The 141,179-nt window shown below is 46.2% G+C and overlaps 4 protein-coding genes and 4 pseudogenes across 19 annotated transcripts; 3 read left to right on the top strand and 5 right to left on the bottom strand.

The window, feature by feature from the left end:
* The first annotated feature begins 5,443 nt into the window (after positions 1–5,443).
* On the top strand, positions 5,444–8,157 carry LOC128568837 (eukaryotic translation initiation factor 4E type 2-like; annotated as a pseudogene).
* A 16,932-nt stretch (positions 8,158–25,089) lies between these two features.
* Positions 25,090–39,442, bottom strand: B4GALT7 (beta-1,4-galactosyltransferase 7). 6 transcript variants are annotated; one of them, XM_053566179.1, is made up of 7 exons: positions 39,301–39,435; positions 37,496–37,657; positions 35,500–35,862; positions 32,732–32,957; positions 31,686–31,769; positions 31,275–31,379; positions 25,090–30,769 (listed from the first exon to the last, which is right to left on the bottom strand). In XM_053566179.1, exons 1-7 carry the CDS (start codon positions 39,348–39,350, stop codon positions 30,614–30,616), a joined length of 1,146 nt encoding a protein of 381 aa, XP_053422154.1. In that variant the 5' UTR covers positions 39,351–39,435; the 3' UTR covers positions 25,090–30,613. The 6 variants fall into 6 exon arrangements, 5 of the variants coding, with proteins under 5 accessions (XP_053422154.1, XP_053422155.1, XP_053422156.1 ...); XR_008375172.1 differs by having other exon boundaries at positions 30,641–30,769; positions 31,155–31,379; XM_053566180.1 differs by lacking the exon at positions 37,496–37,657 and having other exon boundaries at positions 39,301–39,442.
* A 978-nt stretch (positions 39,443–40,420) lies between these two features.
* Positions 40,421–45,768, bottom strand: LOC128568579 (mitochondrial import receptor subunit TOM22 homolog; annotated as a pseudogene).
* A 290-nt stretch (positions 45,769–46,058) lies between these two features.
* Positions 46,059–49,873, bottom strand: TMED9 (transmembrane p24 trafficking protein 9). The gene is made up of 5 exons (XM_053566178.1): positions 49,626–49,873; positions 49,356–49,456; positions 48,540–48,665; positions 48,045–48,191; positions 46,059–46,886 (listed from the first exon to the last, which is right to left on the bottom strand). The coding sequence occupies exons 1-5, from the start codon at positions 49,807–49,809 to the stop codon at positions 46,737–46,739; spliced, it is 708 nt and encodes a 235-aa protein (XP_053422153.1). The 5' UTR covers positions 49,810–49,873; the 3' UTR covers positions 46,059–46,736.
* Positions 49,874–52,226: 2,353 nt separating this feature from the next.
* On the bottom strand, positions 52,227–53,148 carry LOC128568944 (40S ribosomal protein SA-like; annotated as a pseudogene).
* A 24,137-nt stretch (positions 53,149–77,285) lies between these two features.
* LOC128569368 (uncharacterized) lies at positions 77,286–77,386 on the bottom strand (annotated as a pseudogene).
* Positions 77,387–92,080: 14,694 nt separating this feature from the next.
* Positions 92,081–131,010, top strand: FAM193B (family with sequence similarity 193 member B). 10 transcript variants are annotated; one of them, XM_053566839.1, is made up of 12 exons: positions 92,085–92,440; positions 93,059–93,501; positions 99,486–99,547; positions 110,312–110,554; positions 111,211–111,445; positions 112,521–112,905; positions 116,319–116,520; positions 117,425–117,664; positions 125,788–126,805; positions 126,957–127,032; positions 128,480–128,577; positions 130,646–131,010. In XM_053566839.1, exons 4-11 carry the CDS (start codon positions 110,336–110,338, stop codon positions 128,574–128,576), a joined length of 2,472 nt encoding a protein of 823 aa, XP_053422814.1. In that variant the 5' UTR covers positions 92,085–92,440; positions 93,059–93,501; positions 99,486–99,547; positions 110,312–110,335; the 3' UTR covers position 128,577; positions 130,646–131,010. The 10 variants fall into 10 exon arrangements, with proteins under 10 accessions (XP_053422820.1, XP_053422817.1, XP_053422819.1 ...); XM_053566840.1 differs by having other exon boundaries at positions 93,030–93,501; XM_053566838.1 differs by having other exon boundaries at positions 92,923–93,501.
* A 3,438-nt stretch (positions 131,011–134,448) lies between these two features.
* On the top strand, positions 134,449–140,716 carry DDX41 (DEAD-box helicase 41). Of its 2 annotated transcripts, XM_053566825.1 has the most exons (17): positions 134,454–134,789; positions 134,877–134,987; positions 135,230–135,389; positions 135,477–135,551; positions 135,676–135,736; positions 135,859–135,995; positions 136,420–136,492; positions 136,620–136,773; positions 136,850–136,986; positions 138,442–138,604; positions 138,849–138,980; positions 139,251–139,322; positions 139,458–139,554; positions 139,694–139,843; positions 139,928–139,999; positions 140,112–140,222; positions 140,369–140,716. In XM_053566825.1, exons 1-17 carry the CDS (start codon positions 134,763–134,765, stop codon positions 140,503–140,505), a joined length of 1,869 nt encoding a protein of 622 aa, XP_053422800.1. In that variant the 5' UTR covers positions 134,454–134,762; the 3' UTR covers positions 140,506–140,716. The 2 variants fall into 2 exon arrangements, with proteins under 2 accessions (XP_053422801.1, XP_053422800.1); XM_053566826.1 differs by lacking the exon at positions 139,251–139,322 and having other exon boundaries at positions 134,449–134,789.
* Positions 140,717–141,179: the final 463 nt, after the last annotated feature.

Below are 141,179 nucleotides of genomic sequence, written 5' to 3'. Positions count from 1 at the left end.
GCCCTAGCCACTGAGCTACAGGCGCCGAGCCTGCTGGTGGGGTTTTAAAAGAAAAAAGTGATTTCTGAAGTTTGGAAAGCTTAGGGGCAACCTTCCTAAAACACCTTCCTGGCACCTGAGAAACCACTAGTATAGGAGGCAGACAGATATCTAAACACACAATTACGAAGTCTGAAAGTACCCAGATGCTAGAAGCATGAGGGGTGCAGAGAGCATGTAACCCAGCCTCACACAGTGGGTAGGAAATCAGGAAATGCTTCAGAAGAAAAGGTGACACCTGAACTGAGCCTTGAAGCACCAGTGGCCAGGTTAACAGGGGAGGGAAAGTGTTCAGGGAAGACCAGCCTGTGTGAAGCCAAGGATGCAAAGAAACTGTGAAGTAACAACAGACTCCACTGACCTGGTGTTTACTCTTAACAGTCCACCAGTAAGCGGGTTACAATGCTCTGCCCTTTCCCTTTTAGACCGTGAACTCCCTGAAAGTGGGAACTGTCTCATTCATCCTTGTATCTACTGTCCTAAGAAAATACCTGGCACAGGCAGCGCCCATAACTCAGTCAGTAGAGTGCCAGCCACATGCACCAGGGCTGGTGGGTTTGAACCCAGTCTCGGCCTACTGGAAAAAAAAAAATGTCAGGCATTGTGGCAGGCGCCTGTACTCCTTGGGAGGCTGAGGCAAGAGAATTGCTTGAGCCCAAGAGTTAAGAGTTGCTGTGAGCTGTGATGCCACAGCACTCCACCAAGGGTGACAAAGTGAGGCTCTGTCTCAATAAAAAGAAAGAAAAGAAAGAAAAAAATGCCTGGCACAGAGAAAGGGTCAGAAAATATCTGCTGAATGAATGTGCAAAGGAACCACTGCATAGATTACTTTGTTCTGTCCCCCATGCACATGCCTCTGTACCCAAGCTCACCTAAGTCATAACACAGTTTCTCACATACCTTAGCATTATATGTAAATTGCTGGGCAGCCCTTAATTTATAGTCAGATGTGGGATAAAGCATTTGTCTTCCATTCAATGTGTCTCATTTTTGGTTATGTTGTTTATACACAAAGGAAAGCAACACCGTGTTTACCTGGACAATCCTGTACTGTGAGTAGAAACAGGCCTATAAAATAATAATCATGGTGGCAATGATGAAAATATTTATTCAATGTCTACCATGTGCCAGATAGTTTGTTTATAACCTTCGCAACTAACCTGCAGGATGGAAACTATCTGTCATAAAAGAAGAACCTAAAGTGCAAAGGAAATAAGAAACCTGACCAGGGTCATGCTCTGTAGTAAGTGGCTGTTAAAAACTCTCCATCTGGGCAGTGCCTGTGGCTCAGCGAATAGGGTGCCAGCCCCTTATACCAAGGGTGGTGGGTTTGAATCAAGCCCCAGCCAAACTGCAACAAAAAATAGCTGGGCGTTGTGGCCGGTGCCTGTGGTACAAGGTACTCAGGAGGCTGAGGCAAGAGAACCGCCTAAGCCCAGCAGCTGGAGGTTGTTGTGAGCTTTGATGCTACGGCACTCTACCGAGGGCAACAAAATGAGACTCTGTCTCTAAAAAACAAAAACAAAAAACTCTCCATCTAAGGAGAATTCACACTTCAGAACTCACACCTTAAACACAACAAAGGGTTTTTATTCTAGATTTTGGATTTGTACCTGGCATGATGTATACAAAGAGCAATAGCTGTGAACCCACAGCTACAGCAAGCAGACACCTAAGCATTCTCGTGGAGTCGTAGGATACAATTGGAGCAATATCTTTCTTATCTGCCCAGTGCCCTCCCCTTTCTTTTTTCTTCTCTTTCTTTCTTTTCTCTGAAAATGGGGATGTATGGTTTAGTTTTTTGTTATGGCTTTTTTTTAAGTTTCCCCAAACCTGGCAGAGCTGTTGGAGCTCTACGAGGTCCTTGGAGAGAATCATGCTCCCGCTCCTCTGCAGCGCCTTTCTGCACACACAGGACGTGTCACCCTAGGTAGAGTGCCATGGCATCACAGCTCATAGCAACCTCAAACTTGGGCTTAAGTGATCCTCTTGTCTCAGACTCCTGAGTAGCTGGGACTATAGGTGCCAGACAAAATGCCTGGCTAATTCTTCTATTCTACTGGGTCTCCCTCTTGCTCAGGATGGTCTCAATCTTCTGAGCTCAGGCAATCCACCCACCTATGCCTCTCAGGATTACAGGCATGATCTGCACTCAGCCATTTTTCTGTTTTGTTTGTTTGTTCTTGTTTTTGCAGTTTTGGCCGGGGCTGGGTTTAAACCTGCCACCTCTGGCCTATGGGGCTGGCACCCTACTCCTTTGAACCACAGGTGCCGCCCTTTTTTCTGTTTTTTTAATAACAAGGTCTCATTGTGTTGCCCAGGCTGAAGTGCACTGGAACAATAATAGCTCACCACAGCCTTGAACTCCTGGACTAAGGTGATTTTTTATTTTTATTTTTGTAGAGATGGGGTTTTGCTATGTTGCCCAGTCTAATCTCCATCTCCTGAGCTCAAGCAATTCTCCTCCCCCCACCCCCCCATCAGCCTTCCCAATCCTTGGGAAGGTTATAAACACTGGTCTCACTGGCCCTTTTTTCTTAAAATCAGTTTAACACTGTATTCTTCCTCTTTTGGAAGCTCCTTGGCAGCCCCACAGGCCTGGGTACAGCAATGCCGTGTGTGCACTGCTCGGTCCTGCTGGTCTACGTGGACTGCACCTGCGCCTTGTGCCTACTGCCCACACGACTGCTCCACCAGGGAGACTGGAGACGCCTCCCTGCGGTTTCCCCAAACCTGGCAGAGCTGTTGGAGCTCTACGAGGTCCTTGGAGAGAATCATGCTCCTGCTCCTCTGCAGCGCCTTTCTGCACACACAGGACATTGAGCCCCGTCCAGGCCCTTCTTAAAGGCCATGGCTAGGGCCTCTGCTGTGCTGTGTGCTGACCAATCTCAGCGCCACAAGCTGCTTCCTCTCCAGCTGGTGGTCTCCTACTTTTCCTGATAAAATGGGCCTGCTGCAGAGGAAGGTGGAGTTGAACAGACACAGCTTGGTGATTTTTTCTTATTGTGTTTGAGACACAACATCAAACTGGTCTTAAACCTTTGGGCCCCAATTCTGAACAGCTCCATTGTGCACTTCTCCTGGGTTTGGCACCCTAGGCTTTCATCTGAGTGCAGACAGGCTCCACTCTGACCTCTCTGGATGCTCTTTTCTCATAGGAAACTGTCCTTCAGCTGTTGTCATTGCCCTGGTGGTGTTGGTTCCTGCAGAAATAGCCGGAAACACCTGCAATTGAATGAAACAAGCAACACTAATCATATAAATAGTAGAAAAGACACTTGATGTGGATTTTCTGTTTCCTGTGTTCCTGGACTTTATTGTTTATTTGTGTAATGGGTGTGGTCCTCTAAAGGCTCACACTGTTTTTTTTTTTTTCCACTCCAGAGGAAGATACATGCATATAAGAATTCCTGAATAAGGGCGGGGCCTGTGGCTCAGTGAGTAGGGCGCCGGCCCCATATGCCGAGGGTGGCGGGTTCAAACCCAGCCCCAGCCAAACTGCAACAAAAAAATAGCTGGGCGTTGTGGCGGGCGCCTGTAGTCCCAGCTGCTCGAGAGGCTGAGGCAAGAGAATCGCGTAAGCCCAAGAGTTAGAGGTTGCTGTGAGCCGTGTGACACCACGACACTCTACCTGAGGGCGGTACAGTGAGACTCCGTCTCTACAAAAAAAAAAAAAAAAGAATTCCTGAATAAGAACTTTTCTCTTAAATCTTTGATTTTTGAGTTTGAAATTTCCAGATAGTAATCTAGTTGGAAATGTCGACATTTGAAAAAATAAGTTTTATTCAATTCCTCTGGATGTGTTTGTTGTATTTTTCACCAAAGTTGCTTCAAAACTTTTTTTTTTGGAGACAGAGCCTCACTCCATCACCCTAGGTAGAGTGCCATGGAGTCATAGCTCGCACCGACCTCAAATTCTCTTTTTTGTGGGGGGGGGGGTGCAGTGTGTTGGTTTTATATACAATTTGAAATATTTTCATCCTGTGATTTAATAAAAAATAAATAAATAAATATTTTCATCAAACTGATTAACATAGCCTTCACGGCATTTTCTGAGTTATTGTGTTAAGACATTTATATTCTACACCTAGTAAATTTCACATGTACCCTTGTAAGATGCACTGTAGGTGTAATCCCACCAATCACCCTTCCTCCACCCATCCTCCCCACTGCCCTCCCCTCCCTCTCCCCTTACCCCTTCTTTTGGGGCTATAATTGAGTTATAGCTTTCATATGAAAGCTATAAATTGGTTTCAGAGTAGGGCTGAGTACATTGGATACTTTTTCTTCCATTCTTGAGATACTTTGCTAAGAATATGTTCCAGCTCCATCCATGTAAACATGAAAACTCACACTGGTTTTTAATTATCTTCAAAGGGGGTCTGGACGCTCTGTTCGTCTGTGTGCGGTGTCTTGTCATAAAGGATACTCTGCTCTTGAAAGTAAATTATATGAAATTTTCAAACCATCCCTGGTTTAGCAGGACACTCTGCAAAATGGATGGCCTCCTAGAAAATCCCATTTATATTTTCTTGTCTAACAAGGAGCTCAGGACAGCCCATTGTATTTGACTCATGCCAGCCTCTGAGCTGCCTCAGGAGAAGATGCTGACTCTTCTTATCCAGTGTCCCTCTTTTGCAAAGTGATAGGCTGTTGTGTCAGGTGTGCGCTTGTTAAGTCCCTGTGGATGTGATTAGCATAAATAATGACATTGCTGACATTGCTCTTCATCTTTCATTAGTCTCTTGAAAAGCATTTCTTTTTATTTTATTTTATTTATTTGTTTTTTTTTTTTTTTTGCAGTTTTTGGCCGGGGCCGGGTTTGAACCTGCCACCTCCAGTATATGGGCCCGGCACCCTACTCCTTTGAGCCACAGGCGCCGCCCTATTTTTTATTTTTTATTTTATTTTAGAGATAGACTCTCACTTTATTGCCCTGGATAGAGTGCCATGGCGTTACAGCTCACAGCAATCTCCAACTCCTGGTCTTAGGCGATTCTCCTGCCTTAGTCTCCCGAGTAGCTGGGACTACAGGCGCCCACCACAACGCCCGGCTATTTTTTTTGTTGCAGTTTGGCAGGGGACGGGTTCGAACCCACCACCCTCAGTATATGGGGCTGGTGCTCTACCCACTGAGCCACAGGTGCCACCCTTGAAGAGCATTTCTTTTGTGCTTTTTTGCTGATGACTGACCTCTTCCATAAGTCAAGGGAAACAAGCTGACCAACTGCCTAGGACTTCCATGTAGAACTCAACTCAATGAGTTCTGTGATGCTCTTTTATTCAGACACACTGATGTTACTGTTACTGGAATTTCTTTCTTCATCAGGTCCTTGGTCTTGGGGATTCGAAGAATGAACCCATGAACCACAGATCAGTGGTAAGATATGATTTATTAGACAGAAAGGAATACAAAGGAATAAAAAGCACCAGAGCTTCTGGACAGAAGGACTAAAAAAACACAGAGCTTCTGGCAGAGGGAAAGAACCAAGTGGGAAGTCCCCACGTGTCCTTTGTCTAGGAGTATAAAGGTCTTGAGAATTACATTTGGCCATGACTTCGTAGATGGAAACACTTTTTCGATGTTAATGAGTGTTAATGACAAATGAATGAATGCACTCCTCCCAGCTCAGGGCAAAATATCAGGGGCCTCCCCTTCTTGAAATTGCTCAGGCCTAAGAAAAGTGGGACCCGTGCGGAGCCTGTGGCTCAAAGGTGTAGGGCGCTGGTCCCATATGCTGGAGGTGGCGGGTTCAAACCCAGCCCTGGCCAAAAACCACAAAAAAAAAAAAAAGTAAAGAAAAGAAAACTGGGGATCCCTGTCCAGCCTTGAATGGGGGAACCCTGTATTATTACCATGAATGTCAAATCTCATGGTTGAATACCTTGACAGTTAAGCTGACAGACTATTAAATATAAATGGACTCAGCCCTATATGTTTTATGGAGAAATTCTCATCCATCTGGGTTGGGGCAGGGCTCTTGACTCACTTGAATCAAATGAACATCCATCCATTTTCTTACCCTTCCTTTCTGCATGGAAGAATCCCTTCTATTCCTCAGGGAGAACAGATTGGGTAGACTAGGCTATGAACCAGTGTACCCTCCGAATGGCTTTCACTTTTTGTTTGCTGAGAATAACTGAGGAATAATAGTATTTTATCTTTTAATTCAGGAAGGAGAACTTGGTTCTGATTACTTTGCTGTGTTGTATCTTCATCACCTATAGCTGCAGTTTCTCCCTACAGCTGCGGTACTGGATTGGCACAGACCTGGGTTAATGTTTCAAAGCAGAGGGAACGTGGCCCCTAAACTAACCAGCTCCATGGTCCTGTGCTCTGTAGGAATAATTTGCCTCAACTTACCAGAACTGTTGCTCCTGGATCATTTGCTTGGTTTATGTTTCAGGTTGGCCAAGGCTCTTCTCAAGGTTTTAATCTAGGTCTGTTCTACTTGAACCCCTGGGAATACTCAAGTTCCATAAGAAGAACAGATTTCCAAACAGTGTTTTTTGGACATAATATGATCCTTTCACACCAAGGATTTCACTTTTTAAAATGTGTTTTTTTAAAAGAAACCTTGCTAATGAGAGTGGGCCTGAGGAGGAGGCTGATTGTGAAAACGGTGATCTTGGTGTTCTGTTTTGAGTGGAGGGAAGGAGACAAGGACCTTTTCCACATGCTACGATTGTGTGTTCTTTGCCCTTTTTCAGGATCCTTAGATTCGTCTCCCTCCTTCCACCCCCACAGTTTGTCAACAATGTGCCTTATCAGTTGTGAGCTTACAAGCAAAGCAATTACCCCAATAAATGGATACAATTTTTTCCCGCTTTTGGAAGTACTCTTCTAATGAATTCATTCATTCAGAAAATATGAACCTTCTTCCATGTGCCTGGCACAGTCCCAGAAACCAGAGATAAATAACTTTCTCTCGGGAGCTTAGGGCCTCCAGAGGAAGAGGGACATGTGATAATTAAATACAATTGTGATACGCGTCCCTGAGGAAAAGTGGGAGCTATTTTAAAAGTTTAAGAAAGAGAGACTAGATCTAGTCTGAGAGGTGGAGGGTGCCAGGGAGGCTTCCCTGAAGAAGTGACTGTAGTAAAGCTGAGTCTCAAGGATGATCGGGGTCACTTGTCAAAGAACAAGACTTCAAGCAGAAGGAAGAGACGGGAAGAAGCTTAGTGAGATGAAGCCACCTGGAGTAAGAGGAGGCTGCAGACAGAGGCAGGGGCCAGACCATGCAGTGCCTCACAAGGACCTTAATAAAGGATTTGGGATTTTATCCTAGATGCAGTAGGAATGTATGAAGGGGTGTGAGCAGGGAAATGATAGAATTGGATTTTCACCTGGTGGAGCTGAAGTCATTCCATGAGGCAGTAGCGACAGCAGCGGCGAGAGGATGAACAAGGTCGACACCTTAAAAGATGATGACAGTGGGGACCATGATCAGAATGAAGAAAACAGCGCACAGAAAGATGGTGAGAAGGAAAAAACGGAATGAGACAATCCGAACAGCAGCAAAAGGAAGGCTGTTGTCCCTGGAGCAGCAGAGCACCCGGGCAGAACAACTACACTTTCTGCTACTCCAGGAGAACTCCCGGCCGTCCCACCAGCTCACAGAGCTATGACCAGAATATCAAACAGATTGACACCTTTGCCTTTGTTGAGCAGTTCTGGAGGTTTTATAGCCACATGATATGTCCCAGGGACCCGGGGACCTGACAGGCCACAGTGACTTCCGTCTTGTCAAAGAGGAATTAAACCCACGTGGAAGAATGATGCAAATAAAAATGGTGGCAAGTGGTTGAGAAAGGGCTTGGCCTCCTGTTGCTGGGAGAATCTCATCTTGGCCATGTTGGGGGAACAGTTCATGGTGGGAGAGGAGATCTGCGGGGCTGTGGTCTCTGTCCACTTTCAGGAGGACATTATTTCAATATGGAATAAGACTGCAAGCAACCAAGTGACCACATCCCAAATCTGGATACACGGGCATGTATCCCTCTCTGGATAGCACCATCACTGAAACTGGCATCATCAGAGTCTCTTGTTCTGTTGGCGTGCTACCTGGAAGATCCTTCTGTCCTGGACAAGAGGAATTGGAAGAGCATTTTATGTTTTAATAAAAGGCTGACACACAGCAGCTACAACATCATCTGAGATCACTTAATAAATGGTACTAAACTAAAAAAAAAAAAGAAAAGAATTGGATTTTCAGTCTTTATTAGAAGATCCCTTTACTTGTTATGTAGAGGTGGGGTAAGTGTGGGGAGACTAAACTGAAACCAGTGAGGGGACTCAAAATAGAATTCAGGACATGGCAACTGAGAGGTGGATGGAACTGAAGTTTAAGAGTCAGAGCTTGTTGCACGTGGGAGGCCGGGGAGAGAGTTTTGGCGGGGAGGGTCTGCCTGGGTGATGAGGCAGGAGAGGCACAAGTCACTCTGCCAGATACTGCTGGCTTGGATGCAGAAGATTTTTGAGAGATGATTATGAGTTCAAGTTTGGACATACTGAATTTAGGATGCCTGTTAGGTCCCAAAGTGGAGATTCCAAGCAAGCTGTTGGATGTGTGGGTGTGGAGCTCAGGGGAGAGGGTTGGGCTGTAGAACCACATGAGAGACCTCATCTTATGGATAATATTTGAAGCCATGGGAATGGATACAATTCCTTTTTCCCAAAAACCACCCTTACAATCATTAAACATCCATACATAACAAACATCCCCTGCCATCGCAACAAACTTTTTTTTGAGACAGGGTCTCACTTGGTCTCCAGGATGGAGGCTGGAGTGCTATGGTATCAGCTTAGCTCACAGCAACCTCAAACTCCTGGGCTCAAGCCTCCTGAGTAGCTAAGACCTCAGGCATCTGCCATCATGCCTGGCTACTTTTTCTATTTTTAGTAGAGACAGGGTCTTAGAAAAAAATACTGGTATTGATTCATGTAAATGACAAGAAGTTTTCTGATTTTACAGCCATTTTTTAAAGACTGATGAACTAATGCACAGTCGGTCAGCTTAAGCTGATCTTAGTCTCCTGAGCTCCAGCAGTCCACCCTCCTTGGCCTCCCAAAGTGCTAGGATTACAGTCATGAGCCACCGCACCCCAAAAATATAATATAACATAATATAATATAAATAATTTTGACATACTTTAGGTTCCCAAACATGAACTTTACTACATCTTAACCATTTAGATGAACTGAGTTATGCTCTTGCTTCAGGTTCAGCTTGGGTTCCTCACCAATCTGCTCTCTATAAGGAAATTTCAGGGACAAGGAAGGACAGGCTGCAGTCGCAGAGACTAGCTTCTTCACCATACACTGTGGACTACATGGGCTCCCACTACCTCCCTTTCATAACCACTGCACCCTTGTTTAACGGGTTTGATGCTCATTGTCCTCAGCAGCTGTCCTTGCCGTGAGGTGAGTCAGAGCCACTCCACTCCTCCAGGGCCACGTGCAGTGCTTGGTTCAAGTATTTGCTGAATGACCACTGCCTGCTTCTCTTACTCTCCTTGAGCAAAATGGAGCCCAGCAGCCCTGACCTTGAGAAGGGTCTGGTTTTGGAATCTTCCTTCCTGTGAGGGGCTAAGCAGACACAGTCAGGGCATCAGCCTACAGTGGTGTCATTGGCGGAGCAGTATTCTACTGGAGGGGTTTGAAGCAGGAGGGCAAGTCGTTGAAGGAGATTCAGGAAGTCCGTATACTTATAGGAATCCTACAGAGGACACGAGGGGCATCATGGAAATAGATCAAGAGTCAGAAGCCAATCAGGATCAGAGCTGGAGCAGACAGGTCTTGAGCAGTTTTGAGATACCCGCTGCCCACACCTGAGAGAATCTGCCACTTGCTATCTTTTGTGGCTGGGTGTACTTTACTAAAGCATGTGGGTTGGTTGAAAGGTACAGTGTCACAGGGATGCCTGAGAGTGGTTCTGTATCATTTAAAAAGGGGGAAAGTATTGGGTTTTTATTGGCTTGCCAATTCAGAACTTCCTGCTCTTGTGTTAGTTCCATACAAGGACCTGTCCCAAACAGTACACTTTTTTTTTTTTTTAAGAGACAGAATCTCACTTTATTGTCCTAGGTAGAGTGCCATGGCATCACAGCAACCTCCAACTCCTGGGCTTAGGTGATTCTCTTGCCTCAGCCTCCTGAGTACCTGGGACTATAGGCACCCGTCACAACACCCAGCTATTTGTTGCAGTTTGGCTGGGGCTGGGCTCGAACCTGCCACCCTCGGTATATGGGGCCAGCACCCTACCCACTGATTCACAGGCACCGCCTGGATTAATACAATGGATCAAAGAACAGTACACTTTTCTTTCCTCATTTAAAACTTCTGCTTTCTTCTAAAAAGACTAACTTTGGGTCCTATTGAGGTCTTATTCACTTTTCTGTAGTCTCTTATCTCTGGGTGGTCTCTACTGCATTCAAAGAACCATGTCTCAATTAAACCACAGAAGGGAATACACAGTACTTTAAGGGTGTCCTTGCACACCATTCATCCAGGAGACAGCCGTAAGAAGGCCCCAGAAAGAACAAAAGGCTGCCTCCTTTTGTTCTTCCTGGAGAAGGCTTAGAGTCGCACAGACTTACTCTCTGGAGATATTCAAGTTAGATGGTGGACATGGGCAGATATTCTACAAAACAAACTATTTTTTCCATAATACACAGCTAGAAAACATGTCGGTGTTCCCCAGAGTCTCATGCTTAAGATCAATCAAAGTGCACCTTTGCAAGAAAAATTGCTAGAATTAAAAAGTGCAGCTTTGACTCTCTTCTAGAAATGAAGCAGGGCCTGTTTAATGCTTTCTCAGAAAACTGGGTTAGAAAGCGCAAATGCCTTGACAAAAATGTAAGCAGCTGGGTTATAATAGTGAATGGCAGTGCCTTGCAGAAGGACATTCAAATTCAATTAAAAACAAAACCCACATGGCCGTATAAAATATCTGGGGGACACCATTTTCCTCTAGTATATACTGTCGTTCAATCTCTCTACCCTCTCCATGGTCTAGTTACACTTGGGGTGGGGGTGGGGAGCCTGGATTCTAGGGCTCAGTAAGTAGAATGAATTTTTTTTTTTTTTTTTTTTTTGTAGAGACAGAGTCTCCCTTTATGGCCCTCGGTAGAGTGCCATGGCATCACACAGCTCACAGCAACCTCTAACTCTTGGGCTTAAGCGATTCTCTTGCCTCAGCCTCCAGAGTAGCTGGGACTACAGGCGCCCGCCACAACGCCCGGCTAAGTAGAATGAATTTTTACTGACCTATCCTAGAATGCTTACCATTTGTTCCAGAAAGATAAACTCTCCCTAGAGTTCTTTCTGTTGGGAACATAATCTACACCATCATAATCTTCCCCTTCTGGGAAAGGAGTAGAGACTGTAAAAAGAAAAGCCAAACTGAGGAAGGCTCAGACAGAGAAAATACCACAGGTCCCCATGAGAGAGGGAAGTCTCCCGACTATAATGAGTTAGGGTTTAAGTTTTCTATAAAGACATGTAACAGAACTGGAGAAAAATTTCAGACAGACTGGGTTGGAATCCAGCCTCCTACTATTGGTAGAGACCTCGAGCAAGGATCTTATCCTCTCTGAACCAGTTTTCCCATCTGCAGAGTGGGGGTTTTCCTGGCATCCAGTAAGTGAAATGTGGTAGTTTTATTTTTCACTCATGAGAATATGCAATGTGAGAAAAACACCCTAAAAGTAGAAGTCTGCATTCAGACCGAAAAGCCAGAAATATCTTACGTTCTAATCTCAGAATCTATCTTAGTCATATGAACCAAACTTAGCAATGTCTTCCCTTTGTGCTTAGCGCATCCAAACTGTACAAGTCATTAAGGAGCAGTCTAGGGGTGTGCTGGCTCTGAGCTATTTGGGGCAAGAACAAAAAAAGTGTCAACACATCTTATTCTCAACAGCTGTGATAGTACCTGGACTGATGGAAGTTGTGGATAGACAACAGAAAAAGCATCTCCAAAAACATGCTCTCTCACTCTTCTGTAACAAGACCCCTTAAGCCCAGAGTATGTCAAGAGTAATTCAATTTGAGCACCTAATAATCTGTGCTACGTACTTCATAGCTATATTATGTCATTTAATTTTACAGATGAGAGAACCTAAGCCCAGAGAGGGAAAAGTAACTTCCCAAAGTCATACATCTAATGAACAGTAAGGCCATGGGTCTCTGCCAGTATTTCTCTGTCTTAGCACTACCTACCTGGGATCTGGTTATTTGCTCTGGGGGCTGTGCCCTGTGTGCATTACAGGATGTGTTAACCAGCGTCCCTGTCATATATGCCCGCTAGATGGCAGCAGCATCCTCTCGGTTATGACAAAAGTGTCCCCGGGGAACAAAATCACCTCAGTCTAAGAACCACAGTTCTACAAGGCAAGCTACCATCTTTAGTGGGTTATACAAGTGCTTTCAAAGAGAAGCTGAGGCCGGGTACTGGGGCTTATGCCTGTAATCCTAGCACTTTGGGAAGCTGTGGCAGGAGGATTGCTTGAGGACAGGAATTTGAGACCAGCCTGAGTAAGAGCAAGACACTGTCTCTCAAAAAAAAGAAAGAAAAGAAAAATTAGCTGGGCACAGTGGCATGCGCCTGTAGTCCCACCTACCCAGGAGGCTGCAGCAAGAGAATTGCTGGAGTTCGAGGTGGCGTGAAGTATGATGACACTCATGTACTCCAGTCCGGGTTACAGAGCAAGACCCTGTCTAAAAAAAAGAAAAAGATACTGGTTCAGTACTAAAAATCTCCCTACAAAGAACCCTAGGCTCAGATGACTTGGCTAATGACTGTTACTAAAATTCAAGAAAGAAATAATTCTTATTTATACAAACTCTTCTCAAGTAGCTGGAACCTATAGGCGCCCACCACAATGCCCAGCTGGTTTTTCTATTTTTAGTAGAGACTGGGTCTTGATTTTGCTCAGGGTGGTCTTGAATTCCTCAGCTAAGGCAATCCACTGCCTCAGCCTCCCAGAGTGCTAGGATTACCCCCCGTGAGCCTCCACGCCCAGCTTGAAAAATTTGAACATACTTGATGATTTGGGGGGTTGTTTTTGGTTTGAGTTTTTTTTTTTTTTTTTTTTTTTTATATTATAGTTCAGAGAGAAACCTGGCTACAGGGCTTAGGTTTACTCTCCATATTTCACTTATGCTTTTGCCAGTGGTCTATGAATCCTCCCAGTACCCACTCTGCATCAGTTAAGCAGCCCCTGTTTTATAAATATCTGCAATTGGGGGGTTTCTACCTGCCCTGTGGGAAGCCCCTTTCTAATGCTGTCTTTTACTGCTGTAAGTGGCAGCTGTTGCTGCCCATTTTCTCCTTCCCTTGTCACAACAGAAAAGAGTAACTAGAAATGAATCAGCTAATTCTTGTAGCCCTCCTCAGTCCAAATCATTATTTAGGTCTTAATGGATTTTACCACACTTGATCATTGATCATTTCCTGAGTTTTTATGAGAGTTCTGTTCTAGCCTAACCCACTGATTCCCACTTGGAATTTTTCTTCTTTAACTAATCAACATTATCAGTTGTGGCGGATTCTGAAATACATATGAGAACACATCCTGGAGCGCCAGAAAAGAATTCTTTGGCCTTCCAACTTCGCCCTTGCCAAGTGATATACCAAGTTATTTATCTGTTTGTTTGTTTGTTTGTTTCAAGATAGAGTCTCACTATGCTGCCCAAGCTAGAGTGTCATGGTGTCAGCCTAGCTCACAGCAACCTCAAACTCTTGGGCTCAAGTGATCCTTCTGCCTCTGCCTCATGAGTTGCTGGGACTACAGGTGCCCACCACAATGCCTGGCTAATTTTTCTATTTCTAGTAGATACAGTCTCACTCTGTTGCTCAGGCTGGCCTTGAAGTCCCAAGTTCAGGCGATCCTCCTGCCTCAGCCTCCCGGAGTGCTAGACTTAAAGGCTGAGTCACTGTGCCCGGCCCATGGTTCCCAAGTTTTAAAACATCAAGTTGCCTGGGCCCCACCCCAGACTAATTTAGCTAGTTGGGGATGAGTTCAGGAAATCATTGTTTTTATAGAGTTTTTTGTTAGACCCAGGTGCACAGGCAGGATTGCGAATCATTGGCATACCTGCAGATCCCAGATCATAACTGAATTTATTCTCCTTGGACATAACTCATTTTCTTAATGTATTATGTAATTTGAAACTTAACATCTTGTCAGCAACTTCCCTTTGCCAGCAGAGGGCTGCCCCCTCATCAAAAGACTAGCCACTCATGCAGGGCCTGCATAGGAAGATAGATCCCAGTTCTCCAGGTCACTCATAGAGCCCAGAAAATACCCATTTCTTTCTCTGTTGTTGTAGGTTTGTTTTGATTTTGTTTTCTTGAGCAATCTAGCTAACAGAAATTACTTTTAAAAGTCTGTGAATTCAAGATCTTAGGCCAACTCTCTCACCTGTCATTGTGGAAATGGCCCACGTCTTTCTGCAGGGCAAATCCTCAGCAAGCTCCAGAGGACTTTTAGCCTAGAATTTTTGACATGAGGTAATGTGATTCTAAGAAACATAGGCCTCATTTATTTGGAGCCTTTAATGGTAATAAAAGCTGCTACTTACTGGACACTCCTTATGTGTAAGATGCCATACACTATATCAAATATGCTCTTGTTACATTATTTCATTTCTTAGCAGCTATGCAAGGTAAACAGGTGTTAATAATTCTACTTTAGAGATGTGGAAACCCAAGCTCAGAGAAGTTTAGTGACTTGCCTCAGGTTGCACAGTGAATTAATGGGATTAATTAATGGATTCACACCTGGTCTTGCTGGATCCAAAGTTTCAGTTCCTGGCTGGGAGAGGTGGCTCACACCTGTAATCCTAGCACTCTGGGAGGCCGAGGCAGGAGGATCACTTGAGCTCAGGAAATTAGAGACCAGCCTAAGGAAGAACGAGACCTCATCTCTACTAAAAGCCGAGAAAATTGGCTGGGTATTATAGTGGGCACCTGTAGTTCCAACTACTCAGGAGGCTGAGGCAGGAGGATCGCTTGGAGCCCAGGAGTTTGAGGTTGCTGTGGGCTAGGCTGATGCCACTCTAGCCTGGGAGACAGAGTGAGACTCTCAAAAAACAAAATCAAAAGTTTCAGTTCCTGGGCTGGCTCTATAGCACAGTGGATAGCACGCTGGACTTCCCAAGTTCCAGTTCAATGTAGTACTTCTCAGTGATATATTTTTTAAAAAATGGTGAATGCTTTTTGTAACAACTTGGATGAAACTCCAGATGATTCTTTTAAGTGAAGTTTCATAAGAATGGAAAAACAAATACCACATGTGCTCACTATTAAATTGGAACTAATTGACCAACATCATGTGTGTATTTGGTAGTAAAACTCAATGGAAAACAAGCAGGTGGGAGGGGGGCAGGAAAAGAGGGGTAAATTACATCTAATGGGCACAGTGCCCACTATCCAGGTGAGGGCCACACTTGCAACCCTGACTCAAACTGTACAAAAGCAATTCATGTAACCAAAACATTTGTACCCGCATAGTATTCTGAAATTAAAAAAATAGAATGATTTAAAAGAAAAAAAAAGTTCCAGGAAGTGCCCGTAGTTCAATGGGTAGGGTACCAGCCACATACACCGAAACTAGACGGTTCGAACCTGGCCCAGGCCTGCTAAACAACAATGACAACTACAACAAAAAAATAGCCAGGGTTTGGTGCCTGTGGTTCAAGCGGCTAAGGAGCCAGCCACTTACACCTGAAGTGGCGGGTTTGAATCCAGCCCGGGCCGCCAAACAACAATGATGGCTGCAACCAAAAAATAGCTGGGCATTGTGGCTGGCGCTTGTAGTCCCAGCTACTTGGGAGGGGGAGGCAGGAGAATCGCTTGAGCCCAGGAGTTGGAGGTTGCTGTGAGCTGTGATGCCACAGCACTCTACCCAGAGCCATAGCTTCAGGCTCTGTCTCAAAAAAAAAAAAGCCAGGTGTTGTGGAGGGCACCTGTAGTCCCAGCTACTTGGGAGGCTAAGGCAAGAACTTGAGGTTGCTGTGAGCTGTGATGCCACAGCACTCTACCCAGGGCAACAGCTAGAGACTGTCTCAAAAAAAAAAAAAAAAACATTCCCGTTCCAGAGCCCAGCCCTGGGAATCTCTCCCTCCCAGGTAAGTGTCACCGGCCCTTCAATTCCTGCCTCCTTTACTTCTGCCTTCTTCATGTCTATGAAAAGCACGATGACATCATTCTGTGTGGGTTTGTCTCCTGCGGCAGCAGAAAGTGAGAGGTGGATGTGACAATGTGTTAGGAAGTCTGTGTTTCCCTGTTCTAGGGTGGGACTCTAGGCCACTACACAGAAAGAGCAGCTGTGGTTGGGCAAAAATATGTTCTGACACTACCTTTTGGTTTTTCGACTGTGAGAGTAAAAGGAAAATACTCCTTGGGATCAAGAACACTGTTCTTAAACCTCTTTCTTGTTTTAATTTCCAGGACCTCTCCTCCTGGGCTGTGGCCTCCAGGATTGGACTGAGCTATAAAATCCCTGTTACCAGGAGAGAGGGTGGATCACAGCTGGGAGGGAGGATAAGTCACTTAGGGAGGCAGGTCTGCCCTTAAAGCACTTGGGCTTCATAACCTTTTAAAATTCCAAATTTTGGCCATGCAGAGTGGCTCATGCCTATAATCCTAGCACTCTAGGAAGACAAGGTGGGTGGATTGCCTGAGCTCAGCAGTTCAAGAACAGGCTGAGCAAGATTGAGGCCTCATCTCTACTAAAAATATAAAAAAAAACTAGCCAGGCCTGGTGGTAGGTGGCTGTAGTCCCAGCTACTTGGGAGATTGAAGCAAGAGGATTACTTGAACCCACTAGTTTGAGATGACTGTGAGCTGTGATGCTGTAGTACTCTACCCAGGGAGACAGAGTAAGACTCTGACTCTAAATAAATAACTAAATAAACAAATGAATATATAAATAAAATTCAGAATTTTTATATGTTTTTTTTTTTTTTTTTATTTTGGCCAGGGCTAGGTTTGATCCTGCCACCTCTGGCATACGGGACCGGCGCCCTACTCCTTGAGCCACAGGCGCCGCCCCAGAATTTTTATATGTTTTATTGACCTCCAGCCCCAAAAGAACTGAGCATCCCCGAGTTGCTCTAAGCCTCCTCCTGGCGAAGGGGCTTTCCAGGAAATACCTGCTATGGGGCCTGCAAACAGGTCTCTGCTATAGCAAGGCCCCAGAGGAGTGGGAACTGCCATCTAGGGAGCACCTTCTCTGTGTGACACTGTGGCAACCAGGGAAAGGGAGACCCAGCTGCTACAATGGTTTTTCTTACAAAGGAAACTGATGCAAATCAGTGCACTTGAGACAGAATTAAGGTTGGCAGAAAGCATGGCAGCTGCTGGCAGACGGTAGGCAAGGGGGAGTGGAGCCAGGACTGTGTGTGGGTGGGGGGTGCCAGATCCTCAGGGCAGGACAGAAAGAAGAGTGGCAGCCTTTAGGGCAGAGGAGGCCTGAGCATCAGCAGCAAAGCTAGGGCTAGAACGTGCCACCAGGGCAACCTCAACTCAATTCCATGACACCTCGGTACCTTGTAGGCAGCAGGTACTGGTCTGGGTGCTGGGATGTGACAGTGAACCAGTCCCCAGGTCCTGAGCTTGGTGGGCTGGTATTCTATTAGGATGGGGCAGGGAGAGAAAGATTCTAGTTAATGGTTGTGAGAGCAGTGAAACAGTGTATGTGTACACACACACACTTTTTGGAATGGTCAGTAGGAATGGTCAGTGAGACTCAGTGAAGGAAGGGACACAATAGGTGGTCATGACAGGGGAAGGGGTTGAGGGAAGTCATCTTCTTCCCTTTCTAAGTGGAGGAAATACCCAGTGCTGAGCTACCAGGTAACAACATAGTTACCTCTCCTATTTGAGAAAACAGTACTTCTTTCTAATCCAGTATCACAGCCTGCAGATACCACAACTAAGTCCTATTTGTGAGTGACAGGGCCTGGCTCATAAATGTGTAGCTTGATTTTCACCGAGATTTACTTCCATATGTAGACATAAGTGTTGATCAATTAGTTCCAGTTTCCAGAGCTAGGAGCAAGATGGCGGTCAAGTAACAGCTTCCCTGCAACTGGGCAAGGTGAGTCTGAGGAGATAAGACTCCAGGCATCGGGTGGCAGCTGTGGCTCAGTCGGTAAGGCACCGGCCCCATATACCGAGGGTGGCGGGTTCAAACCCGGCCCCGGCTGAACTGCAACCAAAAAATAGCTGGGTGTTGTGGCGGGCGCCTGTAGTCCCAGCTACTCGGGAGGCTGAGGCAAGAGAATTGCTTAAGCCCAGGAGTTGGAGGTTACTGTGAGCTGTGTGATGCCACAGCACTCAACCCGAGGGGCATAAAGTGACACTCTGTCTCTACAAAAAAAAAAAAAAAAGACTCCAGGCATCTCTGGTTGGTGGGATCTGCCTGTAATCATCCCTTTGAGGATACAGGGAGTCAGCAAGGGACTTCTGGACCCCAAGAGGAGGACAAAAAGAATGGAAAACTGGCAAGTGGTTGTGTGTGTTCGATTGACCTAATCCCGCCAGCAACCGTAAGTACAAGCAGCAGTGAGACTGCAAATCAGAAAGGCCTTACCTGTGAACTGCTTCAGTGTTTTTGAACTTGGCACTCAGTTGAACTACCTTGGGGAGAGCTTGAGCAGGAGTGCGGAGAACTTTGGGCATTGTCTAGGGCCCCAGACTGAGCCCCTGAACTGGACAGAGCTAATAGTATTCAGCTGTGGGCGGCAGGGAGCCATTGTGAGAGAACTGCCCTGGCGATTCAGGGTCGCAGAGGAAGGATTGGGTGGGAGCTAGTAACCTAGTGACTGAGCAGCCTAAAGGCAGGGACTGAGCTGCGTTACAGACTTAACCCTCAGGGGCAGAATGAGACTGGTTTTGGCACACTGGAGCCTCGGGCTGTTGCCCTGGGTAGAGTGCCATGGCGTCACAGCTCATAGCAACCTCAAACTCCTGGGCTTAGCACCACCCGGACCTCCATAAGAGCTGTGCCGCTACCCGCGACCTGCGACTCGCACCCACCAGGCCTCTGCATGTCTTGACCAGGAACTGCGGGAGCCATGCAACCCTGCGTCTTCCCTCCTGTACCCTCCCTGCCTCCACAGTGGCCTGCTCGTCTGGCCAGGGACACTGGTAGTCGCGTGCCATCCGGAGCCCTCTCTGCCTCTGCACAGAGCCCTTCTCCTGGCCAGAAACTTCTGGAGCCTTGGGCTCTCTGTGCCAAAGTCACTGGGTGCCTGGCACTCCCAGAACCCTGCACACCACCTCCCGCTCTGTAGCTAGATCCAGGTGTGTCACACTCCGGAGCTGCTTCCACAACCAGAACTCCCTAGCTGGGGCAGCCCCAGAGGAACTACACAGGGTGACTCCCTACAAAGATCCAGCAACAATAGAGTGATCCCCCTGGGGTCTAATCTTGGAGAGACACCCCCCCCCAACTCTGAGGACAGCCAGAGGCAAAGGTGAAAAACAATCATGAGGTGAAATCAACAGAACAACTCTGGCAATATGAATAATCAGAGCAGATCAACTCCCCCAAGGATCAATGGGGCAGACACAGCACAAGATCCCATGCACAAACAAATAGCTGAGATGCAGAAATCGAATTCAGAATCTGCATAGCAAATAAGATCGAATTACAATTCCAAGCAGTAACCCAAAAGATATCTCAAGAATTCAATGAATTCAAAGACCAAATGACCAAAGATTTTGACACCTTGAGACAAGAAATTGCAGCCCTCAAAGATCTGAGAAACACAGTAGAATCTCTCAGTAACAGAATGGAGCAAGCAGAAGAAAGGATTTCTGATATTGAAGACAAAGCTTTTGAATGCTCCCAAACACTCAAAGAGGAAGAGAAATGGAGGGCAAAAATAGATCACTCTCTCAGAGAGCTCTGGGATAATTCGAAGAAAACCAATATTCGTCTTATAGGGATCCCCGAAAGCAACCAAGTGGCTTCACAAGGCAGAGTCTCTTCTCCATGAGATTATGAAAGAGAACTTTCCAGATATGCCAAGAGATTCTGAAATTCAGATAGCAGACCGTTTCAGAACTCCAGCATGACTCAACCCAAATAAGAAATCCCCCAGACACATCACAATCAATTTCACTAAAGTTAATATGAAGGAGAAAATTCTGAAAGCAGCCAGACGAAAGAAAACCATCACCTACAAGGGGAAGAATATTAGAATAACTGCAGATCTCTCTGCTGAAACCTTTCAAGCTAGAAGAGGATGGTCATCGACTTTTAATCTCCTAAAACAAAAAAACTTTCTACCCAGGATCCTGTACCCAGTTAAACTGAGTTTCATTTATGACGGAGAAATTAAATACTTCGATGACATTCACATGTTGAAGAAATTTGCCATAACTAAACCAGCTCTCCAGGATATTCTTAGACCTAGCCTCCATAAAGACCAGCATAATCCTCCACCACAACAGTAAACCCACCCAGAAAATTTTGATCAAATTCCAACTTCAACAGTCGCAAAAGGATTAAAAATGTCCACTGGACTCTTCAAAAGGCTTATCAATATTCTCAATTAATGTGAATGGTTTAAACTGTCCTCTAAAGAGGCACAGGTTGGCTGACTGGATACAAAAACTCAAGCCAGATATCTGCTGCATACAAGAATCGCGTCTTACATTAAAAGACAAATATAGACTCAAGGTGAAGGGATGGTCATCTATACTCCAGGCAAATGGAAAGCAGAAAAAAGCAGGCATTGCAATCCTATTTGCAGATGCAATAGGCTTTAAACCAACCAAAATAAGGAAGGATAAGGATGGACACTTCATATTTGTTAAAGGCAATACTCAATATGATGAGATCTCAATTATTAATATTTATGCACCCAACCAGAATGCACCTCAATTTATAAGAGAAACTCTAACAGACATGGGCAACTTGATTTCCTCCAGTTCCATAGTAAGTTGGAGATTTTAACACCCCTTAGCAGTGCTGGATAGATCCTCCAAAAAGAAGCTAAGCAAAGAAATTTTAGATTTAAACTTAACCATTCAACATCTGGACTTAACAGACATCTACAGAACATTTCATCCCAACAAAACTGAATACACATTCTTCTCATCAACCCACGGATCATACTCCAAAATCAGCCACATCCTAGGCCACAAGTCTAACCTCAGAAAATTTTAAAAAATAGAAATTATTCCTTACATCTTCTCAGAGCATCATGGAATGAAAATTGAACTCAATAACAATAGGAATATGCATACCCATACAAGAACATGAAAGCTAAATAACCTTATGCTGAAGGATAGATGGCTTATAGACGAGATTAAGAAGGAAATTACCAAATTTTTGGAACAAAACAACAATGAAGACACGAATCATCAGAATCTCTGGGATACTACAAAGGCAGTCCTAAGAGGGAAATTTATAGCACTGCAAGCCTTCCTCAAGAAAATGGAAAAAGAGGAAGTTAATAACTTAATGGGACATCTCAAGCAACTGGAGAAGGAAGAACATTCCAACCCCAAACCCAGCAGAAGAAAAGAAATAACCAAAATCAGAGCAGAATTAAATGAAATTGAAAACAAAAGAATTATACAACAGATCAATAAATCCAAAAGTTGGTTTTTTGAAAAGATCAATAAACTAGATAAACTTTGGCCAGCCTAACCAGGAAAAAAAAGAGTAAAATCTCTAATTTCATCAATCAGAAATGGTAATGATGAAATAACAACAGACCCCTCAGAAATTCAAAAAATCCTTAACGAATACTACAAGAAACTCTACTCTCAGAAATATGAAAATCTGAAAGAAATCGACCAATACCTGGAAGTATGCCAACTACGAAGACTTAGCCAGAAAGAAGTGGAAATGTTGAACAGGCCTATATAAAGTTCTGAAATAGCATCAAATATACAAAATCTCCCTTAAAAAAAAGCCCAGGACCAGATGGCTTTACGTCAGAATTCTACCAAACCTTTAAAGAACAACTAGTACCTATATTATTAAACCTCTTCCAAAATACAGAAAAAGAAGGAATATTACCCAACAAATTCTACGAAGCAAATATCACCTTGATCCCCAAACCAGGGAAATACCCAAAAAGAAAAGAAAATTATAGACCAATATCACTAATGAATATTGATGCTAAAATACTCAATAAGATTCTAACAAACAGAATCCAACAACACATCAAAAAAATTATTACCATGACCAAGTGGGATTTATCCCAGGGTCTCAAGGCTGGTTCAATATATGTAAATCTATAAATGTAATTCAGCACATAAACAAACTAAAAAGTAAGGACCATATGATTCTTTCAATTGATGCAGAAAAAGCTTTTGATAATATCCAGCATCCCTTCATGATCAGAACACTTAAGAAAATTGGTATAGAAGGGACATTTCTTAAACTAATAAAGACCGTCTACAGCAAACCCACAGCCAATATCATATTGAATGAAGTTAAATTGAAATCATTTCCACTTAGATCAGGAACCAGGAAAGGTTGCCCATTGTCTCCATTGCTCTTTAACATTGTAATGGAAGTTTTAGCCATTGCAATTAGGGAAGAAAAGGCGATCAAGGGTATCCACATAGGGTCAGAAGAGATCAAACTTTCACTCTTCGCAGATGATATGATTGTACATCTGGAAAACACTAGGGATTCTACTACAAAACTTTTAGAAGTGATCAAGGAATACAGCAATGTCTCAGGCTACAAAATCAACACCCATAAATCTGTGTTTATATATACCAACAATAACCAAGCTGAAAAAACAGTCAAGGACTCTATCCCTTTCACAGTAGTGCCAAAGAAGATGAAATATTTGGGAGTATACCTAACAAAGGACGTGAAAGATCTCTACAAAGAGAACTATGAAACTTTAAGAAAAGAAATCTGAAGATGTTAACAAATGGAAAAACATACCATGCTCATGGCTGGGAAGAATCAACATTGTTAAAATGTCCATACTACCCAAAGCAATATATAATTTTAATGCAATTCCTATTAAAGCTCCATTGTCATCTTTTGAAAAAAGATCTTGAAAAAATAATACTTCATTCTATATGGAATCAGAAAAAACCTTGACTAGCCAAAACATTACTCAGCAATAAAAACACAGCAGGAGGAATCACGCTACCAGATCTGAGACTGTACTATAAATCAATAGTGATCAAAACAGCATGGTACTGGCACAAAAACAGAGAAGTAGATGTCTGGAACAGAATAGAGAACCAAGAGATGAATCCAGCTACTTACCGTTATTTGATCTTTGACAAGCCAATTAAAAACATTCAGTGGGGAAAAGATTCCCTATTTAACAAATGGTGCTGGGTGAACTGGCTGGCAACCTGTAGAAGATTGAAACTGGACCCATACCTTTCACCATTAACTAAGATAGACTCTCACTGGATAAAAGATTTAAACTTAAGACATGAAACTATAAAAATACCAGAAGAAAGTGCAGGGAAAACTCTTGAAGGAATCGGCCTGGATGAATATTTTATGAGGAGGACTCCCCAGGCAATTGAAGCAGTATCAGAAATACACTACTGGGACCTGATCAAACTAAAAAGCTTCTGCACAGCCAAGAACATAGTAAGTAAAGCAAGCAAACAGCCCTCAGAACGGGAGAAAATATTTGCAGGTTATACCTCCAATGAAGGTCTAATAATCAGAATCCACAGAGAACTCAAACGTATTAGCAAGAAAAGAACACATGATCCCATCTCAGGGTGGGCAAGGGACTTGAAGAGAAACTTCTCTAAAGAAGACAGACACACAATCTACAAACACATGAAAAAAAGCTCATCATCCTTAACCATCAGAGAAATGCAAATCAAAACTACTTTCAGGTATCACCTAACCCCAGTAAGAATAGCCCACCTAACAAAATCCCAAAACCAGAGATGTTGGTGTGGATGTGGAGAAAAGGGCACACTTCTCTTCTGGGGGCAAGACATGATTACAAGAGGGACTTTACCTAACAAATTCAATCAGTGTAACCTGGCTTATTGTACCCTCAATGAATCCCCAACAATAAAAAAAAGAAAAAAAGAAAAGGGCACACTTCTACACTGCTGGTGGGAATACCCACTAATACGTTCCTTCTGGAAGGATGTTTGGAGAATACTTAGAGACCTAAAAATAGACCTGCCATTTGATCCTATAAATTCCTTTACTAGGTTTATACCCAGAAGACCAAAAATCACAATATAACAAAGATATCTGTACCAGAATGTTCATTGCAGCCCAATTCATAATTGCTAAGTCATGGAAGAAGCCCAAGTGCCCATCTACCCACAAATGGACTAGCAAATTGTGGTACATGTATACCATGGAATATTATGCAGCCTTAAAGAAAGATGGAGACTTTACCTCTTTCATGTTTACATGGATGGAGCTGGAACATATTCTTCTTGGCAAAGTATCTCAGGAATGGAAGAAAAAGTACCCAGTGTACTCAGCCCTACTATGAAGCTAAATTGTAGCTTTCACATGAAGGCTATAACCCAACTATAGCACAAGACTATGGGGAAAGGGCCAAGGAAGGGGAAGGGACAGGGGAGATTAGGGTGGAGGGAGGGTTATGGCTGGGGCCAGACCTACGGTGCATCTTAGAATGGGTACAGGCGAAACTTACTAAATGCAGAATACAAATGTCTACATACAATAACTAAGAAAATGCCATGAAGGCTACGTTGAACAGTTTGATGAGAATATTTCAGATTATACATGAAACTAGCACATTGTAACCCTTGACTGCACTAATGTACACAGCTATGATTTAACAATAAAAAATAAAATAAAATAAAATAAAAAGAGAAGAAAAAAGATCAGGGAGGTTTTCAACTATGAGGGTCCCTTTTAGGTCAAATAAAAAAAATTAATTACAGTTTGGTGTTGAGTACATGACATGTGTTTGTTTCTTCATTCTTCCGATGTTTCACTTTGAAGAATGGTTTCCAGTTCCATCCAGCTTGTCACAAAAGATATAGATGGCCATTTTTTTATACTATGTACTCCACAGTATGCATAATACCACATTTTATTAAACCATTCATGTATGGGTGGGCATTTGGGTTGTTTCCACATCTTTGCAATTGGGAATTGTGCTGCTGTACATTTGCATGCAGGGGTCCTTTAAATAAAATGATCTTTTTTCCTTTTGGTGTATACTCCGCAGTGAGATTGCCAAATCAAATGTTAGGTCTACTTTAAGTTTTCGAGGTATCTCCATATAATTTTCTTTTCCTTTCTTTCTTTTTTTTTTTTTTTTAAGACAGAGTCTCAGAGTGTTGTGGTGTCATCATAGCTCACAGCAACCTCCAACTCTTGGGCTCAAACAATCCTCTTGCCTCAGCCTCCCAAGTAGTGGGATTACAGGCACCCACCACAAAACCCAGCTAGTTTTTCTATTTTCAGTAGCCACGGGGTCTCACTCTTGCTCAGGCTGGTCTCAAACTCCTGAGCTCAAGCAATCCGCCCGCCTCAGCCTCCCAGAGTGCTAAGATTACAGGCGTGAGCCAGTGCACCCAGCCTTTTGCCTACTTTTTAATTAAGGTGTTAGGTTGTTTCTCACTGATTTGCTTGAGTTCTTTGTAGAGTCTGGTTATCAGTCTTTTGTCAGATATTAGCATGCAGATATTTTCTCCCATTCTATCGGTTGTCTATTTGCTATTTTGATTGTGCCCGTAGCTGTGAAGAAGCTTTTTAATTTAAGGAGGTCCCATTTATTTATTTCTGTTGCTGATATGATTGCTTTTGGGGTCTTCTTCATGAATAATTTGCCTAGGCAGATATCTATAAGAGTTTTTCCAACATTTCTTTCTAGGATTCTTGTAATTTGCTGTCTTAGGCTTAAGTCTTTTATTCATTATGAGTTAATTTTTGAGAGTGGTGAGAGGTGTGGATCCAATTTTAGTCTATTACATGTGGCAATCCAGTTTTTCCAGAACCATTTATTGAATATAGATTATCCCCAATGTATGTTTTTATTTGTTTTGTCAAAAATCAGATGGGAATATGAGAGTGATTTTATTTCTGGGTTCTCTGTTCTGGTCCATAGTAGTATGTCTCTGTTTTTGTGCCAGTACCATGCTGTTTTGGTTACTACAGCCTTATAGTATAGCTTGAGGTCTGATAAAGTGATGCCTCCTGCTTTGTTCTTATTACATAAGGCTGGCTTAGCTATTCTGGGTCTTTTCTGGTTCCATATGAAGCATAAAACTGTATCTTTCTAGATCCAACAAAAGGCCTGGTATCCAGACACTTTCCAAATCTGTTTCCTTCTCCTCAACTCAGTTCAAGTTGTGCGAGTTCATCTATTTCAGGGAGAAAGAGATGGGAGTCCCCAGAGTTAAACAGGCTCCAGCAACGGCTGAGGTTGTCCCTTGCTCTCTCACCTCACAAAGAAGTTGCTCTGACCCAGGAAGACCCACAGCTTTTGACCGAGGGCTGCTCCCTGCCTCTTCCAGCAATTGCTAGGTGCCACTCCACTGGGGGACCAATGGGCCTACCAAGGATGCCAAAATTTGTTATCAAAAGACAGGCACTTATATCTGAGGCATCAGGAAAATGGGGGGAAATCAACTTGAGAAGGAAAAAGAAATTTAAAACGTTGCTGGCAGAGAAGGAATGCTTGTTTTTTTGTCTTCTGTGTTTTTCCTTGCCTTTTAGCATGCCTTGCAATGCATGACTTATTGGGTAAATCTGATATAAACAGACCCTTAGTGTAAGGTTTGATGTTAATCTGATTAGGAGTTGGGTTTGGTTTTATTTTATTTATTTATTTATTTATTTATTTTTTAGAGACGAGTCTTCCTTTTGGTCAGGCTGGTCTCCAACTCCTGAGCTCAAGCAATCTACCCACCTTGGCTTTGCAGTGCTAGGATCACAGCAGTGAGCCATAGCGCCCAGTATAGGAGTTGGGTTAGTTTTAACGTTTACTACAAATTTAAGTGCCAGAGGCTTTAAATTCCTCTACAGTCCTTAGTTTTGTCTCCCTGTTGTCTTTGGGTTTTCCTAAGACTCTCTTAAATACAGTCTGCACCTAGAAGTTTTTTCAGCTGTAATCTACCAGTTACACTAGAGCCTTGATGTGGTAAGTTTTAGGGGAACCATTTTCTAATGTTATAATTAAATCTCAGTCTTTCAGCAGGTCTCTGTCCCTGGCTTATGACCTTCACAGGTGTCTTACCTTTATCCTCACCTCCAGGTAAGTTATGAAGGCTAGAGGTGGCCAGAGTTGGGTATTTATTTTAACCCCTAGGTGAGATGGACTTTGATAGTCTCTTTTCCTGGGGAGTAGGCCTATTATGGAGGCCAGGTGTGTGGTGGTTTTCTTGTAAGGATGGGAATGATGACTTACAAGATCTTTATATGTTGATGCCGAAAATGAAAATTGCTTTTCCCTTTGTTTTGTAAAAAAATGTTCTCAAGGCACAAGGGCTGAGATGTCACATCCATTTGGGAAACAGCCTGCAGTGGCACCAACCTGCTGCCTAACGGTGTAGCACTCATCCTGGCCAGGGAGGGCTGGAAGCTGACGGCTCCATAGACTCTGGGGGCTTAGCAGACCTCCGTCCTGCCATACCCACTTAGCTGCCCCATTCTGGCTTTATCATCTCGCATTTGGGCTCTCCTCTCCTAAGATTCCATCCTACAGTCCACTCCAGATCCTGCCCCAAAAGGATCTTTCTAGAACAGATCTAACCCAGCTCAAAAATTTTCCCCTGCTTGAAAACCCTCAAAAAACCCTGCATCACTAGAATAAAGTACCAGTTGCTTAGAGTGGCATTCACAGATCTCAGGATTCCTTCCAACCTTCCCTCAGCTGCCCAGCCCACTGCTCCTGCACAGTACCAGGGTGCCAGGATCACCCTGAACAGTAACTCCCAAGTCCTGAGCACAACATGCTCTCTCTGCCTTTGCATGTGCTGGTCCCTCTGGAAGCCCTTCCCATTCTGACTGGAAAACTCTCCCCCACCAGGAAGGCTTTGTCTCCTTAGGGCAGCTTCTCTCAAACATTACATGCATCCTTCCATCAGTGTTGTGCTCTGGGTCCCACTGATGCCCTGGTCAGTGTTTGTCAGCCCCCAATGACCTCTCCAGTAGCCAGATCCCTGTCTTCTTCAAGAAAGAGGAATCAAGAGACAAATACTTTGCAACTTCCCTGTGGCCCTTTTTCTTCCTGGCCCTCCCCATTGGCCCTCTCTGGCTGGGGAAAGAAGGAAGGCTTGATGGAGGAGTGGCTGTGCAAGAGGGAAGGGATCTGGCTCTGATCAAGCTCTACCTTTTACCTGCTCTGTGGCCTGAAGCAAGCTACTTACCTCTCAGGGAGTTGCCTCCTCATCTATAGAGCAGGTTAGGAAATAGGACCTGGTTCTTGGGAAGGGAGGCCTCAGTGAAATGATGCAATGTAAAGAATTTTCTATGTGGGGAATGCTCAACAAGTGATCGTTATTATTATCACACCCACCACACTGGCCAAGTACTGTGCTAGGTGTGCCTATATTCTGGCTTCCCTTGATTTACACCGTGGCCAGCCGGGTGGGGATGTTAGTTCTATTCCATGGTGGGAGGCAGAGGCACTGAGGAAGCAGTGGGCTGCCCACTTCTCTCTCTCCAGGACAGCAGCAGAGGCCCAGGATGGAGGGTGGGGGCACAGATCTGGGCTGCATCAGGCCTGGACTGGAGAGCATCCAGTGCAGCCTCAGAGATGGGCAGGGCGGGGCCAGGCGGGGCCAGGGGGAGCACAGGGACACAGGATGGAGCATGCACCTGAGGCTAAGCTACCAGCTGAGCTCTGTAAGGTAAAGGGATCTTCACTTTTCTTCTGCTTGTCCCACTCCCCCAGTGCAGCGGGAGAGGAAAGAACCACCCATTTTTTTCAGGTCTTCCTGTGTGCCAGGAGCTTACAGAGCTGGGGACTTTGAAATTACATCCACTCCCACCAACATCAAGAAGCTGGTGTTATTGCCCTGTGTTATGTGTAAGTCCATGATGAGGCAGCTGGGTCACCCAGGAGACTGGGACACAGAAAACATCACTCCCATCCCCAGCACCCTGCGATGTAATCAAGGCCTGTGTACCTCTCATTATAGTGGGTGAGCCTGAAGAATTACCTGCATCATCTCTGCTTAAATCTCTCAGCTTATACACAGATTATACAGTACACAACCCACACAACTGCACATAGCAGCCCTGAGCTCACTTTCAGAGGAGTCTTTTGGACCACAGCTGTCGCTCCTGGCCTCGTGCACTCTAGGACCACAATCCTTTCCTTCCCCAGCACTACAGGTGCTAAACGCAATGCTAAACCAGCCAACCCTAACTGACCCAGAGAGTTTCCTCTGACTTCCACTCCAAATCATTGGCAGCCAAACACCTTGAAGGACTGGTCTGCCTTGCAGGGCCCTCATCCCCACTCCATGGGTCCTGGGCTTTCCTCCGAGTGATTCTTCCAGGAGTACTCCGCACTTCCATGCTCCCTTCAGCTGCTCCTCCTTCACCTCTCCCAGCAACCAGTGATCACCAGGAACCTGCCCTCATGCTTTGGGAACATTCAGGGATTCTCCTGCTTTTCCATCTTCATCCTTGCACCTCAGAACAAAGAACCACCACTACCCCCACTGAGCCGGACGCATCACCTACTCATCCTGTCTACCCGAAGTCCAGGCCTGCAGATCCATTTCTTCAGCAGCTCTCCTTCCTGCCTCTATCTCAGTGAGGCAGAATGTAGTGCCCAGCCCAGGGTGGAGCAGAAGGTCGTCAGCGGGCCCAGAGGGGCACCAAGGAAGCTGGCCAGAAGCCTGGGGAAGTTGAGGGGTACAAGACCTAATGCCTTTGGCTTCCCCTTCCACAACTCCTTGCCAGCTCGTAACTAAGAGAGGTATCACCTTTTGCCCTTGCCCCTTACTCTTTGCCAAGAGTAATAAAGCAGTAGACCATAACACATTTGTTTGGCCTGCCATACTTTTTGAAAGTTTCATTGAGTTGAAAATCGGAAGATTTCACTTAAGAATCCAGCATCCTACTTTCTTTCACAAAATCAGAAGATCTGGCAATACAAGACCCAGATTCCTGCATGGTGACAACCAGCTAGAATTGGGACTGGCTATCTTTCTTCCATGGGACTTGTGCTCTGGTTTCTGGAATTCTAATGCTCCCAATCACATCTGCCATCTACATCAGCTGCAGGGCTCCTAAACTGCATCTCTGAGGCGGTCTAGTGAGAAGGAACAAAAAGGAGGTTGGTTGGTTGTCCTGTCCAAACCTCTCCATTGCCCGCAGATCTCTGTAGGCAGAGTAGGGCAAGTGGGAAGGCAGGGGGAGCGTCCCACCTGGGAATCACTCCCCAGCCTATTGGATCACTGTTCATTGCTAGCAGCGTCCTAAGCAACCCATGGGTCCTCTAGGGCTGGGCTGCTGCAAATGCATAGCTTACTATTTTGCTCTGGCCACTCCACATCCCATAGGAGCTGGGCCCGGGGCTGGAGGCTATGTTCTGAGCCTGAGCAGCAGTGTGGCCTGAAGGCACAGGCTTCCTCACTGTCTAGCCAACTCAGCCAAATGTGCACCAGGGAGTGGCTGCTTTGTCACAGTCCAGCATGATGTTGAGAACAGTGCAGGGGGCCCCGCCCACAGACAGAGTGGTGCGGGAATCCACACGGTACTTCACAGTGCTCAGGCCGCCCTCCCGGTCCACCTTGAATTGTTCCTGGGAATGAAAGGAGAACGCATGTACTCAGGGCTCCATGGGACCCCACTGTCACTGAGCCACACAACTTTGCCATCACAGGCATGTGGTCTCAACCCAAAGCTCAGGGAAGTGAAGTCTCCTACTCAGGGCCCCGGCCTATCAGTAAGCAGGAGGACAGGGAGCTTTCTGCCGGATGACATGCCTCCTGGAGAAGCTGTTGGAAGGACAGGGGTCCCTGCATCACAGTGCGACTGGAATTCTGGCAGGTTCAGCTGTGCTTCCCCCACCCTACCCTGCCAGCCTGCATGGACCCTGGGGCCTGGGCTGACCCACAGTGCCCAAGGTGCCTGTGGCAACCACCAGAGCAGGGCACAGTGCCCAAGCACAATGCCCATTGACTGACCTGGGCCAAGGAGGGGAGGACGGAGCCGCCTGGGCCCAAGGAGAACTTGGTGAAATGCTCGGGCCTGTTCGTTCCCCACATCACCACCTATCCGTCCCCGATGAGGAGACCAGCCAGCACCTGTTTTTGAGCTGCAATGCGCTTCTGGTCCCTCTTCCGCCAGGCTGGGTCATGCAGGTGACGAAATGTCTTGTATCCAGTTGTGATTCCCGAGGGACGGAAAAGCTAAGGAGGCCAAAGGCAGATGGGTTCAGGTTACCCCTCCTGGAGCCCTGGCCCTTACCACTAGTTCTCTTAAGATTCCACTCCCTGTCAGGAAGCCATAGGCAGAGACCTGTGTTCCCACCCTGCATTACAGGACACTGAGGTCCAGAGGGCTGGAACTAGACCACTGCAAGTCAGGGTTGGAGCAGTGATCAGAACCAGGGGTGAAATCTCCACAATCCCAGGATCTTCATGTGAGGAACAGGAAGAGACCCTCAGGGCAGCCATGGTGGCTGAGGTAGTAGCAGGGCCCTGGGGGAGCCTTACCTGGAGCCCAGATCCTTTAATGCGCCGGTAGAACTCATCATCCTCGCGGCCCCAGCCCCAGAAACGGTTGGACATCCCATTGCACTGACACAGAGACAGGCAGTGTCATTGGCCCCATCCCCCCAGGGGTGCCTTTTTGGTCTCCTACCTCTCGGCTGTGCCCAGACCATCTTCCTCCTCCCCAGGCTGTTCTGAATGCACACCTAGTGCCTGCACCTCTCTCAGCCTCTGCAGCACTACAGGACAGGAGGGGATTAGCACACACATTTCTCTCTATGTTCTAATGGGGTCTTGGACTGGTATGAGATGATCACCTCAAAAGTGTCTCACTGGCCAGAGAATACCTCTTTCAGGAACTGTCAATGGGCAAAAGCACTGACTCCCAATTTATTTCTGCCTTCCCGATACTCCTAGGTAGGCTGCCCTAGTCTCTTGCTGTGTGTGAGGGGATAGCTGGGCCTATGGCAGACAGCTCAAAGGCTTCACTTACATAGGGCTGGCTTCTAATACAACTTGAAGAGAGGAGGGGCCTGTGCCACCTGGTTCTTCCCTTCCACTGATCCCCCCAGCCACTGATTAATTCAGTGATGGGCCCAGGACTCAAGCTGGACTGATTAAGATCCAGTAGAGATCAATCTTGGTAGTCCCATCTGGGCTGCTATGGAAGGGGGTTCCATCTTCCACCAAATTGGAGCCCAGATAGATACACCTTGTATCCTGTACATCTGAAAATAAACCTAATACAGGGAAGGCAGAGCTGAGAGGTAGACAGAGAAATAGAGTCCCGGTGACACTGTCTGAGAGGTGAGCAAGTCGGACCTGGGGCCAAACTCTCCCCCTACCATGCTCAGGGCCATTAATCTCCAGTTTTCTGGAGCCAGCCTGCACAGGGCTCTGCTACTGCTCTGGCTTGTCGCTCCTGCTCCTCTCTGGTCTCTGGCTGCTCTTGCTAGGGCAAGGCAAGGATCCCCTTCCTGGACCCCAGAAACAGCTCCATCTGTCAACCACCTCCCAGGCTGAGCAGACATGGCTGGGCCAGGGCTCACCAGCTGGTAGTGCTGCTTAGAGAGCAACAGGATGCCGCCAACGTAGGTCTTGTAGTGGTAGAGTGGATGGAGCTCAGGGGAGGCCACATGAAAGGGCCCAGCCTCAGGGAAGCCATAGTCCAGCTCCTCATTGAGAGGGAGCAGATCCACATCGTGCATGGCAATGTAGTCTGTACTGTTGTTGCTCTCCAGGAAGCCCACGTTGATGAGTGCCGCCCGGTTGAACCTGTGCAAGGCAGCCAAGGCTGAGCAGGGGCGCCGAGCCCTGCATGGGTGCCTCTCCTCCACACCACCCACCCTGAGGCCCCGTGGTGCCTCTGCTACCCTCCAGCCCAGCTCAGACTTCACTGTGTAAGCCTGTCCCCTCCACTCATTGTACAAATGTTTACTGAGCACCTTCTGTGTGCCAGAACCTCCCAAAGCACTGCAGATACAGTAGTGAAGCAACCAGGCACTGCTCTCAGGAGCTGGCATTCTACCAGGTGTAAAAGGAAACAAAAACACAAGTAAACACAGAGTAAGGCAGGTGGTGGTCAGTGCTGTGAAGAAAAGTAAAGCAAGGGGGGAGGAGGACACTGCTGGGGTTGGGGCAGCTATGCCACTAGACAGGGCTATCAGGGAGGTCCAAGGTAATGGGACATCCAGGCAGTAACATGAAGGCCTGATGAAATGAGCACAAGACTCCAAGCAGCAGAAGCAGCACTGCACAATCTGAGGAAGTAGCAGATAACATGCGGCCGGACAGAGCGAGGGGCCAGAGGGGATCAAGTCAGGGTGACTGGTGACTGCTCCAAGCCACTGGGCCACTGGAGGCCTGGGCTGACCCTGGGTGAGCTCTGCAGCACTCTGAGCAGGGGCAGAATGTGCTGGGACTTAAGTATGAACAGAACCATACTAATCAGTGTCAGGGCAGGGTTACAAGCATGGACACTGGTGGGAGGCCAGGATAATGATTTAGGCAAGAGATGATGGTGGCCCAGCATGTGAGGTAGCAGTGGCAAAGGTAAAAAGTTGGCAAATTCTAGAAGCAGTCTGCTGAAGGACTGGACGTGTGTGTGACAAAGAAGAGCAGTTGAAGACAACTACAGGGCTTTTGGGCCTGAGCAACTAGAAGCCTGGGGCTTTCATTCCTGAGATGGGCAACAGGGCAGGACAGCAGGTTTGGGGGATGCAGACCCTCAGCTATGATCCCAGCAAGTTCACAAAGGCTTTGAGGCCACCCATGGAGGGCTCCATAGGAGGCTGGGCTGGACAGCCCGAGTTCAGGAGAGAGGCCCAGGCTAGGAACACAGACCCGGAGTCATCACAATAGAGACAGGACTCAGTGCCACAGGATGAGACGAGCTCCCCCAGGGAGCGACTGTAGCTAGAAAGGGAAAGGTGACAATGGTGGGAGATCAGGGAAATGAGGCAGAACCAACAGAGGAGACAAGAGGGGGTGGCTAATGTGGACAGTGCTGTTCTAGACATCAAGTGGGGTGCTTTAAGAAGGAAGAAGTAAACGCCACAGACAAGTCCACAAGATGAAGGCTGAGACTGGCTTTTTGATAATGAAGTGGGGACTCAGTGACTTCAATGAGAGCTGTTTCAGTGTCATGATGGGGGTAGGCATCTGAGTGGACGAGGTTCAAGAGAAAACAAGGGGAGAGACAGGGAAGGAATTCTGCCACAAAAGAGAATGGGGAAGTGCAGTAATAGCTGTGGGATAGGTGGGCTCAACGGATCTTTTTAGAGGGAAGCCATCTCAGTATGGTATGTGCTGTGGGAGGGAGGGGGAGAGGCCTACAGCCAGAGTAGGAGAGTCAGCCAGAGAGGAGCTGGGACAGCTCAATCCCCACACACAGAAGCTGGGAGATAGGTGGAGATGTGGGGACTGGAAAAAGTTCTCTGCCATTTTCTCCAATCAGAAGCAAAGTCATTGGTTCAGAGGACAGGGAGGGATGAGAAGAGGAGAAGGTTTAAAGACTGCCATGGACAGACTGAGGAATGCAAGGCCTCCAGCAGGACGAGGACCTGCCCAGGGGGGCTCATTACAGGGAGGTGGGCGGTGTGGCTATTCTGGTGCGGTGTGGAGCAGACGGAGTCAGATCTATGCCAGCCACAACGGGGGCCAAACCTGAGGGTATACACAAGGGAGTGATTTCAATGACAGACCAGGACTCCTGGTTGGGTGAGAAGGAAAAAAAGGACAGAAAGGTGATGGCAAAAAGGTGTGAGGACTGGGGGCAGGGGGCAGGCATGGCTGGGAATTAATTGCTGGAGTCATCTACCAACAGAAAGGGTTGAAGGGAAAGGGGAAAAGAAGAGTAGGCTGAAGGGTAAAGTGCTTAGATTGTGGTCACTGAGGGGAGCAGTTTGGAGTAAGGGCGAGGATTTTAGGATAACATTAGGCTGTGGGTGACCTTAAGCCATAGCCTCAACTTTTCCTTTTCCCAACCCCTGGGCAATCCCCAGCGAGGCCTGTCCATGCTTCCATCCCATCACTTCTCTCCACTGGCTTCTACTGTCTCCTCAGATAACTGCCATAACACCTATAACCTATTTCACATCTAGCAACCACAGTGGTTTTATAAAATGGAAATTAGATCAATACCCCCCCCCCCCCGCCGCCCCAAGGTTCCCACCACATTCAGCAGGAGTTTCTACCACCTCCTGCCTTCCTGCCACTGCCCCGGTGGCCCCTCACAGGCCTCTGGGGCAGGAAAGGAAGCAGGCCCTAAGGGGCCTGGGCAGGGGCTAGGTCGGGGGAGGGGCAGGCGTATCCCAACCTGAAATGATCCACCTGGTTGAGCACGTAGATGTGGTGCTGGATCTTCTTCCTGCTCAGGAAGTGGTGCATGTGGGGCACAAACACCAGCAGCTCCTCGAAGCGCTCACGGAAGGGCACCAGCACTGCCAGGCGGTGGGGTCCCCATGACGCGTCTTCTTCCCAGTGCTCAGGCGGTGGCTCTGGGGGGCAAGCCCGGGGTGGCCCTGAGGTTTCCTGCCCTTGTCCCCTGGCTGCCTGGGCCATATCACCAGAGCAGCTGAGCTGCAGCCAGAGTAGGGAGAAGAAGCCCAATAAGAGACAGGCAACGAAGAGGTGGAAGACGGAGCATTTCCGGGGGAGGCCGCCGGGGAGCAACTTGGACCTGGGGCGAGAGCAGGTACCAGGTCAGAAGGGCAGGCTGAACTGCCCTTGACAGACCCCTTCTCTAGCCTCCCCACAGGTAGCGTACACACAACTGGTTTACCCCAAGCACCTGGAAATTAGTGCAGAAGCAACTTTAATGTTTTTGCTCATGCCAACACATCAGAACCCTGCCTACTCTCGGGATCCACTCATACCATCCACACTCTGGCACCCTTCTGATCTTTCCTAGTCACTGAGCTACCCCAGTGCCTCTGTTCTCTTACTTTCTGTGAGTAAATCCTGGTAGACAGCGAGGCGCTCAAGGGAGGGCCTTGCACTTGCACTCCTCAAAACAGTGGCTCCATGTCCTAATCCAATGGCAGGAGCCCCACCTTACAGCTCCAACCTGCTCCCCTGTAGAGCCACTACAGCAGTAACTTTGACTTCATCCTGCTTCCTGCTTCTGAGGCTGAGCAGATAGGGATGGTTCCTGCCATTGGTCCCAGGCAAAAACTGATTCTCTGAGGAATCAGTGTTACTCTGGGACGGTCAGAGCTGCCCCAAAGCAAGGCCTAAACTGACAGTACCAGTTCACTAATGAGTCTCAAGGCAGCCCATGTGATGCAATGAAAGACACAAGAGAGAAAGATGATGGCTGGGTACAGCAATTGAGCTCATTTTGGAGACTGGAAAAACAGCTGAACATCTTAGGCACTGGGATGATAATGGGAGAATGCCCATTTGATTGGCATATACAAAGAAATGGGTGGAATTCACCGGATGCCTCTATGCCTATGGTGAGAGAGAAGCAGAGGAATCCAAGAAGAAAGAAGCCTCCTCTGTTCTCCCCTCGCAGCCGCTCCCTGAAATAATCTGCAAAGTAATCTACTTCACGACCTCTAAGTCAGCATTAGCTACTAGGACTTACAGATTCATTCTCCTAAGTCTCCCTTTGAACTTTCCTCACTCTCTGTTCCTTGCCCTGCTCAGACTGCCTCAGCCTTCTAAATGATCACCCTCAGTTTACAAGGTAAAGGCCAAACTCTAAAACCCCCCATCTCCAGTTGCTCCCAAGCTCCCAAGTCACACTGGGAGACTCAGAGCTTCTCCACTCACTATATTCCTTCCTATTCCAGCCCTCACACAGCCTGCTCCTTCTGCCTGAAATGTCCTTTATTTTTTCTGCCTGGAAGCCCCCTGTTGATCCTTCAGGGTCAAATTCCAATATCACACACCTGGTTTCTTGTACCCTCAATGAATCCCCAATAATAAAATAAATAAATAAAAATAAAAAACTCCAATATCACAGCCAGCATTGTCCCTTGCCTCTACCAGGTCCCCTCCTTTGTGTTTCCATGGCATCTTACTTCCTTGTCCTAAGCATTTATTTCTAAGGCATGCCATACCACATCAGATTCACATCTATGGCCCCAGCACAGGTCAGACAGCAGAGGGTTGGCTAAATGAGTGAAGGGAAGGGTTAAAGCATTCAGGGCATGCTTTAAGTCACACGCTAGGGCCAAACCAACTCCTACCTTTCTCTAGAGACACAACTGCCAACCTGGAAGCCAGAAGCCCTAAAGCCAGGCCCAGTTTCCACACGCAGCTGAGAGGTGGCATAGCAGGACACCCTCATAGTGCTTCTGACTTACCCCCTACTATCCTGGGGTCGTGGTTTCTGCAGGGGAGGAGCAGAGCCCAGTCTTGCAAGTGGCCTAGGAAAGATGCAACCTCTCCAGATTCTCCCTAGCTCTCTGGGCTCTTTCTGGGTATAGGATAGAGACTGGGGAGATGGACAAAGGGCAATGTCCCACCTTTGGGAAAAGAAGCAGTGACTGTTATCCAGGGGTACAGAGTGGATTGGCATTCCACATACTTTCCCATGCTATTTTCCTGGGCCTTCTTACCCTTCCTACCAGGGCCATGTCCCCAGGAGCATTCTCATCCTGTGTTCTCCAGGCACAAATCACTAAGCAACTGAATTAAGCCAAGTCCCAATTCCTCAGGACAGTGAACAGTTACTCCTGGTGCCACCTGGTGGCAAACTCCATATCTGCAATCTAGTTGCTCCCAAGCCAACCTGGCTCTGAGTAGTCCAGAGAAGGCTTTGTCTCTGGCATCAATTATTGATCAATGCTAGTTAGAGGTGGATTCAAACCAGGCAAGCTGGCTCCAGAGCTTGCACATAATTGCTAGCTTGTATCTGTGTCAAAATCACAGAAGTCACATCAGTAAATTTTTCTGGGAACAAAGTCATTGAAAGAGATCAGGAAATAGAAATCTACCTCTATTACCTTTCCTTTCTTCTCTCATATAAACCTTAATAATACAAAGTTTGAAAACTCAGCTGTTGTGGTTCTAGCACCTAAAAACTACTACCTTTTCTGCGCCAGGCACAGTGGCAAGGATTTTACATATAATGTTCTCCATTAATCCTCATACAGCTCTGCAGAGTTGATAGCATGATCACCATTACAAAGATGGAAAGGCTGAGGTCAGAAAGATTAAGTGATCTGTTTCTGGTTACATTATTAAAGAGGATTCCTGCCCAAGCCTGACTCCATAGTCTGTGCTTTCTATTACATTTCTGTCTTCTTATTTCAACACCACTCTGAAAAGTCCCCAGAAGTAAAGAGTTATGCCCATTAATTCCAGAATCTTATGGAACCTGGCAAATTTAACAAGATAAAATGGAAATGAGGCATCATTCACTGGGTGGAGGTCCACTGTCATGTGTTCTGGGTCAGACTTTGGGAGGCACATCTCAAGCCTAGAGTGTTGGTGTTTCTCCCAAATCCAGACAGCCAAATTGCTTCCCCCATTCCGTTTTAACGGGAAATACACTTAGCTAAGGTCTGGGCATAGCCCACACCTTACACATAGAACAAACACAGCTGCACAGGAAATGAACTACTGCATGTATGACAAGTGCCAAGTGCGTGACTGGCAGTGGCCAGCCAGGCAGAGCCTACGGAGTTTCTATCTGGTGGATTCTTCCGGGTGGTATGCGAAGGATGGGGAAGCAAAAGGGGGAGGTCAAGGTCTAAGGTTACATGGATGTGATGGGAGACACAGAAAATAGAGATACGGAATAAAGAGTTTTAGAGACCAGGGACAGACAGAAAGATAGAGATCCAACTGTAAGAGGTCAGGAGAGTCAGACCAGCATGAAGATAGAGAACGGTAAAGAAACACAAGGAAATGCACGAGAAACCGGCAAAGAGAGGAACAGAAAATCACCAAGGGAGGTGACCGGATAAAGAAAGACAGAGATGGAGAGGGAGAGACGCGCGGAGTGATGGAGACTGGTAGAAACAGAGACCCAAACAGACAGCGCCAGTGACCCACAGAGAGAACCACAGACCCTGACCGAGACCCGCAGAAACAGATTCCGCTGGCGGCCCGGAAAGGAGCAGCACCCAGGAGGACAGGGCCTGGACCAGCCGCCTCCGCTCACCTGCCGTCCTCCCAGGGCAACTGCGCCGCTTTCCTCCGCGAGGGGAACATCGTGGGGGGAGGCGGCGGCGCATGGGGCCTGAGCTCCCAGCCGCGCCAGCCCGGCCTCCCCGGCCTACGCGGCGCCTCCGCCTCCCGCCCCGCCCCGGCCCGTCTGCCCCGCCCCTCGGTCCGTCAGGTCCTCGGCTCCGGCCGGGCAGTCTGTTTCCCGAGTCACCGCATCCAAGGTTCTGCTGGCGGAGACGTGTGCATGCTCCTACCGCCTGCCTGCTTCCTGACTGCCTCCGGTACCTACTTGATATCCCGAAAAACTGGAGCCTCACAAGCCGAAGGTCACACAACTCCTCACTGAGCTGGAAATGGATTTAGACTCCAAGCTTCAAAGCCAGCGCTAGGGATAATCTACATCTTCCTCCTTTTCCCTAGGGCAGGCAGGAACGTGCTGGCGTCCCTGCTGTCAGCCCAGACTGGGCATTCTTCCCCACAAACATAAAGGAACAAGGGCTCAGTGTTGGGTCTGGCCTAAAGCCCAAGTAGGAGTTGGGAGCCAAGGTCTGAAGATCGATTCACGGGGTTTGAAACTCGCCTTTGCCAAATCAACTGTATTTGGAAACAAACCACCTCTCTCTGCATCTGTTTCTTTACCTGGGTATATAAAAGGTTCTTTTCTTTATTTCTTTCTTTTTTTTGAGACAAAGTCCCACTCTGTTGCGCAGGCTAGAGTTCCGTGGTGTCAGCCTATCTCACAGCATCCTCAAACTCCAACTCCTGGTTTCAACCGATCTTCCTGTTTCCTTGGGAGGAGGGACTATAGGCGCCCTCCGCAAAGCCGGCAGACAGTGTCTCCCACTTGCTCAAGCGGGTCTGGAACTCTGAGCTCAACTGATCCTCCGGCTAGGCCTTCCAGAGTGTTACGTTTACTGGCATGAGCCACCGCGTCCAGTCAATGGTTCCTATTCTAGATAGTTGCTGTGACAATTAAATGAAAAAATGCAAACACACCTGCCAGTCAAAGCTATATAAATGACAGCTATCATCCAGGAAGAGGGTGCTTTGGTGGAGTTGATGTGAGAACTGAGTTCCCATAACTGCTCTGTCACCATGGGAATTGAGCCGACCCTCTATCTCCAGCTCACCATCTGGGAACAGAGAGCAGCAAGGTTGTTAGGCTTGATCACCTCTGCTCTTCCAAGTAAACTATTTTTATTAGTTACCTAATGAATAGCTGACATCTATTAATATTGTGTGCCGGCCATTTTTCTAAGTTCTTCACTTTTTAAACAAATTTTTTTACAGTTTTGTTTTTTTTTTTTTGCTGGGGCTGGGTTTAGAACCCACCACCTCTGGTATATGAGGCCAGTGCCCTACTCCTTTGAGCCACAGATGCCTTACAGTTCTTCACTTTTTTTTTATCTTATTTGATCCTTATGAACAGGTACTTTCTTTCTTCCTTTCCTTTCCCCTCCTTGCTTTCTTTGAGACAGAGTCTCACTCTGCCACAGCAACCTCAAACTCCTGGGTTCAAGCTTACCCTTTTACCTCAGCCTCCCAAGTAGCTGAGACTACAGGCACCCGCTACAACACCCAACTACTTTTTAGTAGAGACCTGGTCTTGCTCTTACTCAGGCTGGTCTGAAACTCCTGAATTCAGGCGATCCACCCACCTCGGCCTCCCAAAGTGCTAGAATTACAGGCGTGAGCCCCTGTGCCTGGCCACTATCCCCACTTTAAGGGAACTGAGGCACGGAGAGGTAAATAAGATGTTTTGGTTGCACAATCTATGATCTTTTATTGTAATCACTTTTAATATTTAAATACAAAAAGCGAGCACTGTTTGGGGTTTTTCACAGAGGTCTAACAGCCAAAATGTGCAGAGAAATGAGCTCCTTCTCCATCCTCCACAGTCCCCATCCTGTGGCTCAAGGCAGCCAGCCTTCCTCAGGATTCATAGTGGCCGCTGTACACAACAGTTGTAATGTGTTCTACCTGTTTGATATTGTATGCATGTCCCTCCCAGACATCACCATTCTTTTAAAAAGAAAAAAGTCATTAATGGTCAGGAATCCATCCCTCCCACTGGCATTAGTTCCTATCCCCAATGGGATAGTAAGATCTTCTGGTTAGAAAGCAATTTAGTGAAAGGGGTGGAGTGGCCAAAGCTGGAATAAACATCTGCCTAAGGCACTCTGGTATCAGAGTGAGTACAGAAGAAATAAGTCAGGATGTCTTGGAGTGTACAGTTGCAAGTTGATAATTTATCTATGAGACAATGTGGGATGAATTTCCCTACCCCCAGATTTAGATAGATCAATGTGCCAATGTTAAAAAAAAAAATCCAAATAGGGCAGGGCCTGTGGCTCAAAGGAGTAGGGCACCGGCCCCATATACCAGAGGTGGCAGGTTCAAACCCTGCCCCGGCCAAAAACTGCAAAAAAAAGGAAAAAATCCAAATATGTGCATGGTGGCTCACATCTGTAATCCCAGCGCTTTGGGAAGCCAAGATGGGCAGATTGCTTGAGCTCAAGAGTTTGAGACCATCCTGAGCAAGAGCAAGACCCCATCTCTAAAAATAGCTGGGCATTGGGGTAGGTGCTTGTAGTCCCAGCTACTTGGGAGGCTGAGACCAGACAATCGCTTGAACCTAGGAGTTTGAGGTTGCTATGAGCTATGATGCTACGGCACTCAACAGAGGGCAACATAGTGAGACTCTGTCTCAAAAGAAAAATCCAAATAATGAGCACTTCAAATACTATTGAATTCCAAACTTCTCCCACCAATATAGCAGTAACAATCTCGATCTTCCCAGAAAGTGAAGGTAGAGCCCCTGGCATTCCTCCAGATAGTCTAGTGTTAGGCCCTAGACATAACTGCTGCTGCTGCAGTTGTTGCTATTGCTCAAAGACAACTTCCTGGTCTCAAAAACAAGAAGAACCAGGATCATAAAGGAAGTGGTCCCAATCCATAAGGATACCCTGGAAAACCTGTACATGTTTTGAGCCATAAAAAGGGAGAGATCAAAAGTGGCTCTGGCCATGGAAAGAACCCTCTCCAGGAACATCTCTGTCAAGACCCCATGGTCTCTCCGACAGGGTCTCATCTAGCTTGTCGTCATCCTCTTCCAGCTCCTCTTCAGTCTTCTCCATATCACATTTCAGGAGCAATTCGTCCAGGGACAAGGGATCCCCAGTGCTGGAGGGAACAGCAGTGGCAGCTGTGGTTGTAGGAGATACCAGAACAACAGTCTATAATCTGAATCACTGTTCTTCAGAGAGAACTTCACTATGGGTGGAAAATTTATCATTCCCAGCAACCTCTTTACTCCTTAAACCCAGCCATTCCCTTTCTTGTTGACTCTCCCAGTACACTGCACCCTATACCAGAACCTTGGCAAATTAAGCCTAGATTTGCTGACAACAAAGGCAAGGCTGGCCTCCTGCAGAAGCCAGTCAGGAAAAGCCAGTGATGGTAGCAGGGATGTGGGACTGTGTGGCCTGGAAGCCCAAATCCCTCTCAAGAGCACAGCTATGACTCCATCCTAGTTTTTGCCATATCAGGATGAAGCCCCACCAAAGTCACATCTCACTGTCTCAAGAAATAAGATTTCACATAAAAATCCAAATTCTAAAATGACTTCTAGGTATAAATCATATTGATAATAAGTACCCTTAATATAACAAGATGAAAAGGGTACTTCACATCTATGGTCTTTTTTCAAAAATCCATTAACCTTGGTCTAACCATGAGAAAAACAACAGACAAATCTCAGCACAGAGAAATTCTATAAAATACCTGACCTGTACTCCTCAAAACTGTCAGAGCCAAGAGGAGTCTACAGAGACACAGTGACTAAATGTGATGTAGAATTTTGGAACAGAACAAGGACGTTGGATAAAAACTAAGGAAATCTAGATAAAGTATGGACTTATCTAGTTAAAAATAATGTATCAAGACCAGGTGCAGTGGCTCATGCCTATAATCTAAGCACTCAGGGAGGCTGAGGTGGGTAAATTGCTTGAGCTCAAGAGTTAGAGACCAGCCTGAGCAAGAGCAAGACCCCATCTCTACTTAAAAAAAAAAAAAAAGGTGTGTGTGTATATATATATATAAAACTAGCCCCGCATAGTAGCCCACACCTGTAGTACCAGCTACTCAGGAGGCTGAGGCAAGAGGATTGCTCAAGCCCTTGCTGTGAGCTATGATGCCCTAGCACTCTACCCAGGGCAACAGAGTGAGACTCTGTCTTTAAAAAAAAAAAAAAGTATCCCCATCAGTTCACTAATTTTAACATGATGTTCATAACAGTATAAACAAAAATAAAATCCTAAATCTTCACTGACAGAACAGATCCCTTCTTGGCCAATAGAACCTCAGAAAAACTTTAAAACCGAGTTCCTTAAAAAAAGAAAATCCAAAAAATAGCCAGGCATTGTGGCGGGCGCCTGTAGTCCCAGCTGCTTGGGAGGCTGAGGCAGGAGAATCGCGGAAGCCCAAGAGCTGGAGGTTGCTATGAGTCCTGTGACGTCATGGCACTCTACTGAGGGCGGTAAAGTGAGACTCTGTCTCTACAAAAAAAAAAAAAAAAGAAAATCCAAAAATAAGAAGCAAAAGCTATTCCAGATAAGGAGAGAACAGTGAAAGATCTCTGGATACATGAAAAATCAGAGTGAAAGAACACCCCCAAAAGAAAACAATAACTCTATACCAATGGAAAACCAATACAAAATATTGAAATGACTGATAAAAGAATTTCAAATATGCATTCTAAGAAAGCTCAATTAAATACAATAATAGAAACCCAACACAGGCTCAGCATCTGTAGCTCAGTGGCCAGGGTGCCAGCCACATACACCACAGCTGGCAGGTTCGAATCCAGCCCAGGCCTGCAAAACAACAATGACAACTACAACCAAAAAAAAAAAAAAATAGCCAGGTGTTGTGGCGGGCGCCTGTAGTCCCAGCTACTGGGAGGCTGAAGCAAGAGAATCGCTTAAGCCTAAGAGTTTGAGGTTGCTGTAAGCTGTGACGCCATGGCACTCTACCAAGGGCAACATAGTGAGATTCTGTGCCCCCCCGCCCCTCAAAAAAGAAAAGAAACCAAATACAAACCACAAAAACAACGCAAGAAATGAATAAAGAAATTATTTTTTTTTAAATCAAGCAGGTTCTTCTCTCTTCCCACTCGCTTTCACTCTTTACTTCCTTTTTCCTTCTAAGATAAAATAAATTTTATACTTTCACATCCTAAAGAACAAAAAAATCAAACAGAGCTTCTGGAAATGAAAAATTCATTCAAGAAAATACAAAACACAGGAGAAAGCATTAACAATAGGCCAGACTAGGTAGAAGAATCTCAGAGCTAAAACTGAGTTCCTGGCCACAAAGGGAAGGGAGGTTTGACACTTCATTATACCCCTTCCCTTTTGGAATTTAGATACTGCAATTGACCAGCATTAGTGTTAAAACAGAGATTATAAACTGACAAAAAAGACCCTGACAACAAAATACTAAACTATTAACAGGATCTAAGGCCCTGCAAAGCAAAGTTTAAATCACACCTGCAGGCCATCAGTTTGCTAAACAGATCACTGGAGGCTGTACTTCTTTATGTAATTTGAAACATTCCAAGCCTTTAGACAAAGCTTTATGTCTTTCACCAATTACAAATCAAAGAATCTCTGAACACACCTATAAACTTCTGCTTTGAGTTTTCAGGACAAATCAACGTACACCTTCCACTTTTTATCGTATTTACCTATAATTCCTGTCTCCCTAAAATGCATAAAACCAAACTGTAACCTGACCACTTAAGATTTCTTAGGTGTGGCTCCAATGTGTATGACCCCTGTCATACACATTAGCTCAGAATAAAACTCTTCAGTTTTATTTTACAGAGTTTGGGTTTTTTTTTCCATTAACCCAAGTAAGAATAGGGAAAACTATCTTCACAATCTTTCTGTAATTCTAAACCTAAAAAAAAAAAAAAATTGGTTTTTGTTTTTGTTTTTTTTTTTGGTAATGTGAAAAAGGCCTACGTGGCAGAGTATATCCTCCCAGTAGGTCAAACAGCTTTAAAATTTGTCTCCTTGTCTTCACTTTCTCACACACTGCTGGATTAACCTTTTTCGAATTTATCTTTTGGTTCTTCTCAAAACTTTCAGTCAACAGGTGGTTATGTCCAAATCTCCTGTCTGGGACTCTAATCCAACCTTCCTTTCCAACTTCCTCCAAGCCTCCTACCTGATGAAAGAACGTCCACCACCATACCAGTCCTTTGCCTCTGTTTTCCCCAGCTCCCTCTGCCCTGCCATTTCATCAGAATCCTTCCTCTGTAGTGGTCCTTGCTGAAATCCTTTGTTCTTATACCCATCAACATCCTCATCCCCACCAGGCAGGGATCCTGTCCTTCCCACACCTGAAGCACCAATGCTCAATGCATCTTCCTTACCAGATACCTTTTTACAGCATCCATGACAATTCTATCCACTGACTCTGGAAAGGGAAGACATTTTGCAAGGAAGCTGACACAGAGGAAATGGTGTGAATTTGAGCCCAATCCCACAATTTACTTGCTGGACAGCCTTGTTCAAATACACTATCAGCTGCCACAGGCGATAGGCCTGGAGAGGATGAAAAGAATCAAGTTGAGGAGTAGGAATTCATTTTAGAATGTTAAGTGCTTTGCCCATTGGAAAAACTGATATACTCTGAAGCACCTTACAGTGTTACACCCACTGATAGTTAAGTAACTTTACACTGGACAAGAAGTCAATATTTTTTATTGGGAAACCAATGTAACAAACCTAGACTTATTGAAAATGAAATCAGTAACTAAGACTTTGCAGGCCCCAACCCCAACCAGCATCAAAGCCTCCTTGGCCTTACCCCTATTCCTCAAGCCCCAGAATGAATGCCCATGTGTTGAAGCCAGAGTCAAGCACAGAGCCACACTCCCCTCTCCCTCACCCCACCCTCACTGGACCCTGGATCAGCAGGTCAAGGCTAAAAGAGAGAACAGTAAAGTTCCCAGGGTGGCAGGGAATCATAGCCATACCCCAACCTCCTCAAAATCCCAAGTTAGTAAAGGAAGACAGAAGGAAAACTGGCTTGCCCACCCACCCTCCTCCCCTATCCACCAGAGAGCATCCCTGATCAGTAACACTGTGATTCTGAGGTGCCAATGGAACTCCCAGTGGCTTCACCAGCCCTGGAAGATTACTGCAAAGGGCCCACACGCCAGGGGAAAGGGGAAGACATCTGTCCCATCACCTGCTCAGTATCAGCCAGCCAAGGTACTACCCTCAGCTTGTGCCTGGGTGTGCCTGCAGTCCCCCTTCCCTCCAAAACATGTGTGATTGGGAAGTGGTCCTCCTGCCAGAGAAGTCAGTTCCAGGAGGTCCTTTCTCCCCCAGCCTGGGAAGATAGCCTGGCCTAAGATGGCTACACCAGTTTCTTGGCTTCAAAAAAGCTCTTGAGGTGCCGCATCTGCCAGACACCGATGGCCACGAGGATGAGGGTCTGCAGGATGGACCACCACAACACTCGCTGGTTGGTGCTCTCACTGGTCTGTCGGAAGCGCTCCTCTCGCCACTGTGTAGAAGAATGGAAGGTGAGCCTGGGTTGTCTGAGGCCACTAGAACTGCAGGGGTCCTAGCCTACAGGGCTGCTCCAGAGCTGACCAGCATTGGCCAGGTTCCACCTGAGCACCTACAAAGAGTCACTCCACCTAGGAACTGTCTTCACCCTCTTCAGCCAGATGACATCAGGCAACCTACTCATTTCTCCTAAGTCCATTTCTTCATTTGTCAAGTATAGTCCTCACCTAGTCCGGTGACTGGTGGGGCAGGGGTGAGGGAGTAGTTGTGGTGTCACCCCATGGGACAGAGCTGTCTTGGAGCACACAGGAGTGGAATTTCTCTAAGCCCTCTGCCCAAGTCTTCCTTGCAGATCATAGGGACAGGTTGCAAACTGGTGACCAGCAGCTGGATCTGGCCTTTAAGTGTGGTTTGGCTTACACACAGTTTTGCCATTTAAAACCCAAGAAAATTTCTCTGTCTCCTCTTAAAAAACTTAACATCCAGGCTCAGTGCCTGTAGCTCAGCAGCTAGGGCACCAGCCACATACACAGGAGCTGGCAGGTTCGAATCCAGCCCGGGCCTGCCAAACAACAATGACAACTATAACCAAAAATAGCCCGGTGTTGTGGCAGGCACCTATAGTCCCAGCTACTTGGGAGACTGAGGCAAGAGAATTGCTTAAGCCCAGGACTTCGAGGTTGCTGTGAGCTGTGACGCCATGGCACTCTACCCAAGGCAATAGCTTGAGACTCTGTCTCCAAAAAAAAGAAAAGAAAAAATTTAACATCCAAACACTTGTGGCTGGCATTTCTGCAAGGTCCTCAGCTAATGCCAAATAGTAGTTGTTTCTGTTTAGATGGGTCACTGCCTTACTAGTCCTTATTACATTCACAGATGAGTTTGAGATCCCAGGTCCTGGGAGCACTCGGAGCCACTGAAACAGTATCCCACTCTGCCATTCTGTGTGTAACTGTTATTTAGGGCAATGACAGCCTCTGTTAAGCATGAGTGTCCTCAACTACAAGGTAGAGTTAGAAATACCTGCCCCCACCCCCTTTTAGACCTACACAGGTAAGTTCAGGGATCTCACAATGAATCTGACATGCAAGTCCTGGCTGAGCAGTGGGCAGCTTCTAGGAGGAAGCCCACTACTCCCAGCCCAGTCCCTCACCCGCTGGTAGTTCTGCTCTTTCTGGATCTGCTCCACTTGTTCCACCAGCTGCCGCACTCGTAGCTGCAATTCACTCAACTTGTCTTTGGCAGCAATTTCGGCATAGTCATTGGCATGTTCACCCACCTGGATGTCCAGATGAACTCTCTGGGGACAGACAGGGAGACAAGAAGAATGAGGCAGCTCTGCTCCATCTTCCTGTCAGAGACTGATCCCCCATGTTCCTTCAATTGTCCATTTAGCCAACAGACTAAAGCCTTGTCAATGTCTAGCACTATGAGGCTAGGGGCACCCAAGTTAAGAACATTAAGCTAATACTGTAACTGAGCCATACAAAGGGCTCAGCTACTGCAACTTGGGTGTCCACTGGAAACCCAGGTTCTTTGAAGACATAAAATCTGACATACTCATCTCACACTCACATTACCATCAGTCCCAATTCATGGACCAAGGGACAGAAACTGAAAGTTGCAAGTTCCATATGCATCCACTTACCAGCATGCCTCCAGCAAAGAGGGAGAACTTGGTGGAATTGGAGTGAAGACAGATCTGGTGTTCACCAGGGGTATGGGAGGTGAAAGTGAACCTGCCCTCAGAGCCATACTGCCGGGCGAGGATGACCTGGAGGAAGGGAATGTTACTTTACAGTCACTGTTACAGTAGGTATGGAGCTGGAAGAAAATGGTGCTTAAGGCTCCAATACCACAAAAGTTGACTAGCAGAGGCTTAGGTACCTCACAACACTAAAAGATCAAAGCTGCTCAGAAGCAATTCCTAAATGCTTGACTGAGAACTATTTAGGGCTGGGGTGAAGAGTAACATCAGGCTGGCAAGTTACTGTTCTTGGGAAGGGCCTTCCTTTATCATGCCCTTTCAATTTTTTTTCTAATGAAAGGTGAGAGATAAAGAGTTTCGTTTTTCATTTTAATGTCCCAATTTGTCAAAATTAAAAGCTGTTCTTTTTTTTTGTAAAGTACTGTGTTCTGTGAAATCCTAAAGTCTAGATACCACAGCTTAACAGCTGACAAACTTTTTGATTTCCATCACGACAATTAATACACCCGTCGCACCCGTAAGATAGGTAAATTCCCATTTCAGGGCAGAAAATGGCTCAGGGAAAGTAACTGACTTGGCAGGGTCATGCAGAAGTCAGTAAGAAGTTGAGATGAGGCAGCTAGCACTGCAGCAGCCCAAGTTAGGCCTGCAGAGAAAATCCGGGATCTTCACCAACTAGAAACACTACAAACTAGAGGAGGGAAGTATCAGAACCTACTTGGCTGAGGGCTGGACTGGGGTGTGGGGCCAGCTCACCTTGTCCTCTGGGTCCTTCACCTCCACGAACATGCCGAGCCCGGGGGTGGCCGGCTGGTACTCCTCCCGCTGCTTGTCATACAGCTGAGTCCGGTAGTTTCCTGGAGGAAAGGAAGGCGAGCCCAGGTCCGAGATGCGCAAGGTGGCGTTGGGTTTGCAACCACCAGGGCACGGCGAAGCAGTCTCCTCCCGGCTCTAGAGAGCTACTGACCCCGCATCCCCGGCCCCAAACCACGGTCTCGTCCCAAAATCTTCCCTTCCCCCCCGCACCTATGACCATTGTCTCGTCTGGGATTTCCTCAATGAAGCATTTCTTCTCCGTCTCTCCGATGTGAAAGTAGAGCGCGCTTCCGCGGGCCGCAAAGCATAGCAGGAGCAGGAGGATCCGCACCGCTCTGCCCAGCCCCGCGCCGGGAGGGGGCCGGGCGCCCCTCACGCCCTGCTCCGCGGCCATCTTGCCCCTCCTGCCAGCGCAGCCGCAGCTGGCCGAGCCACGTAGCCCTGCAGCTGCCGCGCGGAGCCTGCCGGGACCGCGAGCCCGCCAGGCGGACTACAAGTGCCGCGATGCTCCGCGATGTCCCGCGCCTCCGCGCGGCAGTGCCTCATTGGGGCGCGGCTGCTGCTTGGTGGTAACTGGGGACCCAGGATAGAAAAGTTCTTTCCGTTGACCCTCGTCGTGGCCGGGCAGCTGGCGATGGCCATCAGCTTTTATAAAAGAGGAAACCGAGGCTGTTAGTTTGAGGTCCCAGAGCGAATTACAAGCAGGATCTCTGACTTTCCTTGGCAGAGAGCATCCGCCACTCTTGGTTTGCTTCTATGTTAAAAACAAAAATTAATTAAAAAATAAAATAAAAAATACAAACAATGCACTAATTTGTTCTTGAAAAAATCAACTTTTTAAAAGCCAAACTCTAGGGCCGGGCGCGGTGGCTCACGCCTGCAGGCCTAACACCCTGGGAGGCCGAGGCGGGCGTATTACTTGAACTCAGGAGTTCGAGGCCAGCCTGAACTAAAGCGAGACCCCTGTCTCTAACTCCCAGGACGTTGGGGCGCTTGTAGTCCCAGCTACTCGGGAGGTCGAGGCAAGAGGATCGCTTGAGCCCAGGAGTTCGAGATAGCTGCGAGCCATGGCCTTCAACCTCAGGGCGACTGAGACTCTGTCTCAAAAAAAAAAAAAAAAAACCCAAACATAAAAATAAGTAAAACCCAAACTCTCCTTTTACCACGTCTTTGTTCCTCAAGCCCCATCCACTCCTAAATCTGGTGTGTGTGCTGTCTGGGGTCCCCCGACTGCCACCACACCCGTCTGTGCAGCGCTACGACCGGATCCAGCCGCAGGGGCGGATCTGGATCTGGATCTGGATCTGGATCTGGATCTGGATCTGGATCTGGATCTGGAGGCTGGTGAAAGGTTTTGATGCGAAACGCGCATGAAGCCGCCCAGGTTTGAAGAACTCTGCACTTAGCTTGAGTTGCACAGAGGTCTGGGTCTGCCCTTCGTGTCCTTCCTGGATTTTATCCAAAATTCAGCGTATTTTGGCAATTCTTCTGGGTTAGCAGCTTGTGACTGTTTGCCTCGCAGTTTCACAAAAGATGGAAGTGTTCTATTTTTTGGCACTCTTTGTTGTTTCCTTTGGACCTACGGAGGGAAGTATAGTGGAAATATATTTCCTTTTCACCGAAAAGTTTTTACCTCATTTTTCTTAACAATGATGATATTCTGTAGTACGGATGTCCTTCATAAAAACTATTCCTCTTAAGGAAGATGATTAAGGTTCCTCTACCCCTGTTTGCTGTTATGAATAATGCTGCAGTAAAAGTTTTTGTTCATTTTCCAAAAATCTGTACTTGTAGGACATAGTTTTGTTGATAAGAAATCATAAAATTACCCTTCCATAAACTTCGTAGCAATTTACAGTCCCAGCACTCTAGAAGGCCAAGGTGGATAAATCGCTTGAGCTCAGCAGCTTGAGACCAACCTGAGCAAGAGCAAGATGCTGTCTCTACTAAAAATAGAAAAACTAGGTGGCCATCCTGGCTGGTACCTGTAGTCCCAGCAATTTGGGAGGCTGAGCAAGAGGATCTCTTGAGCCCAAGAGTTTGAGGTTGCTGTGAGCTACAATGACACCATGGCACTCTACCCAGGGTGACAGAGTGAGACTCTGTCTCATAACAAAAACAAAAACATTAAAACTGGCTTGGCCCCGGTGGCTCAATGAGTAGGGCGCCTGCCACATGCACCGAGACTGTGGGGTTGGAGCCCATCCCGGGCCTGCTAAACAACAATGATAACTGCAACCAAAAGTCATTGTAGCAGGCACCTGAAGTCCCAGTTTCTTGGGAGACTGAGGCAAGAGAATCGCCTAAGCCCAAGAGTTTGAGGTTGCTGTGAGCTGAAAGCCACAGGCACTCTACGGAGGGTAACATGGTGAGATGATTTCAAAAAAAAAATTAAAACAAATTTACAGTCCCACCAGAAGTATTCAGAGTGTTTGCTTCTCCATACTTTGGTCAAATGTTCTCAACGCTTAAATTTTGTAAAATCGGCAGATGAGAAATTGTTTCATGATCCTTTTAATTTTTATTTCTTCGGTTACTGAACATTTATTTTTTAAAAAACTGATGTTTATTTTCCTCCAACCTTATTAGTTTTTCTTTTGAAACAGGATCTCACTATGTCACAGCTCACAGAAACATCAATCTCTTGGGCTTAAGCCCCTCAAGTAGCTGGGACTATAGGTGCCCGCCACAATGCCCTGCTATTTTTTTGTTATTGTTGTAGTTCTCATTGCTGTTTAGCAGGCCCAGGCCAGGCTCGAACCCACCAGCCCCGGTGTATGTGGCTGGCGCTGCAACCCCTCCAACCTTATTTCCATCTTGTTTAAGAGCTTGTGGAAGAACAGCTTAAGACCACTCAGTGGTTGTTCCTACCCATTCAGTGGCCTGAGCGGTGGGAGCTGCAGACCAGTCTTCATTGGCAGGCTGGGCACTCCAGTCTTCAGTGGGAAACTGCTGGGTAAGCACAGAGGGCACCTGCAGCCTTCTGACCAGTCTGCAACCTCTGGTTACGTAGCAGTAATCTCAGGAGCTGGAGCAGTCCATTCACCCTGAAATTCTTCCTTGGTCACAACTTTCTCAGCAGCAGCCTGCTCTTCCTTTTCAATCTCTTTAGGATCTCTGTAGAAGTAGAGATCAGGCATGACCTCCCGTGGAGGTTCATGGGAGATGGTGCCATGCATGCGGAGAACTTCCCAGACCAGCATCTGCCACATCAGACCTACTGAGTGAGCTCCCTTGTTGTTGCACGGTATGGCGATCGGTCCACATAACACAGAGGACAATCTGTGTTACACAGAGCAATGGTAGGCAGGTTAACATAAGATGCCTCTGTGAGAGGCTGGTGGTCAGCCCTAGGATCAGTAACCACTGGAAGATGAGGCTCCCAGAAGGCTGCCTGGATCTGGTCGGTGAAGGTTCCGGGAGTGAAGCGGCCAGCAATAGGAGTGACTCCAGTGGCAGCAGCAAACTTCAGCACAGCTCCCTGGCCAGTATTCCTGGAGGATATGACACTGACAGCAGGGTTTTTGATGGCAACAATGGCCTGAGCTGCCAACAGAAGTTTTTCCCTTCTGAAGAGGTTCAGATTTATGATGTAGATACCATTGCTTTTCCTTTTGTAAATGTACTGTTCCATTTGGAAGTCAAACTTGGTGCCACCTAAGTGGGTTCTTGGTGCAAGGAATTTGAGGACATTCTCCTCCTTCATTTGCAGGACATCAAGGGCTCCAGACATTATGAAAATTTTCCTCTAAGTGGGAATCCAGAACAACACCGTCTGGGCTCTTCCTAAGCAGCATGGAAAGCTGAACATTTATTTTTTTCATTTTTTTTTTTTTTTTATTCAGTGAATTGCCAGTTTGTTTTTCTTAGTGCTATTATAGCTATGTACTGTTATGGCAGATGTAACTGCCATTTAGAATTCATACCATTAACATAATAATTACTAATTACAGTAATCACATCTGTAACTAATAACATTTTGTAATATAAATTTTGAGTATTTTTTAAATTCATTTTCGTATTGAGATAGTCACATGCATGCAGTTGTAAGAAATAATACAGAGAGATCCAGTGTATCCCCTCACCCAGTTTCCCCCAGTCGGTAAGATCTGTGGAAATGTAGTACAATATCACACCCAGGATGCTGACACTAATTCAGTCAGGACACAGAACATTGCCATCATTGCAAGATCCTAACGTGGTCCTTTCATAGCTACACCTATTTCTCTACACCCTCACCCCCCCAACCCGGGCAACTACTAACCTTTTTCCATTTCTATAATTTTGTCATCTCAAGAATGTTATGTAAATGGAGTCAGACAATATGTAACTATTAAGGATTGACTGACCCACCTGAACTGGCGGGTTCGAATCTAGCTCAGGCCCACCAAACAATGACGGCTGCAACCAAAAAATAGCTGGGTGTTGTGGCCGGCGCCTGTAGTCCCAGCTACTTGGGAGGCAGAGGCAGGTGAATTGCTTGAGCCCAGATGTTGGAGGTTGCTGTGAGCTGTGATGCCATGGCACTCTACCCAGGGTGACAGCTTGAGGCTCTGTCTCAAAAACAAACAAACAAAAAAAAACCACAAAAGGAAATGAGAAACGTATTTTTATTTATATATTTAAAAAAATAGCGGAAGGGGCTGGGTATGGTGGCTCATACCCGTAATCTTAGCACTTTGGGAGGCTGAGGCGGGGAGGATCATTCTAGTACAGGAGTTTGAGACCCACCTCTACTAAAAGTAGAAAAATTAGCCAGGCATAGTCCCAGCTACTTGGTAGCCTGAGGCAGGAGAATCACTTGGACACAGGAGTTTGAGGTTGCTGTAAGCTAGGTTGACACTACAGCACTTTAGCTTGGGTGACAGAGTCAGACTCTGTCTCAAAGGAAAAAAAAGTAACTATTAAGTAATAACCTTTGCGTAATGTGCCACACACTGTTTAACCACTGAAGGACATCAGTTGTTTTGAGTTTGGGCGCTATTACAAATAAAGGTGCAACAAACATTTGAGTACAGGTTTTTGTATGATTAACAAAATATATTTTCTCAGCTCAGTGCCCATAGCTCAGTGAGTAGGGAACCAGCTACATACGCTGAGGCTGGCGTGTTCGAGCCCAGCCCAGGCCTGTCAAACAACAATGACAACTGCAACAACAAAAAATAGCCGGCCGTTGTGGTGGGTGCCTATAGTCCCAGCTACTTGGGAGGCTAAGGCAAGAGAATTGCTTAAGCCCAAGAGTTTGAGGTTGCTGTGAGCTGTGACGCCATAGCCCTCTACCGAGGTGACATAGTGGACTCTGTCTCAAAAAATATATATATATTTTTTCTCTATGATATATGCTTAGGAGAGCAATTGTTGTGTCATATGTTAGCCCAAATGCTTAGTTTTTTTGTTTTTTTGTTTGTTTTGAGACAGAGTCTCATTATGCTGCTCTCGGTAGAGGGTTGTAGCATCACAGCTCACAGCAACTTCAAACACTTGGGCTTAAGCGATACTCTTGTCTCAGCCTCCCAAGTAGCTGTGACTACAGACGCCCACCACAATGCCTGGCTATTTTTTTGTTGCAATTTTCTTTTTTTTTTTTTTTTTGTAGAGACAGAGTCTCACTATACTGCCCTCGGGAAGAGTGCCGTGGCGTCACACGGCTCACAGCAACCTCTAACTCTTGGGCTTCAGCAATTCTCTTGCCTCAGCCTCCCAAGCAGCTGGGACTACAGGCGCCCGCCACAACGCCCGGCTATTTTGTTGTTGCAGTTTGGCCGGGGCTGGGTTTGAACCTGCCACCCTCGGCATATGGGGCCAGCGCTCTGCTCACTGAGCCACAGGCGCCGCCCTGCAATTTTCATTGTTGTTTAACAGATCCAGGCTGGGCTCGAACCCACCAGCCTCAGTGTATGTGGCTGGCACCCTACCCACTGAGCTACGGGCACCAAGCCCCAAATGCTTAGTTTTTAAAGGAACTGATAAACTGTTTTCTCAAGCGGCTGTGCCATTTTACATTCTCATCAGCAATGTATTTGATCCAGTTTCTCTGCATCATCTCTAGCATTTAGAGTACATTTTACTTTAGCCTTTCTGATAGGTTCATGATGATAGCTCATTGTGGCTTTAAGTTGCATTTCCATCTTGCCTGATGTTAAATATTTTTCCTGCAATTATTTGCCATCTTTATATGCTCTTTACTGAAATATGTCATCATGTCCTTTGTCCATTTTCTACTTGACATTTTTTTAACTTTTGAGTTTTGGAAGTTCTTTATGCATTTTAGATCCTGGTCCTTTGTTGGGTACATAGTTTGAAATATTTTCTCCTATCTGTGGCTTCTTTTATCATTGCCTTAATAATATCTTTTATAGAACAAAATGTTTAAATTTTGTGAGTCCAATTTGTGAGTCACGCTTTTGGTGTTAAGTCTAAGAACTCTTTGCCTAGCTTAGATCCTGATTTTCTCATATGTTTTTTTCTAAAAAGTTTTATAGTTTTACTTTTTTTTTTTTTTTTTTTTTAGTTTTTGGCCAGGGCTGGGTTTGAACCCGCCACCTCTGGCATATGGGGCTGTGCCCTACTTCTTTGAGCCACAGGCGCCGCCCTGTTTTATATTTTATATTTAAGTCTGTAATTCATTTGGAATTAATTTTTGTGAAAGGTATGAGACTTAAGGCTTTTTGTTTTGGGTCTACTGATGGCGAGTTGCAGTAGCATCACCTGTTGAAAGCTATCTTCAAGAATATGAGAAGATGGGTGGCGCCTGTGGCTCAGTGAAGAGGGCATCAGCCCCATATATCAAGAGTGTCAAGAGTGATGGGTTCAAACCCGGCCTTGGCCAAACGGCAACAAAAAAATAGCTGGGCGCTGTGGCGGGCACCTGTAGTCCCAGCTACTCGGGAGGCTGAGGCAAGAGAATCACCTAAGCCCAAAAGCTGGAGGTCGCTGTGAGCTGTGACGCCACAGCACTCTACCGAGGGTGACAGAGTGAGACTCTGTCTCTAAAAAAAAAGAATATAAGAAGACAAGCCACAAAAAGCTAAGAGAAGCATTTGCAAAAGTCACATGGTTAAAAACTGTTATCCAAAATATACAAAGATAGTTAAAACTCAACAACAAGAAAACATATAGCAGGGTGTGGTGGCTCACACCTGTAATTCTAGCTCTCTGGGAGCCAAAGCAAGTGGATTGCTTGAGTTCACAAGTTCAAGACCAGCCAGAGGAAGAGCGAGACCCTATCTCTAAAAAATAGCCAAGCATTGTGGTGGGCTCCTGTAATCCCAGCTATTTGGGAGGCTGAAGAAAGAGAATCACTTGAGCCCAAGAGTTTGAGGTTGCTAAGAGCTATGATGCCATGGCATTCTACTAAGGGCAACAAAGTAAGACTCTGTCTCAAAAAAAAAAAAGAAAAGAAAAGAAAACATACAACCCGGTATAAAAAATGGCCAAAAGGCTCAGCGCCTGTGGCTCAAGCAGCTGAGACGCCAGCCACATACACCTGAGCTGGTGGGTTCGAATTCAGCCTGGGCCCGACAAACAACAATGATGGCTGCAACCAAAAAAATAGCCGGGCACTGTGGCAGGCACCTGTAATCTCAGCTACTTGGGAGGCAAAGGCAGGAGAATCGTTTGAGCCCAGGAGTTGGAGGTTGCTGTGAGCTGTAATGCACAGCACTCTACCCAGGGTGACAGCTTGAGGCTCTGTCTCAAAAAAAAAAAAAAAAAAAAAGGCCGAAAGACCTGAACAGACACTTCATCAAAGAGAATATACAATGACAAAAAAGCCTGTGAAAATATGTTCATCATCATATGTCTAGACAATTGTAGGTTGTTCTTTTGTTTTTGATAGAGTCTCACTCTATTGCCCAGGCTAGAGTGCTGTGGTGTCAATCTAGCTCACAGCAACCTCAAACTCCTGGTTCAAATGATCCTCCTGCCTCAGCCTTCTGAGTAGCTGGGACTACAGGCTCTTGCCAAAAGGCCAAGCTAATTTTTCTGTTTTTTAGTAGAGACAGGGCCTCACTCATACTCAGGCTGATTGAACTCCTGAGCTCAAGTGATCTTTCCCTCTGGGCCTCCCAGAGAGCTAGGATTACAGACATGAGCCCCCATGTCCAAACTCATTAGAGAATTGTAATTGATACAATAATGAAATACAATGTGTCCCAAAAGTTGCCCCTAATGTCACCATACATAGGGGAAATGGAAAATTGTAACTACATATACCTTTGTTCATAAAATTTTACTAAGTGGTGGCCAATATGTGGAGAATAATTTGTAACTATTTTGTAAAATTTGTAATGAATATTTTGTAAACAAAGATACATTTATTTAGCTACAATTACCCATTTTCCCTATGTATGGCGACTTTAGGGGCAACTTTTGGGACACCTTATACTACTTCTATTAAGGTATATACTACACCTTATACTACTTCTATTAGAATGGCCAGACTCCCAAAGACTGACAACACCAAATGCTGGCAAGGATGTGGATGCAGAGCAACAAGAACTCTCATTCACTGCTGATGGGAACGTAAAGCGATACAGCCACTTTGGAAGATAGTTTGGAAGTTTCTTACAAAGCTAAACATACTGTTACCTCCAGTGATTGCACTCTTTAGTATTAGCACTACTTTTTAATGAATTAAAAGTTATGTCCACACAAAAACCTGCACACAGATGCTTATAGCAGCGTTATTCATAATTGCTAAAATGTGGAAGCAACTGAAATGTCCTTTTGCTAAAGTGAAGATAAATAAATAAATAAACTGTGGTACATTCAGACAATGGTATGTTATTCAGCACCGAACAGAAATAAGCTATAAAGTGGAGAAAACTTTAATGCATATTACTATGTGGGAAAAGCCTATCTGAAAAAGCTACACAGTGTATGATTCCAACTGGACGACATTGTGAAAAAGGCAAAACTATAGAGATAGTAAAAAAGATCAGGCCAGTCATGGTGGCTCATACCTGTAATCCTAGCACTCTGGGAGGCAAAGGCTAGCAGATTGCTTAAGCTCAGGAGTTTGAGACCAACCTGAGCAAGAGCCAAGATCCCTATCTCTACTAAAAATAGAAAAACTGGCTCGGCACCTGTAGCTCAGTGAGTAGGGTGCCTGCCACATACACTGAGGGGGGCGAGTTCAAGCCTGGCTCTGGCCTGCTAAACAATGACAACTGCAACCAAAAAATAGCTAGGCATTGTGGCGGGTGCCTGTAGTCCCAGCTACTCAGGAGACTGAGGCAAGAGACTCCCTTAAGCCCAAGAGTTTGAGGTTGCTGTGAGCTGTGATGTCACAGCCTCTACTGAGTGTGACATAGTGAGACTCTGTCTCAAAAAATAGAAAATAGTAAAACTCAGGCAGAAGGATTGCTTGAGCCCAGGAGTTCGAGGTTGCTGTGAACTATGATAAGGTCGTGGCACTCTACCCAGGCGATATAATGAAACTGTCTCAAACAAACAAACAAAAAAGGCCATCTTCCCTCCATTAAACTCCTTTTGAACTTGTAAAAATCAAATGGGGTATATTTATGTGGGTGTATTTCTGGGCTCTCTGTTTTGTCCCATTGATCTATGTACATGTTTATCCTTCTGCCAGGGCCACATGGTCTTGATTACTGTAGTTATGCAATGTCTTGAAATTCAGCAAACTTATTTCTCCCACTTTATTCTTCTTTCTCAAAAATGTTTAGTTAGGCTCGGTGCCTGTAGCTCAGAGGCTAGTGTGCCAGCCACATACACCAGAGCTGGAGGGTTCAAATCCAACCCGGGCCTGCCAAACGACAATGACAACTACAACCAAAAAGGCCCAACTACTTGGGAGGCTGAGGCAAGAGAATCGCTTAAGCCCAAGAGTTGGAGGTTGCTATGAGCTGTGATGCCACAGCACTCTACCCAAAGTGACATAATGAGACAATGTCTCAGGAAAAAAAAAATGTTTAGTTACAGCCAGATAGGATGGTATGCTTGTCCCAGCTACTCAGGAGGCTAAAGCAGGAGGATCACTTGAGTTGCAGTAAGTGCAGTGAGCTATGATCAGGCCTATGAATAGCCTCTCTATATTGTACTCCAGCCCAGGCAACATAGCAAGACCTTGTCTCAAAAAGAGAGAAAGAGAAGAAAAGAAAATGTTTTCGTTATGGTTGTTCTTTTGCCTTTCCATATAAATTTTAGAATAATCTTATTTATATATCTATAAAAATTCTTTCTGTACCTGACAACTTCTAGTTGTTAAAAAAGAAAAAAAGAAAAAAGTTTTTCTGGGATTTTTTTTTTTTGTTTTTTCATTTTTTACTTAGCATAATATCCTCCAGGTTCATCCTTCTGGGATTTCGACAGGAATTGTGTTAAATTTGTATGTTGGTTTGGAAAAAATTATCTTTACTATGTTAAATTTTCTAATCCACGAATAAAGTATGTCTTTGAATTTATTTGAATCCTCTTTGATTTCTTTCATCAGAATCTTAAATTTTTCATTATTTTTTTTTTTTTTTTGTATAGAGACTGAGTCTCACTTTACTGCCTTCGGTAGAGTGCCATGATGTCACAGGACTCACAGCAACCTCTAGCTCTTGGGCTTCCGCGATTCTCCTGCCTCAGCCTCCCAAACAGCTGGGACTACAGACGCCCGCCACAACGCCCGGTTTTTTTTTTGGTTGCAGTTCAGCCAGGGCTGGGTTTGAACCTACTACCCTCGGTATATGGGGCCGGCGCCCTACTCACTGAGTGAGCCACAGGCGCCACCCCATTAATTTTTTTTTTTAATTTTGCTACCTTCAATCACTTCTGGAGAAGAATCTTGAAATTTTTAGCTCATAGATCCTATAAATGTTTTGTTAATGTTTTATGTAAGTAATTCATTTTCTTTGGGGTGATTGTAAGTGGTATTGTTTTTTATTTTGGTTTCTTCACTCACTTATTCTAAGAGGTTTTTCTAGAATCCTTGGGACTTTCTGTATAGACCATCATGTCCTCTACAAATAGGAACTGTTTCATTTTTCTGTGTACAATCCACATGCCTTTATGCCTTCATTTCTTTATCTTTTTCTCTCTCTTTTTTTTTTTTTTAGACAGTCTCACTTTGTCACTCTGGGTAGAGTGCCATGGCATCATAGCTCAGTAATCTCAAACTTAGGGCTCAACTGATCTTCTTGCCTCAACCTCTTGAGTATCTGGGACTACAGGCACCCATCACAATGCCCAGCTAGTTTCTTTTATTTTTATTTAGCAGAGATGGATCTCACTCTTGTTCAGGCTGATCTCAAACTGCTGAGCTCAAGCAATTGGCCCCACCTTGGCTTCCCTGAGTGCTAAGATTATAGATGTGAGCCACAGTGGCCAGCCCCTGGTATTGTATTTTTAATTTCTGTGTTCCTGTGTAGATTGCTAGTATATAGACATACAATTGGTTTTTCTGTTTATATTATATATTGTGACATTATTAAACTCATTTATTAGTTCTATTAATTTTTATAATTTCTTGGGGTTTTCTAAGTAGACAATTATGACATGAGCAAATAGGGACAGTTTTATGTTTTCCTTTCTGATTCGTATATGTATTATTTCCTTTTACTGTGCTATTGCACTGGCAATAACTTCCAGTACTATGTTGGATGGAGGTAGTGAGAGCAGATTTTTTTGACTTTATCTCAATCTTAGGAGGGAAGTACTCAGTCTTTCATCATTAAGAATAATGTGAGCTATGTTTTTTTTTGTTTGTTTGTTTGTTTTTTGTAGAGACAGAGTCTCACTTTATCACCCTCGGTAGAGTGCGGTGGCGTCACACAACTCACAGCAACCTCCAACTCCTGGGCTTAGGCGATTCTCTTGCCTCAGCCTCCCAAGTAGCTGGGACTACAGGCGCCCGCCACAATGCCCGGCTACTTTTTTGTTGCAGTTTGGCCAGGTCCGTGTTTGAACCCACCACCCTCGGTATATGGGGCTGGCGCCCTATCCACTGAGCCACAGGCGCCGCCCTGTAGATACTCTTTTTCAAGTAGAGGAAGTTCTATTTCTTTTTTTTTCCCTTTTGATTGATTTATATGACCATGTGATTTTATTCCTTACCTATTAATGTGGTGGGTTACATTGACTAATCTTTGAATACTAAAATAGCCTTGCATTCCTGGAATAAATACCCCTTAGTGATGGCGTATAATTTTTTTTTATGTATTACTGGATTCTATTCACTAATATTTGTTAAGGATTCTTGCATCTAAATTTATAAAGAATACTGGTCTTCAGTTTTCTTTTTTTGTGGTATCTTTGGTTTGGGTATCAAGGTAACACTAGCTTCATAAAACAAATTGGGAAGTGCTCTCTTCTCTTTTATTTTCTGGAAGATATTGTGTAAAATCGATGTCAATTTTTTTTTGTTTGTTTTTTTGAGACAGAGTCTCAAGCTGTTGCCCTGGCGAGTAGAGTGCTGTGGCGTCACAGCTCACAGCAACTTCAAACTGTTGGGCTTAAGCGATTCTCTTGCCTCAGCCTCCCAAGTAGCTGGGACTACAGGTGCCTACCAAAATGCTCAGCTATTTTTTGGTTATAATTGTCATTGTTGTTTGGCAGGGCAGGGCTAGATTCGGACCTGCCAGTTCCAGTGTATGTGGCTGGCGCCCTCACCGCTGAGCTACAGGCGTCAAGCCAATTGATGTCAATTTTATTTTAAAAAATAAACAAAATTGTCCAGTGAAAAACTCTAGGGAACATTTTAATTCTGAGTTAAGCTTTCTTAATAGTTACAGGGCTATTCAAAGTATCAATTTCCCATTGGTGAGTTGTAATATACTGTGCTTTTTGAGTAATTGATCCATTTTGTCTAAGTTGTCAAATTTATGTATGTGAAGTTGTCTTTTATGACCCTTAAGATATGGGTAGGGTCTTTTACATTCTTTTACATTGATGTCCTCTTTTACATTCTCCTCTGTCTCCAAGACTAACGTGCAGTGGCATCATCTTAGTTCACTGCAACCTCAAACTCCTGCCCTCATGCAATCTTCACCCATGCCTGGGCCTTCCAAAGTGCTAGGATTATAGGCATGAGCCACCATGTCCAGCTTCAACAAAATTATTGGTTGGACTTGGGAGGCTGAGGCAGGAAGCTCTCTGGAGCCCAGGAGTTTGAGGTTGGCGTCAGCTATGATGACATTACTGTACTGTACTCTAGCCTGGGTAACAGATTGAGAACTTGTCTCCAAATCCCCCCACCCGAACCAAAAACCCTCTCCAAAACCAAAATTATTACAGATAAAATTCAATCCTCATTCCTTCCTCCTCCCACCCAGATGCAGCTACTGTAACTCTGATTTATTTTTAGCCCATTAATACGGGTTTAAAAATAAATATAGTATATTCCTATAACTAAATATTACATAGCCATGAAAAAAAATGATGCAGATCTATAGGTGCTAATTTGGCAGATCCTCATAATACATTATTATTACATTAAAAAGATATAAATACACACATATGTATATCATTGGCATAATACAGTTCCATTTATGTAAAAATAAAAAAAAGGACAGATATATGTATGTAAACATACTTGTATATAGAGAGAATAGTTCTGGAATTTATATAAGAAACTGAGACCCATGCTTGCTTATACCGAAGAGGAATGAGGGGCTGGGGATCTTTTGTGGGAGAGAAACTTGTTTTGTAAATATTTTAGTGAAGCATAAAACACATACAGAAAAGTGTACATGTCAAATGTTTCTATCTCAGTGAACTTTTCTTTTTTTATTTTATTGTTGCAGTTTGGCCGGGGTTGGGTTCAAACTCACCACCCTCAGTATATGGGGCCAGCACCCCACTCACTGAGCCACAGGCACCACCTATCTCAGTGAACTTTTACAAAAAATACACCCGAGTAACTAACACCAGGTGTCATAAATTTGTTTAATATGTAATAGCCTTGCTTTGACATCTATTTTTAGGTGTAACACAATTTGTTTGACACTCTGTCACACACCTTTGGCCTGGTGAAAACTTCCCCTTCTCATGTGGTTGTTTACCATATAGCCTGACCCAACAAATCTCACAGTGCTTACCCCAGTAAAACCTAAAACCATAATGGTCAATACCACAATCATGTAAATAAGTTTTCCCTTTTTATGCACATGTTCTTTAAAGTAGTTTGTTCACACACCACTACCTCCACAACTGAGGGAAAGCCCAAGAGATAACACCTACAGCCCTTAATGAAGGCAGTCTTCCCCACCCACTGGTCAAGCACCCTGCTGTCTTTGGACTTCCCATAGGTCCACGTGGACACCCCACTACTCTGTGGGATCTGTGAGTAATAAACTGTTACTCTTATTTCACATGTTTTCTTGTGCTGCCTCCTCTGCGTCTTACCTGGCCAACACACTGAACTGAACACTCCTCCCGGTCAGGGCTTTCCTTGAAATGGTTTTCTGGTAGGAATAAACTGGAAATAGGTCATGTAAGAGCCACAGGGGTACCTGCCAAAGCCATGAGCATGTCTGCCTGTATAAGCAAGCTTCCTGTGAGAAGGACACCTGGCTACAGGCTGGACACTTAGGTATTAGGCCACCCAGCAGGATTAAAACGTCTGTCATGAAAGGTATGTTGTAAACACTTCTCAAAACCATACAGGGCAGGGCTAGAATTACTAATGATTCTCCAGAGAGAGATCTCAAGACCAAATTAGAGGAAAATATGACACCAGATCAAATATATAAATACATATTCTTTTTTTGCTATTCAAGGATTTTAATTTTTTTTTTTTTTTGCCACAAGCATCTATCACATTTTCAATGAAAAGCAGTTAATTTAAAAAGAATCAAGTTATCAAAGGCTCTTGTAAAATGTACGGACCACTAATACAAATGCAGTAGATGATCTAATATGAGGTCGGGGGTAGGGGAAGGAGGGAACGAGTATAAGGGAGTTTATGGTGTATGGCATACCTCTTGGGGGTGGGACACAATTATAAGAAGGAATTGGGTGGCACCTGTGGCTCAGTGAGTAGGGCCCTGGCCCGATATACCTAGGGTGGCAGGTTCAAACCCTGCCCTGGCCAAACTGCAACAAAAAATAGCTGGCGTTGTGGAATGCATTGTAGCTGTAGTCCCAGCTACTTGGGAGGCTGAGGCAGGAGGATCGCATAAGTCCAAGAGCTGGAGGTTGCTGTGAGCTGTGATGCCACAGCACTCTACCCAGGATGACAAAGTGAGACTCTGTCTCTTAAAAAAAAAAAAAAAAGGGGGCGGCGCCTGTGGCTCAGTGAGTAGGGCGCCGGCCCCATATGCCGAGGGTGGCGGGTTCAAACCCAGCCCCGGCCAAACTGCAACCAAAAAATAGCTGGGCGTTGTGGCGGGCGCCTGTGGTCCCAGCTGCTCGGGAGGCTGAGGCAGGAGAATCGCGTAAACGCAAGAGTTAAGAGGTTGCTGTGAGCCGTGTGAGGCCACGGCACTCTACCCGAGGGTGGTACAGTGAGACTCTGTCTCTACAAAAAAAAAAAAAAATGGAATTTACCTAACAAATGGAATCAGTATAACCTAATTCTTTGTACCCTTACTGAATCCCAAACAATAAAAAAGGAAAATAAATTTTTTTTCTTTTTTTTTTTTTGTTGCAGTTTGGCTGGGGCTGGGTATGAACCCGCCACCCTTGGCATATGGGGCCGGTGCCCTACTTACTGAGCCACAGGTGCCACCCGGAAAAAAATTTTTGAAAAAAGTGCAGACCAGTGGCCAGCATGGTGGCTCATGCCTGTAATCCCAGTCCTTTGAGGGAAGGGTAAAAAAAAAAAAAAAAAAAACTTCTAAATCCCAGTCCTTTGGGAGGCTGAAGCAGGATGATTATTTGAGGCTAGGAGTTCAAGACCAGCTTGGGCAACATATCAAGACCCCATATTTTGGCCGGGAGGTCAGGAGGTCAGGATTGCTGGAAGTCAGGAGTTCAGACCGGCCTGAGCAAGAGCAAGACCCAGTCTCTAAAAACTAGCCAGGGGGTGGCATCTGTGGCTCAAAGGTGTAGGGCACTGGCCCTAGATGCTGGAGGTGGTGGGTTCAAACCTGGCCCTGACCAAAAACTGCAAAAAAATCAAAACTAGCCAGGCATTGCAGTGGGCCCCTGTTGTCCCAGCTACTTGGGGGTCTGAGACAAGAGGATGGCTTGAGCCCAGAAGTTGGAGGTTGCTGTGAGCTATAATACAAAGGCACTCTACCCAGGGCAACATAGACTCTGTCTCAAAGAAAAATAAAAATACCCCATATTTACAAAAAAAAATTTAAATTAACAGGGCATGGTAGCACATGCCTATGGTCCTAGCTATTCAAGGGACTGAGGCAGGACAATTGCATGAGCCCAGGAGTTCCAGACTGCAGTGACTTAAGATTGTACAACTATATTCCAGGCTGAGCTCAATGTCCCAACTTGCCCTACTACACCACAGGTTGATGCCTAATAACATTAAATTATGACTTTTTGAGCTCAGATATGAGATTAAAATAGTTATGAATGAGACGAACTGACTTAAACCACTTTTATTAAATACTGAATGTCTTTGGAAATTAGTTTTTGTTGCATACTTAATCATCTTCCTTCCTTCTTTCCACTTCCTCCCCTCCCCTCACCTCCCCTTCCCTTCCCTTCCCTTCCTTCCTTTCTTTCCATCTTTCACTCTCTCTCTTTTTTATTTTTGTCTTTGAGACAGAGTCTCACTCCTTCACCCTTGGTAGAAGGCCATGGTGTCATAGCTCACAGCAACCTCAAATTTTTCCTCTTGCCTCAGCCTCCCAAGTAGCTGGGACTACGGGTACCGGCCACAGTGCTCAGCTATTTTTAGAGATGGAGTCGCATTCTTGTTCAGGCAATCCATCCGCTTCAGCCTCCCAGAGTGCTAGGATTACAGGCCTGAGCCACTGTGCCCAGCCCATGTTTTATTATTAATTAACCTAAAATGACAGGGCAAAACATCTTCTATGTGAGTCCCCAAGACCACTTCAGGTTCAGTGATTCACTGGAAGTGGTTAAAGAACTGAGAAAAGCGGGCGGCGCCTGTGGCTCAGTGAGTAGGGCGCCGGCCCCATATGCCGAGGGTGGCGGGTTCAAACCCAGCCCCGGCCAAACTGCAACAAAAAAATAGCCGGGCGTTGTGGCGGGCGCCTGTAGTCCCAGCTGCTCGGGAGGCTGAGGCAAGAGAATCGCGTAAGCCCAAGAGTTAGAGGTTGCTGTGAGCCGTGTGACGCCACGGCACTCTACCGAGGGCGGTACAGTGAGACTCTGTCTCTACAAAAAAAAAAAAAAAAAAGAACTGAGAAAAGCTGTTATGCTCATGGTTATGTTATGCTCATGGTTATGGGTTTTCTTGTTTTTTTTTTGCAGTTTTTGGCCAGGGCTGGGTTTGAACCCGCCTCCTCCAGCATATGGGGCCAGCGCCCTACTCCTTTGAGCCACAGACGCCGCCCATGGTTATGGTTTATTACAGCAAAAGGATACAGATTAAAATCAAGAAAAAGGCATATAAATCAGAGTACAGGACACCCTGTGTGCAAGCTTCCAGTTGGTCTCTCCCACTGGAGTTGTATAGGCAACACGAAATTCTTTTAGTAATGATTTCTGTCAGGGAAGCTCACTCAAGCCTTCGGTCATAGAGTGCCCACATGGCTGACCCTCCAGAGGTCAAAACTGATACAGTGGGGCCTAAGACCCCTGCCATAAATTAGATTAGGAGCATAAACTATCTGGCATTGCCCAATGCCCCAGGTTTACACATTTATCTAGCAGGATATTCCAAGGCAGGCGTCCTCAAACTGCGGTCCGCGGGCCACATGAAGCGGTGTGAATTGTATTTGTTCCCATTTTGTTTTTTACTTCAAAATAAGATATGTGCAGTGTGCATAGGAATTTGTTCATAGTTTTTTTTTTTAAACTATAGTCCAGCCCTCCAACAGTCTGAGGGACAGTGAATTGGCCCCCTGTTTAAAAAGTGTGAGGATGCCTGTTCCAAGGGCTTGGAGATTGTGTCTCCCAGGAGCTGGTTAGGAGCCAGGTTACTCTGAAATATGCACGGTTTGAAACGCACCAGACTTGCTGAGTTAACCCTTTACTGCACAGAAACTTATACCACAGCAGACTCATTTCTATGACAACTAACATTGTTTGAATCACAAGTAGCGTCAAGCTGCTTTGTACATTTCCCCCGGAGTCAAAAGTTAATGAAGTAAGATTTTTATTCCCATACACATTTTTAGGGGTTATATTGTTTTTAAGTTCAAACCATAGTACCAGCAGCATTTTTTGGATCTTGATGAAAGTGCAAAGGAAATTTCCATATTTCTAAATCTATTTAACTGTGTAATTGAGGAACTTCCACCTAATTTTCAATAGGAAATGATTAATCTATAATGTAATCATATGCTAAAGGCAAATAACTGAAGAAAGCTAACAGAATTCTAATATACAAGGTGTCCCAAAAGTCACCATGCATTGGGGATATGGAGATTGTTGTTAAACATACCTTTATTTACAAAATATTGGTCATAAAATTTTACAGAATATTTACAAAATATTATCTTCATGTTGGCCACTTCTTTGTAAAATTTTGTAATGTAGACGCCTTCCAAGCAACTAATATGCTGGTCGTGGGTTGACAATTTTATTTGGCAGTATTGTGTGAAAAGACATTTCCAGACTGTAATAATATAGTCATTACAGATCATTATTAACTGAAAAACATTTGCAGTCGATTTTGATGGCAGAGAACATTAACCAATTAAGTAAATATGATCTTCTCTCCCAAATAAGATATTCATGTCATTAGGAGGTCTGTATTTTAAAAAAACTCAATTGTCATCGTCTTTTGAATTTTAAAGTTTTAAATTTATAAAAATTTTTTCTTTCTTATTATAAGTACCTAGATGTTATCCTTGATTTTATTTCTTGGTTCACAATATCTAAAATATTTACTACTTGACCCTTTTCAGGAAAAGCTTGATAACTCGCCCCTGATCTGTTAAAAGACTAGGGTCTTAGGCTGGCCAAATTGGCTAATCCTGACACTTTGGGAGACCAAGGCAGGATCACTTGTCTGTACTAAAAACATAAAAATTAGCCAAGTATGCGGTTGGCGCCTGTGGCTTAATGGAGTAGGGCGCCAGCCCCATATGTCGGAGGTGGCAGGTTCAAACCCAGTCCAGGCCAAAAACTGCAAAAAAGTTAGCCAAGTCTGGTGGCATGCACTTGTAGTCTCAGCTACCCAGAAGGCTGACATAAGAAGATTGCTTGAGCCCAAGAGTTTGAGGTTACTGTCACAACACTCTACCAGGGTGACAGAGTGAGACTCTGTCTCAAAAAAAAAAAAAAAAAATCTTTTTAAAAAAGACAAGGATCACAGTTTTATTTTGATTCCACCCACCTGTCCTTCAGGCAGCCGCTCCCTAGGAGGAGAACTCAACCTCAGAAGGCAAGCACCAGCTCCACCTCTCCCACACCCAGGGAACAATCATGGGGCTCCTTTCTTCCTTTCTTGTGGTGATCCACCATTAAACCCACCAGCATCCATGGCAAGACCTGATTGACACGGCCCCCTGAGAAAAGGGAGCTGAACCCTCACCTTGAGCAGCCCTAGTTCACACAACCAATTAATGGCAAAACCAGGCCAGAATTCCAGATCTTGGTTTCCAGGACAGGGACAGGGAGGGACAGGAACCAGGACCCACAATTGAGCAGTTACAATTTGTTCTTCAAAGCCTGAAACAAGGTTGGGGCTGTATGGGACTGGGCACGGCCTATCCTGGAAGCCACAACAGTGGAAGTTCAATTGTCATTCTTTGCTCTTAACCTGAGCTACCCTGAGGGCAAGATCCTGCTTTACCCCAGACTGGGAGGAGGCATGGCTGCCTTACACCTTGCTTCTCCCCAACTCTGCCCCCAGCTTGGCTTGTAAAGTCCTCAGTGTAGGTGGGAGATTCTGATGTGGTCCTTTAGAGACTCAGTTGTGTGAACTCTGGTTCGGAGGTGCTACTTTTTTCCTTTTCTGTATTCTTAATGCTTAGCATCTAGGGCTTCCCTGACTTGGAGGGATTGCACACACACACACACACACCCCAAGATTAGCTAATTCCTAGATACCAAGGGATTCTTTCCAAGTCCCAGCTACTTGGGAGGCTGAGGCAAGAGAATTGCTTAAGCCCAAGAGTTTGAGGTTACTGTGAGCTGTAATGCCACAGCACTCTACTGAGGGTGACATAATGAGACTCTGTCTCAAAAAAAAGAGGGAGGATTCTTTCCAAAGCTCTGTTATTGGGGGAAAAAAACAAATTCTGTAAAATAATTTACAGAGGTTTATTCTGAGCTGAATGTGTGTGACCAGCTCAAGAGAATCCCGAGAAAAGTGTGCCTGAGGTAGCTGGGTGACAGTTTTATACATTCACAGAGAAAGGTACTGTTACCAGCCACTGTTAACCTGAATGGCCATTTCATACAGGGCACTGCTGGTCAGGCCCTCACAAGGCCCGAGGAGCCTACAAGCTGACATCTGGAGATTGTTTATTCACTTCCAAGGCCTGCTGTCATAGATAAGTTGGGGAACTGGAATCCACGGTACCAGTCAAGGACTCAGGACACTCTTTGCTCCCAGTGAAGTGTTGACTAACTTTAAATTTAGGCTACAGTAGAAATGCTTTGAAGATATAACTATTATAAGATAGGAAGATACTGTGTAACTTTGTAATCTATGAGGAGGGATCTGTTTGACATATATTATGATGAGTAATAATCCTACTAATGCTTACTGTGAGAATATAAAAGTAACCAAAGGAAAGAGGAGGGCAGAGAAGTTCTTCGGGGAGATATCCCCGCTGCTCTCCAGAACTGCTGGCTTTTCTGTAAATAAAAGTGAAATTGTTCATCTCTCACCTGCTTCTCCATTAATTGGCTTGGGTGATGGGCAGTTGGACTCCTTGGTCCAGCAAAAGAACTACACATAAACAAAGGGCATGCATTGGTTTGGCCTGAAAATGCAGGACATCTCAAAGGGGCACTGGCATGCATACAAGTTATAGGAGAGTTTAAGGATTTTTTCTTTTTTTTTTTTTATTAAATCATAGCTGTGTACATTGATATGATCATGGGGCATCATTCACTAGCTTCACAGACCGTTTACCAAGTTTCACATATACCCTTGTAAGATGTACCACTGGTGTAATCCCACCGGATTTTTTCATTTGTTTGTTTTTCGAGACAGCATCCACCTCAGTCACCCTGGTGTTGAGTGTAGTGGCTCATAGCAACTTCAAATTCTTGGGCTCTAGTGATCCTCTTGTCTCAGCCTCCTGAGTAGCTGGGACTACAGGCACCCACCACAATGCCGGGATAGTTTTTCTTTCTTTCTTTCTTTCTTTCTTTTTTTTTTTGGTGGAGATGGGGGTGGTGTGGCTCTTGCTCAGGCTGATCTCGAACTCCTGAGCTCAGGTGATACACCTGCCTCAGCCTCCCAGCGTGCTAAGATTACAGGCATGCGCCACCACACCCAGCTGATTCTTTGATTTGTAATTGGTTAAAGAAATGAAGCTTTGTCTAAAGGCTTGAAGTGTTTTAATTTAAGATTAGGATGTCTGTTAAGCAGAGACAGCCATGGGACTGTTGAGTAAATTGATGGCCTGCAGGTGTGGTTTGAGGCTTGTCTTATATAGCCTTAGATCTGTTAATGAGCTAGAAAGGAAATCTCCAAGAAGGGCTGGGACATGACAAGGTGTATCTGACCTCCCTTCTCATGGCCAGCAACTCAGCGTTAGGGTTTTCTGGGGTCCACTTGGCCAAGGAAGAAAGGGTCCATTCAGTCAGCTGGGGGACTTCAGATTTCACGTTAGTTCAAAGCTCATACCTCCAACCACCTTCCTTTCCCCTCCCCGCCACCACCCCCACCCCACAGTTTTTGGCCAGTGCTGGGTTCGAACCCACACCTCCGGTATATGGGGCTGCGTCCTACTCCTTGAGCCACAGGTGCTGCCCTCCAACCACCTCCTTTACTGAATTCTGAACTCTCATACGCCAAGCCAACATTCCCTGCCCTAATCAACCCAGAGCCAGGTATCTGACAACTCAGGGCAGCCCCTACACCCCACAGCCCACTGAAATTATTTCAAACCAGCCTCTTTTGAGTCTGCTTACCTTGTCTTGCCTATTCCTTACTGTGAAAACCACTATGAAGTCTTCTGCCCTCATCTCCCTAGTTCCTGTTTCCGGGCTAAGGAGTCCATCCATCTGTCATCCAAGCCAATTAAAGGAGAAGCTGATGAGAGAGCCACAGTTTCACTTTATTTACAGAAATGCCAGCAATTCCACCCAGCAGCAAGGGTATCTATTCAAATAACTGTTCTGTTCTCCTGTTTCCTTTCGTTATTTTTACTCTCATAGTAAGAGTAAACATTGTAACATTATTAATCATCACAGTATACTTTTTTTTTAAACAGAGTTTCACTTTGTCACACTTGGTAGAGTGCTGTGGCATCATAGCTCAACATTAACCTCAGACTCTTGAGCTCAAGTGAGTCTCTTGCCTCAGCCTTCTTAGTAGCTGGGACTACAGGTGCCCACCACAGCACCCAGCTATTTTTCAGGAGGTCTCACTCTGGCTCAGGTGGTCTCGAACCCACGAGCTCAGGCAATCCACCTGCCCATAGTATACACTAAACAGATTCCCCCTCATAGGTTACAAGGTTATAAAATATTTCCCCTTTCTTAAAGTGGTTATATCATCTAAACATTTCTACTCTAGCCTAAATTTACAGTCAACTAAGTGCACCAAGTACACTGGGTTCTTAACCGTGACCAGGGTCCTTAAAGTGTCCAGTCCTCTAACTTTATCTTTGTAACTCCAGATGGTGGCACATGGGCTCATCTGGCCCTGCCAGGGCCTGTCCAGCAACACTGTAATAGTTATTTAGGATAACAGTGGCCACCATTATTCCTTTTGCCTCCTGGCTGACCCTGGTGCTGCCCTGTGTGACTCTGTGTGGCACGGCATGGTGGGTACCCACCTTTTGGTAAGTGTGAATAATAAACTATCTTTTCAACAGCCGTCATCTCATGACCTTTTGGCCTCAACATACCTGGATAATAATAAAAAAAAACTAAACTTTTTTTTTTAATTTTATCATTTGGGATTCATTGAGGTACAAAGACTTAGGTTATACTGATTGCATTTGTTATGTAAAGTCCCTCTTATAATTGTGTCCCAACCCCAAGAGTTGTGCCATACACCGTGAAAACCTACACTCTAAAGTAGGGGAAGAGGAGGAAAGCAGTGTGGGGTGTGGCAGAGGCAGGTAGGACAAAGGTAGAGAGGAAGGGCAAGGAACAGGGAGTAGGGGTCACCTATAACACTTTCTGCATTTGCCACCACCACCACCACCCCCCCGTGTCCCCTTCCCTCCCCCACCCTGAGTTTGATCTCATTCTAGGCAATGATTCAACTTTGAACCTAAAGAATTCGACCTCCCAGATGCAGGAAAGCCTGGAAAGGGGGAGAGGTTATCAGTTAGGATGGTGATTAACAGAAGGTCTGCGATATCTGCATCCCAGTCTAGTTTTATCTCTCAAAATTTAGGGAAGCAGGGAAAGGATTTTTTTTCCTTGGGTGGGAGGAGCTAAACCCAGAGAAGTATCCTTGTGCTTCGGCCAAGTCTGTGCACTTCTTTATCCTTTTAGCAGAGATTTTTGGAAGATGGTGGAGACCTTTAAGAAGATTGTAGACATTTTCCTGGGGGGAGTGTAATGGTTTCTTGGCTGGAATACAGCAGAGTCTTGGTGGGGGCGGCGAGAATGTGGCTTTTGAACACACACCCCTAGAAGTTTGCCTCTGGGTGCCAGGATCAGCAGCTTCCTGACTCAGGCCCAGCCCAGCCATTCCCCTTATCTGCTCTACCTATGGAATCCCCCACAGAGGACGGAGAGAGCACCACACCTTCAGTTAGGATTTAATCACACACAGACCTGTGGGATGGACTGGAAGGAGAGACAGTGAGGCCTCTGAGGAAATTCACCAGGACAGGATGGAACCTGTTGTGGGGCCAGTGTGAGCAACAGAGCTCAGTGGCTGGGTGAGGCAGGTTCAGTGGTTGGTTCCAGGTCAGGTTGGAAACTGTTTTTGATGTTTTTGGATTCAGCACTGCCTGTCTCTTTCAGTGCCTGGGCGTTGGAGACTGAGAGCACAGGGAAAGAAACTGATAGGAAACCCCTTTGGAGACAGGCTTATAAAGAATAGAAAGAGGCCAGGTGAGGTGGCTTACACCTGTAATCCTAGCACTTTGGGAGGCCGAGGTGGGTGGACTGCCTGAGCAAAAGCGAGACCCCATCTCTACTGAAAACAGAAAATCTAGCCAGGCATTAATGCGCCAGGCGCCTTTTCCCAGGTACTTGGGAGATAAGAGGATTGCTCAAGCCCAAGAGTTTGAGGTTGCTGTTAGCTATGACACTACAGCAATCTTCCCAGGGCCACACAATGAGACACTGTCTCAAAAAAAAAAGAAAAAGAATAGAAAGATGGCTGCAGCCACAACGTTGAAATGGAAGAAGCAGAACCAGCGCCACTTCCAGCAGCCCCCAGTGCCCCAAAGGGAAGAGACTGCAGACGAGGAGGATGGGAGTCCCGTCAGACCACCCAGCCTTCTCTGGGCCCTCCCCTTGTGGCCAATGGAAAGCCTGGTGAGTCCAAGTCAGGAAACTATAGAGTAGGAGACGTTTGGAACAAATATAACCAATAAAGAGCTCATATCTAGAATGTATAAAGAACACTTCCAGGCAAGCTATTAGAAAAATTGACAAAAGACCAGAAAGACACCTTATAAAAATGGAGATCTAAATGAACAAGAAACATGTGAACAAGTATACGACATCCTTCATCATCAAACAAATGCAAGATAAAAACACACCACTTTGAAAATGGAACTATTGTGGGCGGCGCCTGTGGCTCAAGGAGTAGGGCGCCGGTCCCATATGCTGGAGGTGGCAGGTTCAGACCCAGCCCCGGCCAAAAAACAAAAAAAAAGAAAATGGAACTATTGTGCAGATCTGTAAAATGGTATAATCATATGGAAAAGAGTATGGTGGTACCTCAAAAAAGTTAAAAATGGAACTATGATAGTCCCACTTATACCAAATTGGAAGCAGGATCTTGAAGAGATATTTGAGCACCATGTTCCTAGCGGCACTATTGACAATAGCCAAGAGGTGGAAGCAACCCAAATGTCCATTGACAGAAGAATGGATAAACAAAATGTGGTATATACACTAGAATATTCTTCAGCCTTATAAAAGAAGAAAAGGGTGTAGCATACGATAACATGGATGGACCTTGAGGACATTATGCTAAGAGAAATTAAAAGACAAGTATGGTGAGCCGAGGGTAGGGGCTCATACCTGTAATCCCAGAACTTTGGGAAACTGAGGCAGGAAGATCATTTGAGACCAGGAATTCAAGACCAACCTGGGCAATATAGTGACACACCTATCTCTACAAAAAGTAAAAAAAAAAAATGGCCAGGCAGACTGGCACACTGGTAGTTGCATCTACTCAGGAGACTGAGATGAGAGGATTGCTTGAGCCCAGGAGTTTGAGGCTGAAGTGTGAACACACCATCACTGATGGTTCTATTATCCAGGCTAGATCTTTTTTTTTAAAAGGCAAAAAAAAAAAAAAAAAAAGAACAGAAAGTATTTTTCCATAGGCCAAGGAAGAAGATAAGCATAGAGGTCAGTGGTCCCAAGGAAGGGGCAGTGGGTGTGCTGGGGTGGTGTGGAGGTCACCAACATGCCAGCAGATCCGCCCAGCACGAGAGCAGGGAGACTGCACTCAGAAGCTCTGATTTTATGTGCAGAATATTCTATCCCTGCTGCATCCCCACCCATACTGTCCCCAGTTCAAGGTGACTGATGGGAGTAACGGTGGGGGGGTGCATCACAAGAAAATCCAAACTAAGGATATGAAACTTTTGGCTTTTCCTGTAATTACATGTCTTCTTCCTTCTCTCTGTCCTCCTTCCTTCCCTCTCTCATTCTCCTTCTTTCTCCATCTTTTCATTCTTTTCTTCTTCCCTCTCCCCCCCTGAATTTTCTTCCCTATTCTCTTTCTCCTTTCTCTCATTCCTTTGTTTCTCTTCCCCTTCTTGAACCAAACATCCACTGTACATCCTCCTCTTCCTGGTTCTGTGCTGGGCTTTGGGGAGCACAGACATGGACATGGGGCAGAATCCCGCATCTGTGTCCCTCCCACCTCTGAGCCCCCACAGGACTTGCTTGTAAATTGACAATTACAAATTACAATAGAACACAGTTAACACTGTGATAGAAGGATTCACGAGGCCCTGAGGAGCCCCGAGATGGACACTTGTAAGTGAGTACTACCAGACTTGGTTCTTGAAGAATGAATAGGAATTAGGCAGGTGACTAAGAATGCGAATTGACAACATCCTTCAGAAAAGGCAAGGCATTTAGTTGAGGCCAGCCAGGGACCTAGGGGAACCACAGCTGAGGAAAATGACATAATTCCCCAATGTTTCCTTTGAATCTCACAAATGGCACCCAAGGTCAGTGGTTTGACAGCCAGCATGGTGTGAGATCAATGTCATGTAGGAGGACTCCAGAATGGTGCAATTACCCCTCTTACATTCCCATCCCTGTTGTCTTAGCCCATTTGTGCTGCCATAAAGGAATGCCTAAGGCCCAGTAATTTATAAAGAATAGAGGTTTATTTGGCTCATCGTTCGGCAAGCTGCATAAGAAGCATGGCACCAGCATCTGCTTCTGGTGAGGACTTCAGGGAACTTCCAGTCAAGGCAGAAGGCAAAAGGGGGAACAGGCAGGTCATACAGTGAGAGGAGTGAAGCAAAAGACACAGGAGGAGGTGCCAGGCTGTTTTCAACAACCAGTTTTCCTGGGAACTAAGAGTGAGAACCCACTCACTCCCTGGAGAAAGGCACCAATCCATTCATTACGGATCTGCCCCCATGATGCAAACACCTCACACCAGCCCCCAAATACAACACTGGGGATCAAATTCCAACATGAGATTTAGAGGGGACTAGCATGCAACTGTATCTGTATCACTGTCAATGCACAGAAACAAGGAATTCCATCATCAATACAATATGTTTGCTACATCACCCTTCCTAAAGTCTGGGTTATGGGCTTTGAAATATTGCTGTGAAGCATTTGGTGCACAACCTCCTCACAGGCATGTCACTGCAGGCCCTAAGGATTTTCTAATTCGTTCCTTTAGGGGATTTCTGTGGGCATTGCCATAGAAATGTGTAATATACAGTGTGATTGCAGGCCAGTGCTGGTCCCTGTGTTTGCTACAGGTCTGCACTGAGATAAGCATAAAAAGTGGGAACTTTTTATAGACATTTGACCTTGGTATGACATCCAAGCACATGAGCAGTTTCACTTTTTATTTTATTTTACAAAAATATTGGTTCATGAGACATTGGGAATTAAAACAACAACTCCCCCCCACACACACACACACACAAACCAGTCCTTTACTACAGTTACTAGCACTGGACTAGAACAATTTGGTATTGTGGACAGCACTTCATTCTACCTTCCAAACCTGTATCATCGCCTCTCTGCCTTTGCTTCCAGCTCCAGTGAATGTCCCTGATAAACTCCTGGCTCCCAAATCCAATGGGTGCTTTTCAGACCTTATCTTTTATTTACCTATTTATTTATTTTTATTGTTTCGGGGTATTTGAGGGTACAAAGAATCAGGTTACAAGGTTTGCATTTGTTAGGTAAAGTTCCTCTTATAATTATGTTCCTCCCCCAAGAGGTGTGCCATACATCCTAACATTATGCCCATTAAGTAGAAGCACTCCCTCATTTCCCCCGTCCCCACATTGAATTGATAAAAATATGGAACGCTTCACAAATTTCCATGTCTTCCTTGCGCAGGAACCATGCTAATCTCTGTATTGTTCCAATTTTAGTATATGTGATGCCAAAGTCACCACTTCAGCCCTTATCTTAATTGACCTTTCTAAAATGTCTGCCTTGTATTAACACATGCACCTGTCATTTTGTTTAAAAATCATTTCCAATGAAGGAATAAAACAGGTTCCTCTAGGATTATCAATGGTACATACCACTAGAAACGGAGGGCAATTCTTGGTAGCTGGAACATCTTATTAATGGTTTGGGGGCCTTTTTGTTTTTGTGAAAGAATCTCACTCTGTTGCACAGGCTAGAGTGCCGTGGTATCATCATAGCTCACAGCAACCTCAGACTCCTGGGTTTAGGTGACCCTCCTGCCTCAGCCTCCCAAGTATCTGGGACTACAGGTACCCACCACAAGGCCTAGTTAATTTTTGTATTTTTAGTAAAGATGGGTTCTTGCTCCTGCTCAGGATGGTCTTGAACTCCTAAGCTCAAGCAATCCATGCACGTGAGCTTCCCAGAGCTCTGGTGTGAGCCACTGTGACAGGCCCATATTATTAATCTTAAAACACAGGGTTGGACATGGTGGCTCAAACTTGTAATCCTAGCACTCTGGGAAGCTGAGGAGGGAGAATTGCTTGAGGTTGGGAGTTTGAGACCAGCCTGAGAATGAGCAAGACCTGGTCTCTACAAAAAAATAGAAAAAAGTAGGCAGGGGTGGTGGCATGCACCTGCAGGTAGTCCCAGATACTCTGGAGGCTGAGGCAGGAGGATCACTTGAGCCCCAGAGTTTGAGTTTTGAGTTTGCAGTGAGCTATGATGACACCACTGTACTCTAACTGGGGTGACAGAGACTGTGTCTCAAAAAAAAAAAAAAAAAAAACCACATCGACATCATCCATTTACTTTCTAGTGGGTTCACAGAGGGTAGGAGATACTCTTTACTCATTTTTGTGTCCAACTTATACAATAAGGTCTGACTCAGAGATTGTGTGAGTAAATGCATGCCACTTATCAGCTATATCAGCTTGGGCAAGTTTTTTATTTTTTTAATTTTTTTATTTTTATTTTTAATTTCAGTGTGCTTGTTCATTCTTCTTTGTTTGAAGTACTCCTTTTTTGTTGATTTTCTTCTTTCTCCTGTGGTGCTGGCTGTTTTTGATTGTTGGTAGAGACGGGGTCTTATTCTGGCTGACTGCTGCTCATATGGGTTTTGAACCTCTGAGCTCAGGCAATCCACCCGCCTTGGCCTCCCACAGTGCTGGGACTACAGGCGTGAGCCACCACACCCGGCCACCTTGGGCAAGTTTTACTAAGGTTTTTTGATGTGTGTTAAATGTTGCTGAATAAGCTAATGAACATCTATTATCACCAAACACTAGGAGGAAAAGATTTCATCCCACTGTAGGTGGGGCTATTGCTTTGTGTTGACATGTTTGAGTTAACATTGTGAGTTTGTGTGTGCTGCTCTGAGGTTATCTTTCCTTGGTTCCCCATCTTGTCATTTTGGCCTCACTCTCCCACCTACTTCAGTAATGTATTATCTTTCCTTTAAAAAAAAAAATCAATTGAAGAAGCTCATGTTGACCACCCAGCACCCAGTGCTTCCTTTTTCTGAATCTATGTGGTAGCAAGATTCACTCCCAACTGACTGAACGAGGACCCAAAGGTCTCTGGCCTATGACAGGTTGGCTTGGACACCCACTATGATCAAGATGCATGGATATGACAGTGTATGGCCAAACAGCTTTTCACTGTCCCAGCTCTCAGCTTCAGCCTTTCCCAGTGCCTAAACTCCAGCTGTTCAGCTGCAAAAATACCAACTGACCACATGACATCCCTCATGAATGCTGGAAAACAAGAGGCTTCCATCCAGGGAGAGTTAAAGGACAGAAATTCAGCAAGTAACCTGGTGGATTAGAGCTGCACCAAGAGAGAAGGTTGAAGAACACACATCAACCCTGCTAAGGCGAGCTGCAACCCCAAGGATACAAACAAAAGGTACAAAATCCATCACCAAGCAGATGGGAGTCCCCTCCCCCATGAGAATGGCTTGGAGTGCCCCACAAAAAAACAAGCAGAGTTCAAAGGTCCTCCTGCTACAATCCATGGGAGAGACCCTCTAAAAACTGGACCTACCTCCCCTACTAGGGTGCCACGGCGTTCTCCTGCCAGGCATAAAACTGTATAGAACTGTATATATTCTCTACCTGCAATTCTGAGCTCCCAGCGCTCCCCTCCACTCTCACTCTGAGGTCTGGAGGCCTGTCCCCCAGGAGTCCAGATTCTTGGGTGATTTCTCAAGGGGTGTGGACAGGGCCTAGACTGCAGCTGGTCAGTGCTGACTCTGCAGCACAGGAGTGAGGAGAGGATGGTCGGCTGAGAGGGAACCATACTGGAGCGGCAGTGCCCCAAGGTGCGGAGCAGCAGCCGTTTTTGGCAACAATAGGGCTCATTCCTGAATATTCTGAAGCCACACCCCCTGTCTCCCTGGGCAACCAGAGGAGGCTGGGCATCTTCTCAGGTGGCAACCACTGCCGAACAGATCTGGGACAGAAACGCAGGCCCCATGAGTAAAGGGTTTGCCTGAGGCAGTCCTGGCCTGGGTGGAGCACAGGGACTAGAAATGTACATGCAGAGCCCATAAGTTCCCAGGGCGGGGCTGACCCAGAGGACTACTTTACTGAGCCTAATAAGCACCCGGCCCTCAGGGGATCGTCAGCCTATAGATAAAGGAAGGCATGAGGCTAGAACTGACAGCTAACCGAATACAAACCTGCAGGAGCAAAGACAGGGCCAGAGGCACAGGCTCTGGGAACTCAAAACAGCTTATCTTCTGCAGGGGAATTTAGCAGGGACAGAAACAAATTCCCGCAAAGTTGTTCTGTTCTGTTCTATCAGTAACATCAATCAGGGGCGGGGCTGGAACTGAGTGAACACCCCCAGCCTCCATCGAACACCCAAGGTTGTCAGGCCTCACCTCCCCCTACTGGATAGAGGCCGAGCGCAGCAGCCAGGCTGAGCAGAAATAGATTTCCTTATGATTCAGGCAGTTGCAAACCCCTGGATTATCTGTTCACTAGAGGCAACTGAGTCACAGCCCTGTGGGGCTATCAGTGACTGGGTGTGACAGAGGTGCAAAGTGGGGAAGGAGGCATTAACCTTCCCAGACTAATCTATTTGCTGGGTGGGTCCTCCGGACTCCATGGAGCACCGGAGCAAGCCATATCTGAGTAGTCACCAGACCCCTGTGATCCAGTTGCCAGAGACCTTTTAAACTGTCCCACCTGAGACAGGTGCTGACTGAGACAATTGATTTGGACCTTTTGAAATGAGCCAATCTCCCAAGGACTATTCAAGTAGTGCCCTAGGTGTGTGGTTGTAGGAAGGTTTGATTTTCCTTTTCCAATTGTTGCCTGTGGGGGGCAGGGTGATTTAATTGCTGGTATTTCTCCACAGCTGAGACTTCAACCCAGAGTAACTGTTTCACTAGGGTCAGACAGAGACCAGCTAAAAACAAGACAGAACCACTTAGCCCCACCACACCAAACAGGTCCCCAGTTTCTCAGGCCATAGCACTGTACAGGTCCTCGACAAAGCTCCAGAAGAAAAATCAAGCAGTGTAAAACAATCATGGGGCAGAATCAGTGGAAAAACTTTGGTAATATGAATAACCAGAACAGATCTTTCCCCTTAGGAAAGCTATGGCAGATGTAACTGAAGATCCCGTTCATAAACAGCTGGCCGAGATGTCAGAAATCGAATTCAGAATTTGGATTGCAAACAAGATTAATAGAATGGAGGAAAATTTGGAATTAGAAATTCGAGGAGCAATTCAAAAGTCGGAATTAGAAATTCGAGGAGAAATTCCAAAGTCATCTCAAGAATTTAATGAATTTAAAGACAAAACCACCAAAGATTTTGAAGCACTGAAGCAAGAATTTGCAGCCCTCAAAGATCTGAAAAATACAGTAGAATCCCTCAGTAACAGAGTGGAGTAAGCAGAAGAAAGGATTTCTGACATTGAAGACAAAGCCTTGGAACGCTCCCAAACTCTCAAAGAGGAAAGGAAATGGAGAGCAAAAATGGATCATTCTCTCAGAGAGCTCTGGGATAATTCAAAGAAGGCTAATATCCGCCTCATTGGAATCCCTGAAAATGATAAAGTGGCCTTGCAAGGCACAGAGGCCCTGCCATGAAATTAGGAAAGAGAATTTTCCAGATATGCCAAGAGATTCTGAAATTCAGATAGCAGACAGTTTCAGAACCCCAGCATGACTCAATCTGAATAAGACATCCCCCAGGCATATCATAATTAACTTCACTAAAGTTAATATGAAGGAGAAAATTCTGAAAGCAGCCAGACGTAAGAAATCCATTACCTACAAAGGGAAGAATATTAGAATGACTGCAGATCTCTCTGCTGAAACTTTTCAAGCCAGAAGAGAGTGGTCATCGACTTTTAATCTCCTAAAGCAAAATAACTTTCAACCCCGGATCCTGTAGCCAGCTAAACTGAGTTTCATTTATGATGGAGAAATTAAATACTTCAATGACATTCATATGTTGAAGAAATTTGCCATAACCAAACCAGCTCTTCAGGATATTCTCAGACCTATCCTCCATAATGACCAGCCCAATCCTCTACCACAAAAGTAAACTCACTCAGAAACTTTTGATCAAACTCCAACTTCCACAGTGGTGAAAGGATTAAAAATGTCTACTGGACTTTCGAAAAACTTTTGATACCCAAATTTTTACCAGACTTATTATCAATATTCTCCATTAATGTGAACAGCTTAAACTGTCCTCTAAAGAGGCACAGGTTAGCTGACTAGATACAAAAACTCAGAACAGATATTTGCTGCATACAAGAGTCACATCTTACCTTAAAAGATAAATATAGACTCAGGGTGAAAGGCTGGTCGTCCATATTTCAGGCAAATGGTAATCAGAAAAAAGCAGGTGTTGCAATTCTTTTCGCAGACACAATAGGCTTTAAACCAACAAAAGTAAGGAAGGATAAGAATGGTCACTTCATATTTGTTAAGGGTAATACTCAATGTGATGAGATTTCAATTATTAATATTTATGCACCCAACCAGAATGCACCTCAATTTATAAGAGAAACTCTAACAGACATGAGCAACTTGATTTCCTCCAGCTCCGTAATAGTCGGAGATTTCAACACTCCTTTGGCAGTGTTGGATTGATCCTCCAATAAGAAGCTGAGCAAAGAAATTTTAGATTTAAACCTAACCATCCAACATTTGGATGTAGCAGACATCTACAGAACATTTCATCCCAACAAAACTGAATACACATACTTCTCATCAGCCCATGGAACATACTCTAAAATCGATCACATCTTAGGTCACCAGTCTAACCTCAGTAAATTTAAAGGAATAGAAATTATTCCTTGCATCTTCTCAGACCACCATGGAATAAAAGTTGAACTCAGTAACAACAGGAATCTGCATACTCACATAAAACCATGGAAGTTAAATAACCTTATGCTAAATGATAGCTGGGTCAGAGATGAGATTAAGAAGGAAATTGCCAATTTTTTGGAACAAAATGACAATGAAGAGAGGAATTATCAGAACCTCTGGGATACTGCAAAGGCAGTCCTAAGAGGGAAATTTATAGCACTGCAAGCCTTCCTCAAGAGAACGGAAAGAGAGGAAGTGAACAACTTAATGGGACATCTCAAGCAACTGGAAAAGGAAGAACATTCCAACCCCAAACCCAGCAGAAGAAAAGAAATAACCAAAATTAGAGCAGAATTAAATGAAATTGAAAACAAAAGAATTATACAACAGATCAATAAATCAAAAAGTTGGTTTTCTGAAAAGGTCAATAAAATAGCCAAATAAAAGCTTTGGCTAACCTAACCAGGAAAAAAAGAGTAAAATCTGTAATCTCATCAATCCAAAACAACAAAGACGAAATAACAACAGACTCCTCAGAAATTAAAAAAATCCTCAATGAATATTACAAGAAACTTTATTCTCAGAAATATGAAAATCTGAAGGAAATTGACCAATACTTGGAAGCACGTCACCTTCCAAGACTTAGCCAGAATCAAGTGGAAATGTTGAACAGGCCAATATCAAGTTCTGAAATAGCATCAACCACACAAAATCTCCCTAAAAAGAAAAGCCCAGGACCACATGGCTTCATGTCAGAATTCTACCAAACCTTTAAAGAGGAACTAGTACCTATATTACTCAACGTGTTCCAAAATGTAGAAAAAGAAGGAAGACTACCCAACACATTCTATGAAGCAAACATCACCCTGATCCCCAAAACAGGAAAAGACCCAAAAAGAAAAGAAAATTATAGACCAATATCACTAATGAATATAGATGCAAAAATATTCAACAAGATCCTAACAAACAGAATCCAGCAAAACATCAAACAAATTATACATCATGACCAAGTTGGTTTTATCCCAGGGTCTCAAGGCTGGTTCAATATACGTAAATCTATAAGTATAATTCAGCACATAAACAAATTAAAAAACAAAGACCATACGATTCTCTCAATTGATGCAGAAAAAGCTTTTGATAATACCCAGCATCCCTTCATGATCGGAACACTTAAGAAAATTAGTATAGAAGGGACATTTCTTAAACTGATAGAGGCCATCTACAGCAAACCCACAGCCAATATCTTATTGAATGGAGTTAAACTGAAATCATTTCCACTCAGATCAGGAAACAGACAAGGCTGCCCATTTTCTCCACTGCTCTTTAACATTGTAATGGAAGTTTCAGCCATCACAATCAGGGAAGAAAAGGCAATCAAGGGTATCCATATAGGGTCAGAAGAGATCAAACTTTCGCTCTTCGCAGTTGATATGATTGTATACCTGGAAAACATCAGGGATTCTACTACAAAACTCTTAGAAGTGATCAAGGAATACAGCAGCGTCTCAGGTTACAAAATCAACATTCATAAATCGGTAGCCTTTATATATACCACCAATAGTCAAGCTGAAAAAACAGTTAAGGACTCTATTCCATTCACAGTAGTGCCAAAGAAGATGAAATATTTGGGAGTTTATCTAACAAAGGACGTGAAAGATCTCTATAAAGAGAACTATGAAACTCTAAGAAAAGAAATAGCTGAAAATGTTAACAAATGGAAAAACATACCATGCTCATGGCTGGGAAGAATCAACATTGTTAAAATGTCCATACTACCCAAAGCAATATACAATTTTAATGCAATCCCTATTAAAGCTCCACTGTCATACTTTAAAGATCTTGAAAAAATAATACTTCGTTTTATATGGAATCAGAAAAAAAACCTCAAATAGCCCAGACATTACTCAGAAATAAAAACAAAGCAGGAAGAATCACGCTACCAGACCTCAGACTATACTATAAATCGATAGTAATCAAACAGCATGGTACTGGCACAAAAACAGAGAATTAGATGTCTGGAACAGAATAGAGAACCAAGAGATGAATCCAGCTACTTACCGTTATTTGATCTTTGACAAGCCAATTAAAAACATTCAGTGGGGAAAAGATTCCCTATTTAACAAATGGTGCTGGGTGAACTGGCTGGCATCCTGTAGAAGACTGAAACTGGACCCACACCTTTCACTATTAACTAAGATAGACTCTCACTGGATTAAAGATTTAAACTTAAGACACAAAACTATAAAAATACTAGAAGAGAGTGCAGGGAAAATCCTTGAAGAAATTGGTCTGGGCGAGTATTTTATGAGGACAACCCCCCAGGCAATTGAAGCAGCTTCAAAAATACACGACTGGGACCTGATCAAACTAAAAAGCTTCTGCACAGCCAAGAACACAGTAAGTAAAACAAGCAAACAGCACTCAGAATGCGAGAAGTTATTTGCAGGTTATGTCTCTGACAAAGGTTTAATAACCAGAATCCACAGAGAACTCAAACGTATAATCAAAAAAAGAACAAGTGATCCCATCGCAGGTTGAGCAAGGGACTTGAGGAGAAACTTCTCTGAAGAAGACAGTTGCACGGCCTACAGACATATGAAAAAATGCTCATCATCTTTAATCATCAGAGAAATGCAAATCAAAACTACTTTGAGACATTATCTAACTCCAGTAAGATTAGCCCATATCACAAAATCCCAAGACCAGAGATGTTGGCATGGATGTGGAGAAAAGGGAACACTTCTACACTGCTGGTGGGAATGCAAATTAATACATTCCTTTTGGGAGAATGTTTGGAGAACACGTAGAGATCTAAAAATAGATCTGCCATTCAATCCTATAATTTCTCTAGTAGGTATATACCCAGAAGACCAAAAATCACATCATAACAAAGATATTTGTACCAGAATGTTTATTGCAGCCCAATTCATAATTGCTAAGTCATGGAAAAAGCCCAAGTGCCCATCGATCCACGAATGGATTAATAAATTGTGATATATGTACACCATGGAATATTATGCAGCCTTAAATAAAGATGGAGACTTTACCTCTTTCATGTTTACATGGATGGAGCTGGAACATATTCTTCTTAGTAAAGTATCTCAAGAATGGAAGAAAAAGTATCCAATGTACTCAGCCCTACTATGAAACTAATTTATGGCTATCACCTGAAAGCTATAACCCAGTTATAACCTAAGAATAGGAGAAAGGGGGAGAGGAAGTGGAGGGAGGGGGGAGGATAGGTGGAGGGAGGGATTGGAGAGGTGCATCTTACAAGGGTACATGTGAAACTTAGTAAATGTAGAATATAAATGTCTTAACACAATAACTAAGAAAATGCCAGGAAGGCCATGTTAACCAGTGTTATGAAAATGTGTCAAACGGTCTATAAAACCAGTGTATGGTGCCCCATGATTGCATTAATATACACAGCTATGATTTAATAATAAAAATAAATAAATAAATAAAATAAAAAAAAATCAATTGTTGGCTCAGCACCCGTAGCACAGTGGTTACGGCGCCAGCCACATACACCGAGGCTGGCGGGTTTGGACCTGGCCCAGGCCAGCTAAACAACAATGACAACTGCAACCAAAAAATAGCCAGGCTTTGTGTGGGCGCCTGTAATCCCAGCTACTTGTGAGGCTAAGGCACGAGAATCGCTTAAGCCCAAGAGTTTGAGGTTGCTGCGAGCGGTGATGGCACAGCACTCTCTACCAAGGGTGACATAGTGAGGCTCTGTCTCAAAAAAAAAATCAATTGTGGTAAAATAGATATAATATTTACCACTTAAGCATCCCTATTGTAGAGTTCAGTGATATTAAGTATCTATATTGTTATATAATCCACCTCAAAAACTTTTTCCATCTTCCCAAACTGAAACTGGGTACTCATTAAAAAGCATCTCCCCATCTCCCCCCAATCCCTAGCAATCACCATTTTACTTTCTGTCTGAATAAATGTGACTGTTTCACTTAGCATAATATCCTCAAGGTTTATCCCACACAACCCCAGCAAACTCTAAATTAGCTGAGATTAAGTTTCTGCCACTCCAGCAGAATGGGAGTTCAAAATAGAAATAGAGTGTAGAAAACATTAATCCTATTTCTTGCACACATAGGTTTTGAACAGAGACTCATCCTAGCTGGAGTAAATATTTTGGAGGCAGATGAATGATGGAATGGGGGAAAAAAGGAAGTTTCACCTTCCTTTGTGGGGGTTTGTTTCCTAAACAGCCCTGCGAAGGTAGGCTGACTCACACTGTCCACGGTGCTTTCTTCCTTCCCACGATGTTCTTCCCTCAAGGGTCCCTCAACATAGGTTCAATTGTTCTTGTCCAGTTTAGTGACTGGGAGTAATTACCGCTTACTCTAATGAACCAATTTATTCTACCAACAATTTACTATTTATCTCCTAGGAAAAGAATATCTGCTAAAAAAATATGCCATGAAAACTAACATAAAAATTCGAACCCTCAGCCAAACTGCAACAAAAAAATAGCCAGGCATTGTGGTGGGCACCTGTCATCCCAGCTACTTGGGAGGCTGAGGCAAGAGAATCACTTAAGCCCAAGAGTTTGAGTTTCTGTGAGCTGTGATATCACAGTACTCTACCAAGGGCTACAAAGCGAGACTCTGTCTAAAAAAAAAAAAAAAAAGATCCATTGGGGACCTCATGCAAATTAAAATTTCTGTTTTAAAAAAAACTAACATCAAAAAAAAGCTAACATATAATAGTTACTCCAACAGTTAGGTCATAGGACTTCAAAGAAGTCAGGACAAAGTCCAGCAGCTTCACACCCCCCCACCAAGAGGGCCTTATCCAAAGTTCCCCATTCCTATTTCTTTTTTTTGTTTGTTTTGTTTTGAGACAGAGTCTCATTTTGTTGCCCTTAGTAGAGTGCCATAGCGTCACAGCTCACAGCAACCTCAAACTCTTGGGCTTAAGCTATTCTCTTGCCTTAGCCTCCCAAGTAGCTGGGACTATAGGCGCCTGCCACAATGCCTGGCTATTTTTACAGATGAGGTCTCCCTCTGGCTCAGGCTGGTCTTGAACCTGTGAGCTCAGGCAATCCACCTGCCTCACCCTCCCAGAGTGCCCATCCCCATTTCTTCATTTCTCTGTGTCCTGGCTCCCTCACCCTCGAGGAAGTTCCAAATTTCACCCTGAGATTCAAGATCCTTCACACCTGAGCCCACCTTTCACTTTCTTCAACCTTATTTCTTCTCCTCTAAACCCCCTCTCCCTCTCCGTTGAGGTTGGGAGGGTCCACTTTAGGCCTTCTTGCCCAAAGGTGCGAGTCCATTCTCAAGGTTAGGGGGAAAGTAGAGGAAAGTTGATTGCCTCCCTCAAAAAGTGCTAAGAAATACTGTTGTTTGGTGGAAGTCCAACTCCAGGACTCAAGGAAGGGCCTCTGACCTGGTTTGTTTTGGTGGAATAATGACTTCACAGATGCCAACCTAGGATGAGAGTAAGGAAGCCAGCTGCAACACATACCTGTTGTATGGCCCATCGGTGCCAACCACCACCTGTGCGGAGAGATGGTGATCTAGTTTGCACTGCTGTTATAATTTCCCCTTCCTTCCTCTCTGATCTAGCAATTAGTTCTGTGCCTGTTGCCTTGGGCAGGAGGGGAGAGTAAATCACAGTGTAGAATGTAGAAGAACTTGAAAACCTTCTTGGATTTGGGGTTACAAAAGCCCAGGCACTTACAGACCTGAGGGCTTAGGCCAGCAACCTTCAAATGTTTGCTTGCATCCCCCACTAAAATCAGTTGAAAAAATTACACACCCTCTCATGTGAGAACAACTACATAAATTGTAGCATCCAGTGACAATGAAAACGTGGACCACTTGTTCAAACATTTAAGAATTTCAAGAAGGCAACTGCATGGTAGTAAGCTAAGCACAGAGCCCTTCAAAGCATGGGGTCCACTGGGGCTGCGTAGTTCTACGCCTATGAAGCCAAGCCTGCTCTCACACATTAACATGCATAAAAAAAAAATACAATATGTGAAACTTGGTAAACGGTCTGTGAAGCTAGTGAATGATGCCCCATGATTATATCAATGTACACAGCTATGAGTTAATAAAAAAAATTACTACTCTACCACAAAAAAATACATTTAAACAGTTGCAAAAGATGCAATTTCATTATACTGTACATTGTATACTTGCTTTAAATATAATTTTCCTCCAGTTCTCAGAGCTAATTTAAGGCATGAGAAAATGTTTAGCTGCTCATCCACACTTGAATAGATAAGCCATTTGTGGTACTTCCATACAATGGAATACCACTCAGCAATAAAAACCAAGCGATGGATATACAACCTAGATTAGTAATTATGTAGAGGAAAAGAAGCCAGGTTAAACAGAGCATATACTGTATCAAAATGCAAAAGAAAGCAGATCAGTGATTGCCTGGGGAGAAGGGAAAGAGTGGGAGAAAAGGGTTACATATAGTCAGGAAGCCATGTGGCAGAATTCTCCCCAATGGCTTATGAATGAAAATGATATAAAAATATCCAACACCTTAACACTATCTCCTTTCCCATCTTCCAGCTGAATGAAGAGGACTTTGTGAGCGTAGGTAAGGGGAGAGCCACAAGTGGGGAGACGGAATCTCTGAGGGTTTGCCAAATTCCTTCCATTGGCAGTGGCCTGTGACATGAACAATGTCTAATGTGCTCAGCCCTTGCCACGTGTGGTTTGTTACAGCAGCTAACCAACCCTGACTAATACATAGTCCAATGCAATCACCCTGATAGAAAAGAGCTGGCTGGGGCCTCAAAGTTAGGCTCCCCATAAGAGCTCAGGCTGGTTCGCTGAGGTTTGCAAACTGGGCTCAGTACTGAGAGTTGGTAGGTCAGTCTTGTGGAGGGGATAGTCCATACTGCAGGGCCAGTTTTCTCATGAAGCCATTGAGCAATCCTCGAAATGGCTGGAGTAAAAGATAGTCTGGTAGCCGCAGAAGGGGCCCTAATGCCTACTGGGCTTTTAAGAGTTCTTATACTGAATGTTCATCTGGGACACAACCAACTTTCTGTTCTGAAGCCATTCTGGGCAGTCTATCCACATTTGTCTTCTCCAAAACTTTCTGTTGCTAAGCCTGCAGTTTTCTTCCTTCCAAGTCTCTGACCACTGAATTAAACCATAAGGCAATGCCCAGGAATTGGTATGCCTTTATTTCAAGATCTCTGAACTGACTTCCCTTTTCTATACCCTGAGGCCCTCTCTGAGGAAAACTGGAACACCCTAGCAATCTACTTCTGGCTGAAGCTAGCATACCACTAGGCTTTAGATTTTTTCTTCCTCAGTCAACTTATCAATAGCAACTGTCCATAAGACCATTACTACAAGATGGGGCAGAGGGAAGGAGGGGAATGTAAGCAACTTGCTCAGGCAACCTACTTGTGCTTTTAGGACTTGCTTGGACCCAGCCCAGATGTGTCACTTCCTCCTGATGATGGGGTGTAGTAGCCACCTGATTTTATGGCTGGGTAGATCAAATAACATTAAGCTCAGGTCACATGGTCACCTAGTATACCATGATCAGGTATCCAATCTCACCAGACCCCCAAAGCAAGCCAGGAGCTGTTTTTCAAAAGGCGAATAGTCATTGCTGAAGAAAAATATAGCTTTGCTCCAAAATCCAATGCTTGAGCGTTAAGGCCAAAGCTAGAACTACTTACTCTGCAGCCCGGTAAGAAAACCTCTCCTTATATAATCCTCCCCTAAAGTCAGCAGCTTTCAAGTGACCCAGTAACTGGTCAAAATAATGTACCTAAATATATTTCTCACCTCTCAAATCTAAAGAAGCCCAGCAAGTATTGAACCTCTTTCTTAGTAGGGAGTGTGATGTACATAGCAGCTTATCTTTCATTTGTAGGGAATATCTCAACACACTCCAACCCCCTAGACAGTTCACTGAATAGATAGGCCCCTGTATATCTGTGGGATTTATTATCCATCCTCTTATCCACATTATGCCTTACTAAGTCATCTAGGATAGCTGTTACTTCTTGCTCTCAAGATCCATCAGGATAATGTCCTTGGTGCCACAGTAGATTAGCCTGATACTCATTAAAATGGCAATTTGCTCAAAAATCCCTGTAAACTGTGTCCAGAGAATGACATACCCCTGAAGCATGACAGTGAAGGTTTACTGTTGCCTCTGCCAGATGAATGCAACCTACTCCTAATGTTTAGTTTAGAAGAGTAAGAATTGACTAGACTGCTGGTTGCCCGCTATAGGTCAACTGTGTCAATATGCTCCAAAAAGGACCCATATCTAGAAGAGTTCCTGGGGTCCTTGCCAAAATAAGTCTATCATAATGCTCTGTTATCTTTTAAGGCCATCTATCTTCTATTCTGCCAAAACTGATGCGATAGGAATCACCTGTATCTTTCAAATCCCTGTGATGAGCTACAGTACTCCTTTTGATTTATGTTCTTGGTAGTTAAGGAGAGCTCCAGGACCTTCCAATTTGCTCTTCCTCTCTAAATAGCCTTTGCTGCATGGGTAGGAAGCCAATGTCAAGATTCTGTTCCTGTTAATTACATCAATAGCAATTCTCCATATAACCACCATAAGGTTTCAGAGTGGCCATAGCCAAACCAAGCATAAGCCAACTGCACTCAAAACATTTTTTTTTAATTTGTACCACGTGCATGTAGTATACAGTATATTCAAAAAAAGAAGGAAGGAAAATCTCATTTTAAAACAATATGGAATTGTTGAGTTTTTAAAATCCTCTCCTGCACATACTACATTTTGGAAACACCGGCGTAGTACGTGCCCTAGTTATCTCGTCTTTATCAAATTGGTTGTAACTACGTATTCACAATTCCATCTTCTCTACCAGACTCTGGAACAGGTGCCAGGTCTTAGTCCCGCTGTTCCAAGTGCAGAACGCTCGACTCCTAGTGGACCATAAATTGCAGATAAAGACCTAACGATCTCTTCATCACTGTCAGCTCTGGCGGTCCCCAAGCCCACGAATTCTGACTGGATGCCAGGAGCAATCTTTCGTAATCCCTCTGTTGCCTCAGTTTTTCTCCGCTGCAAAATGGGAATGATCTGTCGCTGCTTCGCCGTGCGGTTGACAGTAGTCCGGCGAAGTACCGTAGCACTACAGAAATTAAAGCTCCCAGAGCCGAGGAGCGCGATCACACGCGTTCCTCCCGTAGGTCGCATCCTTCCTGTTGGGGGTGCGAGCGCAGGGGGTGTTCCCACTAGGTTTTCGCCCACTGAACTCCAGGTGGTGTCCTTTTTAAAAATGGCGCAGGCAGCCTCGGTGGCTAGTGCGGCGGCGCGGACCCGCGTGCCCTCTGACCTGCTGGCAGCGGGCGGAGGGGGAGCTGGGCGCCGCCATATTGGCTGTTGTCCTGTGAGGGGAGCGGCGGCGCGGTGGCGGCGCCTGCTGCGGCGGCTGCGGCTGCTGCTGAGGCAGTGCTGCGAGGGAGCGGCGCGAGCTGCAGCATGACTCGTAGGCGGAGCAGGCCGAGCGGCGGCGCGGGCCGGCGTGAGCGGGCTCGGGCTGTGGGACCGCAGAAGCCGCAGTCGCCCGAGCCCCCGCCGCCGCCGCCGCCGTGCTTGGAGGCGGGAGCGGGTGCAGGGGCCCCGGAGGCGCTGCCGGAGCCCGACCTTGACGGCTCCAAGGAGGAAGACGAGCCCAACCTGGCGCCGGGCCCGCAGGTAGGAGCGAGCGAGGCGACTTCGGCTCCTAGGTCGTTTTCTCCTCCACCCTGGACCTGCCCCAGCTGTGGTTGGAGCCTTCTTCTGAGGTCCGGGGCTGAGGCTTTCTCCCAGGGGCGAGAATAGAGGCTGGATCCCTGTCTCCAAAGCCGAGATTCGGCCGGTCCATCTGCGACCAAGCTGCAACTTCTCCCCTCTCCCCGCCGCCTCTGGCCTGGAGCGGAGGCTGAGCGTTCTGGTCACACACACCCACACTGGGACGGGGCTCTGATCCATTAGGTCACAGCTCCTTTTGGGCTCACCTGCTCCCTCACCCACCCCGGGCCATCTCAGGGCGCCAGAGCCTGGAAGGCTGGAGCCTTTTCCCTCTCTGCTGGGAACGGCTCCACTCTTCCCCTGCACTGTTCGCAGCCACTGCCCCTTCAGCAGCTGCGTCCCCAGCATCTGTCTCCTGGGTCCTCCCTCCTCTCCTTGCCCCGCAGAGCACTTGGAGCAGACAGCCAGGCTGCCCGAAAGACTTTTTGCACTGGCTCCTGCGCTGAGGTGGAAGCCCAGCAAAACCTGCCCTTTCTCCGCTCAATACCCCTAGTCCGCAAGGCAGCCCATCCCGACCCTCAGATCCCTGGTTTGGAGAATCCTGCCAATAGTGAGCAGTAGGAGGATTTTCCAAAGCTTCCAGTTTGCCACCTGGAAGAAGGTCACTTTCTTTGGAGCAAAGGAGATAATGGAAGGTACCCTGCCAGTGTTCACTGAGAGGCGGAGGGTGGCGTGGGCTACAGTTGCGCTGGGAGGGTTGTGGCAGCTGGGGCTGGGTGGCTCTCCCTAAGCTTGCTCTGACAAAAGAGTTTTGAGTTGGTCTTTTGGCTGAGCCTGCCGAGGAAGGCAGGCTCCTGCAGGAGTCTTGGAGGGTCGGATACAGCGCCGGATGAGGATGAGGCGTGGCGGAAGATGCGTTTGGCTCTGCAGACACTGCATCGGGCAGCAGGGGACTCTGGGAGGCTGGTGCAGCCAGAAGGCATGGCTCTTGACAGCCTTCTAGTAGAATCTCTGGAATTGTGCATGTGAGTGGGGATGCTGTTTGGGGTATCATTCCCAGAAAGCCTTCCCTGACTTCCCCCATTGCATCAGGTGCCCCCTCTGTTCCTCCCTCTGGGAGCATTCCCCCTTCTATGATGAAACTGTTCTGTTGATGTGTCTGTTCTCCGCACTGAACTGTGAACTCCACAGGGGCACAGACTATGTCATCTATCTCTGATCCTCCACACCTAGCCCAGGGCCTTGCTGATATAGGGTAGAAATAATTAGGTAAACGAGAGCATGATTCAGTTCAGAAACTGCTTATTGCAAACCAATTTTGATGCTGGTCGTCTTTGTACCTCAGATCGCAATAAGAAGGTTTTTAATTAATGAAAATACCACCTTTTATTGAGTGTCAGAAGCCCTACCTTCACCTCCAATCCCAACCTTCTACCCTGGGCTGATACAGGTTACAAAGGAGACTCCCCAGGTTTGAAATGCACCCTCACTGGGTCTGGCTTTCAACCCTGAGGCTGCTTCTCCCTCTAGCCTACCCTAGGTCCTCCTGGGAGTGCCATTATCCAAAAAAGGAGAGGGGAGAGCCAGGAAGCTGTTGTCTACCTCCTTCCCATTCAGACCATGCAATATGTTAGGGTCCTTGCCACTTGGAAGTGCCAGAAAGCTTGGGTGATAACTATTAAGATTTTGAGGACACAGCTTTCCCAAGAGCTATAAGCATCATTAACTCCTCTGATATCTAGGTTCCTACCTTGTTCTTGTCTTCTCCACTGCTTGACCTGCCAATTCATCTGCCAATTCATTCATTTATTCGTGCCAGGCACTTCACATGCCTTTTTATCTTTCCACCCTACCCCTGTATTTCTTCTAAGCATTAGCACAAATATGATTAGTTAACTATTGATGTAATTATTTGTCTATTTTTATATATAAACTCTGAGAGTGCAGGAGCCATGACAGTCACCATTGTACCCCTGTGCCTCATAATTAACAAATGTTAATGGATGAACTGAAAAATATAAGTATTATTACCCTGTTTTTCGGATGAAGAAACAGAAACTCTGAGCAACTAAACATTTGCCCAAGTGACTCCTACTAGAGTTGTTAGGCCAAAAAAAAAAAAAAGAGGAGGAGGGGACATTCTGATGTGCTTTGGGAGATTTTTAACAAAACTTTTTATTTTTTACTACACCTACAAATAGGTGAAATAAACTGACAAAACTCTGTTCTGATTATGCCCTACTCTTAGCTGGGGGTGGGGTCTGGATGCCAGAAGCAGGCTTTTGTGCCCTAATGAGAAGTACCTGGTAAAAGGGTAGGGTTTAGTCATTCCTCTGCCTCTGGGCGTCCTTTGGTGAGGCGATCTGGCTTCCACTGCTGTTCTAAACCCTGTCTACTTTGAGCCAGTATTTTAAAGCTCAGAACATTTCCAGGCAGCGCCCATAGCTCAGTGGGTAGGACGTTGGCCACATACACCTAAGCTGGTGGATTCAAACCCAGCCAGGGCCAGCTAAACAACAATGACAACTGCAAAAAAAAAAAAAAATAGCCAGGTGTTGTGGCGGATGCCTGTAGTCCCAGCTACTTGGGAGGCTGAGGCAAGAGAATCTCTTAAGCCCAAGAGTTTGAGGTTGCTGTGAGCTGTGACAGCACAGCACTTAAGATGCTGTCTCAAAAAAAACCTCAAAAGATTTTCTATAAATCTGGATCTGTGCCTCTTCTCAAAACTCTAAAGATCTGGTGATGCTGGGCCCACATTTCCATAAGGCAGTAATCTATGGAAATCTATAGTCTCTGTAGCAATTCAGGAGTCCTCAAACTTTTTAAACAGGGAGCCAGTTCACTGTCCCTCAGACCATTGGAAGGCCGGACTATAGTTTAAAAAAAAAAATATGAACAAATTCCTACGCACACTGCACATACTTTATTTTGAAGTAAAAAAACAAAACGGGAACAAATACAATCAGTGCCTCATGTGGCCTGCAGCCCGCAGTGTGAGGACCCCTGGGCTGTTAAGGCCTCTCTGGTTCTCACCAGGCCCCTTCACTCACTTCTATAACTTACATTCAAATGCAGGAATTTAATTGGGATTCCAGAAGTCCTTACTCCCATTTGTTTCAGGCCACTAAACCACATTGATCTGTTCCCTAAGAGTCCAAATCCTTTTTATTTCACAAGAAGACTAAAACAGTTACTATCTTATTAGCAAAGAAAAAAAACTCAAAAAACAATTGAAGAAAGTAGTGGGAAATAATGTTTACAGACTTGGGGTGAACTTCGGTTGAACTTCTGACTCAGCTTCCTTCTAGCTTTGTGACTCTAGACACATTTTTTTCCCCTCTCAGCCTCATCAACAGCGTCATAAAAGAATGTGAAGCAACCCATGTAGCACCTGGTATGCAGAAGCCCCTCACCTAAGAGTAGGAGTGGATTGTGGCAGGAGCTATGCCAGGTGGCCATCCAAAGCCTCAGTGTTCTCACTTGCTAGTTTTTGCTTACTCTCTTTGGCCTCTCAGACCATTCAGCATGTAGTCCAGGTGTGCACTCAGTAAGGCACCAGGAGTCTTGCTAACAGGTAAACCAGCAGTTGATGGAGGCTGGGGAATGAGGTCATCTCAACCTTTCCTACCTCTTGTTCCTACCCCTGATGTCTCTTCAGCATCCTGAGACTATGCCCAGTCTAGCTTAAAAGGACTATAGAGCCATGGTTCTCCTAGAGCTCCCTCAAGGAATTGGAGCAGATGATCAGTCAATATCTCTAATAAAACCATCTCATTATATTTAATTCACTCAGCAAGCATCAAAACAACCTCTGTACTAGGGCCTTTATTTGGGATACACAGATGAGCGAGATAGTCCCTGTACTCTGGAACTTCCCTCTTTAGAGTCACTGCCCACCCAGACTGTACTACTTCCCTTGCCAGTGGAAGAAGATGACACTGGGGAATCCCTGCCACCTCTGGTGGCTCTTTGTAAACTAGTGGAGACTTGCCAGGTAAAATAGCAAAAGCCCTTTGATGAATAAGACTTATCCATTCAGGGTTTAAAATTTTTAATTTCCTTAAAATGTCCTAGAGCTGGTATGTCTGGTATCAGATGGATGGTCCTAACACCTTTACTTACTGTATATAGAACTTTTGAGAACAAGGTGTATGTTTTAATTCATCTCGGGGTTATGTATTGCACATTGTCCTTATTGTTCAATGCATGGCTGTTACACTCAATTTTAATTAAAAAATGTTACGTTTCTACCATTTTTATTGTTAACCTGCCCCTACTCCTGGGCCAGTCATTCATTCATTTAGGCCAGCTGTTGCACACATGCTGTGATGCCCGGTCTTCCTCCCACCTAACCTTTATTCCTCAAACATTGACTAATCCCAGATCTATGCCAGAACCTTGGCTAGCTGTGAATGCAGAAGAGAATCAGACATGGTCCCTACCCATGAGGAGTTAATAGTCTAAAGCAGGGGTCCTCAAACTGCGGCCAGCGGGCCACATGAGGCAGTGCGATGGTATTTGTTCCCGTTTTGTTTTTTTACTTCAAAATAAGATATGTGCAGTGTGCATAGGAATTTGTTCATAGTTTTGTTTTTTTTTAAACTGTAGTCCGGCCCTCCAATGGTCTGAGGGACAGTGAATTGGACTCCTGTTTTAAAAGTTTGAGAACGCATGGTCTAGAGCAGTGTTTTTCAACCTTTTTTATTTCAAGCACACTTGAACCTATAGTTAAACTTCCTTGGCATACTTAAATTATGTTGCTCAAAAAAAAAGTAAAAAAGAACATACTTACTATGCTTTGAATGTCTTTAAAAAATAATTTAATTGCAAATATTAAACCTAGTTGTTTGTACCTTCACATTAACCTGAATGATTTTTCTTTCTTTCTTTTTTTTGGAGAGAGAGCCTGGCTTTGTTACCTTGGGAGAGTGCCAGGGCATCATGTCTCACAGCAACCTCAAACTGCTGCACTCAAGCAATTCTCTTCCCTCAGCCTCCCAAGTGGCTGTACTACAGATGCTCATCACAACGCCCAGCTATTTTTAGAGATGGGGTCTTGGCTTTTGTTCAGGCTGGTCTTGAACTCCTGAGCTCAGGTGATCCACCCACCTCAGCCTCCCAGAGTGTTAGGATTACAGGCATGAGCCACCATGCCCAGCCTTAACTAATGATTTTTTTAAACTTTTTGCAGCACAGCTAAGGTCCTCTCCTGGCACATCGGTTGAAAATCACTGGTCTAAAGAATATGTGTATAGTAATTGCAATAATGTTAGAGGAAGGTATAGAATCTGCTTCCTCTGAGTAAAGATTCAAATCCTAGCTTCTATTAAGTGGCCTTTGGAAATGTTTCAGCCTCTTGGTTTGTTTTCTTGTGTAAAAAATAAAAGTGAGTCCAGGCTTATAGGGTTAATGTTAGGGTCCGATAAGTCCTGCATGCTTAGCACAAGTGGTAGCTATGAGTAAATTTTAGATACTTAGTACTGAGGTTACCCAAAACATGACAGCCTAGGGAAGGATGAGGAAGAGAAGGTTTCTCAGAACTGAATCTTCAAGATTAAGTAACAGTTCTCCAGAGGACATGATGGGAGTAGCTATTCTGCAGAGGACATGATGGGAGAAAGGGATCTAAACAAAGGAAGTAGCATATACAGAGACCCAGAGATGAAAGTTACCCAACTCATTTGCAGAGTGGGGAGAGATCAGGCTGGAGGAGTTAGCAAGATTCTTGAAAACAAAGAGGTTTGAGTTTTATCCTACAGGCAGTGAGGAATCAATGAAAGGTTTTAAATAGAAAAATGAACAGCAAATTCTCTTTTATAATGTGTGAGGAAGTAATTCTCAATAGGAAAGGCAGCTGTGGTTGCTTGATTCCTCCTCCCTCCTCCCAGCCTAGCTAATCATAAGATTCCTTGTGCTTTGCTGGATCCTATCCCAGACCTACAAGAGAGTCTCCAGGTCTAGATCCCAGAAATCTACTGTTGAATTGCCCCAGGTTATTGTGACATCTGGCTGAATCTGGGAATTGCTAAATTGTGCCATGGGGATCTTTGAGGAAAACTAAGGTATTCTTCACAGAGTGACTCTTCCCAAAGAGGAGCCTTTCCACGAACAGAAATAAAAACAATCTTAGATTAAAAACAAAACAAAAACCTTCCTTCAGGTCTGCCTTATTAATATTCCCCAACTGCTAGTTTCCCTTTATCAAAATGCTTCCCCGTGCCTACTGCATGCTACAGCCTTTTCTGAATGACTGCAATACAGTGACTTGTGGGACGGAGGCTATGTCCTTGAAAAGTTCACAGTATTGTAGAGAAGAAAGATTTCAACCACTAGGTAGGATGTATATGATAAGCTGTGTTCTAGAGATTTTTAAAAAGTGTTAGGACCTCCCAGAGCAAAGCTGAATTCATCTTCTGCTTGTGGACTTAACCAGAATATAACACTCAGACTAAGCCAAAAAAAAAAAAAAGAGGGAGAGGGAAGAGCATGCATGAAGGCTTTGTGCTTTATATATTGGGGGGAAAAGAATGTTTACTGGTCCTTCATGGTAGGATGTGCAGAAACAGAAAAGAACTAAGCAGAGTCAGTCATATATGCTTATATCCCAGGAATAGCCATCTTGGTTTTGTGCCCTTCTACCCTCATCCTTCGAACTCTGGATGGTTTGAGCTTATGCAGCCTGTGGGTGAACATACTGCAGGCGTATAGGCCATCTCCCCTTTATTTCCTACCCCAGGGTCTTACCTCTTTTTATGATTTCCCCTCCATTCTAAAGTGGTGAGTTATCTATCTACTCTTAAAAAAAAGATTCAGAGAAACTGAAGTAGAAAGAAGGGGCTGGAGGGAGTGCAAACACTGAAGGTTCTTACTAGGAAATTATAGCTAGAAAAGATGGATTTTGGGGTTCAAAGAAGCCTTGAAGGTCACTTATCTAGTCCTCTGTCCTATGCTTCAAGTAATAAATTTGATTTGGGCAAGTCTCACTTAGTTTCCCTGTCATTTCTTTCAGGACAGAAGAGGAAAGAAACTTAACGGGTGTTGAGCACCTACTGTGTGCCAGGCCCAGGCCAGGTACTTTACATAATTTTTTTCCTTCTGTCCTCACAACTCTGTGAAAAAATGGTTTTATTCCCATATCATAAATGAGGAAGTTGAAGCTCAGCTGTATTGAATAACAGTATATTGAGAGTTGAACTCACAACTCTTGTATGAGAATCCCATGCTGGGGCTGGTTTTAAAGTAGCAGTTTGGCCTGAGCATCCAGGTAAATCTGCAGCTTGGGCCTTCCTGGTGGTTAATGGCACTCAGGAAGCAAGTTTAATGGATGAGCTAGCCTTATAGGGGTAAGGAATCACTAGAGTCAGATACGTGTATCAGATCCTCAACTCAGTTTATATAACCAGAGAGGATTCTCCACAACCTGGCCTGAGGATATCAAACAGATGTTCTGTTTTCCTGGAAGGAACTCTGTGGGGAAGTTTGGTAAAGCTTCAGGGCACTAAGGGAGGGTTGTGTCAGCTCTCTGAGAATTACTACAGCTCTGATTGTTAGGTTTGAAATTCTTAGCAGTGATTGCCAGTGGCTTAGTGATGTAGCTATGCCTTTAGCATAGCATGTTAGAAAAGAGGCTGGTTTGACTGTGTTTTGTTTTTTAGAGACATGGTCTCACATGGTCGTTTAGGCTGGAGTGCAATGGCAAGATTGATTATATAGCTCACTGTCCCCTTGAACTCCTGGGCTTAAGTGATCCATCTGCCTCAGCCTCTTGAGTAGCTAGGGCTACGGGCATGTAACGCTGTGCCCAGCTCATTTGGGAAGTTTTTGTAGGGATGGGTCTCACTATGTTGCCCAGGCAGTTCAACTCCTGGCCTCAAGTGATCCTCCCACCTCAGCCTTCCAGAGTGCTGGGATTAGAGGCATGTGCCACCACACCTAACCAACTGTTTTAAATTCTGTCCTTTGTGTGAGGCAGCTGAGACATGAACCAGATGGGCTTTAAGCATTCATCCATTTATTACAATGAATGTCTGCAGTGTGCTAGGCCCAAGCCAGTCTTAAGTTCCCGGGCATACTTAAATGACCAAAATCTATACCCTACCCCCAGAGAGCTCACATTCTATCAGGGGATGAGGTGCAGAAAGAGAATACCTCTGTGAGACAGTGTGATAGAGGCTATACTAAAAAGAATTAGTTCTACTTAGTCTGGGCCAGCAAAATTTCCTTGTCCTATAACTAGGATCTTAGGTGATGAGTAAGAATTTGCCAAAAAGTAGATGTTTCTCAGCACACAGCACAATGGTTGGTAGGGGATAGGGGCTCTGAGAATGTTGAATCAGGGAATGTATGGGTGAGTGGAAAAGTGAGTGATGATAACTGGGCTGATGAGTTTTTCTAGACTGGGGATTAATTATTTTCTCTGCTTCTGAAAGGGAATTTTAGCAGCTATTGTTGTCCTCTGCCTGCCTTGGTGACAGTGAAGCTCTGGGAGTTGGGTACCTTGAGAGTAGAGTACTCTAATAGGCCATTTCAGAATAGAGTTTGAAAGTTGTTGCAGGGTAGCTGGTTAGATACAGCATGTGTCTTGGGAAAATCCTGTACAAACATACATAAACTCTGGATACTAAAAGAAAACCATAGAAGAAATGAGACCAGGTTGAGTGCTAGAAATTTAATCCAGCTTCAGAGCCCTCCTTAATAGTTGCCCAGTCTGGTAACTAGTATTATTCTCAAATTGTGGACAGAGGGGCCAAGGTGGAAAATTATCATGCCCTTAAAGAGCTACTCTGATATGCTGTAAAATGTATAATTGTTAATGACCACTATTGCCCATAACATACGCACCATGGCAGGTACCATGAAGACTTTGCATCAGCAGCTTCCAAAATGTTTGGTTTCAGGACCCTTTTACACTCCTAAAAATTATTGAGAACCCAAGCGAGCTTTTGTTTTATGTTAGTTATATCTATTGATATTTACCAAATTAAGTATTAAAGCTGAGAAAGCTTAAAAATATTTAGTTACTAATTCATTTAAGAATAACAATATTGGGCGGCACCTGTGGCTCCTTGAGTAGGACACTGGCCCCATATACCCAGGGTGGCGAGTTCAAACCCAGCCCCAGCCAACCTGCAACAAAAAATAGCTGGGCATTGTGGCGGGTGCCTATGGTCTCAGCTACTCAGGAGGCTGAGGCAAGAAAATCACCGAAGCCCAGTAGTTGGAGGTTGCTGTGAGCTGTGACGCTATAGCACTCTACCGAGGGCGACAAAGTGAAACTCTGTCTCTAAAAAAAGAATAACAATATTAAAGCTGTCACATTAGCTTGGCGCCTGTAGCTCAAGCGGCTAGGGCGCCAGCCACATAACACCAGAGCTGGCAGGTTCAAATCCAACCCAGCCCGCCAAACAACAATGATGGTAACTACAACCAAAAAAAAAAAAAATGGCTGGGCGCCTGTAGTCCCAGCTACTTGGGAGGCTGAGGCAAGAGAATCGCTTAAGCCCAAGAGTTGGAGGTTGCTGTGAGCTGTAACACACGGCACTCTACCCGGGGCAACAGCTTGAGACTTGTCTCAAAAAATAAATAAATAAAGCTGTCACATTAACATAAGTAACAATTTTTTAAAGGAAAACTGTATTTTCCAGAAAAAAAACAAAATTAGAAGAATAGTCTTGTTTTCATTTTTGTACATTTCTTTTCATCCGTATTAATAAAACTGGATTCTCATATATGCTGTTTTGGTTGAAGCGTATGAAAAAAAACCCAGCTTCTCCCAGATGTATAAGTGGAAAAAGGAGGCATGTTTTAGTAGCCTTAAAGATGATTGTCATATAATTTGTAATATGAAATTAGAGACTGTATAAAAGATGTCTTTATACTCATTTACATTAAATCCATTAATGATTTTAATTCATAAAAACCTAAGCAAGGGGGTGGCGCCTGTGGCTCAGTTGGTAAGGCGCCGGCCCCATATACCGAGGGTGGCGGGTTCAAACCCGGCCCTGGCTGAACTGCAACCAAAAAATAGCTGGGCGTTGTGGCAGGCGCCTGTAGTCCCAGCTACTCTGGAGGCTGAGGCAAGAGAATCGCTTAAGCCCAGGAGTTGGAGGTTGCTGTGAGCTGTGTGATGCCATGGCACTCTACCAAGGGCCATAAAGTGAGACTCTGTCTCTACAAAAAAAAAAAAAAACTAAGCAAGGGCTTGGCGCCTGTGGCTCAAGCGACTAATGCGCCAGCCACATACACCAGAGCTGGGTGGGTTCAAATCCAGCCCCGGCCTGCCAAACAACAATAACAACTGCAACCAAAAAATAGCCAGGCATTGTGGCGGGTGCCTGTGGTCCCAGTTACGTGGGAGGCTGAGGCAAGAGAATCGCTTAAGCCCAGGAGTTGGAGGTTGCTGTGGGCTGTGATGCCACGGCACTCTACCCAGGGCGACAGCTTAAGGCTCTGTCTCAAAAAAAAAAAAAAAAAAAAAACCCCGAGTAAGATCTAGACCCCATCTCTAAAAAAAATAGCTGGGCATTGTAGCCGGCACCTGTAGTCCAAGCTACTGGGGAGGCTAAGGCAGGAGAATCACTTGAGCCCAAGAGTTTGAGGTTGCTGTGAGCTGTGACACTATGGCATTCTACTGAGGGTAACAAAGTAAGACTCTGTCTCAAAAAAAACTAGGCTCACACCTATAATCCTAGCACTCTGAGAGGCCAAGGCAAGTGGATTGTTTGAGCTCATGAGTTCAAGACCAGCCTGAGCAAAAGCAAGACCACATCTGTACTAAAAATAGAAAAACTTAGGCAAGAGGATCATTTTGAGCCCAAGAGTTGGAAGTTGCTGTGAGCTATGACACTACAGCACTCTACCTAGGGCAATAGCTTGAGACTGTCTCAAAAAACAAAAAAAGAAATCCATTAGTCCATTCAGCCCAGTACTTTGAATGGAGCTTTTACTAGGGTGTTGGTTCTATAACATGATGCTCTGATCATTTGGAAAGTAGAGTCACTGACTCTTGCAGCTCTTCCAAGTGTTTTCCCATTTCTTTATAATATCAAAAGGTAACATTTGTTAATACCACCACCAACTTCATCAGAAAAGTCTTTAAGTATTAGGAAGCTGTCAAGCTCATGGTGGTGGATACAAGTTTTCTATAGTTTTAATTTTTACTTGAAAGGCTAAATTTTATCATTGACCACAAATACTATCAGTTTTCCTTGAAGTGCCAAGCTCATTTTGTTCATTTGTTTATTTATTTTTTTTTTTTTGTAGAGACAGAGTCCCACTTTATGGCCCTCGGTAGAGTGCCGTGGCCTCACACAGCTCACAGCAACCTCCAACTCCTGGGCTTAAGGCGATTCTCTTGCCTCAGCCTCCCGAGTAGCTGGGACTACAGGCGCCCACCACAACGCCCAGCTATTTTTTGGTTGCAGTTTGGCCGGGGCCGGGTTTGAACCCGCCACCCTCAGTATATGGGGCCGGCGCCTTACCGACTGAGCCATAGGCGCCGCCCCATTTGTTTATTTTTTGACAAAATGTCTGCCAGTACCCAAGTCTGAATAACAAGTCAGTCATTCTTTCAGGTGAAAAATGGTGTTCCATGAAAAGAATGACCTTCCGTTTCTTTAATTTTTATCTCTCTTGTATCCAAGAAGAACTAGAATGCCCTAAATCAGAAAAGTCTTACGTCTTGTCAGGTATAGAAATAGAAATAGAGAATAGAAACACTGATTTCAATTGGCTACACATGCCAGTCCCTGGGCCCTGCAGTGGTTTAGAGTTCACTGGCTCTCTGTGGGGCTGGGCACACTATATCATAATCCCATGTGAGTAGTCTCACCCTCTCCAGAGATTCTAGTTCTAGTCAGAGTGAAGCAAAATTATCTTGGACCTTTTTGGAGCAGATCCAAAATCTGCTCAAAAAACTCTTAGAACTTCTTCCTTTTCCCCCATATTTTGGCCAAGGCTGGACCTGTACCTTCAGAGGCTCTGAAATTTAAACTGAGGTGAGCAGGAACAATTAGTTGTTGCCCAGAGCTGCTGGGTTTAAGAATCAGTTCCGTCAGCCTTTGTGATGATGAAAAAATGGTTGAATGTTTCATTCTTTTGATGAACATTTACTGATCATGTTCTTAGTATGGGAATACTGTGCCAGGTGCTAAAAATACAGCTTGTGAATAGTTATTTGAAAGTCAGGGTTGAATGACTTTTCAGGGCATAAGGGGGTCATAGTTGTCAGAATTTGGAAAATGGCAAGAGATCACAGTCAAAGGGAACTCTGATCCATAAGCTTTTCTCTGCCAAAGCAAAAATTAGAAGGAAGAATGTTATTACTGACAGAATATAACACCAGCTGGGTTTGGGATTTTTATCAACCTCTGGCAGTTAAAGCAGAGGTGAAAATGTCAGAAAGAAAAGTTCCCAGTTCTGGGCGGTGCCTGTAGCTCAGTGAGTAGGGCGCCGGCCCCATATGCCGAGGGTGGCGGGTTCAAACCCAGCCCTGGCCAAACTGCAACAAAAAAATAGCTGGGCGTTGTGGCGGGCGCCTGTGGTCCCAGCTGCTTGGGAGGCTGAGGCAGGAGACTCGCGTAAGCCCAAGAGTTAGAAGTTGCTGTGAGCCGTGTGACGCCACAGCACTCTACCCGAGGGCGGTACAGTGAGACCCTGTCTCTACAAAAAAAAAAAAAAAAAGAAAGAAAGAAAAGTTCCCAGTTCCACAAGGCATTGTACCCAGGGACAGGCATCAGGGCTTAGGGTTTTAAGACATCAGCCCTAGTAGTGGCTGCAAACTGCCTGGGCCTGAAAGAAGAACTCAAGTATACTAAACTCAGAGAAGACAATGGATAAGCTAATTTCCAGTGTAGACTTATTAAGAACAGAACCAAGGGGCCTAGGTAATAGCTTGAGTGCCTACTGCCTGAATTCCTTTAAGTGCTTTGTATCTCTGATTTCATATAATCCTATGGGCATCTTTATGCAATGTAGCTTTTCAGGTCTTATTTATCTTTTCAGGCCTTGTATTTCTTCCTTTAATTGGAAAGACAGCCTGTCCTGTAAAGTTGCTTTCACTGATGGCTAGTCTCATTTATTTGGTGTACCAGTTTGGCTCTAGGGAGAATCATATTATTTCCATTAATGAGGGGCATCTCATTGTCATCTGTGAAGAATGTAGTCTTCCACTCTTCCACACTTTAAATTGGAATCATTCTGGTAGAGGTCAACAGTGAAGAGATGGGCCTTTCTCCATAGAAAGCAATAATTTCAAGCATTGTCTCCCTAAGCTGCCTGCCAGCTCCATTGCAAAGGGGACACCAAACAAATCTGATTTAGCTACTACATGCCCAGCAGAGCCTATGCCCTGCGAGGGATCCAGACTGGAATCTGACCTGGTGCCCGCCTTCTGGGAACACAACCTAGTAGAAGACACAGGTAAATAAATTAAATAGAAGGCACAATTACTGCAACCAAAGTATAACGTAGCAGGATATGGGGGAGGAGAGGTGAATTGTAAGAGAAAGCTTAGAAGAGAATGAGTTTAAGCTGGGTCTTTGAACCCTGCTGAGCTACTTATTAGTAAATGTGGGCAGAAGGGGATTTTAAGCAGTAGAGCCCCTTTAGCAAAAGCATGAGATAGGAAAGTACAGAATATGTGAAACTTAAAGAATGGCTTCATAGGGTTAAGGACAGAGGTTAAGATTTCTAATTAGTCACCTTAGATTCATCACATGTGAGAGACTCTTGCATTCTTATAAAATATAGGGCCCTTTCTTTGTTTGTCATTGCTCCCATGATGTTATTAATTAATACCTTATGTTGAGCAGTGTATTTGTGCCTGGCACTAGACTAGGGGCTTTATTGCATTTAATTCTCACAACCAACTGCGCAATTTAGGACTTAATACCATTTTACACATGAGCAAACAGAGAGGATAAGTAGAACTTGCTTAGCATCATATAGCTGGTAAGTTATGGAGGCCCAGGTTAACGGCAAAGCCAGTGTTAATCTCACTGTGCCCCAACACTTCCCAACAAGTACTTTGGCACTAGGTAGAGTCACATTAGTTTAGTTACATGGTTAACTTGAAAGAATTATATATTTGCTTAAGAAAACAAAAAGTGGGGTGGCGTCTGTGGCTCAGGGAGTAGGGCGCCAGTCCCATGTGCCGGAGGTGGCGGGTTCAAACCCAGCCCTGGCCAAAAACCACAAAAAAAAAAAAAAAAAGTGGCTCAGCACCTATAGCCCAGCGGCTAGGGTACCAGTCACATACACCGGAACTGGCGGGTTCGAATCTAGGTCCAGCCTGCCAAATATTGACAACTACAACCAAAAAATAGCTGGGTGTTATGGTGGGTGCCTGTAGTCCCAGCTAGTTGGGAGGCTGAGGCAAGAGAATTATTAAGCCTAAGAGGTTGCTGTGAGCTGTGATGCCACAGCACTCTACCCAGGGCGACATAGTGACACTCTATCTCAAAAAGAAAAAAAACAAGAAGCGCTTAAGATATTTGAGTTCTTCATCGTACAACTTTCTGCATCTGTGGATTCAACCAGTTGTGGATGGAAATTACTCAGAAAACACCTGGCTGGCTGCATCTGTACTGAACATGAACAGACTTTTCATTATTTCCTAAAGGCAGTAAAAACAACTCTTTATGGAGCATTTACATTATATTAGCTAGTATAAGTAATCTAGAGATTATGAGAAGATGTACTAGGTTATGTGCAAATATCATACTTTTTTTTTTTTTTTTTGAGACAGTATCACTTTGTTGCCCTTGGTAGAGTGCTGTGTCATCATAGCTCACAGCAGCTTCAAACTGTTGAGCTCAAGTAATTCTCTTGCCTCAGCCTCTGGAGTAGCTGGGACTACAGGTACCCGCCATAACACCTGGATATTTTTAGAGACAGGGTCTTGCTCTTGCTCAGGCTGGTCTCACACTTTTGGGCTGAAGTGAGCTGCCCACCTCACTTCTCAGATACTAGGATTACAGGTGTGAGCCACCTCACCCGGCTTAAATATCATAATGTTTTGTATCACAGACTTGAACATTTGTAGATTTTAGTGTCTATGGGGGTTGGTTCCACAGGTACCAAGAGATGACTGGATATTGTACTTTATAGGCCATAAAAAGAATTTCAAGAATAGTTTTACTTGTACAAGATTTTCAGCTTATGTAACCTAGCACTCAAGTGAAACCGTTTTGTAAAATTAAATGTCATAGTGTTTGCCTTAAAATGTGTTCAACATCAACGACAGGGAAAGGAACTTGTCCTCATGTCCTTTACCTAGAATTTCTATGGCGTCTTGTAGCTGTGGAAAGTCTCCTGGGTACAGTTATCAGAAAGGCCTCTTTTCCCTTAATTTCTCTGAACAGTATCTTTCTCTATCAACTTTTTATCCCTTTGCATAAGAAGTTACTCACCATCAATGGGTTTCTTTTGTAGTTGCCATTAAGCAATTGCCTTGCTTCAATGAAATGTTTCCTTGGCAGAGACTAATTAGGCAGTATTTTTTGTGAGTTGCACATGTTAAATTTCTATCTTTCTGGTACTCTTTTGAGTTCTTTGTACTTCCCCCAAATGTTTCATTATGTTCCTGGTACTACTGTTGGGTTTCCTTCTTTTTCAAGAAACCAGGGACCCAAGTCAGTGTAATTGTACATTACAGATTTAAGATACCCTGTTGCCAACTCATTGTGAGAAAGGTGATTTCATGCAAGAAAGATGGATGAATGGGGTGGCTCATGTGTGTAATCCTAGCACTCTGGGAGGCTGAAGCATGAGGATCACTTGAAGTCTGTAGTTTGAGACCAGCCTGAGTAAGAGTGAGACCACAGGCTCGGCACCCATAGCTCAGGGGTTAGGGCACCAGCCACATACCCTGGGGCTGGCAGGTTCGAACCCAGCCTGAGCCTACTAACAATGACAATAACAGCATCAACAAAAATAGGCAGTGTCTGTAGGTCAGTGGGTAAGGCGCCAGCCACATACACCGAGGCTGGCGGGTTCGAACTCAGCCCAGAGCAGCTTAAAACAACAATGACAACTACAACAACAACAACCAAAAAAAAAAAAAAAACAGCCAGGTGGTGTGGCAGGCACCTGTGGTTCCAGCTACTTGGAAGGCTGAGGCAAGAGAATCACTTAAGCCCAAGAGTTTGAGATTGCCGTGAGCTGTGACACCATGGCACTCTCCCAAGAGTGACATAGTGAGACCCCCCATCTCTACAGAAAGAAAACAAAACAGAACAACAATTAGCTAGATGCAGTGGCACATGCCTGTAGTCCCAGCTACTCGTGAGGCTGAGGCAGGAGGATTGCTTGAGCCCAGATTTTGTGTTTGCAGCAGGCTATAATGATGCCTCTGCACTCTAGCCAGGGCAACAGAATAAGGCTCTGTCTCCAAAAAAAAAAGAAAGAAAGAAAGATGATGGCATTGTTTTATTGGTAGGATGAGGGTGATACCCTTTTTATTCCTTAAGGTTTCTGCAAACACATGTTACCTAGTGGTGGGTAAGTTTGGATGGTATGTCAGTTAACTATTGTTGCATAACAAACTGCCCAAAAACCCAGTGGCTTAAAGCAATGCCATTTTACTATTTCTCCGGAGTCCACTGCTTGACTGGGTGTTTCTGCTGAACTGAACAGGTTTGGCTGATCTCAGCTGATCTCACCTGGGCTCGCTCATTTATCTCTGATAAGCTGGCTGATCAGCGTGGAAATCTCTGCTTTCTCCGTACATATCTAGCCTGGTCACACCCTCATGGCATGGCAGAGGTGCAAAAGTGAGCAAGCCCAGCCATGCAGTGAAGCAAGTGGAAATGCATACCAGCTTTTAAAGTTTATGACAGGCAGCCTGTTTCCTCACATCCTGTTTGCCAAAGAAAGTGACATAGCTAAGCCCAGTGTCAGAGTGGGAGGGAAGACTAAGTTGCAGAATATAAGAAAGCCATTAATTGGGGTCATTAAATGTAATCAGTCTCCCAGTCAGGACCCTTCAGTATGGAAGAAAACCTATTGACTTAGAAAGAAAAGTTTTCCAAGAAATGACTATTTTGGGCCCATGCTGTGGGCATGCCCAGGGACAGGCATTGTATCTGCTTATGCAGTGATCCTCACAACAACTCTGCAAGATAGGTAGGAATTGGAACTCAGAGAAGTTAAATAACTTGCTCAAGGTCTCCTGGCTAATCCGTGGTCAGGCAGGGATTGGAATGCATATCCATCTGACCCTCCAGAGCCCAGGTTCTTTACGCCATACTCACTGCCTTTCAAGAGCTCCAACCAGAGCCTTACCTTCCCTCTGGCACACGTTTCAATAGAGTTTTCTATACAAACCCCTCCTCCAAAATGTCACTGATCCTCAAGGAGTTGTGCAGCTCTTCAGAAAACCCACATGTTTTCCTAAACTCTCCACTGGCTGAAAGCATACTTTCCTTCCAGATGGGGATTAGGCTGTAGGCTGTACAAGCAGCCAAGAATTGTGGCCCCTCCCATACATGCTAGAGAGGGAAAAGGCATCTTCTCTTTAAGATTTGGGGGCACCAGGGCATTAGAATGTTTGAGCATGAGCTTTGAAGTTAGACTCACTGGGGTTCAACCACTCACTAGCTCTATAACCTTGGGCAACTCATTTAACTTCTTGAAATCTGTTTCTTCATCTTAAAAAAAATGGGAATTAGAACACCTCCTCTGCAGAGCTGTTACAAGGACTAAAATTAAGTCATGTATATGAAGTGCCTAACTCAGTGCCTGGCACGTAATAAGTGACATTACTAATACCGTTACCATTATTTCTAAGGAGAGTCTTTCCCCTCCTGGGAAACCCTGTTTCTGTCTGTTGGACAGGTCCCCCTGGCCTCCAGCCACTCTATGCAGACTTGCTGCCTGCTATGTCACCGGGAACGCAAAGGCTGGGAAGAAGGCCCTTCTCAAAACGGACTGGTGTTGCAGGGTGAGAAGTTGCCCCCTGACTTCATGCCAAAGCTCGTCAAGAATCTTCTAGGCGAGATGCCTCTATGGGTCTGCCAGAGTTGCCGAAAGAGCATGGAGGAAGATGAAAGACAGACAGACCAAGAACACGCAGTGGCGGTAGGTAACCACTGAAGGCAGGTGTCTGAATGCAAGAGGGCTAGCTCCCTAAAGAAGTCAGCCTGCTCCTTCTCTCAGGTGGCTCTCCTCAGGTAGCCTCTATGCCCAGGCACTGAGGCTGCTGGGGTGCACTGCCACAGCCTTAACAGCTCAGGTTCAGATTGGGGGGAAGAAAGAAGCTTCTGGCAGCCCACTGGCCTCGCTGGATAGTTTGTGCACAGGACGAGGGCCTGCTCATAGATGCTGGTAGGTTGTGATTCTGCCCCTTCATATGAGCTGCTGCCTTCAGCATTCTGGCAGCCTAGCCCCCGCCCTCTTCCCCCACCCCCCAAGATCCTCTCTTTGACCAAGGCTCAGTTTAGCTTCCAGACTTATGACTGAAGGGCCCGTCCTCTCTCTGGCAGCTTTTACTACTCTCCATAGGTCCACAGTTTGCAGTCTGCCCTTGTCACAGACTCCCCAGTCCCCACACACTTCATGTAGCTGGGAGCATCACAGCCGCTGCCTAGCCCTCATTGTCCCTGCACCTGGAGCTGGACTGATTGGCGGCACAGGGGCCTGGAGGAGGGAGGGCTCTTTAGGGTAGCTGATGTAGCAGAGGGTCAGCTCTGATGTTTGCTATTTGACCGTGAGCCTTTTTCTTCCCCCTTCTTCAGATCTCCTTGTCACATACATCCTGCAAATCGCAGTCTTGTGGGGGTGACTCACATTCGTCCTCGTCTTCCTCTTCATCATCCTCATCCTCGTCCTCTTCCTCCTGCCATGGGAACTCGGGAGACTGGGATCCCAGCTCATTCCTGTCAGCACATAAGCTCTTGGGCCTCTGGAACTCCCCACACTCCAGTGGAGCTGTGCCAGGCAGCTCACTTGGGAATCCTCCTACCATTGCCGGTGAGTCTCCCAAGATCGGGAGATAGCCAGCCCCATAAATGTAGATAGCTATGTTTTCCTCTCCACTTTGTTCAAACAGATCATAAGATCAGTTACCAAAATAAGTAAAAGTGGAACTGTTTTCATGGAAGCAAAGACATCCTAGACTCTATGGAACTCCTTTCCTTAGGACTCTCTCTGCTGATAGAGAAAAATTTCCTCTCAAAGCTGTTATTGGCTTTCACATTGGATCTAAGAGGGAACCTGGTGGGCACTCTCTGAGTAGAAAGTAGAGTCTGGGACGGCCCTCAGAGAAGTAAGACTTAGAGGACCTAAGTGACCTTGTCTTCCTACGTCTTGATTTCTGTACCTGAGAGATAGATATAAAAGCACTGATGTCTACACAAGATTGTCAATGCAAGCTGTAATGGTCATTAGCCAATTTAGTAGCTGTGTAAGTCTTCTTTAGACTCAGATAATTCTCAGACCCAGAAAAAAAAAACCTGTGGGCTCTTGGTTTATTATATAAATATGTTACTGTAGCACTTCTAAATGGAGAGGCTTAGTTCTTCAAAGTGGTGTTGCCCCCAGAATTATGAGAGTTGAGCACTACATAACTCCATTTATTTCGGTGCAGAGAAAGTTGTCAAGCCTTTTCCACTTCTTTGAAATCTGGGACACTCCCCCCCTCCCCCACAGAATTCTGGCATACCCTGACTACTTTAGTCTCCATGGCCCAGCGATAGAGCCTTGGTTGCTCCTTGGCTTCACAGACCTGCCCCAGGCCTGAGGAATACCTCTGAACAGGCGGATCCTGGAGAGACCCTGAAAGAATATACATCCTCTGTTCATGCCATAGCAGAGGGGTGGGACCTTCCCGCCAATATTCATGGTACCTTTTTCCTTGAGCCTGGATTCTTCTGGAAACTAACTAGCCAAGCTGCCCACAGAATCCTCTCCAGCTTCAGGGTCCCCTGTGCTCAGTGGCTTTGCTTTCTGGTCACAGCAAATGGGATGTGGTGGCAGTGAGCCTCCGGGCTTTCCTTCTCAGGTCCAGGCTCCCATTCTGATCCCTTTCTGCTCCCTCCACCCACAGGTGAGGCTTTCCCCATCTCGGAGTACCACCAGCACTCAGACCTCACTGCTCCCCCTAACAGCCCCACTGGCCACCACCCCCAGCCAGCATCTCTGGTCCCGTCTCACTCTGGCTCCTTCGCCTCCCCACCTCACCCACACCTGCTGCCTACCACCCCAGCAGCACCTTTTCCTGCCCAGGCTTCAGAGTGCCCAGTTGCTGCTGCCGCCCCCCACACCCCAGGGCCATGTCAGAGTTCCTACCTGCCCTCCACCAGCATGCCGCTCCTGAAGATGCCTCCACCATTCTCAGGGTGTGGCCATCCCTGCAGCGGGCACTGTGGTGAGCACTGCAGTGGGCCTGTCCTCCCACCATCAAGCTCTCAGCCAGTCCCTAGCACTCACAGGTAAGTGTGCAATGTGAAGGGCAAACTCCTGCTTACTTGAACTTAGAATTTTAGAAGACCTTGATGAGGATATCTTTGGGATGGAAATTAAAGGGTAGACTATTTTTGTTAATTTTGTTTTTTCTGTGAGACAGAATCTTGTTCTGTTGCCTAGAGTAGAGTGCAGTGGTATCATCATAGCTCACTGCAATCATAAACTCCTGGGCTCAAGCAGTCTTCTTGCCTTAGCCTCTTGAGTCATTGGGACTACAGGTGCAAGCCACTATGCATAGCTAATTTTTTTTTTCTTCTTCTTTTTTTTTTTTCTTTTTACTGCATTTTTTATTTTTTTTTGTAGAGACAGAGTCTCACTTTATGGCCCTCGGTAGAGTGCCGTGGCCTCACATAGCTCACAGCAACCTCCAACTCCTGGGCTTAAGCGATTCTCTTGCCTCAGCCTCCAGAGTAGCTGGGACTACAGGCGCCCGCCACAATGCCCGGCTATTTTTTGGTTGCAGTTTGGCTGGGGCCGGGTTTGATCCCACCACCCTCGGTATATGGGGCCGGTGCCTTACCGACTGAGCCACAGGCGCCGCCCTTTTTTTTTTTTTTTTTAAATAGAGATGGGGTCTCGTCATTGTTCAGCTTGTCTTGAACTCCTGGCCTCAAGTGATCTTCCCACCTCAGCCTCCCCAAATGCTAGGATTACAGGCATGAACCACCATGCCCAGCCTAGACTATGGTTTTTTAAATTGATTATTCAGGCTGGGCATGGTGGCTCATGCCTGTAATCCTAGCACTTGGGGAGGCCAAGGCAGGTGGATTGCCTGAGTTCACAGGTTTGAGAACAAAAAATAGCCAGGTGGTGTGGCAGGCACCTGTAGTCCCACCTACTTGGAAGGCTGAGGCAAGAGGATCGTTTGAGCCTAAGAGTTTGAGGTTGGCGGTGAGCTATGATGCTGCCATGGCTCTCTACCCAGGGTGGCAGAGTGAGACTCTTGTCTCAAAAAAACAAACAAACAAATAAATAAATAGATTGTTCAATTATAAAAGAAGTATGTGGTTTTTTTTTTAATTTGGAACAATTCAGAATATATAAAGAAAAAATGTCCTCACAACCTAAATTTCTACCACTGTGATGTATTTTCTTCATATTTCTTTATATAAATAACACAATTAGGTCCCTATTTAGTATACTTTTTTGTGTAGTGATTATTTTTTATCATATCATTTCCCCAGTAAAAATTCTTCAAAAACCTTTTTAGTAAGCCAAATAATGTCTTACTATATAGCTCTAGTATAATTTATTTTATCCTTTCCCTATTCCTAGACATTTAGGCATTTCCAGATTTTTAACCATAATAAATGAGGATGTAATAAGCATCCTCAACCCCTGAATTTATTTTTGAATGAGAACTTATGTCCTTTGGGGAGTCGCCTAGAAATAGCTCTAAGTGCTAAGAAAGGTTATATTAATACAGTAGAACTTCCATAGTTGACCGCCTCTTTACACTGACCACTTCCTTAAGCTGACCTAATTTTCAAAGACTAGATATACAACCACATATACGTATTGGCACAGTAGGCCTAGTTCCCATCCAAGTACTAACCAGGTCGCTCTGATTCTTATTTAGCATTACCTCTTCAGCATGTTGTGTTCCTATGTGGTGTTCTTAGCTCACAATTTTAAAAGTGGGGAACATTGATCATAGTTCACTTCACTGTACTTCAGTTGCTGAACACTTAATCATTCCAACATTTTGTTATAAAAAGCATCTCTAAAGATGTCTGTGCGTAAGGCTTCCCCTCCCCCGCTTTTGGATTTTTCTTTTTGGAATAGATTCCTCAGAATAAAAAAATGTTCTCAGTTAAGGGTGTTTGTGTTTTCGTGTTTTATTTTATTTTGAGGAGGGCTCTCTAATGTAACTACCAATAATGAGTGCTAATTTTTTCATATCCTTCAGAGCATTTGGGTATTTTAATTTTTTTAGAATCAGTTTTGCTAATGTAATAAAGAATAGGCAACTTGGAATAAACTTCTGTAAGCATCACTGATAATGTTTCCTGCCACCCTCTTTTTGAATCCTTGCCATGTGCTTACTGCCCTTTCTAACAACAGAGATGGGCTATGTTGGATTGCCCTGGGAACTGGTTGTCCACACAGCTCCTGGCACTTCGTTCTTGCTCTCAGCTCCCATGCCACCTGAGCCACAGCATTGGGACCAGACCGTGTAGCATTCCGTCTCCTCTTGGCTTAGCTAAGAGCTGTGGTTCTTCCCAGCTCCAGTTGTGGAATGTTCTGGGCCAATGTGTCATCCTGACCTCAGCAAAATATTCTGTATCACAGGCTGCCCTCGGTGCTTCCCAGAGTCCAGAGGCAGAATAGTTAAAGGGAGAGAGAATGAGCTTTTGCACACAGAGACATGGGTTTGAGTCCTGGCCTTCTGTTGGGCAGAGGCAAAAAGGCACCTTGAACCTCAGTCTTCACCACTGCAAAATGGGAATGATGATACTTAATTAGCAGGACCTGGGGCTTGGTTAGAAATAGTATGCTGAGGGCGGTGCCTGTGGCTCAGTGAGTAGGGCGCCGGCCCCATATGCCAAGGGTGGCAGGTTCAAACCCAGCCCCGGCCAAACTGCAACAAAAAAATAGCCGGGTGCTGTGGCGGGCGCCTGTAGTCCCAGCTACTTGGGAGGCTGAGGCAAGAGAATCACTTAAGCCCAGGAGCTGGAGGTTGCTGTGAGCTGTGTGATGCCACGGCACTCTACCAAGGGCCATAAAGTGAGACTCTGTGTCTATAAAAAAAAAAAGAAAAGAAAAAAGAAATAGTATGCTGAATCCAGTCTGGCACAAGCAGTAGCTATTATAGTCTGGCCCAAAAAACACACTTGCTTTCCCTCAGCTCAATGCCCTGTGGTTAAAGCAGCTCCCACTGCTGCAGAGCATGACTTGGTCATAAGGACTTTAGAAAGTGAAAAGAGACTGACCTCATTGACCACCTTGAGTGTTCAGGGGAGCCAACAGCCCACTGATTAGTTCAGACCTATTTATGAAGCATGTTGTGTGCATGGTGGTTATGTTATACCCTGGAACCCCAAAATAGAAGAGACACAGTCCCCAACTTAACAAACAGGAAGTGGGAGAAGGGAGAGAGGTGTACACAGTGCCCTGAGACGGGCACACAGTGGGCACAAGCAGGGGAGCCCTAAGGATACCTTTCTGCAAGTGCAGCATTTGTGGTCATGATGGGCCCTGACCATTGTGGGCAACAGGTGTCAACCCACTCTTGGAAGAGGCACTGATAAGCCTGCCTCAGACCTCTGTGGAGTGAGGCGGGTGGTGGGCAGTTGGGATGGCAGATGCAGGATGCTTCCTGCTACAACCTGCTCCTGCATCGGCCTGCCTCACCTCTGGGCCTGTCTCTCCCCCTCAGCAGAGACCCTGGGTGCAAGGGGCACAGATTTGCACACAGTGGCGTGGCCTGTCAGCTGCCCCAGTCCTGTGAGGCAGACGAGGGGCTGGGTGAGGAAGAGGATAGCAGCTCTGAGCGAAGTTCCTGTACCTCATCCTCCACCCACCAGAGAGATGGGAAGTTCTGTGACTGCTGCTACTGTGAGTTCTTCGGCCACAATGCGGTGAGTGAGCCTGCCAGGCTAGAGAAGGTTGGGGGTCAGCCAAGGTGAGCAGAAGGTATGCCCTGCTCCGCCCAGAGACCTGCTCACGGTGCTGATCCCCTCGCTGGGACTGGGTGAGTCCTCACACCTGCGTCCGCTCACCTGATCCTCACAGCATGTTTGTGAGGTAGAGGTTTTTTTTTTTAACATTTTGCTACTCTTGCTCTTCTTGTGGTTTCTCTTAAGACTGACTTTTTTTCCTTAGGAAAGGAAGTGGCAGAGAGAAAGCTATGATTCTGATGAGTATGTATACGTGTGTAATCCCAGAGAAGTGAACGCTTGGGCGTGATGAAAGCAGAGTGGAAGCAGAAAGGCTCTCATTTCCCCAAGTGTGACAGCCAGCCGAGGGACAGGCCGTGAGCACAGATGGCGCCAGGAAGGAGGCTCAGATCAGAGTACATGCTGTCTCTGGACAGGGGGAGAAAGCAGTTCAGAAGTCTCATAAGGTGAAGAGGAAAGGACTGCCGGTTAGGGCAGAGCAGTTGAGGATAGAAGAAATGAAAGCAATTAAATTGCTAGTCGCCTTTAAGCTAAGGGTTATTATCTTCATTTTATAGATGACAAAATTGAGGCTCACAAAGACTTGGTAACTTGCCCAAGGTCATACAGCTTCCCAGTGATGAGGCCCAGGCTCAAACCTTTCCTGGCTCCCTAGTGAGCGTTTGCCCAGCTCTGCCCTATTCCCTCCCGCTTCCTTCACCCACTGGTTCAGAGCCTGGCTTGAGGGTGAAGCCACTCAGCCTTGGTGGCTGATGGTAGGAAAAACAGTTACCTTGCTTCTCACCACGTACTTGGTGCCAGCGGGTGGGAATACTGTGGGACCCCCAGGTCCAGGGTGTAATGTCAGCACCTCCCCCTCCCCTAGCCACCCGCTGCCCCGACGAGTCGGAATTATACTGAGATCCGGGAGAAGCTCCGCTCAAGGCTGACCAGGCGGAAAGAGGAGCTGCCTGTGAAGGGGGGCGCCCTGGGCGGGATCCCTGGGGAGCCTGCCGTGGACCACCGAGATGTGGATGAGCTGCTGGAATTCATCAACAGCACGGAGCCCAAAGTCCCCAACAGCGCCAGGGCCGCCAAGCGGGCCCGGCACAAGCTGAAAAAGAAGGTGGGTGTGGGGGGGAGCCCAGCTCTGCCACCTCTCCTTCAGGATCCCCTCACTCCAAACCCCAAGATTTCTGGGGCATGAATGATGCTGGCTGTCACAGTCCTCAGCTCTGCTCACTGTTCTGGGAAAGTCTGAAGGCGTTTGGGAAGCATCAGGGTCAGGGAGCCTGGGGCAAATGATTGGAGGAAACATGTGACCTGGCCTCAGAAGCTGCTTGCTGGATTCCTCCAAGATGAAGACTTGCTTCATTCAGTCATTTATTTGTTCAGGAAATGCTTCTACAAGTACTGGCAGCCAAAGTATGACGCAGTTAAGTGCTCACCCAGGAGAAACTCAGTCCAGTTGTGAGACTGACACAAAACCGGACAAGCATGTTAGCACATAAGAAGTTCCAGGATGAGGAAAGTCTGCCATCCTGCCTGGAAATGGCCAACTTGTGGGCTGAGTCATAGGTAGTAAGTAGAAATTCAGCAGAAGGGCCCTCAGCAAGTACAGCACATTCCCCAGCAGCTTGATAGAGTCAAAACAGAGTGGAAGAGTAACAAGATGGACAGTGGGATTGAGGGAGGCCTTGAAGGCCTACTAAAGAGCTTGGCTTTATCCTACTGGTGAGGGGAAGTCACTGGAGGGTTGTAATTAAAGAATACTCTAAGACCATGGTGTGGTGCCGTGAAAGGTAGGCTTTAGGTGTGATACTCCAGGCAGGAAAACCTTGAGTTGGTATCTCAAGCAGGAAATGGTGGGAGAGATGATTGATGTTGGGGCAATCAGAGCAGAAGAGAGACATTTTCAGAGGACATTGAAGTGACAGGCCTTGGTGAGCTGATGGCAGGACAGGGAGATGGAGTCAGGGATGTGTCCCAGATGTTGCTTGGAGACCAGCAAGATGTTGGTGCTTTCACTGAACCAGGATGGGATTTTCAGAAGACAGCAAACTCAGTTTAGGCAAAAGTTCCCATGAGACATCCAAGAGGAGATGGAGGTGTACGGTTTAATTGCCAGCACAGAGATGTAATTGAAGCTATGGGGATAAACCAGTCCTCCAGCTGAGAGTAAAACCCAGTTAGCTGTTTCCAGGCAGCCTTCCTGCCAAATGAGCCCCAGAGCTTGATGGCTTGTCCCTGGGGACTTCATCACCTCTTTGCCTGCCTGCTCCCCAACTGCATCTGCACAGTGAAACACACTTGAGAGCCCAGCATTCGAAGAGATTTGGGTTTAACAACCAGCTAACTCCAGTTCCTAAGTGGTCAAACAGCCATAGTACTCTGGAAAGCAGAAGTGATTTTTCATCTTTTTCCAGCCCAAATAACAAGGATCCTTCTGCAGCCTGGAGTAGTGAGCCAGGGAGTTCCACCACTGCCTTCAGAAAATGGTCAGCACAGCAGGGTACCTGTAATCCTAGCACTCTGGGAGGCCATGGCGGGTGGATCGCTTGATCTTAGGAGTTGGACACCAGCCTGAGCAAGAGCGAGACCCCATCTCTACTAAAAATATAAAAGTTAGCCAGGCATTGTGGCACACGCCTGTAGTTCCTGCTACTTGGGAGGCTGAGGCAAGAGGATCGCTTGGGTCCAGGAATTTGAGGTTGCCGTGAGCTACAATGCCTAGGCATTCTACCCAGGACAACAAAGTGAGACTCTGTCTCAAAAAAAAAAAAAAAAAATTAGGACTTTCTGGGCAGCACCTGTGGCTCAGTGGGTAAGGCGCCGGCCCAATATACCAAGCGTGACGGGTTCAAACCTGGCCCCAGCCAAACTGCAACAAAAAAATAGCCAGGCATTGTGGCAGGTGCCTGTAGTCCCAGTTACTCGGGAGCCTGAGGCAAGAGAATGGCCTAAGCCCAGGAGTTGGAGGTTGCTGTGAGCTGTGTGACACCACAGCATTCTACAGAGGGCAATAAAGTGAGACTCTGTCTCTACAAAAAAAAAAAAAAAATGGGGACTTTCTCTCTCCCAGCCAGAGTGTTCAGTGGGCTATAGGAGTTCTCTGTTCTTCCCTGGCCTCTCAGGGCAGTGATTCTCAGTTAAGTTCACAGAGAGCACACTTGACAGTCTCCAGCCTAGTGTGCTTAGATGTCCCCTCTCCTTTACTGATAATGCTTTGCTCTCCTTTTTTTCCTTACAAACTTACTACCTATGCTCAATTCAGCTGTTGCCTCCTTTGCAGATGGCCTTGACTAACTTCTTCCACTGCACTCCCACCATACCTGGCATGTCCCTGTGGGTTGCCACTGACCATTCTCTGCTTATCCATCCCACAGCTCATTACATGGCTCCTGTCTGCCAGGCCCAGGCTAGAGACCAGGGTGTAAGTGGAATCAAATAGCCCTGCCTTTCCAGAGTTAGTTATGAGTCTGCAGACAGGGAAAGACATACATAGGCACTTGCAGTGTCCTGTGATAGATGATCGTGGTCACTATTTACACAGCAGACTTCTCCTTGATGTCCTACTTCCTGGACCCAACCACAGTCTTGCTATTCACCAAATCTAGCATCCCCCAGTAGCTATCCAGTGATGGCTGCTCATGGTGTCCTACCTCAGGAGGTAAATAGAGCCACATTGTCTTTCTGCTCCTTTATCCTACTACCAGACTATGACTCCCCCCACCCCTTTTTTTTTTTTTTTGAGAAAGAGTCTCATTATGTTGCCCTCAGTAGAGTGTCATGGCATCACAGCAACCTAAAACTCTTGGGCTGAAGCGATTCTCTTGCCTCAGCCTCCTGAGTAGCTGGGACTACAGGTGCCCGCCACAAAGCCTGGCTGTTTTGTTGGTTGCAGTTGTCACTGATGTTTAGCAGGCCCGGACCAGGCTCAAACCCACCAGCCTCAGTGTATGTGCCAGTGCCCTATGTGCTGAGCTACAGGCGCCCAGCCCTCTCTTCCCTTCTTGTAGCAACCTCTTCTCTGTCGTCTGCCATACCTTTGCACCCACTGAAGGCTGTCACCTGTCCCTTTCTTTTCTTCCCAGGTCAGCCCCTCATTCCCTTGCTTAAACTGAGTAGGCATTGCTAAGAATTGATAATAGAATGTGCAAATTGACCTATCATTCAATTTCTTTTCCCTGCCTCATTGCCCGCCCTTCATACCCTCTCAAAAACCACATCCCTGGTTTCTACCCCAACCCACCTCTTCCCTTCTACATTTCATAGGAAGCACATGACTCACTCTGTGGCACTCGACTGTGTGAGCCCTCTTGCCTTGCCTAGCGGGCCTTATTACTTCCACTCACCACAGCCCCTTTGTTGCCGTTCATTCTTCTCAAACCTCCAGGCCTTCCTAGCTCCATCTTATTTTTTTGGCAAATCTTACTTCCTATTTCAATGAGGAAAAAAGCCATTGGACAGACTTTTTTTCCTTTGAGCTAATCTTGCTCTATTGTCCGGAGTAGAGTACAGTGGTGTCATCATAGCTTACTCCTGGTCTCAAATGATCCTCCTGCCTCAGCCTCCTGAAAGCTGGGACTACAAGCTTGCATCATAATGCCGAGCCAATTTTTGTATTTGTTGTAGAGATGGGTCTTACTCAGGGGTTCTCAAACTGCGGCCCGCGGGCCACATGAGGCGGTGTGATTATATTTGTTCCCGTTTTGTTTTTTTACTTCAAAATAAGATATGTGCGGTATGCATAGGAATTTGTTCATAGTTTTGTTGTTGTTGTTTTTTTAAACTATAGTCCGGCCCTCCAACGGTCTGAGGGACAGTGAACTGGCCCCCTGTTTAAAAAGTTTGAGGATGCCTGGTCTTACTCTTGCTCAGGCAGATCTTGAATTCCAGGCCTCAAGCAATCCTCCTGCCTTGACCTCCTGCAGTGCTAGGATAATAGGCATGAGCCATCATGCTACACAGCCCCTCTTGCTACCTCCTTCCAGCATTAGGCTTCATGCTCTGCAGCTTGGCTTCTCCTGGCTGTTTCCCATCACACTACTACTTTTCTTTTTTGAAAGCAAACTCTTCAACTTATATCCCCTTTAATCCCTTTCCTCTTATCACAGCCAAGATTCTTGAAAAGTGGTATCTGTGTTCATTGTGTTCACTTTCTTTCTCTTTCTTTCTTTTTTTTTTTTGAGACAGAGTCTCACTTTGTCTCCCTCAGTAGAGAGCTATGGCATCACAGCTCACAGCAACCTCCAACTCTTGGGTTTAAGCTATTCTCTTGCCTCAGCCTCCCGAGTAGCTGGGACTACAGATGCCTGCCACAACGCCTGGCTTTGTGTGTGTGTGTTGCTATTGTCATTGCTGTTTTAGCTGGCCAGGACCGGGTTCAAACCCATCACCCTTGATATATGGGGCCAGCACCCTACCCACTGAGCCACAGGCACCATCCCCATTGTTTTCACTTTCCTTCTTGCCAACTCACTGCAAACTTTCTACCTACACCCCCTTCACAGAGTCACCAAGGACTTCTTTGTTGCCAAATCCAAAGATACTATCTTATTTCCTTATTTGTTTACTAAAAACATTGACATTTTGTTTGTCCTCCTTTTCTTTCTTTTTTTTTTTGAGACAGGGTCTCACTTCATTGCCCTCTGTAGAGTGCTGTGGCATCACAGCTCACAGAAACCCCCAACTACTGGGCTTAAGCGATTCTCTTGCCTCAGCCTCCCGAGTAGCTCAGACTACGGGCACCTGCCAGAATGCCCAGCCATTTTTGCTGTTGTTGTTGTTGTTGTTGCAGTTTGGCCGGGGCCGGGTTCAAACCCACCACCCTCGGTATATGGGGCCAGCGCCCCACTCACTGAGCCACAGGGACTGCCCTTGTCCTCCTTTTCAAATGTTGTCTTTGGCTGTTCTATCCTTAGCCAGGCAGGGGCAGGGAAGGGGCAGTGGGAATGCCATGTCCTCCAGATTTCTCACCTGCGTCTCTGACCTCTTTTTTGTCTCCTGATGAGCCCCTTTTCCTCTCCCTAATCCTTCCACTTTGAGGACATCTCCTGGGAAAGAGAGAGGTTACCTAGAAACGTCAAGATAGTGTTTCCTCTCTTTACTTCACGTTGATGTCTTCCATGGCTGCTGGGTATCTCCTTGCAGATGTCCTGGAGGCAACTCAAACTCACCACCTCCCAAACTGAGCTTGTTATCTTTCCCCAAAGAGCCTTGCTCTTCCTTCTCCGTTGTCTAGTTAATGGCATCACCGTGCACCCTGTTTCCTGAACCAGAACTGTGGGTACCATGCTGGGAGTATGCATCACTGTGACTAAGAGCAGTAGACCTTGGAATTGGACCTCAATTTGAAGCTCAGCTCTGCCACATTTGCTGTATGACTTTGGGCAAATCACTTAACCTCTAAGCCTCAATTTCTTCATCCACAAAATGAGAGCAACAGAACCTAAATCATGGATTATTGTGAGGATGAAATGAAGTGGATACTGTATGGAAAGGTTGAGCAGAGTACCCAGCACATTTGAACATTCGGTCAGTGGTAGCTGCTGTGGGAGCCTTCATGGTAGTTGGTGGTGTTTTCCTGACTCACCTCATTCTTTTTCCCCTCCCATCATCTAAAGTCCTATCCATGACACTTCCCTGATAGCTGCCACTACTAGGCTTTCAGTGTGTGAATATTGTTCTCAGGGTCAGTCCCAGACTCTAGCCTTCATCATCCAGCCCCTGCTTAGGCCTTCATCTCTCTGCCTTTCCTTTCTGGCCTTTCTCCCCATCTACCCTCCCTTCCCCTCCCCTCTGCGCCCCTTCCCTGGTCTGGGCTCCAGCTGTACCTCTGAATGATTTTCATTCCCTGGAGGTACTAGGCTTTCCCACCTCCCAGGCCTTACACTTGCTCTTCCTCCTGTCTAGATAGTGCTTATCTCACTTTCTCTACAACAGTCTCACACTTCGCTGCTTAGGGCTGATACTGCCTCCTCTGGAAGCATTCCCTGATGACCCTGTCTGGTTAGGAATACTTCCTCTCAGTTCCTGGAGTGCCCTGTGCATTCTTCCCTATAGCACTTGTCACTGTCACTCTGAATTAAACAGCCTTTTGGCACGTCTGTCTCCCCCAGCATACTAATGTCAGTGAAGCAGATACTATATTTCATGCTTGGCAGAACTCCCAGAGCCTAGCCTACTGCCTCACACAGTTGGTCAGTCAGAAAATTGTTGTCAAACAGTTGAAAAACATGAGAACGTCTGGAGATCATATCTGGGAGTGCTGCTACTTACTAGCCATGTAACCTTGAACCGGTTCCTTATTCTTCCTAAAGTTAACATTCTTCATTTTTAAGTTGCAGATTATAATGCAACAAGGACAGCTGTGAAGATTAAATGAGACAAGCTATGGAAAGTGTCAGGCTCATTGTACACAGTAGAAAATATGCTTTCTCCTTCTCTCGCTACCAAAGTATATGTGGTCTCACGTCACTCCCTCCCCACTAGTAGTTTCCAGACTTTTTGTGTTTAGTCACAAGACTTCTGAAATCTTCCATGAAACCCCAGTCTATAACAAATAGAAGAAGCAAAGCTGTGCAGGCACAGGGGTGGAGTGAGGTAAAGAGCCCTCCAGTTCTCGCCCATCCGTGTAGCCTCCAAGCCCCATGCACAGCTGGAAACACTGCTTCAGACTGAACTGAGCTGCTTTTCCCATGAGCACAGGGAAAGAGACTTTACACAGACCCACAGGGGTCCTCAAACTTTTTAAACAGGGGGCCAGTTCACTGTCCCTCAGACTGTTGGGGGGCCGGACTATAAAAAAAAAAAAGCTAGGGCGGCGCCTGTGGCTCAAGGAGTAGGGCGCTGGTCCCATATGCGGGAGGTGGCGGGTTCAAACCCAGCCCCGGCCAAAAACCACCAAAAAAAAAAAAAAAAAGCTATGAACAAATTCCTATGCACACTGCACATATCTTATTTTGAAGTAAAAAAACAAAACAAAACGGGGGTGGCACCTGTGGCTCAAGGAGTGGGGCGCCAGTCCCATGTGCCAGAGGTGGTGGGTTCAAACCCAGCCCCAGCCAAAAACCACAAAAAAAAAACGGGAACAAATACAATCACACCGCCGCATGTGGCCCGCGGGACGTAGTTTGAGGACCCCTGTGTCAGCTATCATAGCAACCCTGTGAGGTATAGGCACTTTTCTCCCTAATTTACAAACAGGGAAAGTAAGGTTCAGAGAGAATAAGTGATTTGTCTAAGGTCCCACAGGAACAACTGATCTTACTCATTCGTGGAGCCAGTGTTCACAAAAGATAGGAGAATAAATGCCTGCCTGCAAGGGCACGGGGTCATTCTGAGTTGATTGAGATACTGTCAAGCGCTTATTTCTTTCATTAGTTTCCTTTTCCTGATTTTCCTCTTCCACACCCAAATTAACTGTAAATACATGAAATGGTGGGTGTCATCCAGCACCTGGCCCACCATCACCATCTCCTTCTCTAGGTTTCAGCGTCTGTCTCGTCTCCCCGGCAAAGGCCTTGTTAGCCTGCTGTTGCCTTGGGGTTGGGCGGAGAGGTGGGTGTGACTCAGCCCACAGACCTTCATTTTGATTCTCTAGATCCAAGTCTGTCAAAGTTGACTAGCAGGGTCTAGCCTCTGTGAGCCTTCCCATCCTCACCTGGGCAAAGGGGCCTCTTTTACATTTTGCTGTGAGGGCCCAATGTGGCTATCCGTGGTATGCCATTGGATACACTTTAGGTGTGGCCTTTCTATGGGAATGTTGCCCTCTTTGGTAATGCCTGGACCCAGTGTCAGGAGAACACATAAGTCCCAGCCACCCAGAGCAACCTCATCTATTATGGTAATCTCATGGCCCCCAAATCCTTCCTGTGAGACTCCTATGATACCATGCTTTTCCCCTACCCACCTACAGAATTAGAGGGAATGTCTCTAATTCTTCCTCACATCTGTCCCCCCTTTTGTCTTCACTCCAGAATTACTGTCCCCGTTTGCAGATGAGTCCCCTAAGATGGACAAATTATAAAAACATTCTGTGGGTATAACTGTCCCTTCACCCCCAGAGCATGTACCTGTCTGATTGCATTTCATTCTCACTCCTGTAGGGTGGGTGAGCAGGGCAAGATTGTGAGGCTTTGCCTCCAGCATGTTAGTGACAAAGCTGGGCCCAGACTGATGTGTCAGGTATCACATTGTGCCTGGTAGCTGACAAGCCCCTGATGAAATTGCCTCTTGTACTGGCAGGAAAAGGAGAAGACCCAGGTGGCAGCAGATGCTCTAAAGCAGGTGAATCCTGTTTCTGGAAGCGGGGAGCCAAGGCCTGTCAGGGAGCAGCTCTTGGAGTGGCCTGACCAGGAACTGGATCGAGTCAACAGCTTCCTGAGCAGTCGTCTGCAGGAGATCAAGAACACTGTAAAGGACTCCATCCGTGCCAGCTTCAGTGTGTGTGAGCTCAGCATGGACAGCAATGGCTTCTCTAAGGAGGGGGCTGCTGAGCCTGAGCCTCGTAGTCTACCCCCCTCAAAACTCAGTGGCTCCTCAGAGCAACAGCCTGACATCAACCTTGACCTGTCCCCTTTGACTTTGGGCTCCCCCCAGAACCACACGTTACAAGCTTCAGGCGAACTAGCCCCACCGTGGGCAGAAATGAGAGGCCCCCACCCACCGTGGACAGAGGTGAGGGGCCCCCCTCCTGGTATCATCCCCGAGAATGGGCTAGTGAGGAGACTCAACACAGTGCCCAACCTATCCCGGGTGATCTGGGTCAAGACACCTAAGCCAGACCCTAGCTGTGAGAAGCCAAGTTCAAAGGAGGTCCCTAGTTGCAACCAGGAGCTACTTGAACCTGTGGCCTCAGGTGGGAAGCCACGGAAGGGCAAAAGACAGAGTAGTCGGGCCAAGAAGAGTGAGATGAGCCTGACCCACCGGGCCCTGACCAACCTAGAAGTTCTCAGTGCTAAGGGCCAGACCACTGGTCCCAAGCAGCCAGGCAAGGTGCCAGAACCTTCCAAAGTGGGCAGCTGTGCCGAGGCTGGAGTGGGGAGCCAAGGGTGCCAGCCAGGACCAGGTTGGTCCGGAAGCCCCAATACTGAGAAGGAGAAGGGCAGCCCCTGGCAAAACTGGCCAGACGAGGCCAAGGCACGGCCTTTGGAGCAGGAGTCTGTGCAGACCCCAGGTCCAACAAGGCCACAGAGCTTGCCTCAGGGCAAGGGCCGCAGCCGCCGCAACCGCAGCAAGCAGGAGAAGCCGGCCTCCTCCTTGGGTGAGTGCACCAGGAACCGAGTGACTGACCCCTCACCCCAGCCAGGCCATGGGGTGGAGGGCAGTCCTCGAGTGTGGGCAGCACTGCCCCCACAGCATGACCCCAGAGGCCTGGCCATCAGCACTGAGCCCTCCTGGCTGTGTCTTCCTAGACGATGTGTTCCTGCCCAAGGACATGGATGGGGTGGAGATGGATGAGACTGACCGTGAGGTGGAGTACTTTAAGAGGTAGGTGTGGGCTGCCTGCTCTCTCACTTTGCAGGGGACTCCAGGTCCTGCCCACGCTTGAGCCTATGTTGTATTCTAGGCCTCAGAAAGGCCTGCTCTCTTAGCCCTGGCCCCTTTGGAAGCCTCACTACTCCTCCAGGCCCTGTCCCATTGGCCTGTCTGCTGGAACCCAGAGTGCCACAAAAGACAGGGAGAAAGAGGCATTTCTGGCCCCAAGATCCAGGGCTTTTTCCAGTTTTGTTTGCCTTGTTTATTCACTTGGACTTCTTCCTCTGTCTGGGTTAAACTCTGGGGGCCAAGGCAAATCAAGCAGAGTCTAGATGGGGAGACAAGATAGCCATAAAGGTACAGCCAGGTGTTAAATGCTGTTAGAGGAGTGATGGCACGATGGTATTAGGGGTGGGGGCAGGCCAAGAGGCCTTCCCAGTGGGAGTGGTAACAGAGCTAAACCTGAAGAATAAGAAAGTTGGCTAAGGGCAGCGCCTGTGGCTCAGTCAGTAGGGCGCCGGCCCCATATACCGAGGGTGGCAGGTTCAAACCCGGCCCTGGCCAAACTGCAACCAAAAAATAGCCAGGCGTTGTGGCGGGCGCCTGTAGTTCCAGCTACTCGGGAGACTGAGGCAAGAGAATCGCTTAAGCCCAGGAATTGGAGGTTGCTGTGAGCTGTGTGAGGCCACGGCACTCTACCGAGGGCCATAAAGTGAGACTCTTGTCTCTACAAAAAAAAAAAAAAAAAGAAAATTGGCTAAGTAAAACAAAAGGTGTTTGTGACAGTGGGGCCTGTGAGGGTGAAAGAAACATAGCAAACTCTTGGCCCTTTGTATCCACAGGTTCTGCATCTGCATGAATTCAGGCAATCTTGGATAAAAATATTAAAAAACAAAAAGCAGGGTGGCGCCTGTGGCTCAAGGGGTAGGGTGCCGGTCCCATATGCCGGAGGTGGCGGGTTCAAACCCAGCCCCGGCCAAAAACCAAAAAAAAAAAAAAAAGCAATGAATAATTAAAAATAACAGTACACAAAAAATAAAAATTAAAATGCATTTATAACTATTTACACAGCATTTACATTGTATTAGTATTATAAGCAATCTAGAGATGGTTTGAAGAATAGAGGCTGAATTAATGGATTTTTATATCTGTGGAGGAGGTCCTAGAACTAGTCCCCTGCAGATATCAAGGGATGGCTGTCCTTAGGGAAACAGAAGCCAGTTGAGTACAGCTAGAGAATAAAATCAGAGATAAAGAAGGGATTTGTGTCCCAAAGCAATCATGCTGTCCTTCATACATTGTCCTCTGGGCTCACAGGTGCTGGTTTCTAGGAACTAGAGAGGGTACAGAGCCAACCTGTTTTCTTAGCAATTGGGACATAGGGTCTAGAAGAGGGGTCCAGGGAGGAAGAGAAGAAACCTCTGATTGTGCCTTCTTCCACGTCTCCCAAATCCAACAGGTTCTGTTTGGATTCTGCAAAGCAAACTCGTCAGAAAGTTGCTGTGAACTGGACCAACTTTAGCCTCAAGAAAACCACTCCCAGCACGGCTCAGTGAGGTATAGAGACCCCAGTTGTTGCATGTACCCCACTCACTGTGCTCTGCCCCTTTCTGTGTCCCTGCCAGACCATTTTCGATTCTAAGACACAGGGAATTGGACTTCGGGCTTGGCACCCCTGACCCCTGCACCTCTAAGGTGACCACACAGAGGATATAATTCCCAAAAGTCTAGGCCCCATCTCTCTCCTGTGGCCACTGCCATAGGCCTCTGTTCTTTCACTACTACTCCCTGGGCCTGGCTCTGGCCCTCCCTGACCCCTCCTGCCCATATTCCTGAAGTGCCCCTTTCTGGACTACCATCTCCTATGGTATCACCATGAGGGGTCTGCCTCTGTTACCACCTGCTTTCTAAGGTGCCCAGTTAGTGGCAGGCCCCTTGGGGCTGCCCCTACCCTGACGTTATCAGGCCTTGAGATAGAATGCTACTTGCCTGGTGTAGCTTCTCAATGCAGACTACCAGGGTGCCTCCCAGCAGAAGTAATGTGAGAAGGAGCCAGCCTTGAGGGAACAGTGAGGGGGCAGGTGAGCTAGACAAAGACCTTGTAGGTCATTTAGGTATTAGTGGGGGCTCTCCCAAATAGGATGACTTCCATGAGGAAATTGGTAGCCAAGCTACCCCCTGGAAGAAGAGATAGGTGCTGGGCGGCGCCTGTGGCTCAGTGAGTAGGGCGCCAGCCCCATATGCCGAGGGTGGCGGGTTCAAACCCAGCCCCGGCCAAACTGCAACCAAAAAATAGCCGGGCGTTGTGGAGGGCGCCTGTAGTCCCAGCTGCTTGGGAGGCTGAGGCAAGAGAATCGCGTAAGCCCAAGAGTTAAGAGGTTGCTGTGAGCCGTGTGACGCCACGGCACTCTACCCGAGGGCGGTACAGTGGGACTCTGTCTCTACAAAAAAAAAAAAGAAGAGATAGGTGCCTCTGGTCTCCCCTCCCAGCCACCTGCACAGGTCTTTTTGACAGAAATATTGATGTATCGAGTGATGTTCTGGACTAGGAACAGAAGAATGGAGAAGGCATTGGGCCAGAAATCCTGATGCAAAAAAGAAGGGAATCTAGCAAGCAGGCCTTATGCTGAGCTGGGGTCTAATGGCTGTGCAGTTCCATATCTTAACCCTGACCTACATCCCAGGGCCAGGCTTCTGGCTGGCCACCACGCAGCTGCCCCCAAGGCAGTGGGAGGCTGGGCCAGGTGGACTGAGCTCATGAATGCTCTCCATTCAACAGTGTCGCCCACCTGTTGTTTTCTTCCTTTTTCCAGTGCCAGGGAAGCTCCTCTCTAGGCTGAGGCAGCAGACTTCTGGACCTATAACTTCCCAGGGTCAGTCCAGAGAGCCTGAAGTTAGGGCAGCTTTCAAGGCTGGGGCTCTCTTCTGGAGCTAGGACTGTCTTCTTCAGACTCATCTCAGCTCCTTCTCTACTAGAGGCGGGGGGTGGGGGGCTCCCTGAACTTTTACCAAACTGAGCCATCTATAGCTCCAGGGGCATCTTCTAGAGTCTAAGTGTCTTCCTGCCTCTACCACCTCAGGAACTAGGAGTAGTAGGGACCCTAGGCACTTTCATCTCTTGTTGCTACAGAGAGAAAAGGGTGGAATCTCCTCCTTCAGTACCACTGATGTCCAGGAAACAAATTTAGCCATCTTCTCCCTCTTCCTCCTCTTGATCCTTTCCCACCTTTGCTGATCTCTTTTGCAAAGCAGAGATGTCCTTTTCTCCCCTCCAGTAAGTATTCTCTTTGACCCTCTCTACCCTCCTCTGGGCAGTGCATACAGAGTCTGGGGTAAGAGTGTGAGTGTACAGCTGGCCTCCTCTGGTACCTGCCAGTAGAAAGCCAGTGCCAGAGGCTGGATGTGGTTCCATGTGTCAAACCCCAGAACCAGGGCTCTGTCCTCCAACAGGGTCTTAACTTTCATCCTTTGCTAGAGGTGATCTGGGCAATCTGTTCAGTATTTTCAACCCAGGGAACAAAAATAACCAGCTATTGTGCCTCCACAGGGACCCACGGGGATCTGGAGTCAGTATGGGGAGGCTGGGGCATGGGCCACTGCTAACTGGGATCCTATTCTTTCTCAGGTCCTGCCCAGAATGAGCTTTTTCAGGGTACGACTGCCAGCCAAAAGTCTACACTTTCTCCCTCCATCTGCCCTACCTGTTCAACCAAGACCCTCCCTGCTCTCTGCCGTCCTTGACCAACTAAAAGCTGAACAGATGGCACACTATGCTGGGGCCCTTTAGGACCTTGGCAGAGCCACTTCCTGGTGCTACGCAGCCTCCACACTCAGAGCCCAGGGATTGGGCTGGCCTGTGGGCCCGGGGCTGATGGTACTGCTGGCCCAACACTGCTCTCTTTGTGTTCGTTTTTTTTTTTTTTTTTTCCAGTTCTTTTGATACTGTGAAGATCTTTCATGCCGAAGGATAAAGTAACATTTGGACACAGAGTCGGTGTGTTGGTGATTTGCTGGTCTGGGTGGGGAATAAGGTGAAGGATGTACTCAGAAGCATGTCATCTGCCTCAGTCACTAACCTCACTGAGCATGTACCATGCTTGGCAGTTTGGCATCATTTCCACTTATTCCTCACAGCAATCCTCAGTGGTATTAATCCCATTTTATAGTTGAGGAATTGTAAATTAAGACAGGAAAAACTCAACTGAACTCAGTCTGCCAATTAGGGTTGAACACAGACCTGTATGACTCTGACATCTGTTCCCCTTCCGCCCATTAGGAGGACTCTGGTTGTGAGCCTGGAACAGCCCCTACCCTGCTCTCTTTCCCCCTTGTAAGATGGCCAAGTTGGAGGGGTTGGACTTGGTCTCTGTGCCCCTGGATGTGAGAAGAGCCTACGGAAGCTGTGAGGCCTCTATAGACTGTACAGCTGGAGCCCAAGCTACTGAGTTCCTCACACTGACAATGTGATAATGTAGTTAGGGGAAGTTGGGGCAAATTGAGTTTTTATAAATCATCTTATTTTCCAATGGGAATGGGACATATAGCCTAAGACCTGAAAGTTAATAGGATAATGAAACCTGTAAAGTAAAGCAAACTACCTCATCCTGCCCAATAGATCTGTTTTGTAAATTTTCTTTTATTTTTTTTCTTTTTCCTTTTCTTTTTGTAGAGACAGAGTCTCACTTTATGGCCCTCGGTAGAGTGCCGTGGCCTCACACAGCTCACAGCAACCTCCAACTCCTGGGCTTAAGTGATTCTCTTGCCTCAGCCTCCCGAGTAGCTGGAACTACAGGCGCCCACCACAACGCCTGGCTATTTTTTGGTTGCAGTTTGGCCGGGGCCAGGTTTGAACCTGCCACCCTCGGTATATGGGGCCGGCGCCTTACCGACTGAGCCACAGGCGCCGCCCTGTTTTGTAAATTTTCTTTTTCCTTGAGACGAGTCTCACTATGTCACTCTTGGTAGAGTGCCATGGCATGACAGCTGACAGCAACCTCAAACTCTTGGGCTTAAGCGATTCTCTTGCCTCAGCCTCCCAAGTAGCTGGGACTACAGGTGCCCGCCACAACGTTCAGCTGTTTTTTGGTTGTGGTTGTCGTTGTTTGGCAGACCCAGGCTGGATTCATACCCACCAGCCTCTGTGTATGTGGCTGGTGCCCTAGCAACTGAGCTACAGGCGCCGAGCCTGTTTTGTAAATTTTTTGATAGAAAGGGTTTGCTAAAAATACTCCACACATAACTGTTCCAAATTCCTTGCTCCCAATGTAGTTTTCTCTACTAAACCCAACTCTTAACTTGAGCTTATGTGAGGAGCACCCTGTGGAGAGACAGTGGCCACATAGTTATTAATAATGAGTCATATGGAGTATAGTGAGCAGGAGCAAAAACCATGCTCTCTTTCCTGATTCCTTCCTCTGCCAGGTTGAGACCTACCGTGGGACTGGTGGTGGGTGCTAGCTTTCTTTTCTAAAGAAGGGAAACAGGCTGGGTGTGGTGGCTCACACCTGTAGTCCTAGTGCTGTGGGAGGCCAAGGTGGGTGGATTGCCTGAGCTCAGAGGTTGGAGACCAGCATGAGCCAGAGTGAGACCCCATCTCTACCAAAAAAAAAAAGCAGGGCATTGTGGCAGCCGCCTGTAATCCCAGCTAGTTGGGAGGCAAAGGGCAAGAGAATCACTAAAGGAAGAAAGAAACAAAACTTAAAAAAAAAAAACTTCCAACTAAGATGAGTGAAAGCCAGCTGAAATTGAAAGCAAAATTTAAAAAAATAATAAAGGGAAAGTGGGTGGCACCTGTGGCTCAGCGGGTAGGGCACCAGCCCCATATACCAAGGGTGGCGGGTTCAAACCCGGCCCTGGCCAAACTGCAACAACAAAAAAATAGCCAGGCATTGTGGCAGGCACCTGTAGTCCCAGCTACTTGGGAGGCTGAGGCAAGGGAATCGCCTAAGCCCAGGAGTTGGAGGTTGCTGTGAGTTGTGACACCACAGCACTCTACCAAGGGCAATAAAGTGAGAGTGTCTCTAAAAAATAAATAAAAGAAGGGAAACAAATAGCACTGACCACAGCCTCACAATTCCTGGTCCCTGGCCTTTCTTAGTCCCCAAGGTGGTGTGGACACTTCCTGTGAAATCTTTCTGTGTAAATATATTAGCTCTGTTCTCTCTCTTGAGCTCTTGCACTATGTATGCCCCTGCCCTGCAGCTGGAATTGACACAGCTATCTAAAATACTGCTTCATCCATCATCTTGCAAGTCTGATTCAGGGGCCTTTGTTCCTGTGCCCCTGCCTCCAGTATTTGCTGTGTGTCGGACAACTTGTCTCAGTTAGGCCCTGCATTCTCAGGTCTCCTGACTTTTGCTCACATATTTACCTCATCCCAGATTACTCTTCTTTGATAAATTTATGCTTATTCATAATGTCCCAGCTGAGAGGCCATTTTACGTTGAAAACCATGAGTCTGGCTTAGCGCCCATAGCCCAGTGGTTAGGGCGCCAGCCACATACACCGAGACAGACAGGTAAGTAAATATTCTGGCGTTGTGGGGCGCCTGTGATCCCAGCTACTTGGGAGGCTGAGGCAAGAGAATGGCTTGAGCCCAAGAGTTTGAGGTTGCTGTGAGCTGTGACGCCACAGCACTCTGCCAAGGGTGACATAGATAGACTTTCTCAAAATAAAATATAATAAAATAAAAAACCATGAGTGTTTGCCCTGCTTTTGTGACACTACCTTACTTTACCTGTCTGAGAATCCGTCTCCTTAATGTCAAGACTAATTAACTGCATTTGTCTCCTCAACCAATCCTGTAAGGCCCTCCCACACCAGGTGTGTGTTCATCCTTTATCTGCTTCTGCACTGTGCGTAATGCCAGCAGATACTCGTATTAAACTCATGCGAAGAGAAGTAAAACACTGATCAAGTCATTCTGCGTTAAGTCTTTAATGAAGTTGAAATTACGCTGACATGCTCTGGCCCCAATCACCTTTTCTGGCCTCAGGTCTGGCCACCCCAACCGCAATGATCTCTGCTTCCTGAGGAATCTTACTTGCACATCACCAGACCTTTATTCCTACTGCCCCTTCGCCCAAAAGATCCCCGCACTTCCCTGGAAGCTCAGATCCAGAGACTCCGCCTCTGGTTCCCCAGGCAGCTAATCACTCCGAGTTCTATTACAGCACTTACAAAAATAATCGCTTACATTTATACAGGGCCTTATAGTTAAAAGCCACTGTCATCGGTGTTTTACTTATCCCTCACCACGGTGAGCAGACAAGAACACCATCCGGAGCTCAGGGACTTTGAGCCCCGCCCTGCCTCCGAGGCCCGGCGTGGGGATCGAGCTCTGCCACTCAAGGGCGCGGCGCACGCCGGCAGGGGCGTGCCGGTGGCGTCACGCTCGGGGCAAGGCGGGGCTCATGGCAGGTCGCCCAGTTGTGCAGCAGCTACCTCCGCTGACAGCGGGCGACATCTTCGATTGGGCTGGCTTGAGCCTTTAGTGCATGCACCGAGTCCTCCAATGTCCCACAATGCTTTGACGCTTTCTCTCTTAACTCTGGCAACAGCCACGAAAAGACAAAGGCGTCGACACCGCGCCTCACTACAACTCGGAGACAAGTTTGTCCCTCTGCGCGATCCGGAATTCCGAGGTCGTTGCTAGGCGCCGACGTCTGCTTCTTCACACCTGATTGGCTCTCACTCAAAGATGAGGCGGGGTTTTGCCGTGGCGCGCCTGCGTGTGGCAAAGGATGGAGGAGTCGGAACCTGAGCGGAAGGTGGGAGCGGGGCTCGGGGTCCGCGTGGGTGTGAAGCTGGAATGAAGACGGGGAAGCGAGCTTGGCCTGACGCGTGTGTATTTGCAGCGAGCTCGCACCGACGAGGCGACTGCTGGAGGAAGCCGCTCCGAGGTGGAAGATGAGGACGGCGAAGACTACGTACCTTATGTGCCGTTACGACAGCGACGGCAACTACTGGTGAGGGGGCCACGTCAGATGGGGAATGGGGCGTGACTACCGGGTAGCAATGGGATGGAGCAGGCGTGACTGAGGTGTGTCTGTACATGCGAGCGTGGCCCCTAGGCAAACAAGGGAGTGACAGCCTGATCTGAGGGGTAAGGCGGCTCTGAGTCTCGGGCACAGAAACCTTGCCCAAAAGCCAGGATCCTGACGCAGGCCCTGTCTTGGGCTTGACTCGGGGGGTACTGGTGGAACCTCAGCTTCAGAAACTTCTGCAACGAAGACGCAAGGGAGCTGCAGAAGAAGAGCAGCCCGACAGCGGCAGTGAGCCCCGAGGAGATGAGGACGACATCCCACTGGGCCCTCAGTCCAACGTCAGCCTCTTGGATCAGCACCAGCACCTCAAAGAGAAGGCTGAAGGTAGGCTGGGCAGCCTTGCCTAGGCGGGAAGGGAGACACTAAGCCTGGGAAGCTGTTAGTGTCTCTATAACATGTTTCTTATCGCAGCCCGCAAGGAGTCAGCCAAGGAGAAACAGCTGAAAGAAGAAGAGAAAATCCTGGAGAGTGTGGCTGAGGGCCGAGGTATGGTTGTGGCCAGGGTGGTGAGGAGGTGAGCTGAGCCTCTTCTCCCCAACACTAGACATGTTATACATCAAGGGCTCTGGCCTCCCAGAAGCAGGAGCCTGAGGTATGTCTCTCCCTTCAGCTTTGATGTCAGTGAAGGAGATGGCTAAGGGCATCACTTATGATGACCCAATCAAAACCAGGTATGTCTTTCCAGTTTATACAGCTGTCTTTTATTTAGGATGGTAAGGGGCTGGGACTAGCAGGAAAATCATGAGGCCAGCTGTGCTCAAGGTCTCCCTTGATCCCTGTCATCCATCCATAGCTGGACACCGCCCCGTTATGTCCTGAGCATGTCTGAAGAGCGGCATGAGCGTGTACGGAAGAAATACCACATCTTGGTGGAGGGAGATGGTATCCCACCACCTATCAAAAGCTTCAAGGAAATGAAGTTTCCTGCAGGTGCTTAGGAATGGGTAGAGACATCACACTTTTTATAATCAAGCACCTGTGTGGTTGTGCCCTACACCCTACTGAGTTTAGCCATATCAGCATTGGGTCCAGTCACCGGAGAGAGGGATTTGAAGAGAGGTTTCTTTAGGTTCCTTTTTCAGTTGCCCCAGATTTCCATGTTTATTATCTGTTGTTATGGAGCTTCAGTGTAAGAATGATACTAAGTTTAAACAGATCTGCGTGCAAATCATGGCTCCACCTAGCCCATGGGTGTTGGACAAATCTTTTTTTATCTCTTCCTCTCTCTGTTTCTCTTTCTGAGTTTTGATTTCGTCCTTTGCAACTTACAGGAATAGTGCCAATTTTATAGGCTTTGGGGCTCTGAAAAAGTATATGCAAGTCATGAGAATGATGCTTGGCTTGTTTTCCATAGCCATCTTGAGGGGCCTGAAGAAAAAAGGCATCCACCACCCAACGCCCATTCAGATCCAAGGCATCCCGACCATGTGAGTATGGACTATGGACCTGGGTTCCCTGAGAAGGGTGTTGACAGGAGGAATGACTAGGTGTCCAACCAAAAAGCAGTCCCTGTCTTCTGCAGAACTTGACACTCAAGCTGCCCTCTCCCAACAGTCTATCTGGCCGTGATATGATTGGCATTGCCTTCACGGGTTCAGGCAAGACGCTGGTGTTCACACTGCCTGTCATCATGTTCTGCCTAGAGCAAGAGAAAAGGTTACCTTTCTCCAAGCGTGAAGGGCCCTATGGACTCATCATTTGCCCCTCGGTAAGATAGGCTAGCCTGAGAACAGGGCAGAAACTGGGGCCACCATCTGGTGCTAGCTTTTGTTTTTGTGCTGCAGCGGGAGCTAGCCCGCCAGACCCATGGCATCCTGGAGTACTACTGCCGCCTGCTGCAGGAAGACAGCTCACCGCTCTTGCGCTGTGCTCTCTGCATTGGGGGCATGTCTGTCAAAGAGCAGATGGAGACCATCCGACAGTGAGTTCTGGCACCTCTGCCTCCCACGCTACCACAGAGCCCAAGAGAAGCTAAAGGACCCTTTTTTTTTTTTTTTTTTAACCAGTGGTAAGATAGGACTTTTATTAGAAGTTAGAAAGGAGGGCGGCGCCTGTGGCTCAGTGAGTAGGGCGCCGGCCCCATATACCGAGGGTGGCGGGTTCAAACCCAGCCCCGGCCAAACTGCAACCAAAAAATAGCTGGGCATTGTGGCGGGTGCCTGTAGTCCCAGCTACTTGGGAGGCTGAGGCAAGAGAATCGCGTAAGCCCAAGACTTAGAGGTTGCTGTGAGCCGTGTGACACCACGGCACTCTACCAAGGGCGGTACAGTGAGACTCTGTCTCTACAAAAAAATAAAAAATAAATTAAAAAAAAAAAAAAAAGAAGTTAGAAAGGAATACAGAGGAAATAAAAAGCACCAGAGCTTCTAGAAGGAGGAAAGAACTGAAGAACTCACTCAGGAGTCTCCACGTGGAGACTCCTTTTATCTAAGAGTCATAAATCTAGAGGATTACATATGGCTGGCAGTTGGGAGACGGAAAGCTAAAGGACTCTAACCATTCCACAGATGTTTGCTCATGTCTGCTATGGGCCCAAGCTTCATGGAGCTCCTAGTCTGATGGGGAGGTTTCCTAGGGTAGGACAGAGGAGTGTAGCCAGATACTGTGGGAACACAGCAGATAGAATGGCCTACCTTGGGTGGCGCCTGTGGCTCAGTGAGTAGGGTGCCGGCCCCATATACCGAGGGTGGCGGGTTCAAACCCAGCCCCGGCTGAACTGCAACCAAAAAAAAAAAGAATGGCCTACCTTGCTGGGGGCATTGGAGAGGTGGCTGCTCAGAGAAGATTTTGTAGAAGTGACATCTGAATTTTGAAGACAGGCAATCTAGGCAAAAAGCACAGAAGTAGAGAGCCCAAGAAGGTCAGGGTAGTGTAGTGGTCAGTCAAGGAAGCTGAGTTCTGGGCAGGGCTGGATCACAGTGATACCTGTGTCCATCCCATGCAGTACAGATGTCACCAAAGGCTCTGCTCTGGATCAGGCCCTGGGCTCACAAGCCAAACCTAGCAGTCTCAGGGAAGACATGGGCACAAAAAAGATGAAGTTATTGTACCAGAAAAGGGAGCCCACTGAGGCCTACAAAGGGACTATGGAAGCATAAAATGAAGCATTGCTAAAGATTCAGGACAGTCATCCTGGGTGAGAGAAATCACCCAGAAGAAGAGGGAAGAGTATACTGGGCTGAGCAGTGGCCAAGAAGACTGCAGTGCCTTCTAGGAGAGGTGTGCTGTACGTGGGGCAGGGTGGTAGGAGTGATGAGGGCACACATGAGAAGGACAGGAAGGAAGGCAGAAGCGAGAACAGAGGCAGGGTGTTTGCTGGCCTCTAGATAGAGGACAGCAGGTGGCCCTGACCTCAGGGTCTCTCCTTGGTCCCTAGTGGTGTGCACATGATGGTGGCCACCCCTGGGCGCCTCATGGATCTGCTGCAAAAGAAGATGGTCAGCCTAGACATCTGTCGCTACCTGGCCCTTGATGAGGCTGACCGCATGATTGACATGGGTTTTGAGGGAGACATCCGCACCATTTTCTCCTACTTCAAGGTGCCTTCCCCCACCTGACTAGGCAGCCTTGTATCACCCTACCCCCTCTCATAACACATTTAAGTGCAGAGAGCCCTGTACCCCTGCAGTGCCTCACCCTCTGCTCCTACTACCCGCTGCAGTGCCTCACTCTTCTGCTCTTACTCCTAGCTGTTAAGCTTCCCCACACCCCATCTCCCACATGCTCTTGGCCCAGCCACACCAAGCCCTGCATGCCTTCAGCACTAGCCCTCACCTTCCCCAGGGCCAGCGGCAGACCCTACTCTTCAGTGCCACCATGCCCAAGAAGATTCAGAACTTTGCCAAGAGTGCCCTCGTAAAGCCTGTCACCATTAACGTGGGTCGTGCTGGGGCGGCCAGCCTGGATGTTATACAGGTGGGCAGGCACTCCTGATGGCTGGTCTCCCTGTAAGGGCTGCATCTGGCTATGCTCCCTGGAAGCTGATGAGAGCAAGGGATCCACTTTGTGGGCACTGGGGGTTTCATTCAAAGCCTCTGGCCCTTAGGGCCATTTTTAGGGTGCCCATACATCAGTGGCAAGAGGTTTTTGGTCACCTCCTGGCTCCTATTGGTGCCTGACCTGTGGTAGTATTGTGGCTGATGAGCCTAACCTCAGGATCACCTGACCTGGTCCCTATGTTGGCAGGAGGTAGAATATGTGAAGGAGGAGGCTAAGATGGTGTACCTGCTTGAGTGCCTGCAAAAGACACCTCCACCTGTGAGTGCTACCAGCCAGGCTGGTCCCAAGGTCCCCAGGACAAGGGAGAGGGTAGAGGGACAGCATATTAGAGAGAGTTGGGTGGAAGCCCAGGCAGTGTCAGCCACCCTGACTGGATTTGACCTTCCCGGACAGGTGCTCATCTTTGCAGAGAAGAAGGCAGACGTGGATGCCATCCATGAGTACCTGCTGCTCAAGGGGGTTGAGGCCGTGGCCATCCATGGGGGCAAAGGTCAGGGTGGCCTAAGCATTGGCATGGACCATGCTACCATAGCAGCCCCTCATCCAGTCCCTTCCCATGATTGGCTGGTGTAGCACTACTCAGCAAACGCCAACTGTAGCTCTAATGGCTTCTACCTGGCCTTCCCCAGATCAGGAGGAAAGAACCAAGGCCATCGAGGCATTCCGGGAAGGCAAGAAGGATGTCTTAGTGGCCACAGATGTAGCCTCCAAGGGCCTGGACTTCCCTGCCATCCAGCATGTGATCAATTATGACATGCCTGAGGAGATTGAGAACTATGGTAGGAGCTGGGGGGCTCAGCATGTGGACCAGGCAGGGGAAGGGCCAGGCCAGGTCTCCAGCCCCTGGGTCCCTCTCTCCACAGTGCATCGGATTGGCCGCACTGGGCGCTCAGGAAACACAGGCATCGCCACCACCTTCATCAACAAGGCCTGTGGTGAGTCTGTCACCAGAGCTTCCTCAGCTGTCCCTTGGGTCCTCTGCCTATGGCCACCCAGGTTCTGGCTGAAGGGCCCAGGGTGGGGCCTGATGATTCCCTACCTCCCCAGACGAGTCAGTCCTGATGGATCTCAAAGCCCTGCTGCTGGAAGCCAAGCAGAAAGTGCCACCTGTTCTGCAAGTGCTGCACTGTGGGGATGAATCCATGCTGGACATTGGAGGTGACTGCAGCACCCAAGGCATGGGGGGTGGGGGTAGGGGGCGGCAATGGGGGCTGATGCTGTGCATCAGTGGAGTAGTGGGAGGCCCAAGATCAGGGCAAGGATATAGCCTGTGACCTTGCTGATACCTATCCCCCATTCCCCAGGAGAGCGTGGCTGTGCCTTCTGCGGGGGCCTGGGCCATCGGATCACTGACTGCCCCAAACTCGAGGCTATGCAAACCAAGCAGGTCAGCAACATTGGCCGCAAGGACTACCTGGCCCACAGCTCCATGGACTTCTGACCCGACTGTCTTCCTGCTCCACCAAGAGGCCTCAGGCTCCAGGATTCCAGCCACCTATACACACACACCAGCTCCCTGGGCAAGAAGCCAGTATCCTTTGGGCCCAGCTGGCCTGGGCTGGGCCAGGCTGAGCCTGGCTGCTATTCCCCATGCCCTCCAGAATTACTATTTTTTGTTCCCCTTCTCCCCAGCTGCCATTAAAGCTCCTCTATCTCAGCCCCAGGCCTTCCTCTGTGTTTTACTTCATCTGCCCCCTGGCTTCTGGGTAGACCTCACCCCTGGAGGTGAGGCAAGGCATCCCACCACTGTTGTCACCACCTTGCCTGCTGGGATTGGCTATGGAAGGAGCCTCCTAGCCTCCGTTCCTTTGAGGACTTGGTGTCTCCACTGGGTTTCCTCGATTTGAGACTGCAGGAGGGACCACATTGGTGGTCCAAGGAGAAATGGTTGCATTCTCTTGTCTACTTGCTAGCTATTGTAACCCCCAGCTTTGATTTTCCTGTCACTTGTGTAATGCTTCAGAGGCTACTCCTGCAATTCCTTGGGAGGCTGTTTCCTGCCTAGGGCACCCCAACCTGAGGCTCCCCATAGGAACACTCAGCTCCGCTGACTGAGGAGGCAGCAGATGCCACAGAACTGCCATTCAGGCCACAGCACCCACAGACCCTGCTCTA

The sequence above is a fragment of the Nycticebus coucang genome, chromosome 17 (genome assembly GCF_027406575.1).
Source record: "Nycticebus coucang isolate mNycCou1 chromosome 17, mNycCou1.pri, whole genome shotgun sequence".
NCBI classification, from domain to species: domain Eukaryota; kingdom Metazoa; phylum Chordata; class Mammalia; order Primates; family Lorisidae; genus Nycticebus; species Nycticebus coucang.
Note: the sequence above shows the minus strand (reverse complement) of the source record. Positions and strands in the feature narration are given on the sequence as shown.

What these genes read in the sequence shown, in the direction of transcription:
- B4GALT7 (XM_053566179.1), bottom strand. Translation starts at nt 39,350, where the DNA reads ATGTTCCCCTCGCGGAGGAAAGCGGCGCAGTTGCCCTGGGAGGACGGC. An exon ending in TTGCCCTGGGAGGACGGCAG is followed by an intron (nt 37,658 to 39,300) that starts GTGAGCGGAGGC and finishes CTTTTCCCAAAG; the next exon opens with GTGGGACATTGCCCTTTGTC. An exon ending in CTAAGCAGCACTACCAGCTG is followed by an intron (nt 31,770 to 32,731) that starts GTGAGCCCTGGC and finishes TCTCTGTGTCAG; the next exon opens with TGCAATGGGATGTCCAACCG.
- TMED9 (XM_053566178.1), bottom strand. Translation starts at nt 49,809, where the DNA reads ATGGCCGCGGAGCAGGGCGTGAGGGGCGCCCGGCCCCCTCCCGGCGCG. An exon ending in AGACGAGACAATGGTCATAG is followed by an intron (nt 49,457 to 49,625) that starts GTGCGGGGGGGA and finishes CCTTTCCTCCAG; the next exon opens with GAAACTACCGGACTCAGCTG. An exon ending in TGAAGGACCCAGAGGACAAG is followed by an intron (nt 48,666 to 49,355) that starts GTGAGCTGGCCC and finishes CCCTTCCTCCAG; the next exon opens with GTCATCCTCGCCCGGCAGTA.
- FAM193B (XM_053566845.1), top strand. Translation starts at nt 92,225, where the DNA reads ATGACTCGTAGGCGGAGCAGGCCGAGCGGCGGCGCGGGCCGGCGTGAG. An exon ending in CCAGTCCCTAGCACTCACAG is followed by an intron (nt 112,906 to 116,321) that starts GTAAGTGTGCAA and finishes CCCCCTCAGCAG; the next exon opens with AGACCCTGGGTGCAAGGGGC. An exon ending in GGCACAAGCTGAAAAAGAAG is followed by an intron (nt 117,665 to 125,787) that starts GTGGGTGTGGGG and finishes TTGTACTGGCAG; the next exon opens with GAAAAGGAGAAGACCCAGGT.
- DDX41 (XM_053566825.1), top strand. Translation starts at nt 134,763, where the DNA reads ATGGAGGAGTCGGAACCTGAGCGGAAG. An exon ending in GGAAATGAAGTTTCCTGCAG is followed by an intron (nt 135,996 to 136,419) that starts GTGCTTAGGAAT and finishes TGTTTTCCATAG; the next exon opens with CCATCTTGAGGGGCCTGAAG. An exon ending in ATCCATGCTGGACATTGGAG is followed by an intron (nt 140,223 to 140,368) that starts GTGACTGCAGCA and finishes CCCATTCCCCAG; the next exon opens with GAGAGCGTGGCTGTGCCTTC.